The 144179-nt window shown below is 49.6% G+C and overlaps 1 protein-coding gene across 1 annotated transcript; it reads right to left on the bottom strand.

Moving 5' to 3' along the window:
• Positions 1–24401: 24401 nt before the first annotated feature.
• BNIP3 (BCL2 interacting protein 3) lies at positions 24402–113734 on the bottom strand. The gene is made up of 6 exons (XM_089586355.1): positions 113190–113734; positions 50445–50589; positions 46918–46972; positions 42741–42808; positions 37466–37618; positions 24402–28383 (listed from the first exon to the last, which is right to left on the bottom strand). The coding sequence occupies exons 1-6, from the start codon at positions 113239–113241 to the stop codon at positions 28341–28343; spliced, it is 516 nt and encodes a 171-aa protein (XP_089442481.1). The 5' UTR covers positions 113242–113734; the 3' UTR covers positions 24402–28340.
• Positions 113735–144179: the final 30445 nt, after the last annotated feature.

Here is a 144179-nt window from a genome sequence, read left to right as displayed (position 1 = left end):
GTTTGTAGCCAGCTGCATAAAAAATAATTAATTTCAAAAATCCGCCATGAATTTTCGAGAATTTAGCGCCGAAGACAAGACGGGTCGAGAAGAGAGACGAGAACAAGAGCTTTCTTGCTGCCATCTCTCTTCTCGTCCTGTCTTGTGCGCTAAATTCTTGGCAATGCAAAACCAACTAGCCCCACTTCATGCATTGACTAACTTTATAAATTCTTGAGAAAAACAGCGCTTGCAGACAAAGGACCAGAACGAGAAGGACACACAACTGTCCTCCTCGTTCTGGTTCTTTGTCTGCAAGCGCTGTTTTTCTCAAGATGTATCCCAACCAACTCGCCCAGCAACACACCTTGCTTTATAAATTCTATGCTCGAAACGGAACGTCAGGCTTATGCGTTTTAGCCGAAAAAAAGATATCAAACATACAACACTCTGCAACCTTAACTTTGTCTGGAGGTCGGATTTTTTTTTAGGTAATAAGAAAAACTTTAAAAAGTGCACTAATTTGTACCACGGATGAATTCTGTGGGCCGGTCACTACAGCCTTAAGCTGCATCCGGCTACAGCGCCTGCATTGCGTACATTCATATTGACTCGGAAATTAATGATGAGCGAGTGAAAGCCGGCTGCCATTTCAAAATACGTTCGCCTTTCAAAGCCTTCTCGCTGTCCGGTGGAACCCAGACAAAGCGAAGGTAATTACTTTGTGCGCGCACCATTCTTACAAAAGCACGGATGTCGTTTTCTTTTCAATTCTTTTCATTTATTTTTGCACGTTATTGTCGCCGACACAACCTCATGCCCTCTCCACAATGCGCTACTTCACAGCCAGGTCGGGGGTCGATTAGCACAGCAAAAAGTGATTTGCATTTCTGCAATTAGAATAGATGAAAGGAGAATGGCCGCGGTTCTTTTCGACTGTAAATTCTGTGAAGCGACCCGTCAGAGGCAGGAAAACACGCTTTGCACTTGACAGTGCGACCTCGAAGATATGCTCACTATGCATCTCCTCATTTCGGTCATGTTCTCTTTGTTAGCAACAGCGACCTGCGGACTGTCTACAACCTCCATCACGGTTCGGCATCATCCTGTTGGACACACTTCTACCTCGATGGAATATAGGATGTCATTTCGTGACGAAGTGGCGTTTCTGCTTTGCGCTAACCAGAAGAAAACAATCGCGCAGCCCATATCTCGAGTTTTTCCAAAGGCAACAACGTTCTGGACTTTTCCAAGCAACCGATTTTACCAGATGCTGAAAGAGAACACGGCTAACAATGTGAGAACGACAGTTTTTCTGCTGACCACCCCTGGACAGCAGGCGTTGTGTGCGAAACGCATCCGGAAGCATCCTTTTTGGGTGTACATTACGGACTGGATCGTGCTGCCCGTCGATGACACCGAGCCGAAATACAGGAACGCCATAGTGTCCCAGGTAGGCTTCCGATTGGGAAGCCATGTTGCCTCCGCACCCACACCGAAAGAAGGAAACATTCGCTTGTCATTGGCTGGCGCGACAGCCTTGTCTAAGAAATATGGCTTTCCCGACAGACGTCGTGACAAGACATTTGCGGCAGAGTTCGCAGGGCAGCGCATCGTAATTGCGTGCACGCCAACACGAGCGCACAGAAATCTGGCTCAACATAGCTGTGCGCCAGGTGTGTTTGAAGCAATTAGGGATGCGCTCATCGCCCTCAATGCAACCGTAGAGATCAAAAAGTACACAGGAATGGACGCAGCATTTTGGGCTCTCATCGACGGCACCGTGGACCTGTACATGGAACTCGCCAAGGCGGACGAACAAACTGCGGCATTCGTCCTCTTACCGCGTCCGCTTCGCTTCACGTACGAGACCTTTTACGTGTGGAAAGACAACAGCGTAGCAGAAATAACCTTCTTCGGGGTACTGAGACATTCCGAGGTGGCTTTTCTAGCTCTGACGTTTGCCATGGTGGCCGTGTGGCTGGCACTGAGTCTCGGTGACTACCTCGACCAGCGTCTTTGTCGAGTAGACTCACTGGTGGACACGGCGCTATTCCTGATTGCTTCCTTCCTCGCATCTTCGGCGCCAATGGACACGAGGCACGCAGAACAAAGAAACCGGCCAGGTAGGCTAGCGCGTACCATAACGTTGACTGCGTGGAGCCTTGGCATTATGCCGTTGTCAGTTTACTTCCGAAGCGAGCTGACATCGCGACTCGCTGTGGCGGTCGCACCAAACCCTCTAGACACACTCGAAGAGCTTGAGACGGCGCTCGACAAGAAAAAGATAAAGATCTGCGTCAATGCAGATGGATGCGTGCACGCTGAGGTCGATGGTTCGTTGAAATTGATGCGATACAGTAACAACACGTTGTACACCAAGCTGAGACGCGCCTTCGGGCGGAAACATGGAGGAATTGCTCTACCTTCTGGATTCCATGGCGAGTGCCTCAAATGCGCACGTAGGCCTGGATTCTTGTGCCTTTTGTGTGGCCTGGAGTACTGCGAGGCCCAAAGGGCATCTAGAGAGTACGTCGAGTCACGAGAACCGTTAAATCTCGCTTTTGCTTCGACTCCCGTGAGCAAGAACTATCGCCTCGCCCGAGCTTACGATCAACTCTTGCAGAGACTGTTCGAGACAACACTGCGTCCATACTACAAGTTGGAGCGGTGCAATGCTGAACCAGCAGCAATTGGGCGCAGTCAGTATAAAGGGGGTCTAATCTCCCAAATGCTCGAATTATCAGCGTTCTTCGTCGCTTTCGTGTCTTTAACGTGCTTTTCGAGCGCAACATTGTGTTTCGAGTTGATTCTCGGTCGTCGCAGTAAATTCCTCATTCACAGCTAGACTTACACGATACTATCGGCAGAAGAATCTCACCATTGCTGTCGCTGATTGCGATGCTTTGCACGTTGCTCGTGACAGAGCTCGCGGAGCCATGTTTCTTGCTGAGCTACCAACGAAGCCAGCTTGGTTCTAAGTCCTCTCATTGTAATAGTGCAAGAATGTGGCTAACTTCTACATTTTCGGTTTTTGGTCACCGCTGTGTTTTTTGTTTTAAATGCCGAACTGCAGCCGTAGGTCGGCCTGCCTAAATATCAATCTACACTTCATTAGCATGCGATACCAATGGGGCGAGAACAATGGTGGCGCTGAATTATTCCCCTGAATCTCTGATACACTTAATATTCCCCCTATTCGATCTACCCAGGAATCCTCTTATTACTTTACTCACTGGGCGTGGTAGATTTCCGTCCTATTTCAAAAATCTGGCCTGTCTCCATCTTCAACTTGCCCCTGTAGAATGATATGTGAAGACCTCCGTCACTACTTCCGAGCTTGTTACCTTACTGCTTCTTTATTTTCTAATCTAACTTGTGTCCTTCGCCTCTGACCATGACCTTCAGTGTTTAAATGACGGCTCCCCAGTTTATATTCGAGGGAGAACTTACAGCAGCTGCCTTCACTTGGCTTTCGTTTCTCGATGCCTTATCAGCAACGTCCGGTGGTTTTCGGATATTGAAACCCGCGGCAGTGACCATATCCCTCACATATCCGATCATTACTGGCCTTTCCACATGCACCTCTGCCACACGCATGCGACACATCGATCGGTCCGTGTTTCACGCCCTTATGTAAGATGCTTGCAGAGAAGGTTCATTCGCTAGTTTCGAAAGGAAAATTAGGGAGGTCATGGAGAAGGCGACACGGTTATTCACCCCAATTAAACAGTACACGGGATTCGATATGGAATTGCAGCGCCTGCATGCGATCACTGCGACGGAGGGCAGAGCGTAGGTACCGACGCACAAAGTCGAGCCTTGACCTCAGAGATGCGGTGGTCTATTTTCACCGATTCCAAAGCTGCCCTCCAAGGCTTAAAATCTGCTCTTCGCCGTGGAGCCCATGAACAACTGGTCGCAGAAATTCGACAACTACATCACTCTGCCATCAATTCAGGACACGACATTATCTACCAATGGCTACCGGGGCACAGCGGCATAGCAGGCAATCACCGCGCGGATGGGGTCGCGCGAACTCCTCACGACGACGGCGATTTTGTGTCGATCCCTATTTCGAGATCAGACGCAGCGGGCAGGCTTCGCGCACTTGCGCGGGACATCACGCTTGCCGCGTGGAATTCAGGCCAGTTTTGAAATTCACGTTAAAAATTCTTGGACCCAGATCTGAAGCTCCGGCTTCCATCGGGCCTACCACGACGAGAAGAAACTGCTGTGTCGCCTGAGGCTTGGTGTAGCTTTCACCAACCGTTACTCATTCTAAATCGGTATGGCTGATAGCCCTGCATGTGACATCGGCGGGCATGACGAGGCTGTAACCCACCTTCTTTGTGACTGCCCTGCCTACAGCGCCGAAAGGCACTCTCTCAGCCGTGCGCTGGAGCGCCTAGATTCACGCCCAATGACGGAAATGAAGATTCTCGGCCACTGGCCGCGGTGATCATCGGCCGTGAAGGCCTCCAAGGCACTGCTCCACTTCTTGCGAACTTCTCGCCTGCACGATAGGCTGTGACTTCAACGAACACTGACTTTTTAGAGTGACTTCAATTTTCTGTTACTCTCCTTTCTCTTTGTTTTTTTATCCCCTGACTCCTTTCCCCCCGTGTAGGGTAGCAAACCGATTATTCTTCCGGTTAACCTCCCTGCCTTTCCTCTTCTACCTCCTCCTCCCCATCCTCCCTTTAAAATGTCCTTGCTCATCCGACATCACATTGTCTACTTACCCCTCCCTTCTCCGAGACCCTGCTGCTTTTGTGCTTCTCCTTCAAATGGTTCACCTCATAAGTAATACAATTCCTAATTATCCACGCTGATTTCTATCTTTCCTCTCATTTCTCTTTCCTAAGCTCTGCATATAGAAAGGCTCGATGCTCTCTTGTTGAGCATAGGCGCTTTCGTAGTGGCCTGTATACTGTGCTTTGACTGCGTGACTGTGACTGTGACTGTGACCTTGACTGTGTTGTGACTTTGGTTTTGTCTTGTTTTGTTTTGATTATGTTTTTACTTTTCTGATTTTCGTTGTGGCCGCGGCACTCGGTGCTTTGTTTTGACTGTTACTGTGACCATGAATACACTATGACTTTGGTTTTCTCATTTTTTTATTTATTTCGCAGACTGCACGCTGTGCTTTGGCTGTCTGCCTGTGACTGTAACTTTGACTGTGATCGAAACAAAACTGCACGAAGACGACGGGACAAAAGAAAGGCACGAATATTCGTGCCTTTCTTTTGTGCCGTCGTCTTCGCGCAGTTTTATTTCGCTCTAACCATGAACCGACTAGCCCAACATTATGTCTTACTTTGACTGTGACATGTTTTTGTTTCCTCTTCTTTTGAGTTTTTTTACTGCTCTTTTTTCTCTTTAATTTTTTTTTCTTTTTTTGAACATTTACTTCTTTTTCATTCATCTTGAATTGGCGTTAAGCCTTGCAAAGCGTTGCTGGTCCGGGCACCCTCTCTCTTTCTTTCATGTTTTTTAACCTTTTTTTAGAGGAGCAATAAAATGGTAAAAGGGATGCCCGCACATTCCAAGACACTGTGGTAGAGGGTCCGGGGACCTGAGCAAAATTTCGACGAGTGTTGGCGGAGTGGCTTGCATGTCGTTTTTCTGGGAATGGTAAGGTACCTGTCTGTAGGAGCCGATATAAGACTGCTTCCAGCCGAAATAGAGTGCGAAGAGAAGGACCGATGGGGAGGGGAGGCTATGCGGCGGTGTTCACGGCGCCAGCGTAAGTACTCCACGTTGGATTAATGCAGGCTCCAAAGCTGCCCCGCATTCTGATCCGGACCATTACCCTTCCTCCCGAGGTAACCAGTTACCATTTGTCGCAGGAGCGCGCTTGTGTGCGCTGAATCTCAGGGACAGCCGAGCATGCTAATACCCGAACAATGCGGTATCAGGGACATGAGAAAAGAGCGCGACAAGTTGCCATGGTAGAGGCATCCAGCCGTACTTGAAAGAGGCAGAGGCAGGCAGAAGGAATTAGATATACACCCTGTATGAGATTAAGCAGAGGCTGTAGCAGACGATGTCAATAGCTTCGGAGAAAGTGCAGGGTTTGTAGAGGTCGCCCAGGAGGCGACCGCGGCGACATTAATTAGAATGCTACCGGATAGATAATAGCGACAGAGCGGCGGCGGCAGCGTCCAGCCGTGGCCAAGGTTGTTGTTTATCTCGTAGAATGGCGCACACCCACACAGGGGGATCGGCTAAGGAGAGGGATGCGTAGAGAGTGCGGGCATCCCGAGCTTTCTCTATAGTGCGTGCTCATTGCTTCACCGTCCTTGCGTGTGCTGAAATGGTGGCGCTACAGGTTCAATGGAAGCTTAGGTAAGAAAGATAGCGGACGAAAGACGGAGTTGCGTTTCTGCTTTGGAGAGCTTATGGTTACGCCTGGGAGGTAGTTAGGAAAAGAGAGGCGCTGGCATTCCTGCAGCTGTTTAAAAAAACATTCGCTGACAAAATTGCAATTCTCATTTTTTTATTTTTTCACGATTACCCATGAGCTGTGGCCATTTAATTTTCGAAGTTCTAAGTGAAGAAGAAGGCAGAACACTGACCAAGAAATTAACTTTTAAATGACATTTCGGCTCCCGTGCGGCAGCCTTGTTGACAAAGAGGTACAGACTTAAAAGGCTGGCTATTTGCGCTTTAAAATGTGCTCTAGACAGCGGCAGAACGCACTAGAAGTGCCCCGTCAGTGCGATTAAGTGTATGTTCTGTCGTCTGAATGATTAATGATTCCAGATATAGACGACTCTGGCGATTATTTTCTTTTAAAATGCATGCTCTGCTCAAATCTATGTCATGCTCCCTGCTTTTGGAATGTTGAACGAGTGCATTTGACGAAACTTTCTTGTTTGTAACACTATTCTGGAGTTGTTTCAACCTTTTAACTCTTTTTTAATTCGAAGTGTTATGCATCCCAAGCGATTCAATTTGAGCAGACCATGCGCTGCATCCTGACGACCAGTAGATACATCGAAAATTCTAAGAGACGTAATCGGGAAATATTCCCGAATGAAGTCCAGCAGGCGCTTGCCGGTTATTAGTAATGTGGCTCAATGTAGAAAGAAGCCCTGATTTTATCTCATGGCATCAATGATATCGCATGGGAGATATCGTTAGAGAGGACTTTGCGCTGCACTGTGCGTAACCCTGCTTTTCATGGCCTCGTAAAGCAGGAAGATCCCTTTGCTTAAAATGCTGGGCTCAGTGGTGACACGACTGATATATGTGAAAAAAAAAATATGTTCAGTTTTGTTTGTGCCTTGTAACTATAGCGCGAAATGTAGTAGCGCAACTTATGCTTTCTTTTCTTCTCTGGTTCTGATTAAAATCAACATATATATAGTGCGATATTTTATTACCACTCGCGATCTCTGTGATTGGTCTTGTGACTCTCTGTTTTCACGAGCTCCATTTTTTTTTGCAGCTTGTGTTTATATTTCGCTATATGCGTGTATTACGTGTGCAACGTTCCGAACCTATGCATCCTGGCACTCATTTTTCGGTAAATAAAACCGGTCGAGAAGTTCGCCTAGTTTCTTCTTATCTCCAATGTCTTGACTGCATGTTCGCCTAAATGCGTCGCGTAATGTAACTGGACCACAATTATTTTAATAAAAGCGGATGGACGCATGCTTACGGTTTGCAGGAAGGGTTTTCATTTTCTCCCAGCAGTCGCTGATACAGAACACGCGCATCTTCGCACTTAATTTTGCCACAAGGTGCAACGACAGACACGGTATAGTAGAGGGCACACAGTCAGCTCGGCTTAAAGGCCCCCTGCCCACCCGCGGCCAGCAGACACTCTCTACCTCACTTTGAGCGAGCCTCCTCTCCTTCCATTCCCTCCTCGAAATTTTTCTCTCCCGCTCCTCGTCGAGTAGGCTCGGCAAGGCAAAATCACCCCTTCCTTCTCCGGTGTAAGCCGGAGGCGTGGTGTCTGTGGAGTGCGTCACAGGGCGACGTCATGGCCCCGCCTTCAATAGAATTCTTTTCTTGGTTTTTGCATTTTCTCCGCACACTGAACGATCGAGAGGCGCGATCGGCTCGACCACCTAGACTTGTTAGCGAGCGCATCCTTTCATACATCTGTTTGTCATTCCCAGTTAACGAGCCACCTTTTCATTTTCTTTTAGGCCTCCCCACCGTTTCACGAGCGGAGGGGCGGAAGTCGGTTGTGTTCGAAACACACGGCGAAGCGCGGACCCGGCAACCGCCCGTTTGCTTTTCTCCATGCGTGTTTGTGTTCTGTGTGTTTGTGTCTTTTCTCCGCTCCAAAGCATATGTCATTCATTGGAGTCAAGGCGTACGCAAGATGCACGAAAGATAAGCGGTATGTGTGCGGAGCGGTAAAGTGGGCGAGCGAGGGAAAGGCTCTGCTGCACTACTAATTAAAACCTTGTTTTGGGGGGCTCGCATAGAAGAAAAGAAACTGAGAAGGGAGCGCGCACGCAGAGCGTCTCGTGACGGGATCACGGCGGGGGGGGGGGGGGGGGGGGGGGGGGGGGGGGGGGCCGAGCCAACTCCCTCAGTTTTACTGTTTTTTTACTTTTTATGGCTAGGGTTCAAGGCTGTCGCCGCACGCTCCCTCCGCAGTTTTTTTTTTTGTTCCTTCATGCGGGTTTGTAGGCATGAGCCAGAACAGAAGGCGCTGCGGAAAGCGTTGTGCAGACGACGCGACGCCAAGGCTACGCCCAACCTTCTCCCGTCAGTCAGAACGATGCACCAATGGAGTGCCTTTAGCGAAAGTAGCCCCCCTTGACGTCAGCGGGGTGCAGAGTAGTGGGCCGGGCCCGTTTTTGAAGGAAGGAAAGAACGAACGGGCTTTGATTTGAATTTTCGCAGCTTTTCGGGGCGCGCATGGCTCTAGTATTTTGCAGAGGTTATCTTCGATGCCTCATCTATGCAGTGGGCTTGTTTTTCAAAAATGTCCGGACCCTGGTCAGTGGCCCTTTAAGTGCACTGAGGACTGCGTGAGATTCCGGAAACGTGGTTCGGGGAGCGGCTTCGTCCGTCTAAAACGTGATGGACTTCGACTGAGTATCATTGACAGCTTTGTGCTCAGGAAGAAATCCTGTGGGAAAAGAAAAGACAGTGGGAAAAAATATGTACAGAAAACTCGCACTACCCATGGGGCTTCTGTACTGACTCGCTTTGGGCTCGGAAACTCCGCGGGCGCTAAGCCTCGCGCTGCCTCGATGTGGACCAAGTGGTTCTCGTAGTGACGAAGCTTCTGCGAAGAAAACTGTGCTGAGCCTGTCGAAAAGTTCAAACATGCTGCAGAGTAATCCACCTCGCACTCGAGAAAGCATACTGCAGGTCCTAGCGATCAAAATTCACGCCAGGCCTAGCACTTGTCAAATCCGGACAAAGAGCGTTCCCTGAACCAAGCAGACAGTCGTCCAGTGTTCTCCCAGCACAGGAGGCCCAACGTTGGACGCCAGATATAGGATAGTAATAGGGGGTAACTACGTTCTCCCCGCCTAACCGCGGCTGACAAAACCGCTAGACCACAGCCAGTGATCACGCGCGCTACCGAGCGTAGGCCGACAACGGCAGGCTTTGCTCTAAAGGAGACCAAAAAATGACACTCTGGCTGACACCAACAAGGCCTACATTGCTGCAGCAACAATATACCCCAGCTAGCAACCAAATACGCTAAGGAGTCGAGGTCGTCCGACTCCAAGGCCGGAAGGGCTGGGCTAGCAGGAGAACGCTCCCACATGGCTTCGTCCCGCTGGCGGAGAGCGGAGATCCGCGCCGACACGTCTGTACGTTACGAGTAACCGAGCCGAAGAAGAAGAGCCAGCCCCGGCGTGCGCACGCAGCAACACGAACGCGCCGCAGCGTTTGTGTCGCTGCGACGTCGTTGCCCTTTCTTGTTAGTGCTCCTAGGCGGACGATCGCTGCCGATTGTACGATCTCAGCGATTCCTGGGTGTTGTAATCGACTATAATCTGTCATGGTCACCTCAGATCAAAAAACTCCGCGAGAGGATTACTGCAGCATCGCAAGTGTTCAGGTTCATGGCGGGAACAAGGTAGGGTAGCAACTACCGATCAATGCTTCTGCTTGAAAAAGCCTACGTTGAAGGAACCTTGCGCTACTGTCTACCAGTGCTTCAAAGATTATCTACATCAAGCAATAAGACTCTCAATGCCGCACGGAACAACTGTCTGCGAATATGTCTTGGCCTCCCAAAGGGTTCCTCAGCATCAGGAACAGTAGCGGAGGCAGGATATGTCTCCCACTAGAGGTGATTGCCGCCCAGGAAACTATGCGTACCCATCTCCGCCATGTTCTTCAAGGGAAGAGGCACTTCCTGCACCGTGTCCACCTAACTCACAGCAACTCTAGCTTTGGCCAGGCAGTGCAGCTCCTGCCCCTTCATTCTATTAATCAGCCACAGAAACTACTACCTCTGGCCTTTCCTCCATTGACACTCTCTCCTCTAAAGGTAAAGAAGTCTGTTCCAGGTGTGAATGCAAAGAGCCGCATGCCACAGGCAGCGCTTCTGCAAGCTACTCTCGCCTACTTAATCGAAGAATATACGCAGCACACCCATATCTTCACCGATGGTTCAACTATTAAAGAAACCTCTTCTTGTGGCCTTTATATGCCCTCAACAGGCCATGCCCTTTCTTACCGGCTGCAGCGGAGGACATCCTCTATAACAGCTGAGCTTCACGGCATTAAGGAAGCTGTTTCTTACATCCTGCGCCGAACCGCCGGCCGTTGGGTTATCTTCACCGATTCAAAAGCATGCATCTCTGCAGATCCTGGCCAACCTGCTGAAGAAAACGAATCACCAGCCAGTTTCCCTGGACATCGGGTATATACATCATTTAGCTATTGCCGCAGGCCACTGCATAACATTTCAGTGGGTACCTGCTCACTGTGGCATTCTGGCTAATGAAAAAGCAGATGAAGCGGCCCGTAAGGGCCATCAACATCAGAGATACATTCGAAGTTTTTTCACGAAATCTGATGCGTCCCAAATGGCTAAAAGTTTTGCTTACGAAGAAACGTATCGGCTTTGGAGTTTGCCGACACATCAGTACCAATTTCTTCACTCAATCGACCCACATCTTAGATCAAGACTCTCACCCAGAATTCCTCGACAACTGGAAACACTTTATCACCGACTTCGTATGAATGCTGCATATACAAACGGCTTGCGATACCGTTTTCAACAAATGAACAGTCCGCATTGTGACAACTGTGCCTCGATAGAAACTGTGGAACATATCCTGCTTGAGTGCCCTGCGTATGCTAACGAGCGTGCGTACTATGAACATTGCATGCAGAAGCTCTGCCCAGTGCCCCTGACAATGGGCAAAGTTTTAGGTCCCTTAGCCTGCTTCAGGCAACAGAGACTTGCAATGAACTTTCTTTTTGCATATTTAAAAGACATTGGACATCTCGATAAGCTCTGAATTCACTTGCACGTTACCTTCATGCATTCTTCATGCAGTGAACTTCGTTAGCCCATTTGTCGGACTATGCACTCCATCATTCCATAGGTTACATCAATACTCGCCATTGCATCCTTAGTACCCATTTCATGGCCGCATTTTATCTTCGTTTTTTCTTCTTTCACCTCTTCCACGCTGCTCTCCTTCAGTCTTTATCTCCCAAATTCCCCTCCCTACGCAGAGTAGCATGCCAGCGATATTGAAACGCCGGCTAAATTCTCTGTTTTTCATTAAAGAGTCTCTCTCTCTCTCTCTTAAGGTAACTAGAAAGGACACCGCGGTGAAGCAAACCGAAGGGGACGGAGCGGGATGAGTCCGAACAATGTACTGGCACAATTCTATTATATCGCAAAAGGAGGAAAGCTGTCGTTCCGAAAAACCGCTCAAACTAAAAAACGACTCTTTGGACCAAGCAAAGCGTTGAATATCTTCTGAAATCAAATCCTCCTTTTGCGGAATCCCACACATTTTCCCCTTCGGCATTGGATAGGACTTTGCAGAGGCAAGAGGAAACGACGTATACCTGGAAGCTGCATTACCACGCACCGCTGGTAATGCAGCCAATGAGGCACGCAGAACTCTGGCATGTTCCAAGATCTCGCACAAATTATGGATTGCAGATGGTTCAGTCTAGCATTCCACAGATTTTAATTAAATGCCACCTCACAGTAGAGAAATTGCGCGCACTTTCTAAACTTGACTTGTATTGACTTTTTGTATAATGCTTGCTAATAATTCTCTGTTTATTCCAATTCCTTATGTAACAGAGTTGTTTGCATTCGATGTCTATTGTTTGCAAACTAGCTTCGCAGTCGTGATATTTTTTGCGTTCATCTGTGCTACTAACCTTTCTCGAAGCGTCCGCTGTCAGTTATTGGGAGGTGGGGCTAATCAAGCTACTAATGTGTAGCTTTTTTCCCACCTTCCCTACCACATCTCATCTATCAATTCTTGCTTTGTGGTAAAATAAACTTCAAACCGCACACTCTTGAAACCTCTGTTCACATGTAGAAAAAACTGTTCGCACTTATGCAAGCGATTATGCAAATAATAAAACATAAAAAATATCAGATATATCGATGTATGTAAAAAAACATACCCACTAGTGTATAAACACAATGATGTGATGAAAAGACTGGTATCAATCCCCCCCCTACAACGTCTCATCGAATGAAAGTGCACATGTGCCGTTCCTATTTTATGGATTTTTATTTATTTATCAAATACTGCCGGCTGCCCTTCGGCGGCCAAGTCAGGAGGGGGTACAAACAAAAGACAATAAAAATACACTCTTGGCGTTCACATGAAGTTACAAAATGAACACTTCACAATCAAAAGAACAACATCAAAAGAAGTTAAGCAGTACATGGCAGATATGCTGTGGGGAGAGCAGATATGAGCAGCAAGAATTGTGATAAGCACGAAGAAAACACATGCACGAAAAACAAGACAAAAGGTACAGTAGAGTGCTAGGCATCGCTTTGCCAGCTATCGGAAGGAGCACTTTCTGCAATGCTTATGTGCGCGAAAAATGAAGCAACGATATGAGGCGTTATGTGACATGATTTTTTAGAGCAGTTAAAAAGGAGTCGATTGATGGCATGTTCACTATTTCAGGTGGAAGTGCGTTACATTCTGCTATGGTTCGCGGAAAGAAGGAGAAACGGTGCGCGTTGGTTCTAGTTAGTGGCATAACAATTGTTTTCTGATGTTTCCATCTGGTTAGTCTGGTTCTGTTAAACTGTATCTAGGTGTTAACATCCATTTTTGTTCTATTGTTGATTATGTTATAAAGCATCTGCAGCCGATGAATCCTACGTCTTGTTTCGAGTGTTGGAATGTCGTTTCTGTCCCTAAGATTACTAACAGATATATGCCTGCCATACGCGTTATAGATGAATCTTATCGCTCTTCTCTGGACACTTTCAATGGCATTGACATCTGATTTAGTGTGTGGGTCCCAAATAATATCGCATAATCCAATAAAGGTCTTATTAGTGATGTGTAGGCCACTAACTTGGTATCAGATGCGCCATGTTTCAGGCGACGTTTCAACAGCCACAGCTTCTTAGTAGCCGCCGAAACAATATGCTTAATGTGGCTCTGCAGTTTAGAGTTGACGTAATATGTATTCCCAGATATTTGAACTCAATGACTGCTTTAACTGCGACATGGTTTATTTTGTAAGTATAGGCAAGCGGGTTCTTTTTGCGAGTTAAGGTCATTTGTGTGCATTTGGAGATATTTGGTTTCATGTGCCACGTAGCACACCAACTTTTAATTAAGTCCAAGAAGTTGTTCAGGACGAGCTGGTCAGCCGTAGTCTGTGTTCTTAGGTACACTAGGCAGCTCGGCGAAAAATTGACAGCGAACTGATGAATTAAACTGCAGGTCATTAAGGTAGATAAGAAAGAGTAGCGAGCCAAGTACCGAACCTTGAGGAACCCCGGAAATAACTGATGCCAGATGCGAAGGAATATTATTTATCTCAACATACTGGTGACGTTGTGTGAGATATACTCTTGAATCCAGTTCGTAATCTGGTCATTTTTTAGGAGACTGCGTACTTTTGACAATAAGTTACTATGGGATACTCGGTCAAAAGCTTTTACATGTTCACGAAGGTGCTGACTGAGACAGCATCCAAACTGGCCAATAAATAATTCCTCCAAATATGTGGTACGAGTATCTCGTGCACAGTCTGCACTGGGTATAATCTCCCGTACTTATAATCCCGTACTTATATAATCCCGTACTTCACTTCATATAGTCACACTTTTTTTTCTCCTTCATTTATGCTTGGACAAGAGCCTTTCTGCTTCCAGGGCTAAAGCACAACAGGAACTTCGTTTTTGTGTGCCATTTTTTTTTCATATTTTGAGCCACACAACGTATGGTACTCTACTTGCGACCACTTTTTTTGGCAATGAAGTAGAAGCTATGGAGCCGAAACTCTCCTTTCTTCTCTATATCTCCGGTTGAAGTTATTAGTTTTTTCCTACAACTAATCATATAATCAATCTTCGTTACCAAAGGCATATTTGTAACACAGCTGCCGAGTTTCAATGCTAAAAAGTTACGGAAAAAATTAACGGTGCTTGGCCTTGACTTGACCTTGGCCTTTGACCTCTCTAATTGCTTGACCATTACTCTGACCATTGATAATCGACCAGTTCTCCGAACTTATAAACTGAAGGTTTGACCTGACCTTGCCTGTGCCTTGGAGGTGTGCTGAAGAGGAATCTGAACTCGTCTTTTTGCCCCGGGAACTCGATCTACACGTTCCGAGCATTCTTAGAAACTTCGATTTCTTGCCCTGTGCTGCCGATTTCCCTAATTAAATCGGATTAACGTCCGGCTCCTGCCTTTTTTTTAATTCCTCGCATACGGTGGGAGGAGTCGACCAACGCGTTGAGTGACTTCAGGCGCAGTCGCCTGGCGACTTTGCCTTCGCTTTTATTTTGTTTCTTTTGGGGTTCCGTGAATAAATAGGTCTAGTCAGAGACTACATAGCTGCAAATTAGGCCCACGGAAATAAAAATACGCGTGGACTCTTTGCTTTCGGCAATCACTACGTATCACTCCGCCGATGGCAGAGCGGCAAGCCGCCACGGGACTGGGTGAAAGGTTGGTCGACTCCTCCCACCGTTTGCGGGGAATTAAAAAAAAGATCAGGTGGGAGCCCAACGTTAATTCGAGTTAAATTAGGGAAGTCGGCCGCACAGGGCAATAATTCGAAGTTTCCAAGAACGCTTGGAACGTGTAGATTGAGTTCCCGAGGTAGAAATTATGGGGGTTATTCTTGTAGTAACGCTCAAAGGGCTAGAAGCAGTTGTCGCTTTCTAGCACCAGCGTGCCAGCCCTAGCAGTCAGAGCTGTGACCCCCAACCCGCGGTGCGGTGAGTCGCAACCACGGCGGGTTCGGGCCAGAGGGGACAAACACGAGTATGCTACTCGGAGGAGCGTTTATTGCTCCCAAGCAATACAGTGCAGCAGCAACAATACAACCGCCGTAACGATGGAGAGGGTTCCGCTCGCGTACGGGGGTGAAAACCACAAAGGAAAGAACGCACGCAAAAATGTGGGGGAAGAAGGTTCCGCTCACCTCGCGTGGTTCCTCGCTCACGGCCCGCGGCGGTCGAGTCACACGCGGTGGCCGGGCAATAAGGGCAGCGGTCTCCGTGGCAGATCTCTGATCCGTGCGTGTGCACGGCTCCCGCCAGAAGACAAGCGAGCCTCGGGAGAAACGCGTCTCCTCCCGGGCCGTGGAGAGGAGGTCTCTCCGTTCTAAGAGGGGAAAGAGGGAAAGTCTCCGCGGCGGCGTCGCGGCGGGGAGCGAAAGGAAGCGGGGGTGGCGAGAGTGCCCTCCCTCGCAAAACCTCCCGAACGGCGCGCGCATAGCATCGAGTGATAATTACACGCGGCCGTTACAATGGGGCAGGGGATTCATGTGCATCCCCACAAAATACAACTTAAGATTCCTCTTCAGTGCACCTTTAAAGGTCATCGGCAACGCACGGTGATCTCTGGCCGAAACCTCTAGTAGTGAAGCTACCGCTTCAAAACTGTTTTCTTGATTGCAAAAAATTCTCTGGACTTGTCAAGCTGCAAAATCTTCCATAGATGGCGCCAGCGATGGAGTCAAGACACCACCGAGAGATCAGCGCATTAGGCGGCCAGGCAGCCAGGTCATGCGCCCAAACAATTTGACGGAATCCCTCCTTGCCAAAATTTGTAGTCAAGCTTACTTACTTTTGTTTACTTTATTTCCTCTTTCTCAGCATCACTCTCAGACTCCTCACCCTTTCAATTTTCTACATGAAATCTTCTGCGAGTGCAGATGAACTAACTCTTGGAAGCTCACTGATGTAGAGATCTGAAATGTTTGCTGCAATGTTTGTGTTATTTTTTGTTGTTCTTTGTATGGTTATTTCCATAAGTTCCAGCAGCTTTTTTGCATCATGTGAACATCGTATACCTGTGCCTTTTGTGAGCGATCAGTAATAAATTCAGGTCTTGTCCTGTGCCCAGCTGCTTCTCATCGTGTATCGCGCATTGACTGCGTTCCTAATATGCATGCGTGAAAGCATTATCAAAGTTAGCCGGCTGTTTCGTTGCAGCCCAAAGTGGAACAGACGCCATCGTTCCTGTAGACGTCGAAGAGCAGCTCGAGATTGGAGCAGTTGTCACCGTTCCTGTAGACATCGAAGATGATGTGGCAGCTGAAACACTTGCCACAACTACGTGGGGATTACTGACAACAGCAGAGGTAAGAGAAGTGAAAGAGTCAAGCTAGCATGTAGATTGCTGTTTTGACCACTGACAAATGCAATGCGTTACAGTTTCTTGTATTCAGCCTGCCATGTATGCCTCCAGGCGATTGGATGGTAGTACTAGCAGCAAGTATTATTACGCATCTCTTCTGTTCCACGTTTGCATCATGCAGCCACATGAAGACCACTGCTATGTCCTCCGACCAAAGTTTTACAATGAAGTGTGCAAAAAGCATGCAACAACAAGGGAGTTGCATTGCATATTTATTTATGGATTTTTCTGGAACAAACATTTCTTCAACAATAGCGGCTTAATCTAGTTTTTTATTCGGGCCACTGTTTAATTACATCTGCGCATCTTGCCGTCTAAGTGACGCTGAGAAAAAAATTACTTTCTCATAGTAGAAGCACAGCAAACAGCGCAAAGGCACAAGGACAAACAAAGGAAGGGAAAAGAAGTACGGGAAGGAAGACGAACACAGTGCTGACTGACAACTGTTGACACAGTGCTGACTGACGCTACTCTCGGTCTGATTCGACGCATAGCTATGCGCTCTGGCGGATCGTGTTTTGATACTGCCCGTCAGCTCGTGCGCTCCATCCTTCAGCCGCGGATAGTGTACCAAGCGCAATTTCATCGCCTCACCCGCCGACAGTGGGACTCCCTTGAATCAATCAATCGGGAGGCTATGCACGCCATAACTTATCTTCCGCGTATCACACCCATACCCATTCTGCAAGAGTACGCTCAACTTAATACATTGAGTGAACTTATCGACCAGAGTGAGGCAAACAGAGCACGCAAGATGTCGCTTCAGCTTCATCGTTTACAGACTCTTCCTCCATGGTCATACTGTCAGCTGACAGACAATCGCCCCTCTGCTTCGACGCCGATATCAGCCGCCCATCTTCCTTCAGGGTGCATATTATACACCGATGCATCACACACAGCAGTGCCGGGAGTTGCTGCAGTTTACAGTCCCTCACATCCTCATCTCAACTCCCGCGCTACATATAGCACGGATACTTGCTCCCCCCTGGCCTTGGAGCTTCAGGCGATACACAATGCCATTGCTTCTCTTCCACTCGTACCTACTTTCGATATTGTACACATTTACACCGACTCCCTTGCCGCCCTTAAGCAGCTTAAGGCTGTCCGGCGCACATTCCAAGTTACACAATCCATTCACCAACTTTGCACAAAATACCCCTGTCCTGTGCGTATACACTGGATTCGCGGGCAGCCCAGGATCCGCATAATATTCATGTGGATGCAATGACACACCTTGACACATCCGATATCCCGCCACCTTCCCCTCTTCCCTCAGACCCGTTCCTGTCCCATGTTTCCGAGAAACAGTCTTTGCGTCAGCGAACACGCGCTCTAATTCCTCCGTGTTCGTACCCTCTCCCCCGGAGTCTCACTCGGGAGGAGGGGGTATCTGTGCGCCGGATTCGGGCAGGAGCGGTTCTGACTCCTTCTGTGCGTCATCGGTGGCGTGACAAACGTTACGAAGTGACAGACAAGTGTCCCCATTGTGGTGCTGCGCCCGACCAGTGTGACGCAAAACACTTGCTGTGGACTTGCCCGGCTACAGCTTCCGTGAGACGACGTTTACTAAGAAAGGTTGGCCTGCGATGGGACGTTGCAGACGACTATACCAAGTGGACTCTAGATAATCGCTATATCACGAACTTTTTCCGCTTTTTAAGCGAGGCTTGTTTGCACTCCTTTTTATAACTTTCTTTCCTTTTTCATTATGCCTGATGGCAAACAGCTCGAATAAAAAAAAACTGTTTATTCATAGACCCCCACAGAGCTTAAATACCCCCAGACCAGCGCAGGCACACACTGTACAGGGGAAAGCAAGGGAAAAGAAAGAAAAAAAAAACCATTACATGTTTATCTCAGAAACCTTGAAACATCTTTTCAGCGTGATATAATAAAACTGAACTGGTTCGAAATTTCGAACCAGCTTTCTTGATATAATATGCCTCTATCGTTTTGCGTGTGGTTTGCAGTTTGACATATGGCATTCGGCTTATAGAGCTCGTGCAAGTCCACTATGGGGTTAAAAAACTAAGGTACCCAATTTAGTTGGATGTTTTCTTCTGTCTAGTAGTGCGTAAGACATTGGAATACATAGTTTGCCATGTGGTATTCGCGTGCAACCTCAAAATAATTTATAATCAAGTTTCGTCTCGCGTGACGTTCTGGCTTCAACAACTGACTGGTGACTGTGAGATGAAAGGTGTTTAGGTCATAGGTAGGAAAGAAAACTACAGCATAACATATGAAACGTTGTTTGTTGTTATTCCAGCCCTGAAGCAGTGTACTGGATTAAATGTTGTTGTTAATGAAGACTTTAGTGACTATATTGCAGTTCTCGTGACCTGAACAGGTCTTACACATCACCGCCATCCTTCGGTTGTTGAAGCTGAAAGAGCATGAGAGAAGAAATTTAGTTCTAAACTATTTGGAGGCCATAGCTTAATACCAAAGGGTGATCCACATATACTAATGTCTAATGAGCTGCTGCGGTGGCTCAGTGATTATGGCGCTCGGCTGCTAACTCGAAAGATGTGTGTTCAATCCCGGCCGTGGCAGTCTAGCTTCGATGGAGGCGAAATTCTAGAGGCCGTGTACCGTGCGATGTCAGTGCACGTTAAAGAACCCCTGGTGGTTGAAATTTGTGGAGCCCTTCACTGCGGCGTCCCTCATAGCTTGATTCGCTTTGGGACATTAAACCCCAATAGACCATAAATAATGTCTAATGCATTAATGGAAAGAAAACACCCAAGCAAAAATTCGGTGACAGTGCTCTTTTAATAGTGTATGTCCCAGGTGCCCTGCCTCCTTTTAGCACAAGTTTAGTTTGTCAACATTAAATTTATTTCTGAAGCCTGGCTGTACCCATGAACGTAGATACAATTTTTTTGCTGCCACATCTCCAACAGTTCTTTCTCAATGACCTTTCACCGTGCTATGTGCGTTGGGTCTGTATTCCTTTGGCAACGTGCAGCATGAATTATGGAAGGCATATTTGATTCAGTAAAACCTCGTCGATTGGAAGTCATTGGGACCACAAAAAATTATCTAATTAACCGTGTTTTTGAATTAACAAACCACAGCAAACAAGAAATGGAACTAGGTAAAAAAGTTTCGTAGCAAGAACGCACCTTAAATGGGTAAACTTTGCGATTGCCGTATATTGCCGCGTAAAAGTCTACCGTTCAATACGTAGCCCGTGCTATAGCTAAAAAAATGACAGGCGGTTCAGCATTGCTAAGTACGAAATATCGTGCGAAGGCACAGTTTTTTGCAGGTGGACGCCACCGCGCAACATATCTTCTGAAAGTGCGATTGAGGTTTCCACTGACCCAGGGAGCCAGTTGTGCAAGTCTTCAACTTTCTCATCATTAACGCCAACTTACCTAATGTGCGCCTCAGCTTAGGCTCCAGTTATAGTGAACTGGATACTCCAATGCCACGTTACAATGAAGGCGAAACTCAAGAATGCGCCCATGTGGTGTGCGATGTCAGCGCACATTAATGAACCCCAGGTAGTCTACACAAATCCGGAGCCCTCTACTACAGAATCGCACATAGCACGTGTCAATTTGGAACGTTAAGCCCACAACCACAATTCTTGTAAAGGTGTCTGCGAGGCAGTAGAGTGAGCACAGTTCAGCTTCAAATGACACTTCGGCTGCAGGACTGATTTATTGTGATGCATGTGGCGTCTGTTGAAGACAGGCAGGAATGGGAGAATGAAGAGCCATTATTGAAGCCTTGAGGTGCTGTGACCTGCAGCTATTTGGAGACAGGCAATCGAACTCCCCTGAGCAGACAGCCAAGCTGGGCAGGAAAGACAAGCTTTTGTTCTTGGCCATCATGTTGTGCACTTACCTCTGTGCAGTTAGAAATTTTCACACTTGAAACGGTACTGGGTTTTAATGCGATAGGGTTAAAGGCCCCATTCTTTAAAGAATCCCATGTTTTCATTATCAGCGACAGCATTGGTGAAATGATGGGCATGGCACTGGTAGGTGGCCCCAGAAAGCAACCAAGGAGGCAGGTGGGACACCTATGTCATGTGACCTTGCGGCATCATCTGTGGGGTTGAAAAATGGGGGAGATAAACACGTTCTCCCCGTTTTACCGCGGCTGACACAGTTCAAAACCGCGCGGACCCCAGCCCGTGGTCGCGTACGCTACCGAGCGCACGCCGACCACGGCGGGCCTTGCTCATGGGAACAAAGGAACGACACACTGGCTGACACAAACAAGGCATTCATGGGCGTCCGGAAGGGGGGGCAAGGGGGGGCGGTTGCCCCCCCCCTTGGAATTACGGACATTATTTATGCCCTAGTAGAAAACAACTACAAACCTACCGCCTCCCCCATCCCCGGACATCGGGTGCACCCCCCTGGAAAAAGTTCTGCGGACGCCCTTGAAGGCATTTATTGCTAAAGCAACAATAACGCCAGCTAGCAACAAAATACACTGAGGAATCGAGGATGTCCGACTCACCAGCACGGCTACGAGCGAACGTTCGCCCACGCTAGGGCAAAGGGAATATCTCCGAGGCCGGACGGGACGAGCTGAGGGGAACTCGTTTCCACACGAGGACGCCCGCCGACGAAGAGCGAAGCTGCGAGCGAAACGTCCTTTCGCTTCCCGGTGCCGAGCAGAAGAGCCCCCGTAGCTCCCCGCAAGCGCGCAGCAAAACGCCATCCGTGGCGCTGGTGACGCTGCGACGCGAGCGCCCTCCCCTGTTAGTGGAAAGTCACCGAACCGAGAGGAGTGCTTTGCGGAGGAGCTAACTACAGGAAACTAGTGCGCTGAGGGAAAGCGAACGCAAGGGACGAAGGCGTCCCCACACATCGCAACCTGCCCACCGGGTATTGAGCGAGCTGCCCACCGTGGCAGGTGGCAGTTAATGATTGGTCACTCGGGAAGAGCAACCTGGGCTACGCAACGCCCACTGCTGGGAGCAACTGCCATCGCGGAGCAGTGGCACATTGCTTAACCGCTGCACCTCTGCGCCAGGAGGGGTATGAGGACTGGACCCCCAGGGGTCTACGAATGTAAAACAGAGAATGACTTTCAGCATATGTCGGAGTTAACCCACTACGCTATCGCATCATACCCTTAAGGCAGAGCTTCAGTGGCCCCTCCATTTTTTTTCATCCCTTTCTGCGGAGGTCAGAACCAACCCTCAAATGGAAAAAATTGGCTTCATGCAAGGGCTCAGCAATCTGCAGGCACAGGAGTTGAGAACCACCACTGTTTCCGCTGATGAACATGCTGCCGTATGCAATACACAAGTGAAAATGAAAGCTGTTGCGCATGGATTTAGCATGGCATCTTGGAAAAGATCGTTCGTGGGTCCAACCTGAGTGTAAACCCAGGCCTGCCTCCGCTCAGGCATCGGACCTCACGCGCGCGACTGGCCCTCACAGTCGCCTGGGAGTCGCTGCCACTATAAACATTCACTTGCAATGTGCGAGAAAAAGCACTGTCAGTTGCCACAAAGCCAAGGTCATGCCTATGTTTGCCTGCGTGTGTCTACTAGAAAAAAAAATGGCCACGATTTAGCCGCCAAGCTCTTACTGGCAGTCCCAGCATTTTAAGCTGTGAAGCGCACTGGAAGGGTGGAACATCTTTGACATAACCTGGGAATGCCTGTCAGCAGCAACACTGTGTCTGTTGAACTTCACAGTACTGCCTCCAATGCTGACAGAACCTTTGGACACCACATATGGCATGCAGCGGGGAACAGCAGTTGCACAGTCTGGCAGTAGGACGAATTTCGCCAGCCAGAATCTTACCGTGTTTTTGAACAATGCAGCTTTAGACAAGGCTAGAGCAGCTGCCTGCACGATCGGTCTCTAAGCCACAGTGAATATTTAAGAGCGCCTCCCACAGTGCGTGAAAGTTACCAATGTTACTGACGAGGTCATGGTAGCATCTGGAAGTAACAAAAATTCCAGTGCTGTTCAGTATGCATCTTGGCAAGTGCTCCGAGTTGCTCCAGTTTTGGTATAGTGGGGTATTGTGGGCTACGAGACTATGAAAGAGGCTGTAGTGGAAGGCTCCGGAGCTCAGCCTCAGCTATACCTCCCAATTCAAAACAGCCAGCCGAATTGTTTTATGGTGAAAACTGCAAACTCAAACCATTTGCTCTATTTTCACTTCAAGTGGTACGAACTGTTTACTGCAAGAAATTTCACACTGAATTTCTTGTGTCTGTTGCGTACCAGTCGCAGTATTTGCATCTTCGTTGAGTACAGTCTTTTTGCACTGTGAAAATCTCTGGGTATGCATCGTTGGCAAAGAACCGCTCAGAAGTCAACTTAAAGGGACCAACGACTGGCTAACACATGCCACGAGATTAGGCAGGAATTAAAAGATCATGCCTCGTATTGTAAGAAATGGGCACTGTAGTATCACTAAGCAAGGATTTATAATTTTGACATCGAAAGTCACAAAAAGCCATCTTGTGGCAAAACTCGCTGTTATCGGTGTAGCCCACCATGTGACCACAACTCTGTAAGAAATCGCATATTTGTTATAGATGTAGTGCTTTTTTCTTTCAGGAGTGTTCATCATGTTTTGTCATAGTTTACACTCTCTCCAGTGCGCCCTTAAATAAAAAGCAATGCTCCCTTAGCACTGTTGACCATGTGCTGCGAGCTTTTGTCACTAGGTTATGCGACAGTGTTTTGAATTCCTTAGATGGCGTGGAAACCACGGCCTACTAAAATTTTTCTTCACTGAGACACACACCACTGTGTCGCAACAGCTTTTAATGTGGAAACTAAAGGATGCTACTCTTTGCAAAAAATATCTTAGCACTGTCTGGCGGGTGACATTTGTAGTTTCTGATACAGCACTTTTGCTGACATACAATCGCCATCGCACTTACTGATCATAATTTCCAGCATCAGGGTGCATAAAAACGGGCACATGCCCAGATTTAAAAATTCTCGGTAAATCTCTTCTAAAGCATTTCTAACAAAACCACTGTGGAATCGGGCACTTTTGACAGCAAGCTTTCCGTTATGCTGAAAAAAAATTCTATGCTTAAATTCAGTGTTTGGTCTCTTTAAGCTGTTTTATAAACCTCCAGTTTATCAAGGTTGCTCAAAATGCAACTTGCATGGTGAAGAAGGCAGTGACCCCATAAATGTTGGTATGGCATGCATGACCAAAGTATAATAAGGGAGTAATTACTCATTGACATCCACCCAAGTGCAGCCATACGGCTGCAGAGGAAAGCTATACAGCTTTCTCAGAAACTTCGCAGTTCGGAGTTTTGTTTTTCTTTAACTGCGAAGTTTCTCAGAAAGCTGCATAGCGTTCCTTTGTAGCCGTATGGCTGCGCTTGGGTGGATGCCAGTGAGTAATTACTCCCTTATTACAAATCTATTCCACCTTGGGGGATTCCCCTAAACATTTGACCATGACCAAAGTATGGTGGACTGTTTCTTTTCTAGTTTCAATGCTTTCTTGTTCACACAATGATGCCAAGCAGGCAATGCCCGCAGTACTACTGCCATATCGCACTGTTTTTGTAGTATGCAGCAAGGCGATTGTCCGAGCCTGAAGAGAGATCCAACTCAGCCACACACCCAGAAATAAGTAAACAGTCATTTGTTTATTTATATCAACACATACAGTGGGCTGCACCATTCAGTCGTACTCATCCTCTCTGCCTCCAGAGGATGAGGAGAAATAAATGACAAGCCCCACTTCTTGCGGGTAATCTTGAGTGCACCCTCTCCAAACAAGCAAAAAAAACAGTGGGCCACGTATGACACACCTGTATACCACACGCTGAAGAAGAGAAACAAAAAGAAGGCCACATGACAGTGAACCCTGTGTACCAACAAACAAATATCAAGGAAAAAAAAAACACTCGGCAAACTGCCCACAAAAAGGTGTATCGTAAATACAAAGTGCACTCAAGAAAGAATCCGAAATGGTACAAAGTTCTCTGTCCCCAAGTTATGTACACGACGCATAGGCTACAACAGCCGTCATACAGTCAAGGTAGAGTGCTCCAGAAACAGTCATACCTGGAAGGCATAAATGTGGAGTGATAGTCTTACTCTAAAATGCCAAGTTCAAAGAGGTCTTATAATAATGGGTTTAGGCATGAACATGAAATAAAAAGCACTGCCTGACAAATTGATTTCCAGGTACCACAGTACGGATTCCGTCGAAACAAACTGGTTCACTTGAGATAATTTTGCGTAACATTGAGACTCCATGCATTCTCCAAACTGGCCTGGCACACAATCGGTAAAAAAAACCTGGCTTGACTGCATGACAGCTGGTTACTTATGACAGTCCTAAACTATACACAACAAAGCACATCACCACTTCATCAACAGCAAACAAATTTAGCACTTGCTAAGTCATTACAAAGTCAAAGCCCCTGCACTGGTATAGTGCACAAACCAACACGGCTTTGGTTACTGCCGGCCCATCAGAGTGTAACGCGGCCGCGCCCACAACCACTGCAAACACACTCATTTCTAGCACACAACACCCCTTGTCATGTGCAAACAAATTATTAAACAGACAAAAGAAAGCCCAAGCCAACCCCCCTCTCGCATTGTTCCCTGTCACATCACCAGAAGACTTGGGCGCCAGCCTTGCCGATGCCCATAACCTTAGAACGCTACACGGCTACGAGGCTCAAAGCATCAAAATTTACAAAATGGTTATGAATATATAGCACTGCACTTTTCATCCAATGCCCAAAGCCTGCAGGTCGACCTGGAGTGCACAAATCTGTCTTCATTTATGCCAAGGCATGCTTCCTGCCTCAAAACGAAGAGTAGAGAACAAAGCACTTCGCCAAAACGCACACATCTTCCAATCGAAATTGGATACGCTGTGAAGAACCAGTTGATAATCATCACAAGACGAGGGTGGATGATGGATGCTAAACCCTAATCCTACCGTGTTAAAAATACAGTAGAAAATAGAAGCAAAATAAATCTCTCCTGTCAGACGTCAAGTGTGAATGTTGATCGGCAGACAATGAAGACCTTCGGCAACTTTTAAGTGTAACATCCCGTGGTAATAAGCGGCGCACCGTCACACTAAAACGCTCGAAAAGATTTCAGTTACATCTTCAAAGGCGCAGTAGGTTGTATGCACTGCACTGCCATGCAGCTGGCAAGTTGAATCGGCGTTTTAGCCTATCGCCACTGACATCAGCTTGGTTATGGCTGTAAAAGCACCAATATATACGTCCCACTTACAGCATCTGCATGGAAAAGAGTATAGGAGCACAACCGAAGTTAAGTTGTTCTTTTGATCAATGGATAAAGCTTTCTGTTTACATACAACAAAAACATCTGAGTATGAAAGTTATGGCACTGAAAATTTGTGAGCTGTCAAGGGAGTATAAATCTAAAGTAACGAAGAGCTTGTTTTTCTGCTGTTTTTTCACGGAGTCTCTAGTGACAGCATCAGCATGCTATACCCTAGAGAATTTGCTCGCTGCAGTGCACATATCTGGGACCTACAACACAGACTGCATGGATGTCACACTGGCCAAAGCTCTGTGAATGCACCAAAGCTAGTTTGATTTCATACACAGCACTGCCTAATGCACCACCAAGAGGAGAAGTGTCTCGCAAGCAACTTACATGTAATCACTGCAGAAATGGAGAATCCAACACAAGCACGACAGAAGCGAAATGCTGCGTGAATGCACTAAAGTAACTTCGGAACTGAGCTGAATACTTGCACTGGTGAACCTTTACTCTAATATTCCAGCAAATGAACAATTCAAATCATTCATCCACAAATTTGTTCAGTGAAATTACTTCAAACACCACCCAACGCTACTTAAAACTTAGAGGTGTTCAGGACAATCATCAAAATTGGAAATCAGTATGTAGAACAGTTTGGAAGACCTATGCCGAATAATCCTGTTACATGGAAATTCAACTGATGGCTGACTTTGAATGGGTGGCTATCTATGGTGCACTCAACAACGATAATCGGCCTGTGAATGTCAGAAAGTTGCAGCAGCCTTTCAGAGGGCAGAGATCGCTGGGATGGTTGCCTCAAATGTCTGATGCTATCTTCCACTGTCCACGCACATCATTTATTACCAGATGGCTAAAACCCAAGTTCTCGCACTTTAAACCAGCTTCTTTTTAACCGCCAGCCAAAACGGTCTGGATCGCTCTCTGCGTTCAAACCCAAGAAACCAGGAGGTCAACTAAAACCACACGGTCTTAAAATTCAACCCTTGAAAGTAAAGAGCCAAAAAAAAACACAGTGGAAGCTGCCAGGAGAAGCCGAGCAACTTTGAAGGCAAAGGAGTAGTGATAGTGGTGGCTGTGCACCAAAGAAGTCAGCGTGCAAATGCTAAACAGCCAGCTCAAACAATGCAACGACAGCAGTGCACAAAAAGCAACACCTTTTGCTGAATACATGCTGCTGCTAACAAGGTCACGGCATAAGGAAAAGTTATTACAGCACTGTTTTGAGAAGAGCAACGTATAGCCACTTGTAAAACGAAGGCCCAGTCAATATTTACATCACAAATTGCGGCTCATGTTTATTTTTGTGAAATGTTGGATAACTTCCAAGTGCCAAGAGATGACTAAACGTTGTGTGCATCTGTAACAAACCAATGTAAAACACGGGTGGGTACAAATCTTCGAGAATAACAGCCTGCAGGTCGGAGTGCCACCTTGCAGGCAGGGCATTCTAAATGCGCGCAAACAAGGTCACAGCTTACAAGGCGCCTTTGATAGTCACGTAAAGAAATTTACAGCCCTCGCACTGCACCAAATCGCAAGGCAGAGTCTAAGCTACAAGCTCTTCTTTAAAACTGCATGAAAAAGAGAATGGCTACACGGGAACAGGTCCATCCAGTACATCTTGAAAGACAGTGTGTATGGGAAGAATTCAAATGCCCGAGTTCTTCGCAGAATGAGTGCACGCAGACGCATGCCTACGCAGTAAACAAGACAAGATGCACGTCGCGGATAAATACTGAACGTGCCAACTTAAAAAAAAATGCGAATTTCCTTTTCCAAAAGCTTTCTCAGCTGCAACAAAACAGCCGATTGTTACGTACTGCTTTTACGCTCCCGGCCTTGGGCTTACCAGTATCTGACTCCAGCTACGCACTCATTCTGCGAAGACAGGCAAAAAGACCTGGTACTTGCGCACCTCAGAAGCACAACCGTCCCTTTCAAAAATTGCAATGCAATGCGGGTGTCCAAGCAGGTTATTTAAAACGTGTCAAAGTCATCGCTATGCCATATAAAGTACCACAAGTTACCATGGATTGCTGCATCTGTAAACCAGGTTGTTCGAAAATATGGGTCGAATAAGAGAAAAGGTCACATAGCTGTGCCCCTTTCCTGGCGGCCGTCAGGTGACCCGTCTCGGTGGGCCGGTCCCCAACACAGCCGTCGACAACTGGTCAGGCGGGCGTTCGACAAAAAGAGAAGCAGCGTTGAGCGACGCAGGGTGCAAAGGTTTCAAGTTGTGTCGCAGCCTCCACACCCGCGTCATCTGATCCACGGGGAGGCGAGATCATTCAACGTTGGCCACTCTCATGCGCCGGCCAATGCACACCCTGCGAGCAACGAGAAGAAGAAAAAAAATTATTGCCACTGCCACTCCGGTATACCAACAATACTTCGGCCTGGGCTCACTGGTACATCCTCCGAAACCAAATGGTTTTATCGCGACAGTGGAGAGCTGTGCCAGTTAGAACATAGGACAATGATGGACTTTAAACTATTTCAGTGAAGATCAGATATGAAAACCCTAGTGTTCAAGTGTGAATGAGACTTTATCACTTGGTCTACCCAAACTGCAGTGAGACATCACGCTTCGTGTGACGCGACCGGTTGCCTGTCGGACCATCGAGGGTGTCCTGACGTCACGCTCTTCACCTCGCGCCGGCCGGGAGGGCTCGGCGCGCGATCATAAAACATCGAAAATAAAACCATTCGCTGAAAAATATGTGCAGTGACGACTAGATTTCAGTGTAATCACATTCCGAAAATCTATTTTCAGCGTTTTTGTTCAATTTTAAGATTTTGTTTCAGTATTCCTTTAAGGGACAAGAAGAGGGCAGAGTAGATGAGGGAACAAACATGAGTTAATGACATCATAGTTGAAATAAATAGAATAGTAAGGTTTTAACGTATCTAAACCAAGCAGACGTGCGAAAGCATGTGTTTAGCATAACTGGCTCATGGTTTTTCTTTGCTGGGCCATCTGTACGTCTGGCGATGATATTAGACTCAGGCAAGGTTCTCATCAAGCTCAAGCAACCACAGATATCCATCGGACGTACAGCTAGATCAGGACGTCCTTTGCCAAGATCGGACATCTGTCGGACGTACGAACACAATCCGATTTCGGATGTCCATATCCGTACATCTGCCGGACATACGAACAGTATCCGCTTTTGTACATCTGCATGAGAGACAAGGTGTACGTCCGAGGGATGTACGGGTGAGTATATTCCCAGGGTATGAGTATAGAGTTTTTTTAATTTTTCACACAGAAAATTCGCGCCGTTCAAGTATGTATACTGTGGAGTTCACTTTTTTAACTGAGAAAGACTTATTCCAGAAAAAATTTTTCAGTTTTATTGGCTAGCGTGCGCGGAATTGTGTTCATATCTGCATATCTGCCTTGGAGAAATTATTTCCATCAGCTACAGGGTTTGACTTGAGGACTTTTGTAAATTGGTGCGATTGCACAGTCATATACTTGCAGTGCAAGGGACACCGCAGAATTAAATTTATTTAAGGGTAGGAGCGAGTGCTGCACAATTCTACAGTATATCAATTACTAATTTACATCTAGAAAACTTCTAAAAATCAGTAGCGACATCGTGTGTGCTGTGGCCAAATGCGACTGAAACCATTCGTAAATTCAAAACTACCACCGAATCCCGCTACTACCATCATCATAAATGCAGCTTGTGGTCAGCCAAATCCAATCCATGTCATCCAGTGCTCTAGTTGTCAATTTGGCGTGAAGCGTGGTGCCCCGTTTGAGTTCTGTTACTAAAATGTATGGCTTTTTTTGGTCTGTGGATGAAACTGGTGAATAACCTAAACAATTCGAAGGATGCAGCAAGTGCCTGAAGCTCTCCTGGAATGCCGTACACCGACTTCGGATGAAAGAAGGCTTAGTGTGATTGCCTACGGAGGTGAGTACAATACACTGCTTGGGAATTACTTTTATGACAATGGAGCAGGATCTATAACATTCTCTCGTGGGAGAGTTGGAGTTATGGTATGACTATATTGTGGTGTGGGTTGAAACTTGTGCTACGTAGATCTCTTGCCTCTTTGTGCTGTTGTGGGCTTCATTAATATGAATACCATTGACAAAGTTGCCGAGCATTCGTGAAGTTATCACGGTCTGTTGCAATTTGGCGTAGGCATAATCTCTTTGTCAGCAGTCCTGACACTTGTTTTTGCTTGAGTCTAGGGAAAGGAGGGCAAAACTTGGCTGAAATTCGAGACTGCATGTAACAAGCGGGCTGTAGGGCGGGTATCATCATGAGAAATGCTCAATTTCCTAGCTCTTGGCCTCTTGCAAGCATAGAATACCTCCTCGTGTCAAGGATGATGACTATGTTGGTGTGGCTCTCATCTCTGTGCTATTTTGGGCTTCATTAACGTGAATACCAATAACAAAGTAGCCAAGCATTTTTGAATTCATCATGGTCTACTGAGGTTTGGTGTAGGCTTGAGGACTAACCTTTTTTTTTTTTTCAGAAAGCTGTTCGCTTCCGTTTGATCATGAAAGTGGGAAGATGGGTGTGCACGCGAAGTTTTACGTCGTACTGAGTTAGACACTTCACAGTAACTCAGTCCTGTACTGATGTACAGCCACAATAAAATATCCTCAGTGTACTTTAAATTGCCATTTTATTGCCTTGCGGGCACGAAAAAAGCATGCATGCGCCACATATGCGCACATCTAAGAAACATCCAGGAACACACGTCCAAAATCGACGTCCGTTGGTGGCCAGACAAACATGTCCCTTTGGATGCCTAGAGGGTGGCCAACGGACGTCCACTGGCTGTTCGCGGACGTCCGTTGGCCGTCCGGAACATCCGAAACGGACGGCCAATGGGTACTGGTGGTTGCTTGGGAGGTTAAGCTGATCTGATCTGTTCGCACTGGAGATGGAAACTGATGAAAATAACAGTGTGCAATGTGCAGTGCAAGAGAGTGTTGCAGTTTAGCATGAGGTGTAATCAGCTGCAGCGTCAGCTAAGTATTCTCATGCAGTGTCTAGCGAAGCTGATCTATTTGCACCACCACAGGTTCAAATCTCAGTTGCAGCAATATTATATTTATTTATTCAAGGTCAAGTCTTCAGCGGTGAATCAGCTTTTGCAGCTTCGATCCTGAAGTATGGAGCTTTCGCTATAAAAGAAGAGTTTTTCGAGGCCCCCATGTGCTGTGCGATGTCAGTGCACGTTAAAGATCCCCATGTGGTGGAAATTATTCCAGAGCCCTCCACTAAGGCATCCCTTTCTTCCTTCTGTCTCCACCAAGATATGCAAGACAGTTACTGCGCCATTTCCTTTCCTCAAAAACTAATTTTAAATTCTTTCTTGGGCAGGGCATGGTGTATTGCGAAGGCAAGATGACCGATGGTCATCAGCTCTTTCGCTACCGTCCCATAGGCCATCGAACACCCATGTTCGATTGAAATCGCGTGCAGAAGTTGCGCAATCGGGAGCATTGCGGACGTGCTGCACCATCTAGTTTGTGAGCTCAACGATTGCTCTTTTGACTGCAGTCGTAGTTTCAGTGTTTTGACATGAGGGGGCGCTGTGAAAAATAAAACTTCGAACGGCCGCAGCAGCGTCAGCCGGAGAAAATGGCATCTGCATAGTCGCGTGCTCCTCAAAAGCGAAAGCCGACACCAAGCACTTCCGTCGGTTTCGGTTTCAATTTTTGCGATGAAAGCAGCGGTTATGAGTCAGGCAACGATGCACAAGTGTCGATTTCAGTTTCGGCAGCGAGGCTTTGTATCAGGGGCCTGGAACGTCAGCGCGTACTTGCATATAAGTTCTGCTCTCGTTTGCTCTGTGTTTTCTGCGGTGAATACAGTTTGTAATTGATGACAGTGCTTTATTTCTGTGCTTCAGGGTATTCACAACATATTGCGAAGACAGTTTGCCCAAATGCTGAAGGTCGCGTCACGTTTTTCAACCAAGACGACAGCCAGGTGTCCATATCGGCGCAGCGGAGCAGCGATTCGCTCGACCTCTCGACTTTTTTTTTTATGTTCTTCACGGCAGAAGTGATCAAGACCGTGTGCAAGAACACTAGTAAGTAGTATGCATGGATGATGATTTTGAACAGGCAAACATACACTCGGCGTGACGGCTCATGGGAAGACGTGAATCCCTTGGAGATGCTGAAGTTCATTGGAATTGTTGACCTGCCGCGACTGTATCTCTATTAAAATACAGGAATAATCTATTCTGGCCTTCTGTCATCAAAAATAATTTCCCGAATTTGGTTTTTCGCTTTGTGCTGCAGGGGGAGTGGAAAGTTAGGTGGGCAGATGATTAAGGAAGTTTGGGGGGATACGGTGGCCGCAGCTGGTAAAGGACAGGGTTAGTTGGAGAGACATGGGAGAGGCCTTTGCCCTGCAGTGGGCGTAGCCATGCTGATGATGATGATGAAGGTAACCTGAACATTGCGTCAAAACGAAACCCTGCGAGATTCGGCAGACACTACGCATGCAGATATGGTCTATTGTTGAGCACCCTTCAGCCTGATCCTTCGGTTGACTAAAGCTTCCCATTCTATGGGCACCCTAGTGAACACCTTGCAAGCAACAGACGTTAAGGTGATGTGTTCACAATATCTGGCCTTCAATGTGCCAATACTGCACTGACCAATGTGCCAATACTGCAATGTGCCAATACTGCAATGTGCCAATACTGACATTAATATATGTCAGTATTCCGTGCTTGCAGTATGTTTGAAATCCCCAGGTTATGAGTGTACAGGGCGGCAAGCTCCTGCGTCGCAGCGTCTATGGTGTCCTCTTCACAGATCTGCAACTGCTTCATCCTTACCTTCCACGTTCTCCCTATTCACTGTTTGTAAGTCATTGCTAGTCTGCACTGTATGTGTTTCCCTGCACCAAGAAGTGATCTCAACAGTTGGATTTCAGCAATAATGTCTAGGCTCACCTTCACTACACATTCCAGCTCATGGACACATCACTTTTCAGTGATGTGCAGAGACTCTGCACACTGACAACACCAAGCCACCATAGTCATGCATGTACACATGTGGATGCATGCTTGCACAGACGAGGTACAAGGCCTTGGCAGATCAGTTTGAAAATGCGAAAGTAACGCCTACTTTTGTGTTGCTGTCGCATAATGATGGGCCTCGATTCTTTGCCTGAGGATGCTAACAAGTTCAGAGTCACAGTCCAAGCATACCACAGCTTTCTTACAGCCCTGCTGGCAACAAATTATGCTCTAAGCCAATGCTGTCAATTCTTCTTAAAACTGCACTGCTTTAGACGGCAGTGCTTTCATACAACAGAATTCTTAGCCAAGGCAAACAAAAATATGCGGCTTCGTCCCTCAAACCCTTTACATTAAAATTCAGGGCCAGCAGCACTCGGGACTTTCTCAGTGCATAATGCTGTACTAGGAAAAAAAAAACAGCGAAAAAAGACGCAGGACTAGAGGAAACACATATACACACAGTCGCCGGGCTATGCTATACAATGCCCTAAATTTCTGCACATGAGTAAGCATGTGTCCAGCGCTGACTGCACAGGAGGCAAATTATGCAACATTCCTTTCTGCAGCTCAAAAACACAGATACAATATCGAACTGCTTGTTCACAGAGGCATTTGTAACAAGTTTAGAATCACTCCAATGTGGATGGTGAGAACTGTGATGGGTGTAAGCAGCTGTTGAGCTGACCCAAAGACTCCAAAGCCATTCAATCTGACAATATGCAATCGCGTTTTCGTCAGTTACATTTCGAGAGTTTCCCTGCCATGGAGGTGTAGCGCCCGGCGACGCTATAAAGCGCAGGCGCTGAGATCGGCGTTCCCGCGACAAAAGAAAATAAAGAACGACAGCGCGTGCTCGGAGCGCACGCCCGGCACGCGCAGTCCGGAACTAGAAGCCTGCCACACTGGTCGTCTCTGTCTGGTGCTCCGCTGCGACCCCGCAAAATCCTCAACAGTGGTGACCCGGCGAACCGTGCCTTCTTTCCCAGCGGCGTTCCAGCATGGCGTACTGGCAGCACCCAAGTTTCGACCCGCCGCTCCCGGCGTTCCGGCCTGCAGGCGTCGGCGGGTGGTTCGCCCAACTGGAGGCTGCGATGTACCTGAACGGCATCACCATCCAGCCGTTCAAACACGAAGTCCTTTGCGACATCCTCCCCCCCGACCTCCTGCGTCGGCTCACCTACTCTGCTTTCGGCGGCCGGCCATACGATGAGCTGCGTGCGGCCGTCTTGGCGGACTTCGGCGCCTACTCCGTTCCGCCGCCGCTCTACGACGCAGCGGACCCGTTTTCGCCGCCGCCAGCCTCTGGCCCTGCACCGGCCTCGCTGGCGCCCACGCAGCCTTCATCAGAACCCGGCCCGCCTACGCAGCCCCTCGCCGCATCGCCGCCACTCCCGTCCAGCGTCTCCAGCCTGGCTGTCTCTCTCGACGCCACACCAGGTGGGATCCGCACGAGCTCCGCCTCGCGTCCTGCTCCCACTACTATCCGACCCGCGTCTCTGGCTGTGCCTCCTTGCGCTTCAGTGGCGTTGTCGCCAGAGCCTCCTGCAGCCAAGGACGACTCTGCGGCAGCAGCCGTGCCGAGGCTTCCGGCATCTCCATCTACCTCGTCACTACCGCCAACAGCTCTACAGGCCTCTGCTGTGAGGTTGAAGCCGCCACCGCAGCATATGCCACATACCAGCCCCACTACCTCGGCGGCCACACCGCCTGCCCAAGAGGCCTCACCCCAATCCCTCAGTACGGTCAGCCGCTTCTCGGATTCTGACCCTGGCAGCTCGACACCGCCACAGCAAGCGTCTGCTTTGGTGCCTGCCTTGAGCTACCTTCAGCAACGAATGGTAGAGCTACCCGCACCGAGTAGCGCGGCAGTTGTCCTTCCACCAGCTGTGTCTGTTGCTGTCAGCCAGCCGTCTGATGTACGCGTCTCAGCTCCACGGCCTGTCACTGGCGCAACCTTCTTGCAGCCACCCACAGCCGATCATGCCCACACGCGCATCAGCACTGGCCAGTTTCTCCGGACTGCCACTCTCGCTTCACCCAAGCACCTGGCATTGAGCCCAGCAACTTGCTCCGGCATCGTCACAGCTGTCGCCGCTATGTCGACGGTCCCACCACACCTGCTGTCAGTCCCTGGAGCCGTTTCGGCCGCTCCTGTGCTTGTGACCACGTACACGGCGCGTCGGATCCCCATCGACATCAGCTGCAATGTTCCAGCACCGACGACGCTTGTGTCCGCGGGCAGCACTGCAAACGGTGACGGCCCGACCATGGTCTTCCCTGCCCTCATGTCCATTGTCAGTTCGGCACCCTGCCTCATTCGCCCGTTGCGCAGCAGCCAGGCTCGTCCACCTGAGCCGCCGCACTCCACCCGACTGCTCTTCCCGGCCTCTGACCTGAACTTACCGGACCTTGTAGCGACCCCGTGGGAACACTGTTACTCTAGCTGCCTGCTTGCCTGCCGTGGCTACTCCATCTCTGCCCCGTCGGCACGTACATTCCGACGTTCCGTCTAGGCGGGGGGCCCTGTAGCGCCCGGCAACGCTATAAAGCGCAGGCGCTGAGATCGGCGTTCCCGCGACAAAAGAAAATAAAGAACGACAGCGCGTGCTCGGAGCGCACGCCCGGCACGCGCAGTCCGGAACTAGAAGCCTGCCACGCTGGTCGTCTCTGTCTGGTGCTCCGCTGCGACCCCGCAAAATCCTCAACAGAGGCATTGTCAGCATTAAGTGCCCTGCAGTACAAAGGCCCATCCCGCTGGCCTTCAATCATCTCCTGTCCTGCCCCAGCTGCTAGCAATCTGCATGGGCGAACTTTGAATTCTCATCCTTCCACATGAGCCCCTGCTGCCCTCCAAACTCATTTTCCATCTTTTAGTACTCACTCTGTAACTCTAGTGGACGCATTGGTTACATGCTCTGCATATTAAGCGTCCTGTGCAAGGAAAGATAACCTTACAGCTGTTCTCTCCTTCAAGTTCCTCTTTCTATCTGCCTTAATGTTGCCCCTACCATTTTCTCTTCCATAATCCCCTACACTGTCCACAGACTTTGCATTTAGATTTTTTTTTTGACCAAGTAAAGACAAGCCAGCCCAAGAATGGGGCTACCTGCCACTGTCCTCTGTACGTAGCACTGCCCCGTATACTGCAGTGTTACTACACAGCAGGTAAAAGCACACTTACCTTCCCAGAGCTGCAGGCACCTTTTAAAGGTGCACTGAAGAGGAATCTGAACTTGTCTTTTTGTCGCGGGAACTCAATCCACACGTTCCTAGCATTCTTAGAAAGTGCGACTTATTGCCCTGTGTGGCCAATTTCCCTAATTAAATCGAATTAACGTCCGGCTCCCGCCCTTTTTTTTTAATTCTGCCTCGTACGGTGGGCGGAGTCGACCAATGCGTGGAGTGCCTTTCACCCAGTCCCGTGGCGGCTTGCCGCTCTGCCATCAGCGGAGTAATACGTAGTAGTCCGTAGTAGCAAATAGTCCGCACGTATTTTTATTTCTGCGGGCTTATTTTGCGGCTATATTATCTGCGAATGAAAGTATTTATTCATGGAAACCTAAAAAACAAAATAAAGCGAAAGCAAAGCCTCCATGGAGCTGGCTGAAAGGAACTTCACGCGTTGGTCGACTCCGCCCATCGTACGAGGCAGAATTAAAAAAAAAGGGGCGGGAGCCGGACGTTAATTCGATTTAATTAGGGAAATCGGCCATACAGAGCAATAAGCTGCAGTTTCTAAGAATGCTAGGAACGTGTAGATCGAGTTCCCGCGGCAAAAAGACAAGTTCAGAATCCTCTTCAGTGCACCTTTAAGGCGAAAGCCAGCAATGCCTCATTGCTGTCGACAGAAGGTTGTCAGCAGAGGTGTCACTCTTTTCGGTTGGTTGAAATGGTTATGAGGTCAGAGTGTGCGGATTCGCAGTAATGAGGTCACCCACGGATGCCTGACGTCCCCTTTTGGAGCCGACAACAAGTAATAAAAAACAGTTCTCGTCTGCTCCGACAGGGGGCGTAAGGCGTCCGTTGGTGACCACATTCATACCCCATTACTGCGGACAGAGCCATGGATACCACCGAACTAATCGAAGCAGAGAGAGAGAAAGTCGTGCTGAAGAAGCAGTCAAAGTGTGTAGTTGTAATGTGTAGTCAAAGTGTGCAGTCAAGTAAAGCACTAGTACAGCCCAAACAGTCTCGCAGTCAATGCCAAACAGTGCGCCAGGAAAGGCTTTCGCCTTGCAGCACTTTAGAGAGCCAAAGTGCCCCCTGAATTTTTCAATGCGTAGCTTAGTCTTTAGGGGGGGACAGCCAAGCAATAAGCTAGGGGGCATGTGTTAGCAAAATCGCTAGGCCTACAATGGGCTACTGGCTTGACGATCACCAGTGTGTGGCACGTACCCGATGCCAGCCCCCAGCAGGACCGAGAGGATGTTGGACAGCAGCAGCAGGGGGAAGATGTCGGCCAGGCGGATGATGCGGGAGCCACGCAGGCTCAGCACAGGGCGCTTCCGGCTCCCCGTCACGCTGGCCGGATGACGGAAGTTCCAATCCCTGCAGGGGAGAAGGAGAGAGAACACGCCAAAGATCAAGGACTCGAATCTTCAAACTTCAAAAGAAAAAAAATTAATGCTTGGACACATCACAGCATGCGAGGGGTGGCTGTGCACACTGATCACAACAATTAGTGCTGCTTTAACACAGTTATGCTAATTACATGTGCTATGCACATACAGTTAAACCTTACTTAAGGAAATAATGGATAGACGAAAGGAATCGCCACTCCCCTTGGAGCTCCCCTAGAAGCTCAAGTATGTGACATCTAATTTCTACAAAGTAAAATTTCCCTACACTGAGATGTAACAAGCCTCCAAAGAACCTCACTGTCCATTTTGTGCTGGTTACGTTAGTTGTAATGGTGTACAACACATCTGTACCAATTCCATGTGGCAAACTGCAGATACCCCATTTTAAGGCGAAAGCCTTTAATGTCTCATCGTTGTAAGCAGCAGTTGTCGACAGAGAATGTCACGCTTTTCAGTTGGTCGAAACGGTCGTGACGTCACAGTGCGCCAATTTCAAACGGGGCCAATTGTACTTTGGCTAGTAACCATGCAACCAATTGAAGGGATCATATAGTGATGCTCCAAGTAAGTGGGACTGAGATTAGTTAATTGCTTAATTACCCAATTAGCCTAATTAACTTTTCTAGTCAGGCCATATAAGTAAATAAAACCTAGTAAGAAATTTGTCGAGCTCGGGAATCGAACCCCGGTCTTCGGAGTGCGAGACGAGCATGCTATCCACTCCGCCATGCCAGCTCGATGGTTTGGAATGAACAAAGGCACGTCTAGTGAACCCGCCGCGGTGGCTCAGTGGTAAGGCGCTCGTCTACCGAGCCGGAGTACCCGGGTTCGAACCCGACCGCGGCGGCCGCGTTTCGATGGAGGCGAAACGCAACAGGCGCCCGTGTGCTGTGCGATGTCAGTGCACGTTAAAGATCCCCAGGTGGTTGAAATTATTCCGGAGACCTCCACTACGGCACCTCTTTCTCTCTCTCTCTTCTTTCACTCCCACCTTCCTCCCTTCCCTTACGGCGCGGTTCAGGTGTCCGCCGATATATGTGAGACAGTTACTGCGCCATTTCCTTTCCTCAAAAACCAATTTACATTTACATTTACATTTACGTCTAGTGAATACTGTGTCTTCGCTCACTGCCATCCTCCTTCCTTCCCTTCCGGCGAGGTTTAGGTGTCCACCGAGATATGAGGTGAAATACATTTCCTTTCCTCAAAAACCAATTTACCGACGAGCGAGGCGTAGAACTGAATGGGCGATGGCGTTCTATGCACTCGCTGGCAGCGTTGCAAGACGCTCTCGCGTTCCACTCTTAGAGGCGAAGCTTAACATCTTAACCACACATCAGTGACCACACTTTAGGTCAAAAAAGTGCCCCCCCCCCCTGAATTTTGACGGGTGTCCACCGAGATATGTGAGACAGTTATGCGTAATTTTCTTTCCTCAAATACAATTTTCATTTTCTTCATTACCATCTTCGTCTTTCTTCTTTCACTCCCACTTCCTCCGTTCCTCTACGCTGCCGTTCAGGTGTCCACCGAGATGACAGTTTACTGCGCCATTTCCTTTCCTCAAAAACCATTGTGTTCAAACGGCAAGGCATCGCGCCGAACGGGTGGTGGCGTTCCGTGGACTCCCTGGCAGCGCTACAACACGCTGTCGCGTTCCACTCCTAAAGGCGAAGCTTAAGCGTCCTTAATTAGCAGTTAATTCGTTTTCAGGCATTAATCAGTAATTAACCATTAATTAGTGATTTGTCATCACTTAGTAATTAGAATTCAATTACATGTGACGCCACCAGTGCCACTGAAGCAGTGAAAGTGGTGCGGAAAACGCTTTCGCCTCTACGCACTTTAGACAGTCAAAGTGCCCCCTGAATATTTTAAATCTCCAACCTCCTTGGTGAACATGGCCCGCCCAAAGTGTGCTCCGTTGCTCTGGTTCCATGTACAATTTAGGGTCTGTTTTTGCAGCATGGTCGCAGGGTTAAACCGTACGCCCCCTCTTATGGTGATCAATATTGGCTTTATTAACACGTAGAAAAAGGAGCTAAATATTTATTCCAAATAGCTCTCTCCTTGCCCTCTACAACAATATTGCCAGGTATCATTATAGTGTCCATAGCAATATTCCTCCAACACCTGTTTTCTAAGCTCTGAAGCCGATGCCAGCTGTAGAAAACATGAGCATGCGCATGTTCAAGGCTCCCACGCATATCGGCGGCACTCTAAAGCGCCAGCTATGTTGCCATCAGTATGCACAGTGGCTGGTAAGCCCCCTGGCATGCAACAGTTGCAGCCAAGGTTGTACACTGCTATACCATGCAATCTATACAACATCTATGCTATAGCAAACCCCTTCATCATAACGAAGTTCAGCCGTATTGGGACACATCAATGAGGAAAGTATGACATGGTCTCATTTTCCTCTGGTACATTCATGGAAGAATTGGCAGGCTACCATGAATGTACCATGCTTGCGTGAAACTGCCATTGTACATCAGAGATGCTTCCGTAGCAAAGTCAATCCCAAGCAAGATTAAGCAGGTCTGCTAAATTAGCTAAGGGCTGGTAACTTTGATGCTCATTCGTAAGTAGGACCTCATGTCTTATGCCTGCTGAGGGTTTTGCTCAGTGCAGACATTGCTTATGTATGATATAGCTATCAAATAAGCAAGCAGTGCTCTATAGATTGCTCCATCAAAAATCCAAGAATCTCCAGGGCATAAACACCTCTCTCTGGCAGGCGCTTATGCTTTGCGCCGCATTCAAACACCTACCTTCTCAAATCTGGCACACTTACACCCCCTACATCCCTCACAATGCCCAGATACTTGCCCCTGGTGTGGTGATTCCACCCACACTCACATCGCCTGGATGTGTCTACACAAACCCTAACATTTAAAGCCAGATAACCCGGCCTTGCAGCAATGGGAGGTACAGCTGAGCAGCACCACCCTGGAGGGCCAAGAACACCTAATGCGGATCGTAAGCTCGACGGCCAAGGCATTGGAGTCTTAAAACTACAAGCACCCACCCGACCCTCCCTTTGGCAAATAAATGTCTTCTACACACTTACCTACCTTCCATTATGAACTGCAAAAGATGCCCATATCTTAACTTTAATTTCTGTGTTGAACGGTCTGACCTGGCACTGACACGGTTTGTAACTGACTGGCCAAATTGCTCTGCCAAAGAGCTTTGTGCCACAGGCCTGCGACACTGCAAGTTGTGCTTACTCCAAACAACTACACTGCAGAACGGCCACGGATGTTCAGCTGCTCTTAAAGTACAGACACCAAATTTTGCTTGTGTGTTGTATTCTTTCAAACAATGCATTATACAGTTGCGTAAGGTGAGTTGTGGTCACCAAGCTGCAGCATTATGCAGGTGTGTGATTGACCAGTACCACTCAAGAGCAGCACAACAGACTAAAGCCTTTTTTGCTTGTTTGTATTTAAAGCAATGTCATTGCCTGAGGGAATAAAAGGGTATGTAATGATGGATGACGAGGATGCTTAAATAAATTAGAAAAGGTTCACTGATCTAATGAAGCTGATGAGTGAGCGATGATGTGGTCCTGGCGTCCAAGCGGTGTATGAATCAGGATTGTTCGGCAAGAAAACCACTGCCACCATGCAGGTGCGGAATTTTTGTCGGCTTCAGCACCGAACAGATCCACAGCAGGTGATGATTATCGGCCTCACTATTTCAGTTCTTGCATACTGAACTCCCGGGGCGGCGATATATACCTTGGAATTGCGGCCACTTTTGACTCACGGATGGAGTTAGGGCAACCCCGACTCGGATCCTCCGAAGTGCAACCTACTGTGCGTGGGCAAGACAGAGGGGAAGGGCTACCGCACATGGAGGGATTACAGCACGTGTGCGGCGCCAGAGGTGTTCTTTTTTTGTTAAAAGGAGGTCATCCAGAGTGAGGACTCTAGGTAAAGACGAGGTTAGGGCCCCAAGGCGGGTCGCAGAATATGCACGGGTTTGCGAACTCAGGAGGTCTCATGGGACCCACTCAATACATGATTGGCTGCGGGATGCGTGCCGCTAGAAGATGGATGTTTTGGCAAAATTCTGGGCTGCAACTGATGCGGTGGCTCGCAGGAGCAAAGCAAAGTTTTCAGGCGTAAGGTCAATAAGGTAAAGGTCCTAGGAACCGCAGCCCCTCTGTGGCTCTGCAGGCAAGGCTGTGTGGCACACCTGCGACTTTACTGTAGTCGAGCCACGAGCGAATGCACCCGAAGGCTACATACACTACTACTGCAAGCGGCAGGTTCAACTGCAGAGAGAGGTGCGGACATCTCCGAGCCACTGTTTTTATTTGGCAAGGAACAAATCACCCGAGGTTTGACTGCTGCCTGTGGTGTGTCACTCAATGGGCAAAGCAGTGCCTCGCAAACCCATATTAACCCATATTCAAGTGCAGCCTTCGAGCTCTAGGCATCAAGGGGGTAAAAGTGTGGAAGTGGCATCTATTTCTTTTTGAAACAGCGCAACAAAAACGAGACGTGGAAACTGAGGGGTAAAGACAAACAGGCGCTGACTAACAACTGGGCTTATTGAAAAAAACACACAAATATATATAGACCACCATAGTCAACTCATGCCACATGTGACGCCAGATAACCAATCTCACCTTCGGAAAGGGCGACTGATGGGCAACTAGCTCACTTCTCACGTATAAGAAAAGCTTCAATAACTTCTCGCATCATCTTATCACTCATCTTATCATGCCACATGTGACGCCAGATACTCAATCTCCCCTTCCGGAGATTGGGTATCTGGCGTCACATGTGGCATGAGTGGCGATTAATCTTTCCTAACTCTGTCTATATATTTGTGTGTTTTTTTCAATAAGCCCAGTTGTTAGTCAGCGCCTGTTTGTCTTTACCCCTCAGTTTCCACGTCCCGTCTTTGTTGCGCTGTTTCAAAAATGAATACGTACCAACTTGCCCAAATTTCTGCTTTACTCGAAGTGGCATCTGTCTGTTCTCTGGTGCACTGCTGTCAAAAGAATTCAGCTGTTGCTTTCGCACAGAAGTAATGCCAGTGTGAACAATGTTCCGAAGCCGAGAGGCACCACTCACTTGGGAGGCTGCTGGTCAGGGCGGCTGCTCCAGTCCCAGATCCAGTCAGTGGGGATCTGCTTCTCCTCCTGGGTGGGCGAGAGGGAAAGAGAAAGGAAATCACGACCACACCTTGGCAAACACTGCCTTGGCTGCATCGAAGTCACCACAGGCATAATGGAGCTCTCGATCCAGCCACACCCTTCATGCAGGTTAGCCATGGTGGCACAGTTAGGCACACCACTCCGCTTTTTGCAGCTGCTTGAACGTGACTGAAAAACTTGACCCCTCCCGTGTTTTGGGAAGAACAACTGCCTAGACTCCCCTTTCATTTTAATGAAGCTCAACAATATGCCTCCATTAGAAGCCTAAAGAAAAGTTGGCTGCCTTACGTTCCCTCATGTCTCTGGAAAACCTAAACTGAACTTTGTGGGGTTTTAAATTGGGGGGATATAAATGCGTTCTCCCCATTTAACCACGGCTGACACAGTTCAAAACCGCCGGACCCCACCCCGTGGTCGTGTACGCTACCGAGCGCACGCCGACCACGGCGGGCGTTGCTCTGCGGGAACAAAGGAACGACACACTGGCTGACAAAACTTCCAAAAATCTGTTAAGCAACTCAATACAGGACAACGTGACATGGTCATAGACATTCACTAGCCTCAGTTTTCGCTCACACAGACTCATTTAAGTATAGTGTTTTTTCACATACAGTCACGGAATGAAATTTTTTGCCGCCACGCATTTTTAGATGGGGTGATTTTGTTGAAGAATTGCAGTGCCATATTTTACACCATTAGTTATCCCAAGTCATGCCTTGGCAAAGGTGGTTATTACTAAAGTACATTCTTTTCGTCTACAAGATGTATTGTTGCAGTAAATGATCAATAATTTTGTAAGTGAACTGCATTGTCATAATGTGCAACATTGGTTTCCTGAACTGCATTGTTCCCTTTGTGATCATTTCTCATGTTGTTTGCTTGTAATTTTTTGTATGTTTTCCTTAAAACTCCTCCTACTTGGAGCCAGGACATAGGCTTGCAGTGTCTCAAACTGAAAAATTAATATAATTTAAAAATTGAAATCTATAGCTATCCATTCGAGGCAGGTAAGAGTGTAGTTGGAACTGTACTCGAAGAGCAAATTTCTGCCCTCATCAGTCGGAGCTACAAGTGACAGCTCCCAATGGAGTGCTGCTCTCAATCACTTATGAGCCAATCACGGAGGCCCAGTAGCTGACTAGTTACTCTTGTCACTTTTACAGCAGAGGCAAAGATAAGTTTCTTAGTGCTAGGAGCAGGAAACTAGCATTAAATGCTTGCCTAGGTTAGCTTACCGTCATCTGGCAAAGCCTGAAAAGGCTTAGCCAGATATATCTAATGCAAGGCAGCAAGGGGGGCTAGTCAGTTGTACATCATCATCATCAGCCTGACTACGCCCACTGCAGGGCAAAGGCCTCTCTCATGTCTCTCCAATTAACCCTGCCCTTCGCCACTTGCGGCCACCGTGTTCCTGCAAATTTCTGAATCTCATCCGCCCACCTAACTTTCTGCCGCCCCCTGCTACGCTTGCCTTCTCTTGGAATCCACTCCGTCACCCTTAAAAGGACCAGCGGTTATCTTGCCTTCACATTACATGCCCTGCCCAAGCCCATTTCTTCCTCTTGATTTCGACTAGGATGTAATTAATACCCGTTTGTTCCCTCACCCACTGCACCCACTTCCGATCTCTTAACGCTACACCTATCATTTTTCTTCCCATAGCTCGCTGCGTTGTCCTTAACTTAAGCTGAACCCTCTTTGTTAGCCTCCACATTTCTGCCCCATAGGTGAGTACCGGTAAGATACAGCTGTTGTATACTTTTCTCTCGAGGGATATTTGTACATACTTTATGGAATTGACACGCTATATTAGGAATAAGATTCCATCAATAATTCCATCAATTCTGCCAAAAATATCTAATGCGTCAGCTGTACTGAGCCTTAATCATTTCATGCGTGCTGTTTCTACCCCCCCCCCCCCCCCCCCCCTACACACCACCTGCTTAACCTGTGTGCCAGAACGTACAAAGCGTAAAGTTTGCCAGCACTACCACCCGACAGGTTTTGGGTGTGGCTGCAAAGTTCATCTTTATTTAGCCAAATGCAATCCTTAAAACCAGCAAAACAGTACACGTGATGGTTTCACATCTAAACAGTTCCATATGAGAGGAAGCATATTAAAATGGGACTTCGAACAGTAGAAAGTCGACCTTATCGTTTAGGATCTGCACTATCTCAATCCGCAAAAGGATTGGTCAGCTTGATAACTAGGTTTCTATATGTGTCCAGAAAGAGTGAAAACTAGAAGCAGTGAAAATCGTAACTGGTCAAACTGGTTCAAGGAACAGTTCCCAGTTGATTCCAGTTGACTCCCAGCCGAGTTCCAGTTGCAGTCAACTGGGGGCCAACTAGAAACCAACCGGAATCAACTGGGAATTGTTCCTTAAACCAGTTTGACCAGTTACGATTTTCGCCTGGGCGAACGCGAGGCTTAGTAAATCGTTGTATTTCCTCAGGGTCCATTCCAGACTGGAAGCACTCGGGACTAATCTCGCTCTAGCTGCCAACCTGAAAGCAGCACTCTGGAATCACTTTTGTGCATGGCTGTCAGCTAGCATCATGTGTCCATGCAGGGAGAGGAACCCACTTCTATCAACCACATTTCTGCAGGCGTCCTCCATCAACATGATATGCTAGGTGAGCTCAGCAACCCACTCTGTGTGTCTAGACGACCAAGCGAATGATAAATTCCTTGCTTCAAAGTACTACAGTGCAATGTGCACAAATCGAGAGTGCCTGCAGTTGCTTATCACTTATCTGCTTCCTTTAGTACGAAAAACAACAATGTATTTATGTTCACTTGTAATCACTGCTGCTTCCAACAGGAACACTACCTGGTGCAAAGTGTCTGCCAGGGAAACTGACAGAACAAATCTGACACACCCGCTGAGTCAGGCCTTTTGACTGTTCAAGTATGTGCTGCCAAGAACTGCACCTTCTTTGCTCTCAGCCTATTCTAAAGAAATTGTGGTTCCGTTCACTACACCTCCTCAAAGCTGTTTTCTTCCTACTCTGCTATCTAGATACTTTCTTCACGTCAGAATGCAGCATTCAGGTATAGCAAGAAAAAAAAAATTACTGGGGGCACCTACGGAAGTTCGTTTCACAGTACCTTTTGCTGGGGTAGTTGGTGTGACACTGTGTTCAGGAAAGTAAAAAAACAGCGCAAAATTTTACACAAACCACACAGAAAGACTGACAGGACGTCCTGTCTGTCCTGTCCGTCTTTCTGTGTGGTTTGTGTAAAAATTTTGCGCTGTTTTTTACTTTCCTGAACACAGCACCTACGGAACTTGCATGCGTGCAATGTGAAAGCACAGCAACTCTATTCAAATTCTATTCCATTCTAACTCTATTCCAATTCTATCCTACTTCAATCCCTTCGTAGTTGGTACAGTTGTAAGTACTATAGTAGGATAAAACTTAAAAAAACAGCAGTTGTTAACGCTGAGCCACGGTCCTGGGCGTCTTGTGTTAGTCCGCTGGCCAACCTGACAGTAAACAAAATCAGTTTTTAACGTGTGACTTTATTAAACAAGCCAGGCATCAGAATTCTAGAGCTTATAGCTTTTTTATTGTGATTAGTTCCTTGTTCAGGTAAAGCAAAAAGCTTTAACAAACGAGTATTTGTTGGTCACGCAGAAATTCTGTGCGGCGGTCCCAAATATGGGCGGAGCTTCACTGCAGACTTACGTTGTGTCCGACTATAGTACCAACCATTACTGGTTGACATCTTGTATTTCCCCGCTTTCGATAACGTCACACCGTTTAAGCCAATCGCAAGTTTTGTGATGCCACTTTCGGGGCCACATTTTTGGTGACACCGGGTTTTTACTGAAGTGCGACATCTAATGTTTCCACATTAATAACACACACACACACAAAAAAGACAGCCCAAGGTCTACAAATAGAAGCACACATCAAATGATCACAGCCAGCTTAATTATGCTGTCACTCTCTCCCTTCCTGAAGCAGCTTATCAGTTCCCATCATAAGCATGCTTTGTTGAGCGCCGGCCTTGGGCCGCCTTCCGTGCTTCGCCTCGATGGCAGCAAACAACGTGCAAGCCCAGAGAAAGCGGAAATCGCACGTACCCTGTTTATGATGAAGGGGACAGTTTCGTTTGCCGGACTGTGTGGGCTCTTGGGACTGCAGGCAAGAAGACGCCAAAAAAATTAAGTGACCAGGCAGGTTTCCACAACTTCAGGCATTAGCATTCTGTTCAGTGCGACTTGGACAAATGCAAAGGTGTCTGAACCCTACTCAATGCCGATGGACCAGGCTTAGTTTTCAAAATACAGAAACAGCAGGTAAATGCAAGAATAAGCCCAGTGATTCAACAAGCTGTGTTTCACCAAACTATGATATTTAAAATATCAAATACACACTACTGCAGATAACAGTTTACTTTGGAAAGGCAATGGCATACAAATAGAACTCTAGTTTGGGCTAGTTGGTTCATGATTCAACAGGAAAATGGCGCAAAAGACGTGGACAAAAGAGACAAACACGACAGGACCAGCGCCAACTTACAACTGAATTTTATTTCGCACCAAACCCGCCTTTATGTAGGCCAACACGCCCTAACATCCGTGTAATCACGCACAGGCAGTAGAAAAGATCACAGTAAGATATCTAGCACGTGAAGCGCAATAGCAACCACGTAACATACTATCATGGCTAAAAAAACCCAACACAAAAAAAAGGAAAAAAAAGAAAAAAAAAGAAAAAACCAACAAAAGTATACCAAACAACACTAAAACGGTCATGGCCAAGCAACTCTTCAACACCAAAAACGATACACACTCATGAGTGATACCAGATGACCAACAAGAAACGTGGAAAAAAGGTGAAGAATGAAGCGTTAAGACCAAAGCAGTGTCAAATGAATGATAACCGATGACCAACCAGAAAAAAGATGGACGCGAAGCTGGGACCAAAGTCGGCGTCAAAGGTATAAAAACGAGAAAAAAATTGGAAACGAACAACCAGCAGCCATAAGAATGATAACCGATGACCAACTAGAAACATGAAAAAGGATGAATGCGGAGCTCAGACCAAGGTCAGCGTCAAAGGTGTAAAAAACGAGAACAAAAACTGCGCAAAAACCGCACAACGTCAAAAAAATCGTCAAAAATTGCGTCCGGAGTTCGATAAAACTATTTTTTTGAGGAGTGGCAAGGACAGATTTGAGAGAGAGGTGGTCGAAGCCTTTTACATCAGGAAAGAAGGGAGCAGATGCGTCAGCAAGCCATCCATTACGCTTAGCAACGAGGAGTACACTTTTCTAGAAAGTTTTCTGTAGGCTCTTCGTTTTGTTTTGTTGTGCACGCTCTTTCCTTTGGCATTGGTTGCAATTTTTGACGATTTTTTTGACGATGTGCGGTTTTTGCGCGGTTTTTGTTCTCGTTTTTTACACCTTTGACGCTGACCTTGGTCTGAGCTCCGCATTCATCCTTTTTCATGTTTCTTGTTGGTCATCGGTTATCATTCTTATGGCTGCTGGTTGTTCGTTTCCAATTTTTTTCTCGTTTTTATACCTTTGACGCCGACTTTGGTCCCAGCTTCGCGTCCATCTTTTTTCTGGTTGGTCATCGGTTATCATTCATTTGACACTGCTTTGGTCTTAACGCTTCATTCTTCACCTTTTTTCCACGTTTCTTGTTGGTCATCTGGTATCACTCATGAGTGTGTACCGTTTTTGGTGTTGAAGAGTTGCTTGGCCATGACCGTTTTAGTGTTGTTTGCTCTACTTTTGTTGGGTTTTCTTTTTTTTCTTTTTTTTTCTTTTTTTTGTGTTGGGTTTTTTTAGCCATGATAGTATGTTACGTGGTTGCTATTGCGCTTCATGTGCTAGATATCTTACTGTGATCTTTTCTACTGCCTGTGCGTGATTACACGGATGTTAGGGCGTGTTGGCCTACATAAAGGCGGGTTTGGTGCGAAATAAAATTCAGTTGTAAGTTGGCGCTGGTCCTGTCGTGTTTGTCTCTTTTGTCCACGTCTTTTGCGCCATTTTCCTGTTGAGGCATACAAATAGTCTGCAGTTATTTTTCATGCGACCAGAATAAAGCAGCATTGGAGTACACACTTCCTGTGGTGTTAAAGGACCCAAAGATGAAGAAGTGCAGTGACTCACATAAAAAAAAGCTGCATGGTCACTGTAACTGGCTTGCCAAGCATTTCTGTGCTATCACAGTAAAATCTCAATGATACAAGCTAGCTGAGACGAATTTCGTAATGATAGGAATTTGCAAAAATCCCTGGCTGGAGTATGTTGTGTACGATGTGCAGAATTTTGGACCTTCCCAATACTCCTCTATACCACAACGGATGATACGAATGCGGTATGCAGGGCGTGCATGCAGTGAGAGGTGGCATACACTGGTAAATAACTCCCGTAAGCCATAACAGACCTGCTTGAATGGCTGAATCACACGAATTTCAGGTGACACGAATATCTTCTGCAACCCCATGAGCTTCGCTATCGTTGAGACCATACTGTATCCAGCAGCTGCGTTAAGTGTCTACATTATGACCGCTAGAGGGCAGCCATCACTAATTTGGGGTACCACATGCCATGAGCAGGAAGTCAAATTCCTGACATTAGAGCAGTTATGTAGCAACTATACCTTCTTCTTAACAGTTATAAAATGTCCACGATGTATGCACCCTAAGGTAGCAGCACCCACTAAGCCGGAACATACCGCTGGCTGCCAGCACAGTTTGGATACTCTTGTTCCACTATGTCTTATACTACAGCACTGGCACCAGAACAAAGCTGGCTGCTTCTAGCACTCTGACTCAAAAAAGCGACTTCAGCAAGCAACGTGACTATTTCGAATGGCGGCAGGCTTTAAATTTCATAAGAATAAACACGCAACTGAGAGAAGCCGCTAACCCTGCACCACATGAACAGCAAAGAATTCCATTTCGTGACTGTGCATGAAAAAACACTACACTTAAATGAGCCTGTGTGAGTGAAAAGCTGGGGCTAATGAATGTCCATGACCATGTCTGCTTGTCATGGCAGATTGCACCAACACAGCCAGGGGCAAGCCCAGACTGCAAGAGAACAATATACATCTCAATCAGTCACTCAATGAGTAGGTGAACTGTAATGTGTAGTTGCAATGAGTAGGTGAACTGCAATGTGTAGTTGCAATGAGTAGTTGGAATGCAACGAGTAGTTGGAATCACAATGACTAGTTGGAATCTCAATGACTAGTTGGAATCTCAATGACTAGTTGGAATCTCAATGACTAAATGGAGTCTCATTGACTAGTTGGAGTCTCAATGACTAGTTGGAATCTTAATGAGTAGTTGGAATCTCAATGAGTAGTTCGAATCTCAGTAGGTAGTTGAAATCTCAATGGGTAGTTGGAATGCAACAGCAACGAGCATCCTGTTCACACATTTCATGCTTCATTTTCGAGCATTTCAAGCTTGCTGCTACGCAATGTTGACCATAGAAAATAGCCGATATCACTCAAAATCTTGGGTTTTTTGCCGCAGCAGAAAGGCAGTTAAATAAGATGTACAAGGCTCACTACGCCCTTGTACACTACAGGCAAGCCGTAGAGCACCTACGCATCGTTGAAGAATGACGGGAAAGCCTCACCTGCCGCTTCCGCGTGCGGAGGACACGTTGGAATCCCTCTGGGCCTCCAGCAGCAGCTTCTCGAGGATGTGCACGTTGCCTGTAAGCGGGGGCGTGGCGCGCTCGGACGCCGAGGATGCTCCATAGTAGAGCTCCACCCACGACTCTGCACAAGTGAAGGCCACAGCCAGAAGAAAAGAGAGAGAGGGCGAAATGAGTGAGGGAAAGCACAACACACACGCGCGTGCATTCTGATGATTCATTTACCAGTACACTGTATAACACACAAGGCAAGGGAGGCTTTACATGCATGACATACATGAAAGACCTGTCCAGGCAATATACAGTGGCAATTTCCAGTATTTAGACCCCTAAAATGAATCAGTTTCATTTGGTTTAGTTCAGTTTCTGAAAAACCTCAGCAGGATTGTAGAAACAAGTGAGGTCAGTTGTCACCAACTATTGCAGCTCTGCTTAAAGTCACATGTACAGCAACATTTTGAGCTGCTCATCATTTATAATCTGCTACCCCAGTTCATTTCTTTGCAAGCAATTATCAACGCACGAATGCGTGGCAGCTTGCCAAAGCAGACCACTGAAGCAGATTGAAGATCTGCATTAATATATATATATGAAAGCAGCATCAGCTGCTAGAGATCGAAAAGGTTTGTTTTAACACTCACTCACAGCATAGGCTAAGCCTACCAACAAAATGAGCTGAAATTTCAAACAGGGCAAATTTAAAGAATTTCAATTTTAACATTTCAATCTGTACAAATTCTTCCACACGCACATGTGCATGTTTCCCAATACTTAAAGCACGCCATTTGCATCAGTAAATCAGCTATCAGCTAGCACTTGTGTCTCCTTTCACATGTTTGCCTCCTACAGTGTAATTTCTCAAGATTGTCCAGCTGTTTCCCACCAGTTCCAAGGAACCCAAGTAGTGCATCATTAAAGTGTACAACCAAGGGCACGAAATTTGATCTTGCTATGGCCTCTACAACTGGTTGCACACATGACTACCTCTGCACACGACCAGCTCCACAAGTGGGCAAGAAACGACACCCAATACAGTCTCTAAGTGCTCTTGACAGCAAAACAAGGCCAGCGTAGCAAACAACAAAGCCAACAGCTGTAATGCAAGTCCATTAGGTCCACCACACCCCACACACTGTGGCAAGACTACAAACAAGTGCAGAGGGGAGCAGACTAAGATGTCAATAGGACAAGGCCCTCTAGGAAAACTAAAAAGGCCATGGCCTATCTCACCCACTCGCACAAGAGGCAGCGTATGGAATAAGAACAAAAACAGCACGCCGCTGAGTGCCAAACACTCTGCGCAAAACAAACAGCAGACGCAGCTGGTCCCACCCAAGCCATCAATGAGGGACGAAGGGGGAAGGGGGGGAAGGGTGAGTAAACAGGAAAGGCAGGAGTGGTGCAAATGGCACTCGGAGCAATCTGACTGTCACGAAGACAGCTGCGCGCCGTCCGTTTCGAGGTGTCCTGTTTGTTCCCTTCCCAACTCTCCATACCGTTCTCCTCCCAAACTCACTGTGCCCTCAGAGAGTGTGACTATGCGAAGAGAGTGCCATGTTTGCTTCTCCCCGGCTTTGCTAACAATAAAGAGGTCGTCAAATATCCTCGTTCAACTCAAGCAGTTCCGCCTGTGAGCATTACAATCCAAATGCATATCTCAAGCCTCGGTGGCCCTGTGAATCTACACACAAAATCCTGCAGCTGTAGGCCGGACAGTTATTCCCTTATGAGTTTTCTCCAAGCTCTTGCTAGGGGGCTTTCAGCCGACATCAGCATGCAACAATGTTTTATGGCGTATATTTAGTTAAATATACATGCACGATGGAATGCATATTCCAGCCAAAATTACAAGAAATCTCCTGGAAAAGCACGAGAGACTTGGGAGCTGTTCAGCCGCTGGAAGCAAAAGTCTGTTTTAAACAAATAAACCAACTTGAGAGGCTGCTTAGAGCGTCTCTATCGTTTCACGCTTGTTGAAATGCTATGTCGGGACAGAGTGAGTGCTCTCCAAGTTCCAATGGCACTTTGGCTGCCGGAGCTGTGAGCTTTTTTTAATAACACTGTAAAAAACAAATATGGATTGTAATGTATGCGAGGTCTGATGAAGATACACTACTACTGGGGACGTCTTGATGGCATGAACGATTTAAATAGCGAGAGAGCTCTGAGGCAATGAAATGAATATCCCCCGAACGCAAACTGCTAGAAGCCGTCAAAACATAAATCGCTCTTGGAACAAGCATTCAACTGCATACACACAGCTGCAGGGGAATTCAAAGGAACTGCATAAAGCTGACAGCCGGGAAAAAAAAGGAGAAACTTCCAATGCCTGATTCCAGAGGCAAAAATGTGCCTCCTTTGAAGAACAAGACGAAGGAAGACCTTGCCAGCAAGCATAAGCATCAATGGCAGCATATAAATGAATCTCACATGGAAAATTAACAAACGCTTTGTTGGTGAATGAAATTAAAAATTTTCGCCCAGAGGGTGCCTCACAAAGCAATCAGATTTCAGCACCAGAATGATGTCGTGCATGTATGGGTACATGACAGTACTTTGACATGATATGCGTGATCTTGAACAATATGTCTTGCAGAAGTTAGCACGAAGAATCAGATGTACAGGAACAACAACGCGAATGCTCATTTTATCTCTTTAGCCAGTCTCGTTTTTTACACTAACTTCTGTAACACATGAAAAATCAACCAGCCCAACTTCAAGTTACAATTAATGAACGATATGTCTTTCTGACACAAAAAGAAGCAAACTGCACTGCAGCCTCAAACAGGAGTGTGTGCATGCACATCAGTGTTTGCAAACACAGGTGCATGCACCACTTTTCGATTCAAGGCCAAGCACCTGAGACAGGAGTTTTTTTTTTTTTTTTTGTCTACAGCTATAGTGCACCCGGGAAGTTCTTCCCTCATTAGTGGGCCATCTGTCACAGCGAGTTGCAGCTGACCATTTCGTACGGGCTACTGCAGTGCAGTCTACATCACTCTTGTGTGCAGCGCTAAATAACCGAAATTAGAAAGCAGCCCATCATTTTCAAACAAGGTGCTCACGCCCATCTTGCTTCTAAGTAGCTCTACTTCCACACAACCAAAGGCTTTCATAGCCAGAAATGACGATGAGGTGCCAATTTTTATGCACGTAAGTGCATCACTCCAGCACTCAGCACTGAACGTCAAAAAGAATCAAATTAATAGACGTCTGGGCAAAAGAAGCACCGAACAATTTTGATTTTAATGAAGTACAAGCAAGAAAGCCACAAATAGGGTTTTGCTTGCCTAGTGGAGGAACAGCCAACCTTAGAAGTGTACAAAACACTGTTCAACCAGTCAAAAACACAATATTCGAGAATTATTGGCAGTATATACACCTTTCCAAAAAGGGCTCCCTGGGCGCTGCCATATTGTTCCCTGGACTGCAGTGGGCACCTTGCGGTATAGCACGGTGGAAGCGGCGAAACACCTCCTCTCTGGACTGCTGGAAACCGGTTCCGCCGCCGCTTCCACCGTGCTACCGCAAGGTGCCCACTGCAGTCCAGGGAACAATATGGCAGCGCCTAGGGAGCCCTTTTTGGAAAGGTGTATATCTCCAAATCTGGTTTCAACATGCACATCTGAAAAATGCTTTTTTTTTTTCAGCTCGATCACTTCATAGGCCATCACATATATTAGCAAACCCAATGTGGAGTAGCAGGCCAGGGCCATGTTACCACCGGCCGACCTCTCCTCCTGTTCCTCTCATTAAAATTCCTTTCTCTCTCTCTCAAATCCAATTCAGTGCCACCCATTCTAGCCTCCTAATTCAATATCCTCCTGAGACCCGAAGTGAATTTGAGTGCACAAAAACTTTCTAGGGTTTCAGAAGAAGCTGGTAGGAGTACAAAGGAGAAAAGTGAGAGATATTTTCTCAACAGTACTAATAGTTTCAGCTCAGCACGATGTCCAATATATTGGACACTAGGACTATAGCCGTATTTTCCCACCCAGTGGGCGTGCCACAAAATACTTCAGATAAAGCTGTGAAAGTTGTGCGAAAAAAATACTTTATTATGACAAAAGTCAAAGTAGCAAAATATACGTCAACTGAATAAAAAAGTTTCGCTGTGCTCACTTGCTGTGTGCCTTTTCGAAGCATCTTCTGTCTTTTGTTATGGAGTACTGCTGACATTTTGTGCAAAAAAACTTTGTTTTCATGGTGCACCCCTCAAACCTGCAGCGCGCAGCGTTAGCTGCGTCAGACAGCCTTGGGAAGTGGTAGGCACTTTTGTTGGTCTCTCCTCGTCGAGCTTGCTTTGATGGTGGGCTCCACTCAACTTCACTGTCACTCTCTGTTTCTTGTTGTTTTTTTCCTTTACGTTTCTTGGGTTTCTTGCTGTTTTTGGATCGACAATAGTGTCGTCGTCGCTGTCCGATAGGTCAATGTCTGATGTGTTGGAGGCCGCCGCGGTGGCTCAGTGGTTAAGGTGCTCGGCTGCTGACCCAAAAGACGCGGGTTCGATCCCGGCCGCGGCGGCTGGAATTTCTTTGGAGGAGAAATACTAGAGGCCCGTGTACTGTGCGATGTCAGTGCACGTTAAAGAACCCCAGGTGGTCGACATTTCCGGAGCCCTTCACTACGGCGTCTCTCATAGCATTAGTTGCTTTGGGACGTTAAACCCCATAAACCTACTAAACCAACCAACTGGTGTGTTGGCTTGTGCAATTCTTTGTAAAACTGCTTCGGCCGTCTCATCAGGAACGCGAGGCCTGTCTACTACAATAAAAAAAGACGTTATTTCGTCACCAGTCGTTAAATACCAGCAGTATTCGTTTACAGGTATTGCGAAAGCCATCTCAAAAGCGCGGTCAAAATAACCGGGCTGAGTCCCAGCGTCCAACGTATTGGACACGTGAAATCAGATTGAAAGCACAGAAAAGTTAGGTCTTGTACAGTTACAATTATGATATCTACATGCTTTCTGTTCTATTTTTGTTGATATCCAACAAAATTTACTCGTTCAAAGTAGATAAAATCGCAGAAACAACACTTACTTCTCCGGCAGGTGCCATAGAACGCCGCGCCGCTGAACGCCGCCGTTTTCAAAGTGTTTTGGCGGGAAAGTGAGCAGTTTAATTTCAAAAAAGGTGCACAGATGGCGCCACCAGTTGTCCAATGTATTGGACAAGTGGGTTTTATGAAGATGAATCTTTCGGCGCGGCAGTACTGGCTTAAAAGCTAATGTCCAATATATTGGACAAATTGCCATACACGGGTCTCAGGAGGATATATAAAACAACTACGTGATACGAAGCCCACGGGGTCGCGAAAAATATTCGTACCGCCGGAAACGAATAAAATTTGCATGCGGAAGCACGTGAGATGCATTCAATCAGATATGATAGGGGTGACTGGCAATCGCGACATCGGTGATGTACAGGCCGCGCGCCACCGTGCACTGGCGACGCCAGCGATGTGCGGGCCGCGCGGCGCCGCACATCGCTTCCGGTGCGTACCGTACGACTGACGATCGCCGCTTAGCTCGAGGATGCGACGGCGGCTCCTGCATTCGTATCATCCGTAACGGCGCGACAGTCCGTTTGGAACATCCGAAATTCCGCACAATTTGCGCAATGCACTCCGGCCAAGAAATTATCTAAAATTGGCATGAGCCGTGATCGTACCATCGAGGTTCAACTGCAGTCAAGTCCTCGCCGCGGTGGCTCAGCGGTTATGGCGCTCGGCTGCTGACCCGAAAAACGCGGGTTCGATCTTGGCCGTGGCGGCCGAATTTTGATGAAGGACAAATTCTGCAGTGTGCGATGTCATTGCACAAACCAGTGTGACGTTCCGTGCGTATGCTACGAGGGCCCATATATCTTCGGCGGCATCTTCTCTGTGCTCAAACCCGGATGCACCCCGGCAAAGGACGCGGGCGGTCGGCTGTTTGAAGCCGACTGGCCCATTCAGAGAGCTCGCAGAAAAGCAAAAAAAAACACGCAGCTCGTTTCGTTCTGCTCCCTTGTCTCCTCTCTCCTTAAACGGTCCGCGTTCGACGGCGCCGCGTAGACGGAGCCCCCAGAGTCAGCAAAACCACTGAAGGGGTACAATGGTACAAAGACGCCGGCGGGAGGGAAACGGCCCCCCAGCGCCACGTGCGCCTCCGCCGCATAGGAAAAGCCAGCACAAGGACGCAGGAGAGGCTGAAAACCCGACAAGAGAAGAAAGCTGCCGGCGGGAGAAAAACGACATCCCAACGCGGGGGAGGTCGGGGGTGCCGCAGGCGCCGCCGTGGAGAGGAGGACGAGGGAAACAATTCAGCCTGGAAGAAAGGAGATCGGGCGTGGGCGGCGGAGCAGGGATAGCTGGGAAGGGCAGACGAAAGCACGCTCAGGTCCTTCAGCACCGAAGCCCGACGGCGCGCAGCTTCGGCCAGCAACCGACCGAGCGCAACTCCGGAGCCCCTCCATCGTCCCCATGAAGGCGTCGGCACGTAAGCTCGGACATCCCAGCCTCTGATGTACGATGTATAATTATTGAATACATCTGTTCGTTTAAACTGAGCCATACGGTGTCTCTTTGCCTCTCCGTCCCGTGTGGACCTGCGCATTATGTGGGGTCGTCACACCGTGGTCGAAATTATTCCGGAGCCCTCAACTACGGCGTCCCTCATAACCCGAGTCGCTTTGGGACGTATTCCCGGAAACCACAAACCATCAACTGCAGTAAAAAAAAAACCTAATTAAAGACTGAGCTCCATGTACGCGAAAAAGTAAGCGGCGCGGCGACGACGGCTGGCTGTCGCTCCGTCGCCCACCGGCCAAGCTCCATGCGTTGCGACAACGCGAACGCGAAATAGAGACGACGATCAGTGTTGCTGGCAGAATACACCACCGCAACGCTGTTTGCGCCTATAATAAGAGTCACATTATTTCCAAGGATTAAAATTTTTGGCAGAAAAATGCCAAATAAAATGTGTTTACCGCTTTGTCATTGCATGTCATTGTCACGGGCGCCGCCATGTTGCGTGAACGTGGGGTGCACACCTGAACCTCGCGCGCTTTCTGACGTCAAACGACGAATACTCGCTAAGCCTAGCAGCACTGTAAACACAGAAGCAATCTGAAAATCTGGGGTGTTTTATCGCTAAAATTTTGTGGTGGAGGCAAGTTCAGACAAAGCGAAAGCTTCGTGCGCATTTAGTTTGCCGTGAACGTGGGGCACAGCGTAGCGACAACGACGAATCGGTGGTGAAGCAAGAGGCCCGGCAATAGGCTCGGTAGTGACGTACGCTGCCGGATTAGCTGCTATTGGCTAATCGCGTAGGCAACTTCCGGGCGACGAGCGAAATTTTCTGTGAGTGCAGATCCGAGCGACACGACAAGCGACACGGGCATTTCGCTTCGCGCGACGGCGTCGCTCGCCGCTGTCGCGTTCGCGTGAGTTTTCGCGTACATGCTAAAACTAATTATCAGCTGGCCTGCAGCGCTGCTAGAAGCCCTGGCGGCTGCCGCTGCTGTTGTGGTGAATATAACTTTAAAAAACAGCGCCGTTTTATCACTCCTCTCCCAAGAGCAACAGTAAGAGAAAATGAATTTTTAATGTTATGATTATATAAACCAAGCCCGAAGAAACAAAATTGTTGAACTTATAATTTCACCAGCAGGTTAGTTTCTTGTTAAGGTAACAAAAAGAAAAGCTTTAACAACGTGCCACTTTTTGCCGCGGCGGAATTCTGTGCGGCGGCTCTGAATACGGGCGAAGCTTAACTGCAGACTTAAGTTGTATCCGACTATAATAATGTGGCGGGCACTCTTTCTTGGAACGAAGGGAAAAGACGTATGAACTGTTCCGATTCGGCACCTTATTTGGTTTCCACGACCCGTGCAGACAGACTCGTTGAACTACTCAGTTTGCACTTACTGCCACAGTACCTGGGAAACTGTGAATGTCATGGTCTGCATGTCGTTCGTATCTCAGCTTAGGTACACACATGTCCGTCTCTCTTATCTTTCCCTTATCGTTTACCTGTTTCATCCCCATAAAAAAATATTACGGTTCCTTCCATATCTCGGCAATATAACGCCAAAAACCACAACATCCGACAAGTTTTATTCCACGAGGTCAGGGCGAATCGGTCAGAGGAACACAAGATTATTAAACAGAGCTGACCTCAAGCCACTCGAGTCCCCCGGAGTGGCATGTGCTTGACACGACGATAAATAAAGGGCAAGACCCACACAATAGCAAAATGGCTCTTGTCCAGTGGCACCGTATTATGCCAGTCGTACACCATCTCGCGCATTCACGGTTATAACCGGCCTTGTCATATGTGGCCCCTAGTTATGATGACCGCCAGGTGGGTGCATCTTTTTTTGTTCGTAATGATGCGTAAGGCATTATTATGCATGCATTATCACGTGGAATTCTCCTACTGGCACTAAATAATTTATGACAGAATTTCTTTCTCGTGCTGCTTCGGTTTCAACAGCCGACTGAATACTGTGACGTCAAAGTGCGATTAGAGGTGACATGAGGCATGAAAAAACTACAATATAACCGCTGCTTGGGGAAGGCCGTCTTCAGCAGTGTAGTAAATTAAAACAATGAAGCAGCGGTTATGCCGCAGTTCTTACATGCATCACGTGACAAATAACCTCTCTCTGACGTCACAGCCATTGTTCGGCGGTTGAAACCGAAACAGCACGACAGAAAGATTAGATTTTAAATTATCTAGCGGCCGTATACGAATATCACATGGTGATTCATGCACAGTAGTGTCTTCCGCACGATTACAGACAAGAAAACACGCCCCAAAAGTTAGGTGTCTGTACTGCTCCAATGCTGCTATCAGCCAGGGCACAATGCCCTTGTGCAAGCAACCTTCCACGACAGCTGTCACTCGGTTGTCTCGTGCCAGCTCACTAGTGACACGTCACCGGACAGCGTGACCTCAACTGATGATGTCAGTCAGCCAGTCAGCAAGGTAACCTCATCAATAGCGAAGAAAGCGCACTTCCCAGCGCACTCCAGCCCACACTGCGTGTCTAATCTCGGCCTTCACAAAAGCGTCATTGCCGGCGAAGACGCACGGCATTTCATTTCCAAACCACTCTTCCCTTTCTATCGCCAACACCCGATCCCAACGATCCCTGACACAGGAATAGCCAACCGCTCGCCAGTTTTTACAACACCCCAGCGAGCCTCGTTCCGCAAGCATCAGGCTCCATGAAGTAATATCAAAAAAGAAGAAAGCACACTCAGGTACATGACGGAGCAGCAGTAGCAGCAGGTTGAGAAAGCCCGAGCTGTTTCGCACGATTTCATCGCGTCAGTGAACCGAGGCAAATTAACGACGTCATGCGCGCCAGCAACACATTCGCGAAGCAAGCGAACCATCAGCCAGCCCCCCCCCCCCCCCCCCCTTCCCTTCCTCCTTTCTTGCTCTCTCCGACACAGAAGCGGCCATTAGGCACTACTCCCAGTGTTTCGAAGTATCGCGACCGCTCCAATGAAAACACCACCGGCAAATGGAAGAGGCAATTACAGCGGCGCGGCAGAACTCGAGAGAGCACCCAGACCGTGGTTCAAGCAAACGCAAACACACATCTCCGCCCCTGACTTTGTAGGTGCAAGGCCCGCGGTGCGCTCCCCGAGGTCCTGGAATCACGCCAGCCAGTAGAAAGAGTGCGTTGCCGTCTGTCGACACACACACGCGAAGGAAGGACCTCGCCACCGTTCTCCCCCTCTCCACCGCGCGGAGGAGACGGCTGCCAAGTTCCGCGGGGGGGGGGGGGGGGGGGGGGGGGGCTAGCTACCCCTCCAGGGCGCGCCCAACTAGCTTGGAGGTGCTTTAAGCTAGCCATAGCTACCGCTCCAGGTGGGCGAAGGGTTGTACACGTCACAGCCCAGATACGCAGCACCACCTGACTGCAGCGGCGGAGTCACGCGACCAAGCAACAAAGGCAAGCCCGACTGGTAACCGACAGGAACGGGAGCGCACGGCACGCGGACGGCATTGTGACACGAGTCTGCCGCCGCAGACAGCCTATCCATCAGCGTCTGGCTGAAGCGAAGAGAGAAGCAACTGCGTGCTTAATGAAACGGTCGTCGAGTCGACAGACATTAAAGGTGCGCTTAAGTCTCCTTACGTGCGGCATTTCGGGCTCAGTTGCATCCTCTGTTGCTACACAGTGTAATTATTATTTGACAGTAATTAATCAATTAGCAAACGAACTTATTAAGCAGTCATTAATTACTACGTCCTGTTAACTGATTAATCTTTGATTGATTAGTTTCATGAATTATTAATCTATTTCAATATCCTTATTCTTTGTTCAATTCTGAAGGAAGCACTCGCAATTAGTAATTTGGAGTATTTAACGAAATTAATTGCCTAACTTTTAGTAATTCGGTCACTGAAATTTCCCACTCAATCATTATTAATCATTACAAATCATAACTGCACCCTAATGAATGACGGTCCATGAGGACACGCTCCCTGTCCACGCTCCCTGTCCACAGCTCATGGTGACACATCCTGTCCACGCCAATCATGGGGAAAGAAATGCTTTCGCATGGAAAGGCAGCAGTCAAGTGCCGAGAACATTCCATGTTCGAGCGAAGCGTGAAAACTGGACATACAAAACAACAAGTAAAGCTGACCTCCGAGGTTAGATACAACAGATCAGTGCCCTCAAGGTCTGCTTGTTCCGAGGTTTTGAGACTATACGCCCGAAACCTGTATTATTCAAACATCACAGCTCTAGACTTCCCTTAATGACAAACCAAGCGAAAGAACACCTATATTGGCAGCTTCTAAGAAAGCATCGCTCAGACAGCCGAAAGAAGTCAGACACATGGTTGATGACAGTCGCCAAGACAGGAAGAACACTGCCAGCAACGCCTACAACGCTGAGCAGTGAGTTTCTGCGCAGTGTTGCAGATCAAGCAGTAGCATAGTATTTCGACCATAAAATAAAAAGAAACTTTCTCCTTGGGAACTCCCTTCCAGTTAAAAAAAAAAAAAACGCTGAACCCCACGCAACCCGCCATTTTCTACCGGAACGGTGGAAAGAACAGCATACAGATCCGCAGCGCCTGCTCAAATGTCCATGTTCGGCGAATAACTGCCGACCGCAACAATTAAGCCATCTGCTCTGATCAATGACAGGAAAGTCACTTCCTACAATAACGTTGAAGGAAAAAGGAGGCGGGACGCAGGCGAATATGGGTGGTCGCAGAAGACAGACCCCAAAAAAATAAAAACCGAATGTGGTTTACGGTTTATCGCGTTTAATGCCCCAAGGCTCCTGAGGCTATGAGGGACGCCGTAGTGGAGGGCTCCGCATTATCTCAGCCATGTGGGGTTCTCTAACGTGCACCGACATCGCACAGTACACGGGCCTCTAGAATTTCGCCTCCATCGAAATTCGGCCGCCGCGACCGGAATGGAACCCGCGTCTTTCGGGTCAGCAGCCGAGCGCCGTAACCACTGAGGCACCGCGGCGGCTGAACAACTGAATGTGACCAGCCGGTGAGACCTCCATGCCCTAGTTCAGCAACAGATCATATCCTACACCCCAGAACGACAGACAGACCTAAGACTGACTGACTACGTCTGACTGGCGAACGAACAGACGCTGACTAACTGAACAGGCTGGCCGAACAGACTAAATAAACCGACTGACTGAACAGACTAACTACTACTGATTCATCTGTTGCTGTGGGCGACTCCTCCGCGCGCGCGAGTAACCCGACGCAGGGGGAGAAGATACAAACTGCGTTAGGAATCCACCCACGTCACCTGCGACCGCCTCTCCCCATTGTGCTACCAGTATACAGGTGCGCGTTGCCACACAGCGCGCGCTCTTTAAATGACGCAGCCAATTAAACAAACAAAGGGGCCACACATTTCACAAACGACGTTGCTTCAGGAAGGCCGGAATGCGAGCCAACAGGAAGCACTCGACATGCAAAGCATGCTGCAGCCCCAGCGGGCGGCTAAATTAAACTCGCTTTGCATCACCATCTATAAGCTCGTCCCCACCGCCAGTGTTGCAAGCGTCGCCGCACTAACGCAGTATACGAGCACCGAAATGGTCGGGATAGCTCTGCGAGCCGCGGTTGCCGAGGAGTGATCACTAAGCAGCTGCAGACACCCTGGAGAGATAACGGGCGGAGGGAACCCTTGCGCTTGAAAGGAAGCGGCGTGCGTGGCTCTCTCCAGGAGGAAGACACCACGGAGCCCTTACACCCAGCGACAGAGCGGACCCCCCTTGTGTGCCAATGCACGCAACTTGAGCAGCGCTTAGACAACGGGGCCCGACTGTCAGCAGCATGTCCCGCAACTGACGACGCAGCTGGAAGGACGTGGGAAAAGGCGTCACAAGCGGCGCCTCTCCAGTCACGCGCGTGCCACACGAGTCACGTCAGCTTCTCGTGACAGATAAGGAGAGATACGCAGCAGCAGCGGCAAGGGTGGCGTTGCGCTATAGCAGAGATATAAGCAATATCAGCTACGTGATAGCGGAGAAGGCAAGCGTGTACCCTTCTCAAGGCACTGCCGAAACCCCTTCCTTCGATAGAGGAACGGGAGATATCTGCGAGAGATACGCGGAAGCAACAGAAAGTATTGTGGCGTGACAACACGCCAGGAAGAGCGGGACTGCGAACAATGGCGGGAAGTTACTCTCGCCACCCCCCCCCCCCCCCCAAACATGCCACAGGTGGCAAGGCACGCGCGACAGTTACGTCAACCAAGCGCATCGCGCCTACAGCTGACAGCCTAGGCGGTCGGAAGGTCTACATCGGCAGTGACAGCGTAAGCGACACGGTGAGCAAGCCGAGACATGCCACGCACCAGTTCGTCCGTATCCTTATACGAAGTCACGCGCGACGTGCGAGAAACGTCAGCTTTCTACGGAGAGATACCGCGACAGAACAAGAAGCGCGTCGGCGCCATTCCACCGATAAGACAGAGCCGGCGCGTGTTTAGCGGTGAAGTCACTCGGGCTTATCGCCTCCCAGATGGCAGGAAACAGATGCGGCCTTTTGCATCATTTCCAAGATAACCGCGGCTACGTGTGTGTGTGTGCTTACAGAGTCAAGAGGTCCCTCTACAACAGCAATACTCTAGGACCTCTTTCTGTGGTAGAACATGCATTAATTATACCGGGTGTCCCAGCTAAATGTAACCAACCTTTTAAAAAAGGCGAAGTGTCCTAGTGCAGTGATAATAACTGAAGGTTGTTCAGAGTCGCATGGCCTAGTCTCGAGTGTTTTTTCATTCTTCAAAGTTGATTAGTTACTTAAGCTTAATTAGCTAACTTTCTAATTTTTGACTTCAGGAAAAAAGTGCCAATGAGAATGTTTTAGATCGCCTCGAAAAACCGCTAGTAGTGCTGTTTCCATCACGGTACGATTTACGTAGCTTTATTTATTGGCATTAAAAGAAGGTTATCACGTGACCAGCTGCTCGCTCGCATCTCTGTCCCAATGTGCACTCGAAGTCTCATCGAGGAGAGGATTTCAGGAAAAACAAGATTTTATTCCCTAAAGAGCATCTTGGGACGTTTAGTGGCACCGTTGTCACGTGGAAGCTTTTTCTTATTGTCCGAATCACGGTTAAAGGCCGGTAAAAGTAACTACTTTACATAAATAGTACGTTGCTGCAAATGTTTCAGTCAGCCGTTTTTCAAAGCGATCTACAACTTTTCCATTGACACTTTGTTCATCAAGTTAGTATTTAAAAAGTTAATTAAGCTTAACTAATTAGTCAACCTTGAAGAACGAAAAAAAAGTACTGCAGACTAGGTCACGCGACTCTGAGGAACCCTCAGTTGGTTTCAGACGGCTAGGGCATCCCATGTTTTTTAAAAGCTTGGTTACATTTAGCTGGGACGCCTGGTATATAGTTTCTAGTACGGATTTTTATCTTAATGTTATTCAACCATAAACGCTTGTTTAAAATATTCAAATTCAACTGATATGTAGTTAAACGCTCCATAACACATCGCCTTTGTTTAATCTACTGCGAGGAACTGCTGCTCATATGCGTGAAGATACACGTTAGAGCCTGTGGCATGAATAATTTTGGTACAGGCTGCATGTCTGCAGGTTGCTTGCATAGGTATAGATGTACACGTTGCAGAGGTATAGATTTACACGCTGTACACCTGGGGACATGTAGCCTGTACCAAAAGTATTCATGCCACAGGCTCCTCTTGGGACTGTCTGCCTCTAAAGGCACAGTGTTGATACCATGCAGCCTAAATGCCGCTACCCTATCTAAAATCTAGAATAAAACAGGATTTTCAAGCTAGAAGAGTTCGAAGCGCAGCAGTTAAACGCGTACAAAATTTCAACGCTACAACACTCAGCAATGCAGCAGTCGTACGGTTCCTTCCCCCAAGTATGTTACTGGACATTTCTTCAGCAGTTTCTGCTGCATTCCGCCAATCACATGCCGTTCTTCATTTGCCACGGCACAAGGCACTAGCAACTTTGCTCAAGACAGCATTTCTGGCTTGAAACAGCCTTGCAACGTTAAGAGATCGGAAGCGGCCAGAGTGGGTGAGGAAACAAACGCGGGTTAATGACATCTTAGTTGAAATCAAGAGGAAGAAGTGGGCTTGGGCAGGGCATGTAATGCGAAGGCAAGATAACCGCTGGTCCTTAAGGGTAACGGAGTGGATTCCAAGAGAAGGCAAGCGTAGCAGGGGGCGGTAGTAAGTCAGGTGGGCGGATGAGATTGAGAAGTTTGCGGGGATACGGCGGCCGCAGCTGGCAAAGGACAGGGTTAACTGAGAGAGACAGGGGAGAGGCCTTTGCCCTGTAGTGGGCATAGTCAGGCTGATGGCTCCTTTTCCACACTGTCGGCCTGTCTGCATAAGTGCACGAAAGCGACATACGCTCCCCCTCTCCCTTCGGCCTGTCCCCTAAATGCCCTCTTCCGTCAGACCTTCACTCCTCCAAAGCACACATCCATCATATGAACGCGCACACGGGGTAAAGTCTAGGAAACGTCCACTCTACCTCACTTCTCCGCAATACTCTGAAAGAACGGACAAGGTTCAAAGGAATGCGACAATGGAACGAGAAAAGTTTTCCGCGCACACACGACTGTCAGCTCTGGTGACCGTTCCCTCTGCCAATGCCATCGAGTTAGCTAGCAGAACAAACAAAGAAAAAGAAAGAAAAAGGGTTCGCTAAACCGAGGACGCTCTCCAACTACGATACCGAAAGGCCAGGAGTGTCCCTTTATCCTTTATCGCGGCTGCCGCTTATCTCCCCGAAAACGAAAGCAAAGGAGGGGGGGACGGGGGAGAACCGCACCGCCTGTGACATCAATCCGCTTTTAGCTAAAAGCGGTGTTCCCTTACAGTCTGGGCGGCCCAGTTGATAGCGAAGCTATGCGCGCGGGAAGAGCGGGCAACAGCATCTGGCTTCGCTCGCGCACATTCTCAAGGAAGCGGCCAAGTCCGCGCTGTCACGTGGATGGACAGGCCGTCACGCCGGCTCAGGAAAGAAGGCATAAAGTCCTGTTTACTAAGCCGAAACCAGCACCAAACAACAAAAAAAAAATCTAAGAAAAAAAGAAGAAAGAAAAGAAGGAAAAATTTCGGAGGTGCACTTTTGTATCACACCTTGATTTAGATTTGATTTACGGGTTTGATTTCATTTCATTAACGTCCCAAAGCGACTCAAGCTATGACAGACGCCATAGTAAAGTGGCTCCGGAAATTTCGACCACCCGAGGTTCATTAACGTGCTCTGACATCGCGCAATACACGAGCCTCTAGAATTTCGCCTTCATCGGAATTCAGCCGCCGCGGCCGGGATGTAACCCGCGTCTTTCGGGCCGGCAGCCGAGCGCCGTAACCACTGAGCCACCACGGCGGGGCACGTGAATTTCGGGGGTGCAGTTGTGCATCACAGCTGTGGGCGCTTAAATCCCACCAAGAACGTTGCGCAAGAAGAATGAGCCGGTACTCAAAAAACAACGATACTCCCTTTAAAAGACGCGACACTAACGACTCGCGCAATACCTCACAACTGCTTCAAGTCCCCTACACAGTCCGCTTTCCAACAAGAACGCAGAAAAGCAGCTTTACGAACTCTTTCACAGTTCATTTGAAACTTATCCGAACATTTTCCTTCGCAAAGAAACCACACACGACAGCCATAAAACTGTCAGTACACGAAAGATATACGAATGAAAGGCTTCCTTCTGGCTTGGTTTATGGGGGTTTAACGTCCCAAAGCGACTCCATGCTATGAGGGACGCCGTAGTGGAGGGCTCCAGAAATTTCGACCACCTGGGGTTCTTTAACGTGCACTGACACCGCACAGAACACGGGCCTCTAAGAATTTCTCCTCCAAAGAAATTCTAGCCGCCGCGGCCGGGATCGAACCCGCGTCTTTCGGGTCAGCAGCCGAGCACCAGCTTTTTCAGAAGCTTTTTGGTTAAAGAAAAATTCGTCCTGGTCCGGGGTTCGAACCGCGGGACCACCGCTTCACCGGAGCAGTCGCACAAATTATAGCGCGCACAAATTATTCGCTTCCGCTTCCTTAAAAAAGAGGCAGTTGCGATGATAGCACGGGTCCCGTTTTTTGTCTTGTTGTGTCTTTGCGATGCTATCAAATCAAATCAAATTTTATTCCGCAACAAAAAAAAAAAAGTTGCGAGGAGGGCAGGTAAAAGCAGTGAGAAACAGCTTGAGGAGCCCTGACCCTCTAGCACCGGGGCCGCATAGAAGCGTGCGGCTAAGGAAGTACAATGCACTTGGACAAAACACATACATGAGTTAAGCAAAATCGCTAGGAACTGGAAAGCATCAGGCAAAAAAAAAAAAGTCACTGCATGGCATCATTATACAAACATTTCACGCAGTTCTTTTGGTGATATACCAGATTTATCAATGTTAGTTTCTTTTAATAAGCGATTCAGGAGTGTGGGCAGTAGAAATTTCAGCATTTGATTTCCATAGTTTGATTTCCATAGCGCCTTACAGCGTAATCACGAACCCCGTTCAACCCTCCGGGCTTTCTGCTTCGCTATGCATGCAGGTCGTACCCGCCGGGAACGAAGCTACCGCATTGGGGCCGCACACCCAACTTGGCGCGCGAACGCGGCGTCGAGCTACCGTTTTCTCGCCAGCACTCCGCTGAGCCCTCCCACACAGCGCGAACGAAGCTCGCCTACATTGAGAACTCCATGGGCGGCAAGGTCCCGACAAACAGACGCGCACGGCCCACATATCTAGCATGAGAAGGAATGCGCCTCTTTTACCACAGCGCCGGTCCTTTCCCCATCGCAGTATTCGCTTTACACACTGCGTGTTTACGCAGTGCCTCCCCTTCCGGTCGCAAAACAGCCACGCCTATTGAGCCGTGAGAAATATGACAGAACAAACTTTCTGCGTGGTGTATAGAACTGTGTGGTGTATACAATTCCTCTCTCCTGCGGGGCCCGTTACATTGGCCAGACCGGACGGTGCTCAAATAAGCGCCTTCAAGAACATAGGAACAAGTCAAGAAATAGGGACACCCTATCATGTCTGGTCAAGCATTGCCTAGGATGTAAAGAGATGAAAAAGAAAAAGTGCACTGCTTTGCTTCATCGCGCACGAGTGCTGTACAAGCACAATGATCAGACTACACGGGAAGTGGTAGAAGCTTTCCACATTGAAAATGACACGCAAAATTGAGTGAGCAAACCATCAGTTTCCTTAATTGATAAGGAGATGGATTTTCTTCAGAACGCTTGAATGTCGTGCGCATTTTCAAAAGTGCTTTTAGTTTTTAGTTTTGGTTTTCGTGTGTTTTGCGTTGTATCTTTCTCCCTGTTTCCTTCATATAAGATTGTGATTTGTGATTTGTGGGGTTTAACGTCCCAAAGCGACTGAGGCTATGAGAGACGCCGTAGTGAAGGGCTCCGGAAATTTCGACCACCTGGGGTTCTTTAACGTGCACTGACATCGCACAGTACACGGGCCTCAAGAATTTCTCCTCCAAAGAAATTCTAGCCGCCGCGGCCGGGATCGAACCCGCGTCTTTCGGGTCAGCAGCCGAGCACCCTAACCACTGAGCCACCGCGGCGGCTCCCTTCATATAAGAAGGTTTTAGCAAATAAAGCCTTTAGTTGCGAGTCAGCGCTTGCCCTGTGCCTTTCTTACTCTGGTTCCTCGTCTTTTGCGCTCTGTGTCACCATGAAACTTTCTGCACAAAATTGCAATTTGTCGGGTTATTTGCATCACCAAATTTGAGAATGAATACTGCACATTCAAGAAGAAAAATATATTTTGCAAAACAGAAAAATTGTGGGGTCGGTTAATTAATTAAGGTCCGCCTTTTACACGACATAGATATGTATCAAGCCCAGCTTTGATCAAGCCGTATACGAACGTGCCTGTAGCGGTAGCGTGTCTGACTCGCAACCCGAGGGTTCCGATGCGCCGCTGGTGTGGCTAAGGCAGCCTCTTGTAAACAGCCACCTTTTTTGACCAGTCCAGATTTTTCCGTCACGCCAACGGCAACGCCGACACAGGCTTTTCCGTGACACCGGGCCCTTAAGCTATCGCGCAACAAACTGTGCCCGTCGCTTATAGTTACGGGGTAATCAAAAAAACGTCGAGATCACTGTGGCGACCCGAACTGGAGCAGTGCTAAAGCAAAATGTCCACATACTATGTCGGCATCTGTGGCTGCTCTCACGTCCACATACTATCGACGTCCATGGCTATTTTGACGTCCAAGTGTATTTTCTGCGTTTAATTAATACACTAATTACACCTCATCGACCAGACTTTTCCAACGGCAACATTTTATCCCGCAGACTATCGCAATCACCTTCACACATGTATCTCCACAGAACGGCGTAATCGTGCGGAAAAAAATTTGCGGACACTTTGTGCTGACGCGACATAGCCGGATAATGCTCTCGCATTAAAAATGGATGTTCAAACTTAGCTTGGCTTGGTTTTGCGGGGTTTAACGTCCCAAAGCGACTCTGGCTATGAAGGACGCCGTAGTGAAGGGCTCCGGAATAACTTCGACCACCTGGGGTTCTTTAACGTGCACTGACATCGCACAGCACACGGGCCTCTAGAATTTCGCCTCCATTGAAATTCGACCGCCGCGTCTTTCGGGTCAGCAGCCGAGCACCATGCATAACCACTGAGCCACTGCGGCGAATAATGCTCAAACTTCGTTCCCTCTCATGTTGCTCGCGACTATAAACGCGCGCTATCTGCTGCGAACCCCCTCCCTCCTTCCCCCCGCCTTCCGACCAAGAGCGCGCGAAAAACCAGAGCGTGTACACAAGGCGCTCTCGCTCAGCCCAAAACAGCACCAACAACACGGGCAGCAAGGAATGGGGGGGCCTTGTCCGCACGCGGCCGCAAGGCCAGCTTAGCGCGTTGTTTACCGCCGCGTTACAACGGGAGCAGCGGCCGGCGCTGCGGAGGAGGGGGAGGGGGAAGCCAGGGCCGATCGCCAAGATGGCCGCCGAGGCAGGGTTGCTGCTGGCTGCGCTGTTTGTCGTGCGCGCTCACCGTTGCGGCGGCGGCCGCGAGAGTGTGTCTATATACTGTATTGGCAGCGGAAGAGCCCGTGAGTGGTGCGCGGGCGGGTTTGGCAACAAACGCGGACGCCAGTGCACAACGGCGAACAGATACGGCTCGTTAATTCTTCGCAGAAGAACAAGCTCGGCCGTGGAAGCGCGCCAGCGGTGCCGCAATTCTCTCCTTTGTGTCCCCCCGGAAGATTCCCCCCTTTTGTTTACGGGGCCGGGCTGTTCGGTGCTTCGCCACCGACGAACAGGCACGGCGGGCCTGGTGCGGAAGAAGCACTGCGCGAGACACGTGGTCACCACGTGGGACTAAACGCGTCCCGGTGGCGGTGTAGCGTATGCTCTCGCGGAGTATATCCCAACAGCCGTCGAGACTGTTCGTCTGAACAAACTGCCAAGACAACAAACTGCACTACCGCATTAATGCATTCGTCAGTAAATGCCTGCTGACAGCGATACCATGTTAAGACTGTCTGCCATTTCTTTTACAGCGCTATCACTTACAGCGGCCATCCCCGCATTTAGCCGTTGCTTGCTTTTTTTGTTTGTTTGTCTGAAGTCGGTTTCATGGCAGGAGCTGTGGGCAGGTGAGCATGAGCAGCCTGCCCACCGTGTCAGGTGGTAGCTCAATTAATCGTGAGAGGCCGCTCGGAAAGAGCAACCTGTGGGTCGCACCCGAACCCAAGCACCCCAATTGCCACCGATGGCAGCACCTGCCACAGAAAAGCAATGGCGTACCTTAACTTGACCGCTGCGCCGGGAATAGTAGGAAGACTGTCAGGAATATATAAATGGAGAGGATGACCAATTCCGCATGTACGGACATTAACCCATTATCGCTATCCGAACAACTGCCATCCGTGAACACAGGATCTGAACACCGGAACCGAAGGGAAAACCGAGCAGCTAGCACACCTGTAATTCGCATTTGGACTAACTACGCATGTCGACAATCAGTCTTATTTTTACCTGGCACGCAGAGCATCATGTAGATACAGGACGAAGCAACGCGAAAAATAGAATTCATACACCTAAAAACACCGAAGGCTCAAGGCTAAGGTATTGCACGTCTTTGGTAGACGGAGGGACATCAACTTGACATCTTCACCTATAGATAATGTCGGGATATCCCTTGCACGACTGAAAAAGAAAAAAAAACGCTATAATGAACGAACGCTCAACGACAGGGAAATTTTCCTGTTTCTCCTCTTTGAGCCAGCAGCTCCTCCAACCGCGGCAGGGACACCCCAACAATGTGTCTACGTTTGAAACCAGTGCTTCCACACTGGTCAGCACGACACACGCACACGAGACGCAAAGGGCCGAGTGGGCACGCGGCGACGTCAGTGCGACCATGTCGCTGGCAAAGAAACGCGCTTTCGCTGCCGCAGGTTTCCTGGTCGGACACCGCCAGCGGAAATAATTCTGGCCACAATAGTGTCGACCACCGCTGGCCGACGAAGTACGCAGGGTCACCGATCGGGGACTGGTAACCTAGCTGCACCCAACTCCTCGCCACCCGCGTCGCCCCTCAGTGACGCCATGGGCCGCAGACCCTGGCCATGCAACGCCACAGTTCCAGCTTCGCAATGCTGCTCCATTTTCCATTCTGCGCGCGAACTCGTATACCCCCGTGCATCTGCTCTGAGGAAGCACCTTCTAAAGTGCCTCTGCCGACCTCACGCGTGTCGGCGACGAGACTCATCTCAACAATAGGATGAACTCAAAATCCACCCGCTGCTTACAGTCGGCGGACTCAGAAGACTACAAGTATTTCGGGAAAGCAAACAGTCCGTATCACCAGGGGCCGTTTGTTTATACGGGTTATTTTATCCCTGACGTCACGACTTACAGGTAAACGAACAGCGTTAATTACCTATTTCCGGAATCGCAGGCGGGGCTCGCCAAAGACAAACACGCAGGCGGGGCTGGCCAAAGACAAACAAGGAAGCGAAAAATTCCATACTCACAGTATACACCACCCCCCTAGGGTTCTCAACGGACCAAGTCAAAAGTCGCCCCGATTCCTCATCGCGCCTACCTATGTCGGCAATCACCATGCGCTTTTCTCCGTGCCTTGCTTTTTCGTAAGTATATTTAGCCCGTACACGCCTACCTCCTCTCATTTCAAGCGGAATCAAGTCGCGGGACCGGTATTCGCCATCTCTGGAGGAGAGGGACCACGGTATGCCGACTGCGGCGAGTTGCTGCATGCTCAATCAGAATTAAAAAAAAAAAGCCCGGACTGTCGGTGCACCACCGGTGCAAACAAACGACCGCACAAGTTGTGCACCAGCCCCTGTAAGTGCGCCCACTCCGCCATTCGCCTGGATATAATGCGAGACTAGGGACATTTAGAATAGGGTGATCCTATCAGTTAGGAGCGTAGCCAAATACCGGGCCGCTAGTGCGCAAGCGCAGGACAATAACGCCCCTCCGGTTACCGTCCTGCGCATGCGCACTCGCGCCTCGATATGGTTATGCCCTTAACCGATAGGGTCACCCTATTCTAAAGGTCCCTACTCCCTACTAAACATTCCTTGCGGCGGCAGTGAACGGTAGTGTTTGCGGTTACAACACGCTGCTCGGGTGTACTTTAACTCGGCGGCTGTCGGTGTTTGAAAAAGTAAAAAATGTGGAGAAAGAACGGAACGAAAGAAGGAAATACAAAGCGCCGAACGGGTAACATACTTTGCCTCAAATGTTCCAGCGCTGCGCTTCTCTCATTACCTCTCTCGAGAGGCATTTACAGGCAGCCATCGCACGCGGCGCGCCCGATAGAACCACGCTCTTGAATGAAGAGCCGTGCTCCCTGCTCTCTCCCACCTCTGCCACTAGGCAATCCAGAGACACCCGGAAGCATTCCACGTCCCCAGTACGTCTACAGAGCGCACGGCACTAGGACTGCGGAGGCGCCCGGCAACCGCAGACAGCGTCGCTCCGTCGGCAGAACCCCCCCCCCCCTTTCCTAGAGGGCGCGCGCATCGAGGCACCCTACCCGCTACACGTGTCAACGGCTGGCTCCCGTCGTCGCTTCGCTCGGCTCCGCTCAGCCTAGCTCCTCCAATTAACAACCGCTTGCGCCACGAACGCCGCCTCTTCCGCCGTGCGGTTGCGACGGGCGCAAGAACTGCATCGCAACAGTGCGACCGAGACGCACACCTCTTCAGTACCGAAAAAAAAAAGACACGCGCGAATGCGTTGCGAAAGACACACGGACCATCAAAAAAGCACGCGCCGACAGTGTACAGGCTCACTGAAAAGAGCGCACTTTGCACAAGCCGCGTTCTGCAGTCAAGCTCAGCACCTTCGCTAGCCTCGGTTTCAGCCAGTGTTCGCCCGTTACGCTATAAGCGCACTGGTCTCACCCCGTCCGTAGCCCCTCTTCAGCTCCTCCTATAGTTCGCTGTACTTACGCGTGATTGATTGTTTCATTGATTGGCGTCGTTGGAAACTCGGCACCCGTATAACTACGCAATCATTTCGCAGATAATGACACTTTTTCCGCGCGCAGACACAAACCCTAATAATGACGGTGCATGCGGATGGCAACCATTCGTAGGCGAGACCTTTCGTCTCGCCATCCACACGAATTCCTCGAAACGGGCACCTGAGGTTGATTACTCCCCACGGCGGTGGCGACGCCCGCTCCACGGTCGGGACCCCTGCGCGGTTCGGCAACCCTTCGATCCGACGCCGGGTGGGGGGAGAGGGGAAAGAAAGAGAGACAAACCCTCCCTCCTCCTCTCTCAAGTTTTGTGGCGCGTGGCCGTGGTGGTCACGCCAAGGTTGTCTCCGTGCCGCCGACGCGTGCGTGCGTGAGCGGTGAGGCAACACACGACCCGGGAAGGTGTTGCTACCGGCGGCGGGAGCCGAGCGCACAGGGCCGACTGTTCGATTTTTTCCGCGCTCCCTCTCCCCGGAAAGGAGGAGGAGGAGAGGAATGGGAGCCTTCCAAGTTCACCCCACGGAGTTCAAGCCGCCTCGACGACACCCGTACGCCGCGCTCCGAAACAGGTCGTCCTGCAATCCCTGCACCAGAATCGGTCTCCTTTCAAAGCCGCGGTGGCTCAGTGGTTACGGCGCTCGGCTGCTGACCCGAAAGACGAGGGTTCGATCCCGGCCACGGCGGCCGAATTCCGATGGAGGCGGAATTCTAGAGGCCCGTGTGCTGTGCGATGTCAGTGCATGTTGAAGAACACCAGGTGGTCGAAATTTCCGGAGCCCTCCACTACGGCGTCCCCCATAGCCTGAGCCGCTTTGGGACGCTAAACCCCACAACCCAACCCAACCAAAGAGTACACACTAAATGGGCCTCCCTGCGCGTTACACCGGGTAGACTGCTTCTAAACACGAGAGAGAGAATGATGGCTTGCCTAGAAATCAAAGGCCCGGAACTGTACCAATTCTTGGTGGACACCTCAACCGCGCCGTAAGGGAAGGGAAGAAGGTCGTAATGAAAGAATAAGCAAAGAAATAGACGCCGTAGTGGAGGGCTCCGCAATAATTTAGACCACCTTTGGATCTTTAACGTGCACTGAGACGTGTTAAAGGAAAACTTGAGAGGCTGGCGAAAGGGAAAGGGAAGAAAGACAAAAGAGGGAAGCTGGGAAGGAGAAGGAGAGGCGCATAACGGAAAGTCCGTTCTCGCAAATTCTGGCCGTCCTCAGCCCGCCACTGGTGCACAGTTTTACGGCGCCCGTCTTAGTTCCAAGAACTGCACGAAAAACTATTATTTCGATTAGGAATTCGCTCCGTGCTAGCTCGCTGCCTCCACTGCTGCGTGAAAGTTCGACGCGCGTTCTTTAGACATGCATTGCGGCGAAGGGTAGTGGATTCCTTCATTTACAATTTGGATGGACTGCTAACAGGTTGTTGATCGACTGACTGATACAACTGACTGATGTAATGGCTAATAATTAATGAGCGATATTAAACGGACGCCGCATCTGTCTCGCATGGATACGGACGTCGTCGGATAAACGTTCTCACGTAACATTGATCGGTTACCGAATAACTAATAAAACTGACTGACTGACTGCCTGTGACTGACTCGCTGTGACTGACTGGCTGTGGCTGACTGGCTGTGGCTGACTGGCTGTGGCTGACTGACTGCCTGTGTCTCAATGACATATAGAATGTGACTCAATGGCAGACAGACAGGTAAACCGGTGTGCAGGAGACAGAAGGCGTCCGGTAAGCAGGTATACACTCGGCTAATAGTTCATTTAGTTTAGTTTATGGCGGTTTAACGTCCCAAATCGACTCAGGCTATGAGGGACGCCTTAGTGAAGGGCTCCGTAAATTTCGACCACCTGGGGCTCTTCAACATGCACTCATTACACGGGCCTCTAGAATTTCTCCTCCAAAGAAATTCGACCGCCGCGGCCGGGATCGAACCCGCGTCTTTCGGGTCAGCAGCCGAGCACCATAACCACTGAGGCACCGGGGCTAATACGTCTCCGGTATGCTAAATATGTCTCATAACGCGTTCCACGCATGACCACCGCACATGTGCCGCGCAGCAGAGCCCCGCCGTTCGACTCGCAACGCGGGGCGCACCACTAAAACGGTCCCGTGCGCGCGCAGAGTGCACTGCAGCCTTCCACTGGAGCGTGCCGCTGGATGCATTCCTTGCAACGTGTCGAACACGGCCGACACGCTGCCGCTGCCACTTTGCTACGCTCGACCTATTGGCCTCGCTGGCGTGGATAAAAGCTCTCGGAGAAAAATTAAAAAAAAACGACCCTCATGAACGAGGTCCATGTGAAAAGAAAAATTTGTCCTGAGCTGTCTGCACTGTTTCTTTTTTTTTTTTTTGAGGGAGCGATTATTAAGACACGTGCAGAGGGCAAAACACACGTCTAGAACGACCGACCCCTGTGCCCAACAGCTCCCAGAGCCGCTGCGGCCAGGAAGGCTTTTTTATGATTAAATCCTAAGATTTTAACTGCGCCTGCTTAAGCCCATATCATTTCTAACCAAATGTTATCGATATATACCGCGTGTTCAGCCTGAAACATGCTCAGAACGTGTTCTAGGCAAGCCTTTTGCCCTCTGTACGTGGCCACACTCGGGTATTACTTCAGTGAACAGCTGACGCCGCCGTCACTGTCGCAGCCGTGGCGCCGTGGAGCTCCGCGGAGGGATGACACGAAACACCCCGTGGCGGCGGCGAGGAGAGATAGCGCTGCCGCCTATATTGCGCTGCGCCAGCTATATATAATATACGGCACACAAAAGGACAATAGATGATCACGTGATTCCGACGACCGCCTATCGGCCCTTGTCTATCGCTGCCTGTACGGAGGGAGAGCTGCCAGCGCAATCATCGTTAGGATCGTGATGTTCGTCGCGACATCGTCAGCCCGACGGGCCTCATCAACCAACCACAGCGAAACCGTACATACTGACGTCAGGCCCCTCCTTCTCATTAGAAAGGACTTCTTCCTGAAAGGTACAGGAAGTCTCTTTCAAAAACCGGACTCCAAGCGAGATGTCCCACCGGAAAACATTAGCCGCGCACGAAGACGAAAACAAACCGCCTTCTCCTCGGAGCTTCAACCAGTTCCTCCTGTCGCGTCCAACCGTGAACACGCAGTAGAGAGGTTGCGCGAATTGCTCCCAAGGCAAGCGTATAGCACGGGTGACCATTAAAATGTTCGCGGCGAGCTCACTTAGAGCGAATAAACAAATGGGGGCGGATACTTAAGCTCAGCCGGTAAGGGTATGACGCCACAGCGTCAATGGATCCCGTCAGCAGCTCCTCTTGCCGCTTAAACGGACTCTCTTTCCATACCATGTAAAACAACACACCCCATACGTAAGGTAAAGCTCCCCTCGCTTTAGCCGAATCGTACGAACGTGTCTTGTGGAAGAGCCGCATGATAGACCGCCGAGTAGAACCGCCTCGTTCAGTTAAGCTTCTGTTCAGAGCAGTGCGCCTTGGTGCAGGAGGGGCGAGGGGGCGGTATGCTGCGCAGGATCATCCTCGTGAATGGCTGCCGGTTCTCGACGCTTGTACAGTCTAACCTCGGTATAGCGAAACGGTTTATAAAGAAATTTGGATATAACAAAGTTATATTCATTCCCCTTGTAAGCTTGGTCAACATGGGCTATAACGAAGCTACGGCTATAACGAAGTAATCACCGGGCCCTTTCAAATTCGATATAACGAGGTTAAACTGCATATGTCTCCCGCAATTTCGATATGCGGGGGAGCGAAGTGCACGAACGCGTGCGAATAAGTGTCGGCATCGCGAAATTCTACTCGTGTGTTTAGGGCATTTGGCAGATCAGAGCGACTGATTTCCACGCAATACAGAAAAGAAAAAGTGCCTAGGTCAATTGCCTAAGGCCAGCAGTCTGACCCACAACCCAAGGGTCGGGCGTTCGATTCCCAACTAATTTCCACAATTTCATTCTCAGCGTAATTCATTTACTTAAAGGGCCACTGCCCAGGGTCCGGACATTTTTGAAAAACAAGCCCACTGCATAGATGAGGCATCGAAGATAACCTCTGCAAAATACTAGAGCCATGCGCGCCCCGAAAAGCTGCGAAAATTCAAATCAAAGCCCGTTCGTTCTTTCCTTCCTTCAAAAACGGGCCCGGCCCACTACTCTGCACCCCGCTGACGTCAAGGGGGGCTACTTTCGCTAAAGGCACTCCATTGGTGCATCGTTCTGACTGACGGGAGAAGGTTGGGCGTAGCCTTGGCGTCGCGTCGTCTGCACAAGGCTTTCCGCAGCGCCTTCTGTTCTGGCTCATGCCTACAAACCCGCATGAAGGAACAAAAAAAAAAACTGCGGAGGGAGCGTGCGGCGACAGCCTTGAACCCTAGCCATAAAAAGTAAAAAAATAGTAAAACTGAGGGAGTTGGTTCGCCCCCCCCCCCCCCCCCCCCCCGCCGTGATCACGTCACGAGACGCTCTGCGTGCGCGCTCCCTTCTCAGTTTCTTTTCTTCTATGCGAGCCCCCCAAAAGAAGGTTTTAATTAGTAGTGCAGCAGAGCATTTCCTTCGCTCCGCACACACACCGCTTATCTTTCGTGCATCTTGCGTACGCCTTGACTCCAATGAATGACATATGCTTTGGAGCGGAGAAAAGACACAAACACACAGAACACAAACTCGCATGGAGAAAAGCAAACGGGCGGTTGCCGGGTCCGCGCTTCGCCGTGTGTTTCGAACACAACCGACTTCCGCCCCTCCGCTCGTGAAACGGTGGGGAGGCCTAAAAGAAAATGAAAAGGTGGCTCGTTAACTGGGAATGACAAACAGATGTATGAAAGGATGCGCTCGCTAACAAGTCTAGGTGGTCGAGCCGATCGCGCCTCTCGATCGTTCAGTGTGCGGAGAAAATGCAAAAACCAAGAAAAGAATTCTATTGAAGGCGGGGCCATGACGTCGCCCTGTGACGCACTCCACAGACACCACGCCTCCGGCTTACACCGGAGAAGGAAGGGGTGATTTTGCCTTGCCGAGCCTACTCGACGAGGAGCGGGAGAGAAGAATTTCGAGGAGGGAATGGAAGGAGAGGAGGCTCGCTCAAAGAAAGGTAGAGAGTGTCTCTTGCGCTGGGGTGGGCACGGGGCCTTTATACACTTACACGGCCTAATGACGTTTGAGTTTTGTTGCGACCTTCTAAACACCAGTTTTGACATGTTTTAATCATTTTTGACTTCACAGTTCCACGTGTGACGTCATCACCCTCTCGACCAATCCGGCTTTTAAGCACGCACCGGCGACGACGCCAACTACGCCGGGTACTCCGCTGAAAGAGTTCCTCTACGCTATAGACGCTTTACAGCGGCGTATCATGGGGGCTGCCATCTTTGATCACGTGATCACGCCGCCATTACTCGCCTCCTGACCGCTCGGCGTGCGCCTCGTCGGGAAGGCTGCTGCGTCCGACGGTTCGGTTCCGGCAGGCAGTGTTCCGGCTGATACGGTTGTAAAGGAGTGGGAAGATGAAACTATGGTTTGGCCAAAGCTTGGAAGGACATGTGAGAACCCTAATTTGATCACTTCACGCGTGAAAACACGATCGGACTTCATGTCGCGGAGAGCCGCTGAGCTCTCCGCCTGTTCGAGGCAACGGACGGATCGCCTGAATGCTTGTCTTTGCATGCGCTGAAGACTCTGCTTAATGTTTTTTTATTGTTAATATATAAAACGGCAATGTTTAATGTTCTTGCGGCCTTACAGGTTGTTGTCCTATTCTGTACATGCATGCAGACACTGGTCTGAAACGCTCACATGCACATCGTATGCATTTGTTTACACCCTGTTAACGGTGCTTAGGAAACCTGAAATATTTCTTACTGGTTGACTAAACATAGAAAAGCGACAAAAATAAAAAGACACACAAAGGTTGACTATCATGGTAGCAGTACCATGCATCAAGCAGCCTTCACAAGCTGGCGTGCAATCGTTTCGAAGGATTCCGCGATATAATTGTTATAACGCGCGCATGGCCACGCGTTCATGCTGGACGAATTTTACAGTAACGTCAGCCTCATATAAAAAATTTTGGTACGCTCGACGCTCGATATGCGGACATGGAAATGCTCGTGGTCTCGTTGGTTGTAATTAATCAGCTTCACTCTGAGCGTACGGAGTCACTTTTAGTGACTGTCTCGCATGGACCGCGAGCAAGTGACAACCGTCCGGCACAGCAGCCGTAAACCAAATGCTGTAATCCGAACACGGTCCACGAAAACCGCGCTACTTGGAGCGAAATTGAACAGTAGCACCAAGACTGCGTGTAATAAACGGACTGACGGTAAGCGTTGTCGGCTCGCACGGCTGTGCAGTGCATAACAAACAGCAGGCGTATGAAGGAGCGTAAGTAGTCTTATTTTTTTTCGTTTCTAATTCGGCCTCGGGCGCTCGTTTTACTAATGGTCACAGACCACAACTTACGATCAATGCGGTCTGAGCACAGTGCACAATAACTGAAAGCACGCCGTCATGGTTTCGGTGGCGGAACAGCTTCTTCATGCGGCTGTGTTGTGCACTTACCCTCGACGATTTTCCAAGATCGAAACCTTTCTTTATTAGCTATCTAGCGCTGGCGAACGTGTTTGTTGCATTCGCCAGTTCGGAAAGGGTGCGTGGCGAACGGGCGCGAACATTGGCATTACCTTCTTGTGCAGTTCGGTTTCGTGAAGCTCGCAAACGATCACATCCTGAACCTTTAACTCTCTGTCGCAATTCTTGCAATCCACAACAGAGCATGTGTTTCCTCTGCCTTTTCACATCGTAGAAAGAACACATTCGGCAACCACCCGCGAAATTTCCACTGCTGCGTCGAGGCGTACACGCCGGCGACTTACGAGGCAAGTAATGGTGCCGTGTTCGGAGCGCACGTGTGGCGCCATCTGGTCTCAAACGGAAGAACTGCGCGCTGTAAACGGTCTATAGCGTCAGAAGGGCGCACGCGCGCGAAACATAGGCCGCCGATCACGCCAACGCGCGCAACCGTGGCTCCGCGCGCCGCGAGCGGAACGCGAAACGGCGCTCGAGAAATCGGGCCCTGTGGAGTGACACGTCGGCCGTTTTCCTGGCCTCGAGAAATTGCTACCTAATAGCAACGTGAAAAAAAAAAAAAAAAGAGGAACGTGGGTTAAGAGAGGCCAGTTTAGCTTCCGCGCACGCTGTCAATAAGGACCGGTTTATTACACTGCCTGCTTTTTCGTGAGTGCGTGTCCTCGCGAAAACCACGTATCACTGTCCCGTTTTCGAAAAAAGAAAGGTTTGGTTTGGTTTAGTTTATGGGGTTTAACGTCCCAAAGCGACTGAGGCTATGAGAGACGCCGTAGTGGAGGGCTCCGGAAATTTCGACCACCTGGGGTTCTTTAACGTGCACTGACATCGCACGAAAAAGAAAGGAAAAAGCGGCTAGAACTGCGCGCAACGTTATAGAAAGCAATGGGACCATGGCGATGGTTACGAAACCGCCATATCAGACTACTTTTTCTTTTCTCTATTTATTCAGCAACAGGCGCCAGTGGGGAAGCGTTGGCACGCGAATTGCGGTTAGGCAGCCCAACTCGCGAGGACGACATCGCGGTCAATGGTTATCACGAGCCCAAAACGCGACTGTCCGGTTTGCAGCCCATCTATCCCTTTTAGCCGCTCCTCCCCATCTACAGAGATGCGACCACCGCGACCTGAACCGCCATCTTCTTAGGCGAAAGTCGAACGCCACGCATAACAACCGGCGAACAGGAGCGGCGCGTTGGAAGGTCATAGGTTTAGGTTTGGTTTATGACGGTGTAACGGCCCAAAGAGACTCAGGTTATGAGGGACGCTATAGTGAAGGGCTCCGGAAGTTTCGACCGCCTGGGGTTCTTTAACGTGCACTGACATCGCACAGTACACGGGCGTCTAGAATTTGCCCCCCCCCCCCCTTCCGGACGCCCATGTACATGGATGCTGTAAATATATGCTATTGTATCATCATCATCATCTACAAGAACGCCTCCTGTTCTTCCTCCACGGCGAACTCACTGGAGGAAGGGTTTGGAAACCTTCCCTGAAGTAACGAACAAGATCATAAATTCAACTGAGAGTACAAACGACACCCGTTTATTCCAGGTTACACGTGACGCGACAGACGCACCACGTGGCCTTCGGTACAGTTTCTCCTTCAAAGCTCGCTTAGCGCGGCTCGTCCGGCGACTTGAGGACACGTCTTGTTCCGGTATCGCAACAATAAACACAGAGGCGGCAGCGCAAACGACAAGCATCCCCGAAGGAATAACATCCACACGCGGTCCCCTTCAAGGCCAACTGGACTGTCAACCCCATCAACGAAAGATGATGGTGCTGTGCCCTCGGAGGATGTCACTCACCGACGAGGGCGACTGGCCATACAAGGAAGAATTCAAGGCCTGATGTTACCGGGCAAAATTTATGCAGAAAAAAAAAATCCACATGCCACATCGGTTCTGCTTTTGCGTGATTAGTGCGCAATAAAAAGTTTTCTTTTTTAGCTGTATGTATAGCTCTGCGGGCACGTGAACCGTCATTCAGGGCGTTTCACCTAAGACTTCACATAGTTTTTTAAACATGGGTTTTGGATTCCAAGAGCACTTTTTTCGGCATAGCATTGCCGGCGGTGTAGTAGATCAGAATGCAGCTAAGACGCGCATACTGGCAGGCTGGTTAACTAGTACTGAACAGTTAACTTTTCAGATATTACTCTACCCGCGGTACTTATGTGCAGCGGGAAGTCATCTCTAAAGGACTCACCTACTATCTGTTAAGCTCCCTGTTTATTAAGAGGCGTGTAGCACAGCGTAAGTAATATCCACATCAGTTGTAAGAATTTCGCATACGCGGTTACCCTCGGCGCTGTGGCCAAACCAATTTTGGCTATTTCGACGAGTTGCGTAAACTGGAGAGGTTGCTTTGCCTGCAAGCTTTTCGAAAGCGCACTTTACCGCGACGTAGCCAGAACTAGTTAGGCAACAGCGCCGAGGGTAACCGCAGTTTCGAAATTCTAAAAACTGATATGGATATTTCTTACGCTGGGCTACACGGCTATCAGTAATTAAGAAGCCTAACAGTATTAATTAAAAAAGCTAGCTAATCAATATTATTTAAGCAACCTGTTAGTTACAAAGTCATAGCTGTATTCTGATGTACAGTGAAGTTCGCGGTGCCGTGTTTTGTTTGCTGCATCCGGTCGCTTTATGGGAATGCCCATTAAGTCCCTTTTCTTGGGCCCTCCGCACAGAAAGGGGTCAGTGAACCCAGCGGGAGAACGGAGGCGCCGAATGGCGGGGGATTACAGGAGACGTCAAACTCCCCTCATGGACTCAGTCGTTAGGCGGCATCCTGTGTGTACGTGTGTACGGCGAGGCTGACCCGTGCCACAGTGCGTGGCTCTTTGTACCATGTCTGCAGCGGCATGCTTTGACATATTGTCACGCTAGCTGCAGGCATGAGGAGCGACGACGAGAAACAGATGAGTTGAAATGGCGAACTTGGCGGCAACCGGACGTTGGGAAAGCGAGTGTTCGCGAAGCTCGCAGCGGGAAAGCATAATTATCCGAAATCGTGATGGTGGAAAGTGTGCATATGTGTACAGTGTCGCGATGAGTTACCTTCTTTTCCCAATCATTCATTGGTTGTGTTATTCTTTCCCCAATTGCTGATTGGTGGTATTTTCCTTTCCCCAATAAGTTATTGGGTGGATGTTTGTATAGTACTTGATTGGTTATTCTCCCACCGAGGGCGGGGACATGGGATTTAAAACCCGCTGCTTCGGCAGGACCGAGGGCTGGTTTCGTCACCTAGAACTGCGAGCCAGTCAAGTGTAAATATGTTTTCTCCTTGCTTGTATCCTCCTTTGTGCTTTTGATTGTTATAAAAGTTTAACCTCTCCAGAAGTGTCCTCTTGCAATGTGATTGAGCAAAACGAATCTGCAAGACGTCAAGAATCCTACAACAATCATCATTAACTAAATTTCCCTCTACGAGATCAAGAGGGGGAATCCAACTGGCGCAGTCGAGACAGGATTTGCTACGTCTTCCTGCTCGAGGTATCTGACGGAGGGGCGGAGGATCAAGTCGGTGGACAAGCTGCAGAGCGGTACGTCCTAAAGGAGGAACGTCAGCGTCACAGAGTGACGTTGGAAGCTTCGAAGACTGCTGGTCATTGTCAACGGGACGTAGGAGGCTCAAGTTAGAGAGGAGCTGAAGGAGCCAGGCGACCGACGTGTCGTGGAGGTGCCAAGTCCGTGAGCTGCGGAAGGAACCAGGCGTCCGCGTTGAGGTTCAAGAGAAGAACCAGGTGACCAGCAAGTCAAACGAGGCAGGACAAGTCAGCGAGCTGCTGTGAGAGCCGGTGCTCAACTCAACTCATCCGCATCAAGGAGCCCGCTGTCGTCACTCAGGGCGACGAGATTACCGTGGCAGAGGAAAGCAACCTGCGAGATAGGAGACCTTTCTGCTTCCTCCGAATTCACCATGTCGGTGTAGTGTTTTCGTGCTATAAATGATAGCACGGAAATTGGAGATGGCTGCCGTTCGGTATAATTGGGAGGGCAAGATGCTACGTTTGGAGATTGAGGAGGCAGAAAAGCTGCTTGAGATTGAGAAGTTGAAACTTCAAATTGAGCAAGAAAAAACAAAACTTGCACAGATGCAGTTGAAAGTAGGGCAGGGAACGAAAGCCGATAGCGGGATGTTATTTGCAGCAGTTCAATGTTTTGACTGCATGGAATTTGGGCATCTAATGATTGACTGTCCGAAATCGAAGCGAGAACAGCATGTTCCCGTATTGAGAGTGACCTGTGGGCCAATGGCTATAGGTGTGAAAGCTGCAGCGTTTAGGCAGCAGGGCCCAACCGTGTGTGCCGTGCCAGGAGAGATGGCCGAGGGCATAGGGGCGTTAGTCATGCCTTTGAAGCGCTGCTTGTCAGAGCAAGCCGAGATAGAGGAGACCCAGGAGGCTCATGAGTGTTTTGTTTGTGAACAGGAGTTCAGCATTGAGCAAGAACAGGTTGGCGCAAACTCCGGCGCAGCTGTAACGCTCGACGAAGAGCTAGAGCAGGCACGCATAACGGGAACACCCTTTGCAGGCGAAGGTAAGCTGGCTGCCAAAGATGAATCGGTTAGCCAGCCGGAGCTTACACTCTGCGCAGTGACAGCAGATGTAGCTGATGGTGTAGCGAAGTTGGTAACACTTGAGACGCACTCGCTGTTAGAGCAGACAGAAAGAGAGCGGCTACATGATAAAAATGAGAGAGCTGATTTTGAAGAACATTTGAAAATTCGAGACGAACCTAAAACGCCGGTAGAGCTTGAGGCCAGTCCGATAGCTGCAGAAGTTTTGGCAGCAGATTGTGAGTTAACAACGAGCGATGAGGCTGCATTTGATGCCGAGGAAGGAAGGAACGCGCGTTTGATCATTGCAATGGTTTTCGAAGCTGATAAGGAACTGCAGGATTGGGATAATGCATCTGTCCCTGTGGGTATCAGCGTGGAGGAGAGACAGTGTGTTTCATTGCCAGAAGTGCGCAAGCAAGCTGATGGAGTCAATTGTGAGAAAAGAAGGCTCGAAGGAACGATTTTCTTTGAAGCGTACATCGGTGGGCAGTTGTACGAAGAGGTAGCGCTACTGGAATCTCGATGCAAAACTGCACGTGAAGTAGCCGATGAGAGGCCTGAACGAAATGTAAAATTGAAAGAAGTGGAGAATGTAGACGCGAGGCCAGCAGCAATCTTCGTAGCCCGCGGGGAGCCAGTCCGCTCTACTAATCTGATAGCGGCGGCAGCCTTTGGAACCGGCGTTGTCCCGGATAATTCGGAATTTTGGACCAGTCTTCTGGACAAAGCCCAAAAGAAACAAGTTTTGTTTCGAGATGTAGGCGGCTAGAAGTAATTTCTGCCAGTTTGGGGCAACGATCTGACATGGTGAATTCTGGAATGTGCAGATTGGTCTCCAGCCTTGTGTGTGCGGGTTGAAATATCCGCTGTGTGCGCGCATGTGTGCGTGCTGGTGTACTGACCGGACAGCCGGCGCATGTGTGCGTGTTGGTGGACTGACCGGACAGCCGACGTACGTGTGTGTGCGTGCGTATGTACTTTTGTTGTTGGACACTGTGGCTGAACTTTAATGTCCCACTGACAACAAGTGTCTGTGTGACATTCTTGGTTGGGAGGAGTGAAGTTCGCGGTGCCGTGTTTTGTTTGCTGCATCCGGTCGCTTTATGGGAATGCCCATTAAATCCCTTTTCTTGGGCCCTCCGCACAGAAAGGGGTCAGTGAACCCAGCGGGAGAACGGAGGCGCCGAATGGCGGGGGATTACAGGAGACGTCAAACTCCCCTCATGGACTCAGTCGTTAGGCGGCATCCTGTGTGTACGTGTGTACGGCGAGGCTGACCCGTGCCACAGTGCGTGGCTCTTTGTACCATGTCTGCAGCGGCATGCTTTGACATATTGTCACGCTAGCTGCAGGCATGAGGAGCGACGACGAGAAACAGATGAGTTGAAATGGCGTTCCTCGAACTTGGCGGCAACCGGACGTTGGGAAAGCGAGTGTTCGCGAAGCTCGCAGCGGGAAAGCATAATTATCCGAAATCGTGATGGTGGAAAGTGTGCATATGTGTACAGTGTCGCGATGAGTTACCTTCTTTTCCCAATCATTCATTGGTTGTGTTATTCTTTCCCCAATTGCTGATTGGTGGTATTTTCCTTTCCCCAATAAGTTATTGGCTGGATGTTTGTATAGTACTTGATTGGTTATTCTCCCACCGAGGGCGGGGACATGGGATTTAAAACCCGCTGCTTCGGCAGGACCGAGGGCTGGTTTCGTCACCTAGAACTGCGAGCCAGTCAAGTGTAAATATGTTTTCTCCTTGCTTGTATCCTCCTTTGTGCTTTTGATTGTTATAAAAGTTTAACCTCTCCAGAAGTGTCCTCTTGCAATGTCATTGAGCAAAACGAATCTGCAAGACGTCAAGAATCCTACAACAATCATCATTAACTAAATTTCCCTCTACGAGATCAAGAGGGGGAATCCAACTTGTACTATACACCGCTGACTTTGTTATACCGAAAGAAGGGCTTTTTCAACTCGAAAACCCTATTTTAAAGACTTTGTAAAGAGGTTTGGTTTGGTTTATTGGGGTTTAACGTCCCGAAGCGACCCAGGCTATGAGGGACGCCGTAGTGGAGGGCTCCGGAGATTTCGACCACCTGGGGTTCTTCAACGTGCACTGACATCGCACAGCACACGGGCCTCTGGAATTTCACCTCCATAGAAATTCAAAAAGGTGAAACACCCTGTATACACGCGCATTTTCACCGTCCTCCGCTATTACGTCTCCGGCCTTAGGCTAAGCTAAAGCAGCGCTCAGCACGGGGAAAACCCAAGCCGGAGCGCAGACGGACGCCATTCACGGGCGAAGCGTATAACGCGGGCCTCCCAATCACGCAACAGCAGCAGCAATTCAGATCTGGGACGGCCGTTCATTAACGCGCGCCTCGCATGAGGAAAACCGGCGAACACTTTATTAAGAGCCGCTACGCATTACCATGCAGGCGAGTGTGCTTACAAAACAGCAGCGTGTATATAGCGCCGATTTGAACGGTCCCCCGCAACCGTCGACAGTCGCCACACACAGTCGCTTTCCTCATACGCTCCTCGGAGAGCGCAAAAGCAAAGGCGGCGAGAGAGCTCACTGAAGAAAGAAAAAATTTGGCTCTCTAAAGTGCTGCAAGGCGTAAGCTTTTCCTGGCGCAGTTTTTTTGTTTTGTTTTTGTTTTATTTTTATTTTCGTTTATTTTCTTATTTTTGGTTTTTCTTTATTTTATTCGTGAAACCCACGCATTCACTAAATGCGCCTTTATTCATGCTCAAACCCTGAGCCTTCGAGCCGAATGTTGCTGCAGTTGACGGACATTTCAGAATTGGCCTTTTTACCGGACTGATTTCCTGTCCTGATGCGCTGTATATCCTTACCGGCCTTTTGAAATCAAGTTTATTTCATAGTTAGTTCTAATACGTTTACTATCATGTTTGTGTCATGTAGCGCCTACCTAGGCTCTATGTAAATAGTTTTTTTGTGTGTGTATACACACACACATATGTATAGATATCATTTCTGTACAAAATCATGTAAATAAAAACCATGAAAGAAAAAAAAAGCCTCCGTGGCGGAGTGGTAGCGTCTCCACTTCAAATGCGAAATTAAGGCCGTGGTTCGATTCCCAGCCTCGACAGTTTTTTTCTTTAAGTAATGACGCCGAAACGCGGACACTTTTGCTAACATTCCTTGGTCACGACCGTATGAGGCATTAAAGGCTTTCGCCTTAAAAAAAAAGAAAGAACAAGGAGTGGGCGCGCTTATTACGCAGTGCAGGCGCGTGCGTAGCTCTCTCTCTCTCTTCATTCCCTTTGTTTGCATTTATATTTTGTTTGTTTCAGTCACGTCGGACTCATTCGCGTCATTGCCATTACGCACTGCGTGCCTCCGTTCCCAGGCCCAGCGAGCAGCATAATACCGCGGGACGCAGTGTGCGTCGCCACGGCCGCGCCACTCGGCGAGATCTGTCATGCGTGTAAATGCGTCGCTCTGGGGGAACGCAGACTAAGAGGGGGAGGAGGAGGAGAAGGGAGAGAGAATGGTGCGCGAACTGCAAGGACGACACCCACTCGCCGCGCGCACAACAGGGACGATGCGCTCCGGCGACTCCCGCCGTATACACATATGCCATCCTTGCCTGCTGGTATAACGCAGTGGGGCGACGCTGTTGTGACGCCGCTGGGGGAGACCGCGAAAGAAAGGTCCGGGAAAATTAAACGAGCCCAAAGCTCGGAGACAAAGAAGGGAGATACGCGGCGTCACATTTGTTTTCAAAACTCGGCGACCTCGGCATTGTGCTCCCCGCTGGGCGTCGGTATTCCGCCGGACTGACGGGGAATGCAGCGCAGCCCGCGTAGTTTCTAAAGCGGACCTCAAAATTGATGAGCAGAGCTTTTGGTTCATTACATGGTGCTTTGAAATGAAGAATGAAGTTGGTCGGTGGCTTTCTGCAGTAATAATAATTGCGGACTCATTATTTGTAAGCTCTCCTGTATCCGCGTGTAGCAAATCGAAGATATTACGTACGCTCAAGTTGCTGATTGTTGCACACGAGCAAAAACTACGTTTCGCTTGGTTTCTGGTTGGTTGGTTTGGTTGATTTATTGGGGTTTAACGTCCCAAAGCGACTCGGGCTATGAGGGACGCCGTAGTGAAGGGCTCCGGAAATTTCGACCACCCGGGGTTCTTTAACGTGCACTGACATCGCACAGCACACGGGCCTCTAGAATTTCGCCTCCATCGAAATTCATCCGCCGCGGCCGGGATCGAACCCGCGACTTTCGGGTCAGCAGCCGAGCGCCGTAACCAATGAGCCACCGCGGCGGGGACGTTTGTTTGGTTTCTGGGTATAGGGGACTATACACTGTAATGATGTTGCTGACGCTTCAGCAAAGGCACCGTTGAGTGGTCTAATAGTAAATCTCCTACCGATCTGAGCGTACATTACAGCGGCTAGGCTTCGTACGTCTACTATAATGCTAGAATTTGAAGCCTCAACGCTTATTTCTTTACGGAATTATCAGAATCTTCTGTTCCCACGGGGCAGTAAAGTTCGACGATCTCGCAATCTTTGAAGTTTCTTTCACGCACGCATACGCTGTCTATCTCTGGCTATCTTCCCTTTCTGCCCATAATGTGCTGAGAAAGAAACAATAGATAATCTTCTTCTCTTCTGTGGTTGTTATATCCCTTGTCGTTTCTACGTTCGGAGGCGTCAACAAAATTTTCTCGAATCAAAACGCCCACCGTCACGATTTTTTCCCCCCTCCCAAATTAAAGCTATTAGGACCATTCTCCACCGTCAACCACATGTGCCACTGAATACAAGTTGTCCTTACCTGATCTCATCTGATTATCCCTGCATTCAATCCTTAAAAAAAAAAATAGAACTGGTAGTCTCCACCTGGTCATGGCGAATCCCCCTAGTGGGTGCGCGCCATTATGTCTCCAGGGAAACAACAGATGCGTCTTCTCCGCCTATAGGTACATGGATCCCTCGTTCCAGTTCGGCAATGATGCAGAGCATTTCTTGCGCAGTGCTGGTGCTCACTTCGACTGCGTTGCCAAACAGATCTCGGAGCCGCCCAATATACCGGTTACTGTAATTATTATTGGAACGACTCCAATAGCCCTTTCTAGGTTACGCAATAATGACACAATCAAAACGGCAGCATACGCCAACCATAGCTTTTTTTTTTTTTTCCTGCACAATACATGCCCCTTCCCGCCAATTTTATTGCATACTTTCGACTGCGCCTGTACTTTCTTCGCAGAAACCGTAGCCCCCACCTTCCGTTCGAACGCGAGACATCTCCGTCGCCACCTTGTTCACTTGAAATATCGATCCCTCCGTCGACCAGCGCAGTGCAGTACTACAGAGTGCGAGGTTTAAAGACATCCGTTCTAAGATGAGAGATCGCAATCAACCTCCCCCCTCCCCCCCCCCCCCCCCCTCCCCAAACACACCCCACCCACCAAGGTCCCTAATGAACACGGACACACGCCGCCTCTACCTTGCTCGAAAACACCATTTCAACAAGTTCAATATTTCCTATGGTACGTCTCTCCGTCCCCTACTTTATTTTGCTATCTTTTCTCTTTCTTTCTTTCTATCTCTTCTCTCTCTACCTTTTCTGTTTCTTTCTACCTTTCCTATTTCTTTCTTTCTATCTTTTCTCTTCCTTTCTTTCTTTCTCTTTCTTTTCACTGCCCACTGCCAGTGAGAACGCGATACGGGGAACCGTATTCTCTAACGGCTCCTTCCGCGCTTCAGGTTCTTCTTATTCCCTCCTCACCACATGGTCAGCCCAACACTCCGACACCGGAGCCGCCGAGTGACGCTGCTCGTTCAGCTTTAACAGCCAGTCATGACGTCACTGGCAATAACTACCAATGGTATAGAAGGAGTGAGGAGTTGAATCGGCCAAATATGAACCGTTGCAAAATATGGCTCATGCAGATGTGCCAAAGAGTGGCTATACTTCTATAGAGTTAGTCCTCAGAACCCATCTCCGTCTGTGTGCTCCGGTAGGCATTCCCAATGTTCGAGCCTTCACAGCCATGATCGCTGTCAAGGTAACAAAATAAGAGGGGTCACCAGAATTTTTTTTTTTTAAGGCGAAAAGCCTTTAATGCCTCATCGTTGTCGACAGAAGGTTGTCACGCTTTTTCTAGTCAGACCAGAAAAAAAACTTTGCGCACGATGGGACTCGAACCACCATCCTCCCGTTCCGCAGCCGAGCGTGCTAATGGCTACGCTACTTCCTGCCTTTTTTTCTTTATTTTACGCTACTTCCTGCCAATGCATATGTAGTTCTCCTTGTCTAGGTGGAGAGTGTTTGCAGAAAGGCGTCGAATCAGACGGATGCCTCCCAAACGCCCTCCAGTGTGTCTACCACATTTGATATTCCCAAACAATTGTGAACCTAATCTTAACCACACACCAGTGCCAAAAAAGCAGCAACACCATGCTAAAGGCTTTCGCCTTAGCGCACTTTAGGTCAGCAAAGTGCCTCCCTGAATTTTTCATTTTCTTTTTTCTTTTTTTTTTGGGGGGGGGGGCGGGGGGGGGGCAGCAGGGAACAAGTCAAGAAAGTTGCTTTCGTATTCGTTCTTCCCTATGCCGGAAAGTGATACGGAATACAACTACGCACAGTCCAGTGGACGCAAAGGATCTTGGGAAATGGTACCCAATTCTTACTACCGTGGCAGCACTGTCGTTCCTCTAGGCACAACGGAAGTTTGAAACGGGGACCGGGAACTCAAGGCCAAGCGCGACCTACGCGACGGTAAGGCATGCCCTTCCCGTGTTCGTTTCACAAAATAACTCCCGATAAGCCTCTAATCTCGCCCCAACTCGCAAGCCTCTGAACTCATCCGACCTCCGGAGCTGGCTACTTTCCATGTACGTTGTGAATAGGAGAGGACGAAGCTGAAAAAAATGGTAACCGAAGCCCACGCTCAAAGCGACGTCAAGGCAACGGGTAAACTGGAGACACGAGAGAACACCCTTTCGTCTTTCGAAATGAAATTTTATCTTCTCTCTTCAGGCTAAAAAAAAAAAACAAAAAACTAAAAGTGACACAAGATAAAGCACGACGCCCGCGACCAGCTCTGCTTTCGCACTGAGCGCATTTGGCAACAACTCAAAGACAAGTCAGTGCAGCCACTGATATATGGACTAAGTACACGCGGACCGCGCTGTGACACCTCTCCGCACTTTGGATAGTTTGCGCGCAGAGGTATACCAGAAGGGAGGGGGGACTAATTAGGGTGCACAAGCCTGCCCGACTTTCTTTACTGGCCTCAAATTCCTCCTTGCCCAGACTTAACCCGCGGAAGCTTCCTTGAAGCTTGGCCAGCGCCCCAGAGAGGGATGAACCGGGTTCCGCGTACTGGGGGACGAGTTTAGAGAACCGTGCCGTTTTGAGCTATTTATGTGAGAAGCCTTATGAAAACAAAATTATGCGCATTTTTGAGACCACGTATTTAACTTCCCCAACTGTACACAGTTTTAGGCACCTTCAATACCATGCATCCAAATCTCGTACACGACAACGGCTTCCAAAAACTAACGCAAATAGTGTCCCGTGCGTTGCACAATTAGAATGACCTAACTGAATTGTCACTACAAAATATGGCTGATGATAGATACAAAAAAAAAAAACTGTCCACGAATATTTCTTCAAGCGATAGTGTATGGTTTATTCTCGATTTGATGAATTTTCTTTACCTTCGTTGTTTTACGCTTTCTATGGAATTATCCAGAATTCATCATTGTATATTTTTGGTTTTGTAACATAGCCAAGTGCTATATACGCCTGCAGTGAAGCTCCGCCCACATTCAGACCGCCGCACAGAATTCCTCCACGACGAAAAATTAGTCCGTTGTTAGTGACCAAAACCGGAAGCTAATCATAAGAAAATAATTATAAGTTCTAGTATTTTGACACCTGGCTTGTTTAATAAAGTCAAACATCATTAAAAAAACATATTTCATTTACTTCTGTGGTTTGCTAGCCGAGTAATACAAGAAGCCGCGGACCGAGGCGTCCCAGTGTTGTCAACTATGACAGGGTGGCGGCGGACACTACGCATTAATACCCCTGAAAGCAGAAGATCGTACAGTCGTCTCCACGTAGCTCAGTTGGTAGAGCACCGGACGCGAAATTCAGAGGTCGCGGGCTCGGATCCCACCGAGCGGCATGTGCTTGTTTTTTTCCTCTGCTTTTATAAATCTCCCATGGATGAAAACTACAAACTTAAAAAAAAAAAGAACGCACACCTCCTATGCCCCTTGGTTTCAGTGACTGTTGGCTTCCGTCACGTGTGTCATAACCGAAACCTCTTTCCATTCCCCTGTCTGCTGAACTGTGTGACACTGCAACATGGCTACGCTGAACTGTGTGACATTGGCAAATGCTTTTACAGCACTATACAGGTCATGTGACCTAGCAACGTCATCACAACCTGCCCATCGCGGCAGGTGGCAGAGTTGACCGGAGGACCAGAACGACAAACGGCTTTGTCTTCCGCGAAACGTGGACTTGAGTACAACCGCACTATAGAACAAAAAGGTACATAAAGAGACGCCACAGCTGCTCCAGCGCGCGCGGTGCTGCCTGTTCGCTGGCGTCCAGCAGTGCTGCACCTATAGTGAACTAGGATAGTATTCTAGTTCACTATAGCTGCACCCAACTAGCGGGCCGAGCGTCCGCAGCTAATGGCCCCCACAACGATGATGGTGATGATGCACGGGAGGAGGACTGAGAGGGCGCCACCGTCGCGCCCTCGGACACGCGCAACTCACTGCACTACGTGACGGCGCTCACACGCTCCACCTGCTACGACGGCGCGATTCCCGGGAAAGGAGGCCGCGGGAAAGCCGCGTCTCTCTGTTTTCTTCTTTTGTGCGCATCCGCCTGCCTCGGGGGGAGGGCATTATTTTATCTCCGTTCCGAGAAGAAAGCCTGTCGCCACGCATCCGCCGATGACGCCACCGGTTGTACTCCCCCGGGCAGGTTAGTATTACATACGGGGTGTCTTCTTCCGTAACTCTAAAGCAATAAATGCGGAAACGAAAATGTATGCATGCACCGCATTGCGTTGCTGAATCCAATAGCCGCTGCACAGAAGGATCGCCAACAGCGTGGCGCAACGGCCAAGCCGTCTGGGGCGCGCACAACGCACGACGACGCCTAATGGAGGCGCGGAGACATTTGTCGCGCATGACAACAGTGGGAGGAAAAGAAAAGAAACGACGCTGGTGGTGTGTTTTCGTGCGTGTGAAATCGATTCCGCGCTGCCTGTTCCGTGGCTCCGAACCGGTATAACCTTTTGGTCACTGAATTATGCCGCGCGATGCTTCCCGACGCAATGCGCAAATCTCTAGGTTTCTATTTTACTTTTAACGCGATAGAGTTGATGGCCCGGTCACCCAGAAAATCCGGCGTTGTGAGCGGAGAATCACGAGCATGACCGGCAGGCGGCGCCCAGAGAGCAACCGATAGGAGGCAGGTGGGGCCACCTAGGTCATGTGACCTTCCGGCGTCATCACAACCTGACCACCGGGTAGTGACGAATGCGACGCAGAATGGAATGCAAAACTTCATTCATCAGCCCATTAGGAGCTTGTCAGAGATGTCGGAATTCATCTTGTCCAGCCTGCTGCACCAGTATTCAAATAAATTCAATTCAGTGTTTATTTTCCAGAAAGTGCCTGGAGGGCCTTCTTGGCTAAAAGCCGCTCATGCAGCGTGACTAAGGCCAAGAAGACCGATACATAGCAGTGTCAGTAACATCGTAATATATTTAAAACAGACATGTTACCGCTAATTTACAACAATAATTAAAGATTTCACACAAGATCCTTAGCACTGAAATTATAGCAGGTAAACAACACAAGTGAAACAACCATGACGCCTCACATATTTCGACTCTCCGACAATAAGCAGCGCAGTTATTGCGTCAACATAATCCCCGCTAATACTGGCCCTGCACACACGAACGGCAACGGTTGACACGAAAGCCCACGCCACCCCAGGTATACAAGTCGCGGCACTACCTCACAAGCCCGTGTCGCAGCATACGCGAGAAGCACCGTCGAGACGAAACGGAGCACCCGCCATGGCAACGGCGGAGACATCTCGCCAAGAAACAAGGTGTGCGTCTAGCCGAGACGGCGGACGCAACAGCGATGCGCTCACAGGGGTGTGGGTGAGGCAAACCCATGGTTGCAGAAACCAAAGAACCCGCGGGACGCCCCACTTATAGTTAACGCGCTGGGGCATTGTTTTGAAAGCGAGACCCTCTGCTGGGCTTCCTTGCCCCCACATTCTATCTATGTCCTTTTCACACTCCTCCTTTACACCTTTTTTACACGCCTACTTTACCCCTCCTTTACACGCCTACTTTACACCCATACTTTACACCCCTATTTTAGACCCCTACTTTACCCCTCCCTTACACTCCTCCTTTACACCCCTATTCTAGACCCCTACTTTACCCCTCCTTTACACCTTAAAGATGTAGCGCTCTTGTAACATCATATGAAGGCGTTCACCCACACTGTATGTTCGTTGGGGTGTTCACAGACCGATCATAATGGTATTTGTGATCATGACGCATTTTTTACACCTTTAAGGGTGCAAAAAATTTTCGGAGAGTATATCTCGCGCGGTTTGTGAAAACTTCTTTCAGCCGGCAAAGCGGGAACAGGGTTTATCCTCCGTACTATATCGCTATAGTAATTCTCAACGTTACCAAAAAGTGTGTAACCACGGGCTGGCCAGCCGTATACAAAATACGAACGTCGCATGCAGTGATCAGCAGGTAAATATGCTGCCTGAAGGTAGCTGTAGCATATTTTTATGCATACGGCGGATTCCCAGCGTGACGAGCAGGGCGCACGCCAACCCAGAAGCAAACGGAAACGAACCGACAGCACGAGGCCGGTTCAACCGCCACGGCACCTTTGAGCGCATCGCCAAATATGGGATGTGACCAAGTAACCGGGCCCATGCAAAATGAATCATGCATTCGTCAGCCATAAGCACAAAGCTGTATTAGTTACTAGCAATATGATGGCACAGTTTAACAAGCAACAGGCTGCTAAGGTAGGCTTCGAGAGGGAAGATTACGAGAAGTTAAAGATTCTTTTCGGACTTCGAAGAAAGCCAACTGTCCATCACTGTACACGATGGTACACTTCGGTAAGAGGTAAACTAACAAACGGAAGGCCACCATTGAGAACGGCGCGATAACGGGCTAGTGCGAGAATCAGAGCCAGCTGGCAACCATGTTAGAACATACTGGCGAGGGAGAAGCAACACGACGCGCAGCTCACGGCGTACGGACCCTTTCAACCACTTGTAACCCAACTCTCCAAAAAATTAAGAGGGCATGCTGCCATGAATTCGTCCCAACACGATTCTTCTACAGCGTTACAATGTTGTCCACAGTCAAGTTCATTTCGCATTTATAACCACGAGAAAGAAAACAAACAGCATGCGAGGGGAAAATTTCACCCGTAACGCTCATTTTCGTAAAGTGCGGTATGACGCTAGTTAAGAAAGAACCGCACGACTTCTGACAGGGACTTTTGACTGGAGTTTTGCTGCTGTAGTTAGCGCCTGTTCTCGCGTGTCTATCCTTTCCTCCCCGTCAGAACTCGCGATGTTTCTTTTTGAAACGGCGTACCAACTCGCCCCAGCATGAGTTCTAAAATGATAACGACGCAGGCAACAGCTGGGCATGTTGATGTTTTGTCGGGAGCGCCGACACCGTATCAGGACACGTGATCTATGTACACGTATACAGCTGCCGGGGGCTGCAGAAAGAATACGCCGGGAATAAACTTTGTTCAACGTTGCTCTTTCTGCAGCTCTCGTGCTTTCCACTGCGTGCCGGCCGCCTCTGCCCGCCGCTAAGCGGTTAGGTATACGTTTCGTTACATAAATCGAGCGTAAACGTCGCACTTGCTACCTCAATCTGGCACCTCACACGACTACACCGTTTGTTTGCATATCGAGTACATCCGCGGAGGATACACGTTGCGAGAGTAATCAGAAAATCAAGACATCTGTCACCGCAGCCTTTCGACATCTGAAGAGTATCGACGGACAAAAGAGAAAGGCTTATTGAGCATTAAGAGCGTGGTGCAGGTCAGCCCTGCCGAATAGGCGCCTTCCATCAAAACAAAAAAAAAATCTACATCCGAAACAGGTATACGTGCTTGTTCGCTCACGCCAGGGCGCCATTAATCAGCGAGCGTCCTTATCGCAAGATCACCCTCCCCCACTATACACAAGCGCTTATCACCCCAGTCATCTCTTGTACACACACATCCCACCTTCTCTGTACAAGGTGTCCGGCGGCGCTGCTAGGCGCATAATCTGCTCGCAATCTGGACGCCGGTCACGCGGCAGATTTACGCAGAACAACGCGGACAATCGATCTCTTATACACGGTGCGCCCGTAAATCTGGCCATCGCTTTATCGCTTATCTGCCTCCTCTTTCCTTCCGCTCCCGGAGGCGACACGGATCTTCGCTCGCCTCACAGACTCTAAATGTCGCCGAGCTCTTAAGTCGCATGGAAAACGCCGCTATGGAAAAGCACTCCACCTCGATGCCTGCAGGCTGCCCGTGTTGGTATAGGACGGTTAGTTTTCCCAAGTCCTTGTCGACTTCGCGCAGTCACAGACCTGACTATGTTATCAGCCTCGTTGTACACTATATGCGAAGCATTTGATATGATTGTCCAGTTCACCGTACGTAATGCACAACCGTCAGTACCGCCTGCTCTGTTCCTGGAACTGTTTGCCTCCATACCCATCGTCATCATGTTCCGAGGCTATGAATTTGGACTCGCGAACAGCATGGAGAAAGACCTCTTTAAGTGGCTGATTGAGACAATACCAAGAGCCTCCCTCAGGTTCCACCGCTGTGACAAGCACAAATCCGCAAGACCAGCGACGGCTGCTCTAGAGGGCCAGCAGAATGCGGCACAAGGAACTCTGGACTGATGGCTGCACTCAGAAAGACGAGCACACTGTGCACAATAAGCATGTTTCCCTTTTCCTCCTCCTCGCTCAGGTTCCTTGTTCACGGGGGTTTAACATCCCAAAGCGACTCAGGCGATCAGGGACGCCGTAGTGAAGGACTCCGGAAATTTCGACCACACGCGCCTCTAGAATTTCGCCTCCATCGAAATTCGGCCGCCAAGGCCGGGATCGAACCCGCGTCTTTCGGGTCAGAAGCCGAACGCCATAACCACCGAGCCACTGCGGCGGCTCCTCAGGTTCCTCCATGACAACAGGCGCCAACAAGAACCCGGTAGCATGTACAGGCGCAGACAAAAGTAAACGGAGCAGGAAACTGTCTTTGAATATTTTTCACTCGTCACCTAATCGAAATTTCCAGCAGTGGTACGCGCATGCTGGTAGCGGAGGTTGGTGGGCTTTCTTGTAGACAAACAACGCTTCTTCATTTCCAATGGAGAAGGCGCGATTGCCCTTCGAACGGAATAGCGTGCTCCGATTACTTATGTCCGCTCCCGTACTCCGAACAACACGTGCCACGTGGCGAGCAGTACGAAAAAGATGAAACGTGTGTAAACACCGTGTTCGCCGTGAATGCAGGAAAGACTCGCTCTCTAGGAGCAGCCGTTGGCTGCGCGCCATCGCAACAAGAAGGGAAGGGTGAGGCGCTTAAACCTGCGTTACAACACAGGCGAGCCGTCGCTCCTGAGACCGGGTCGTCTCGGCACGTACTACACAGCTCGGAGGTCACCCGTACAGACAGCGAGACGCGGAGCGAACACACGTAGGGGTCGCCATCCCCAGCTTGGAGCGAGTAACAACAACGCGCCAAGCCGGTCGTCGTCGTCTTCGCCTTCCGGCCGGATCAGCCGGGACGGGAACCCGTTCGCGGCGGACGCCGGCAGCGCGCCCCGTGCTCCAGCTGGATTACATCCTCACCCTCTTCCCCGCCGCGGCTCGCTTTCGCAAAGGCGGAAGCGAACGCGCAACGCACGTCGGCAGACGACCTCCGCACTCGCGAGAAATGAGGAGGAGGAGGGGAGGACGAAACAGTCGTCCTGTCCGAGAGGGAGCATGTGCGAAGTAGCGGCCGACCACCGGGGGAAGCTGACTGCAAACACTAGTTACCCCATTAACACTTCTTTTTGGGCAAGTTGGTTCATATTTGAAAACTTTAAAAGGGCGCAAACACACACGACCACAAAGTACAAGAGACGAGACACAAGCGCCGACTGTCAACTGATTTTTATTGGAGCAAGGGAACACCTTATATACACAGCAGCATACACAAGATAAGAAGTTGCAGAAAAAGAGTGGGTGCCAAATTAATCACAAGCATCGGTTTGCGACATGTTCCACGGGAGTGGTCTACGCTATTCCCTTGACGTGCGGGAAGGTGTATGTCGGCCAAACCGGCCGTTGCATCAATGATCGATTAGGGGACCATTCAAGAAATGTTAAGAATTTGAAAGACAAGTAGGCACATTTAGTTGCGCATATTAGTAATTGCAGTGGTTGCGTGGCCCGATTTCATGAGACGAAGATTCTCGGCAGAAGCATTGATAAGACGGCACGTCTCAGCTTGGAAGCCTTTCATATCATGAAATATGGCAACAGTTGCATTAGCAAGCCTTCGATATCTCTCTTAAACGCTGAGGCCTGTTTTTTAGATGCGACTAATCTGTTCACCCCTTGAGCGCCTTGCTTGGTTTTTCGTATCTTTTTTTCCGAAGTGACTCTTGCTCGCACGTGCGTTCTGCAACTTCTTATCTTGTGTATGCTGCTGTGTATATAAGGTGTTCCCTTGCTCCAATAAAAATCAGTTGACAGTCGGCGCTTGTGTCTCGTCTCTTGTACTTTGTGGTCGTGTGTGTTTGCGCCCTTTTAAAGTTTTCAACTAGTTACCCCGTTAGAGAGTATAAAGGGGGCAAACTGTTCTGCTGCGCACTCCGTTTTACAGGCGGGGTATACACTCGAAGCGGAAAGGAGTAAAAATGGGAGTAAGCTGTTCTCCAGCCCACTCCTTTCTAAACGGCGTGCGCTAGATAGCAGCTTACCACCTATTTACTCCCATATAGACCTATTCGTGTTTAGAGTGCACACTGCCCAAGCCCGGGAGTAGATTTTCATCCGTAAAAAATACGGAATCCTACGGAAGGCAGCGGAAGCGCGGATTTTCATGGACGCTGCGGTTATTCCAATTCATTCCCACTGCAGGGATAAGGCCTCCGCCATATTTATCCAATTAACCTTGTCATTTTTCCGATTAAACCGCCGTTAATCGCCTTTCATCAGCCACCCGCTGCGTTGTCACGCTAGCAAGGTTCAAAAGAATTAACCACGACGTCACGAGAGCCGGTCGACGATAATGGTATGGAGGGGGCCTCCTTTGAGGGGCACTTGCCGCTCAGTTCTCCAGCTGCATCCGACCACGGAAGACAAGTTTTTGTGGCGTGAACTACACTGGCCACAGTCTCGCCGTTACGCGTGCTCCCTCCGTCGACCATACTGCGCACAGCTGGCGCGCGTCGCAGAGCCATGTGACGTCACTGCTCACGTCACGTATATCCTGGCATAGCAGAGCTAAGCCACTGCCAACTTTTTTTGGGTCACTCCTGAAGTAAAGTTGAAATCATTTTTAGATATCGTACGCCACGATGAAAAGTAAACAGAGAACAGGATAAATTAGGCTTGCGACACAAATTTACGAACTAATCACGCACTGAAAGCTCTAATTCATTTCCCTTTCAAGCTCGAAGGACCTGCACGCGTCGGAGCAGTACCCAAAGTTCGCAACGAACCCTTGACCGGTGTCCCGCGACCTCCCTGAAGCCATGAAACCACGGGTTCGAGCACCGAGCTGTTGGCGCTGGGCAGCGAGTCAACGTTGTGTTCCTGGACCAGTCAGTTCCCCAGAGCTAGAGCGGTGTACCCCGACGACACTGAAGAACAATCTGCAACCACCTCGCTGTTCGCACCGCACGGCTCGTCGAGAACGTGAACAAGCGAACAGAGAGCACGAAGTCAGTATCTTTACCACGTGACCTCACTGCTACACCGCGGAGACAACTAGCGCGAGGTCTGAAGGAGCACCGGCGGAACAGCCCTACGCAGTGTTGACTTGCACTTCATTGCGTAACGTACACACCTCGTCTTCGCCGCCCAACGCACACGACGTGCCAGTGACCCCCACGAAAGTGTGCTTCACAGAAGTGCTACCAACGCATTCACCCGCAGGACGCACACACACTGCGTAGCGCAAATGCGGTCACCGCGCGAACGGTCACTCAGCCTGACAACCGCGCGGTCTCGATTCGAGCGCAGGCAGTACGTCGCACAGCGGCGACCTCGGCGTCCCCACGCGCTCTTCATCTGTATTGAAAGAAGAGTGGATCCGAAACGGTCCGCGTGACGTGTCGTTCCGAGCGCCTCACCAAGAGCGAACAGCGACTTGGGCAATCCGATTAAGCCGGCCGGCCGGCGGGCGCTGGGCGCGAGCCAAGCGCGCGTGCTCTTCTGAAGCAAGCGCCGCGAGTGTGTTGTAAACGTCCGGAAGGGTCGCTGTGGAAACGCCCAGTCACGCCACCTCCCCAGGAGACGCCGCAGTGGGAGCGACAGAGACGCCCCTACGACGTCGACACCGTCACGCTCACGCGGACGTCGCCGCGCGGGCGGGGTTCCCGGACACGTCAATCCCGTACAGGGTGTCACGACGCGAAGCCAAACATCGCGCAACTTTTGTTTATTTATTTATTTATTTTAACATACTGCAGCCCCTACTGGGGCTATTGCAGGAGTGGGGTTAACAATTTAGAAAAAAAAATGGCAATGCACAATACACACACAAAAAGATTACATCTAACATGGTTGAATACATAGCGCGAACAATGTGATAGGCAGTAAGTAATAAATTGAAGCAATGTACAATGAACACAACACAAAGAAAACATCATGTGGCACCGATAGCTGCTAAAAATTAATTTACTGGAAGAGACCGCGTTATGCCAGGAATTAAGTTCCAATGTTAAATAGTGAGAGGAAAAAAGCTGTGTTTGAAATTATTAGTATGGGCGAAGTATGGCTTAACATTAAGGCTGTGATGGCTCCTGGTTGATCGGGGAATATCAGGGGTAAGATAGACATTAGGTGTGACATGATTTTAAAATCATCGCGACCATTTCAAAAGAGAAGCCGACTTCATCGCTCCCGTCGGTACGCAGCCTAACCCTGGCCGGGTTTCAACGACGACTGTACTACAAGACGCCTTTGCTTGTTTCATTTTTTTTTTTTTTTGCTCGACCGCGCGCGCGAATCCTGAAAGCGACGCTACCCTGCAAGCGGGGTTCTTGGACTTCTTGATCAACTGGCATATCCCCTCTCCAACGAGCGCCGACAGCCCACTGAAAAAGGCGCGTCTGCGTCTCGCCTCCGGTGAAATGCGACCAGATATCGAACCCACGACCTCGGCAGCAGAACGCCGCATAACTAGCCGAGCCCAAGCAACATGCGGAACCCGTAACCTTCCAGCATGGCAAGAACGAAGGGGGCCCAAAGAACGACAAGTGACAACTTATGAATTTCGGCAGATGTCTAGCTTGTTCCGTTTAAATAAGTCTGCCGGGACAACACGGTAAAGCGGCCCACGGCTAACGGATAAAGCGCGCACGGGCGCCCACAACACAGGCGTGAGAGTACCGAGTGTGCGCATACGAGATCACTGCCGTAGACGGAGATCCGCTTAACGATGAATACAAAAAAGTACGCAAACAGCAATACACTGAATAAATAGGTAAGCCGCCCCTCGTTGAGAGTACGACAGACGAGCCAATACAAACCTGCATCTCCAGTACAGTACACTAAAGTACACTATATAAGCCGCCGCGGTGGCTCAGTGGTTATGGTGCTCGGCTGGTGACCCGAAAGACGCGGGTTCCATCCCGGCCGCGGTGGTTGAATTTCTTTGGAGGAGAAATTCTAGAAGCTCGTGTACTGTGCGATGTCAGTGCACGTTAAAGAACCCCAGGTGGTCGGAATTTCCAGAGCCCTTCACTACAGCGTCTCTCATAGCCTGAGTCGCTTTGGGACGTTAAACCCCTTAAATCGAACCAAAGTACAGTATAGTACACCAATATATCCACGCATGCCTATTCGTTTCGTCCAGTCTTCTTTCGTGCGGTTATGGTACGGCCTTAGTAGCTCCGAAAAGAATGGCCGAACAGCCCCAGCAGACTCCTTCCAAAGCGAACCGCGCCTTTCGACGAAGTCGTTTACGCCTATACGGCGCTTGACAAAGTGACACAGAGTAGCGCGGCGACGCGCGAAGAGTTCACGAGAGGGCCAACGCTCGTGCGGCGCGGACGGAAACTAAGTTGGCGGGACAAGTCTCGAAAAGAGCCGCTTTCGCGTGGGTGGTGAAGCTGAAGGAAACACCTCCTCGCCACACGGAGGAAACGAGGGGAAGAGGCGCCGATCCGAAACCGCCAAAACACCCGCTCCAAGAACGGGGCGGCCATGTAGGGAGAGGGAAGGCAGCAGCCGCCCCTGAATGTAAACACGCCTCGCGAGAGGATCGAGCTAGCTAGGCACGCATTCCGGCAAGGTCGGCAGCCCAGGGGAAAGAAAACATCGCGATAGACGATCGCTCGGGCGCGCCAGCTCTCTGTCGTAACAACCTTCGCTCGGCCGCAGCATTTTTATATCACTAGTTCCGCTTTCGGTTTGGTTTGGTTTTGCGGGGTTTAACGTCCCAATGCGACTCAGGCTATGAGGGACGCCGTAGCGAAGGGCACCGGATAATTTCGACCACCCGGGGTTCTTTAAGCTGCACTCACATCGCACAGTACACGGGCCTCTGGAACTTCTCCTCCAAAGAAATTCTAGCCGCCGCGGCCGGGTTCGAACCCGCGTCTTTCGGGCCAGCAGCCGAACACCATAACCACTGAGCCACCGCAGCGGCTAGTTCCGCTTTCCGTGGGTCTTCTTTAGAATAGTGTGGCCCAATTCGCGACCTGATGATGTGTGGACAACTTCGTTCGCTTTGTTTCTGTTCTTACTTACTCCCCTGCAATCGGATACAACTTAACGGCGAAGTTCTTATGACGTCTCAAAGGGATCGAGGTCCTCCGGACAATGTCCCCGAATAGTTCTCATGACGCCAAGGTTCAACGGTGGAATTGCGGGTGACTGCAAGATGTCGGTCGGCTTCCATGAAATGGGATTGACCACGACGTCACGACAATCCGTCGATCCCATTGGCTGGAGGGCTTCCCCTTTGAGGGGCACTTCCCGCTGCGTTCCCGATTCGACTACAGTGGACTACGCCATCAATGCCTTAACACTAGGGGTGTGCGAATATTCGAAATTTTCGAATATAATTCGAATATTATATTTTTAGTATTCGTATTCGATTCGAAGTCCAAGTATTCGTGTTGTTTCGAATATTCGACACGACGCGAATATTCGTATCCAGCCGCATATTCTATTGCGAGCACCGGCGTTCATTTCGGACCGCAAGTCCTATCGACAGAGACATAACAAGCCGGCGCCCAGAGCAATGCGTAACGTTGGGCCATGCAGTAGCTGACTGCACTGGTGAGCTTCTTTGTGGCTATACCTGCGAAGCTGGTATAGTCAGAGCTGTGCACGAAATACCTCGCAATATGAGCCAGTTCAGTGCCAATTGAGAGGGCATTTTCTGTGGCCGGAGAAGTCGTTCCAGCTAGAAGGGAACTACTTCTGCCTGACCATGTGGAGCAGCCGGTTTTCCTTCACGACAACCTTTTATGTTCATCCCAGCAAGGCCCTTTGTGCTTATGGCAAGCTAGCCTTGATCAATGCTGTGTACTAGCCATCTTCGAGTACACACACCTTTTGTGCTCATTTCATCACTGATAGTTGAACTGTGATGTTCTTGGGTGCTAAAATAAATGTTTTGTAGTGGTTAAATGCGTCTGTCCTTGATTATTCGATATTCGATTCGATATTCGGAACCAAGTATTCGTATTCGAAAAATTTGATATTGGCACACCGCTACTTAACACAATGTGCAAAGTATACGTGAGCCTACTCTTCTTGCAATATGCTTTCCGCCTGTATTTTTTTTAATCGTAAGCATTGTATGCCTGCATTTGCGGTTTCGTGTCATCACGAGCTTGTCCGCACGATTACGTCCGAACGAATGGGTTTATGCGAAAAATAATAGCACCATCGGATAGAGCATAAAAAAAAATCTCGTATGGGAAATCAGGGGGTTGAGGTGGGTTAATTGGCTAATTAATTAGAGCCAAAAATGCCCAAAAAGTGGGCGGGGCCGGAGTAAAAGTAGCGCCAAATTCGGAAACGCCGGAAGTGTGGCGCCACGCGACCGGAAGTGTGGGCAGAGCCGACGCGCGGCGCCAAATTTGAAAACGAAGCTTGGCTCGAAGTTTTTGAAAACTCAGACGGGCAACTGATGGAACTTGATTAAAGAAGACAATTGATCGTGGTTTAATTTTACAATTATTTTTTTCCTATTAAGAAAATTTCACCAGCGTGCGGCAACAGAAATGTCGAACCGTCTGGCCTACGCTGACTTATACTGACAGGGAAACGCTTCTATTCTTTGTTCTGCCTGACTATCCTGGCTTAGGCTGGCCGCCTCTCAAGCGCCTCTTCGCGAGCGCTGTTGCTATTTTTTAGCGGGTGTTGGGGAAGGTTGCCAGAATTTTTTGTCTAAGTGGCGAACGCTTTATGTACCGAATTTTGTGACCGTTTAAATGTTTGTGTAATTGCTATTTTTTATACCACATTACCCATTCCTGTTATAGCCCGTGATCAGGGCTGACAGTAAAAATGAAATGAAAACAATGGACTAATTCAACTTTCTTTTTTTTTTTTTCGAAGGCGACGAGTATGCCGTGACCACAACGTCATGTGCAGTAATGAAAACTTGCCTGAGAACGGAAAAAGAAAAATGGAGGGGAGGACGATGCATCACCTCTCCACCCAACGCAAGAGACCTTTTGACATCCGTTGCCAGGCGCCTTCAATCCCGTCTCTCTTTGGCCTTTCGTACTGTCCTTTACATCAGCTCCTTCGCCTGCCGACCACCCAGCGCTGTTGGCGCATGGCAGCTAATCCGCAACGCACGCGGGGCGGCGGCCAACGCTGCGCGGGGTCGCAACAACAACGCACGCGCGGCCCGCTCTCAGCCAACGACCGCGCCCGAGGCCACGACCTCTGCATCGCGAAGACATTGCGCCGCCATGGGATGGGGAGGGAGGGGGCAGCGTCCGCCCAATGCGCCCAGACGGGGGGAGCCGCTGGAGAGAGAGAGTACGCAACAGAAGAACAGAAGGAAGAGGAGACGCGACAGCGGAGGCGAGGAAGGGATACGACACTCGGGAGATGATGACGGAACACAGTCACCGCGGACCTTCTTTTTTGAATAGTGTGGCCCAATAATTCCCGACCTGAAGATGTGCGGACAAACTCCGCGTTCTTTCTGTTTCTTACTTGCTCCCCTGCATTGTTGGATAGTCGGATACAACTGAAGAACGCAGCGGCGAATGTCTCAAAGGGAGGTGCTCTAGACAATGTCGCCGACTAGTTGCTATGGAAAATAGAAAGGAAAATAGAGCATAACACGGATGGGAGGGAGGGGGTGACGAAGCAGGCAGAACTAAAGCCCTGCATGATACTTTAACCAGAACAAGAAAGGGGGATGAACGGCAAACGGAACGAACGGACAGGCGCGAAACAAAGCAAAAACAACGAAAAGAGCAGAGCCAGAGGAGAGAAGGAGGAGGCGCGGACCTCGCGCTTGTCACCCCCCCCCCCCCCCTTCCCTTCCATCTACTGCGAGCGCGAAGTCGGCAGGAGGCGAAACTCCATAACCTCACGGAGGAGGAGGTTGCAGAGGGGCCGCCGCGGAAGGGGCAACGTGCAGCTGTTGCTGCCAGCGCGCGCGCAGAGTCGGCAGACGCCCCCGCCGTCGCTGCTTCCAATATTTCTCTCCCCCCCACCAATCGAGACAGGAGCAGACAGAGAAAAGGCGCGCGAACACCACAACCGGGTCGATCTCCTTCGAGGCGCGTGCATACGGACACGTAGACACGCGGGGGGGTGGGGGGGGGGGGGGGGAAGAACATTCAAAAAGGGGAGCGCGGCCGACACGATTCGACGGCCAGGGTGCCGTGGCGCCAGTCCTGGGCGTTGGCAGTTGCTGCCTCTACCGCACATATACTATCACCCGAGACTTGCGCAACTCGCGAAGGAAATGGACGGGAACCGCAAAATACCTCGCCGTCCCCCGCCCCGGGAACCCGACATAGGAAGCTGCACCAAACAGCTAAACATTGCGGTCATTCGAAAGCAAACCTGAATCACGCCAGCGTGGATGACACAATCTCGACAGCACCAACGAGTTGTCCATTGTATCCTGATAACCTCATCAGGGCAACATTACAATCTTCTAGCCAGAACGCCACCATCATAGTGCCACATGACCGCGTGCAGAAACCGAAAATTACCCCGTCGTGGCCAATGACAGCATTATACAGCTGAGCGTGGACGACATCGTCCGACATAGTCCATGCGATTCGGAGCTCCCAAGTCGATAGGGACAGGCTGATTTGGGAAACGGCGCAGACGTCACTGTCACTGGATTTCACCAGGGAATATAGCGGCTGAAGTCTGCTATCCTGAAATTTTAGTAGCTGCGATACTAAATAATGAAAAGTCTGAACAGCAGTCCGAGCCTAAGTGTGACCCTACCGCTGTCATATCCCAACACATCGTCCCTTGTTTTTCTGAAGACACCCCCTTAATTCGCATCATTTTTTTTCTTTACACATGACTGGGAATTCTTGTGATCTCTGTCAAGAGTGTCGAGGTCATAAACGTTGCCAGTCCTGTGCGAGACATGAACGACACATATAAAAAAAACTAAAACTGACTACCGCTTCTCTCCCCGCCCCCTCAGAAATTTAGACGCCACCCTATTTCAATGCCTGGCGAAACCCCCTGCCCTACCTACTATACCGCAGACCCCTTGCCTGCACCGCCAACAATTCAGTGCACAACCTTCTTAACAAAATCGTCATCCACCGTAGTGGGGAAATGTCCTATATTTGTATACATAGTGTATATTGCCGCCCTACCCCTGTCCTTTCTTCTATCGCTCACCCCCCCCCCCTTTCTTTCCCTCTACCTGTCCTTTTATTCCCGCTAGCCGCAGCTCAGGTGCTTCAGGTTTCGATGGCAGATGCCGCGGCTAGCAACATTTTTGGCTTCCGTTTTTATTTGTATCACCAATAAATAGCCAACAACAACAAAGTGGGGGAAAAGCATACGGTCATTGTGATTTTAGGGAAAACAAAAGGCGCAGTAACTGGCCACATATCGGTGGACACCTAAACCACGCCGTGAGGGAAGTGAGGAAGTTCGGAGGGAAAGAGAGAAGACAGAAAAAGAGGCCGCAATGCCGGCACTCCTCCCAGCAAAGCCCCGCAGCAATCACACGCGCTCAGAGGAATTCTTGTATTTATTTCTGATACCCTCATGGCCCACAGGGCATTATTGAGGGGAGTGGTACGTAGATATAAAACGAAGCTGTTACAATAAGGGGATTAACGCATGCATAGACATGCCTACAAAAAATGACACGCATGATTGCAAAAAGAAAACGAGCTGCAAGAAAATACATGATTCGAAAAAGCGAAACAACACAATAATTAGGGATGCCAACAACAGAACGAATAAATTCACGAAAACAGTCGCAAAACGTTGCAAGTAAACACAAAGGTATGTACTAGAACGTCACCATTTGTAGAAACATTAGTTGAGGAGTGCAAACTGCTGGGCTAGTTGGTTCATATTGCATATAAAGGGAACCAGCGAAAATAGACGCAAGACAAGAACACAGAAGGCACACACCACAACGCTGGCGTTTTATACCAGCGTTGTGGTGTGTGCCTTCTTTGTTCTTGTCTTGCGTCTATTTTCGCTGGTTCCCTTTATATGTAGAAACATTGAACGAGCAACTGGGTACGATGGCAGAAGGGCATAAATAAAACAAAGTGCATACGAGAAAAGGTACCGAACTAAATACAGAATATTCAAAAACGGCAGCCTAACATCCATCAAGACCAACTTCCACGCGCGTCCCTTCGAACGGACGTGCTTCCTGTGACCGCAGAAGTAACGTGTCTGGCGTTGCCCGGGCTCTGCCCGGACGCGTCCCGAGAAACATCCGAGGCGACACTGCGCGGACGCAGGACGAAGCGAGGGCAGCGGGCGCCCGCGGCCAGCCGGTTGACCATGCTAATCACGCTTCGCTGTGTCAGGCCGCCGCCGCTCGACTGGACTGCCGCCAGGACTTTTTTTTTTTTAGTATTATTATTAGCGGCGTGTTTCCACCCAGAAACGTGCGGCGCTGCGCAGGAGGAGACACAGCACACCGGCAGTATAGTTACCCCGTGGAAAGCGAAACTGCCTTTGTGCAACGTCGCGACACTAAAATGTCGCGTGAGCGGTCAACGCCGGCCGGAGTCGTAAATCTACCGGGTCTCGCAAAGAAAGTAGCCTCACAGCGAAGCTTGCCTAGACTCCGCCGCTGGTGAAATTCCGAAGGTCGCACGTTCGAAGCCGTTAGCGGCCATAGGTTGCGTACAAACAAAAATGCATCCCATTTTTTATTTTTGTTTCTTTTCTTTTTTATTGTTTTTTATTTTTCGTGTTTTATTTTTATTCCTGTGTCGTTTCTTTTATTTTATTATTTTGTATTTTTCTTTTCTTACTTTTACTCTTTCATCCCTTTTATTTTGTTCATGAAACTGATGCATTGAATAGATGCGCCTTTATTCATGCCCAAATCCTGAGCCTTCGTGGCGGAGTGGTAGCGTCTCCGCTTCAAACGCCAAAGGCCCTGGTTAGATTCCCAGCCTCGACGCAGTTTCTTTTTAAGTAGTGACGCCGAAACGCAGACAAATCTGCGAACACGTCTTGGTCACGACAGTATGAGGCATTAACGGCTTTCGGCTTAATACCTACGGGCTCTTTCACACGCCGATGAGGAGTAACCGTTCGCCGCGATCACACCGATGCTAAAGCGACGGGCGCTTATGGGAAGACGGGCGCTTCATTGACGTCCGCCACCCCCACCCAACTCTTCCTCTGGAGTAGCGACTTCCGGCTCCGCACACTCCCCAGCAGTGCTGACGTCGCCGATCCAGCGTGTCTCCGCTGGCGACGCCCACGCGAGTGATGGTCGGCCAGACACGCCGAGCTGCCGCAGCCAAGTCCCGTTGGAAGAGGGCCCGCTACTTCCCTGGCTGTCTCGTCACCTTCTTTATCGCCTCCCCCCCTCCCTCCTGCTCTTTCAGCGGCTTGGGTGCGCGCGCGCGCGAGCTCAGAGAGCCTCCGTCCATGCAGCGGGTCAGAAAGTGCATGCCGGAAGACAAACGACCCTCCGCCCCCCGGTCGAATAAAGGAAGACGGAGCGGCCCGACTACAACGGTCGCCGCAGCACCGACTCGCTTCGAACACGCGGATATGAAGGCTGACGTCCCGTCACCATTTACCCTTCATTACTTCCATCATTTTCTTTTTTTTTTTCTTAGCTTCAGTGGGCCAAAGCTAGTACATGCCCGCTTGTATCATTAGGCTAATGTAGTCGTCGCGGGGGACAATCATTCAATTCAATTCGATTTCAATTCAATTCAATGTTTATTTTCCAGAAAGTGCCTGGAGGGTCTTCTTGGCTAAAAGCCGCTCATGCAGCTTGACTAAGGCCAAGAAGACCGTTACATAGGAGTGTCAGTAACATCACAATATATTTAAAACAGACATGTTACCGCTGATTTGCAACAATAATTAAAGATTTTATACAAGATCCTTAGCACTCAAATTATAGCAGGTAAACAACATAAGTGAAACAACCCAAACGACGTTCGGCACCTTCTGCGCGGGGACATCCGGAACGGAAATGCCGGGAACGTTTTTAGAGCACCAAATCCGGTGTTTAACAACCTGCATAGTTTCCCGGTATATACGAACTATAGCGGAAGTGGTGGAGGGCAGGAGACTTCGCGCTCCTTCTAGAGTACAAAGCACAGCGTCGCGGGTTCGGTTGTCGCCGAGGGCCTGAAGACTGCAAGAATTAATCTGCTATGCAAACAATAATTACCCGTGCCCCTCCCGGTTCCAGGATTTGATTCTACTTTCTGCGTGGTGCCGAGCCCTCTAGCGTAGCACACAGTTGAGCTATTCATGCAAATGCTCTTGTCGGGCAAGTGTCAACAGAACATGCCTCACGCCCTCCCCTGTGTCACTTAAAACTTTCCAGCTTTGACGCACACAGATTGGCCTGGCTATCCATGTCAGAGAGAGTTTTCACACTGCAGCAGCCAAAAGTGGCGTTTTCGCCGCTACAAACCATGCTTATGTGAAAAAAAAAATTAAAAAAATACACGCAGACGTACAGAGCATGGACGAGTACTACAAGCTATCAGTGTATTTAACGTTTATAGCGAAATGTGGGTTGTAACCAACAAATTGCGCCTTTAGGATGCTGTACGCTCCACCGCTGACGGCACCTCGGTTAATATGCTCCACACCGGTTAAAATAATGTAGGCTTTCCTCATGATGCTGAAGCAAGGTCTTATTGCGAATTTCTAGGCAGTCTTATACCGAACGATACTCCTTTCCTCCTGTTTCTCTTTAGTAGCCAGACCTGAACTGAGAGCACAGACCAAAATTTTGACAATCTGTTGCTTAAACGCCTGAAACTTACAAAACTGATATCTGCGTTCTGCGGAAACAGAGAAAAAAGCGCTACCTTGCCCTTCGTGGCACGAAGACTAACCACAATGAAATATTGCTCACAACTGAACTGCTCAACAAATTAAACGGCAAAGTTTGACCAAAAACAATACTGTCTCGCTCATCTACGGCACCGGTACACGCCGGACGAGAATTATACAAATGTCTACTGTACATTAAGGCAACGTGGCTTTCCCACCTAATTACGATTAAATTCACACATACGCGAAAAGGATGGTGCAGCTGCACTCAGAGTAAGCTAGTTATGTAAATGACAGGGAAAAGGTGACACTGGATCCAACATACTTGCTGGATAGACCTAAACTTCAAGTAAGTACAACTATATTATAATGCGAGGAACAGCGGTCACAAGCAACGAATTAATCTCCCATTTACTTTTTCCCGCGCATCATCCGTAATATCCCTGCATCGCGCCCGTTAGCGTGCATACGCAAATATCCAAATGCGCAGCAGACGAAAATAGGGTACGCCCAGCAAACAACTTCCGTCAGCAGCGCAGATACGACGAATACCGTCTGCGCCAACAACAACCGCGCACTGAAGCCAACACGCAGCCAGGGATGCAAATACGCGGCGCGTCGACCTCGGGAGTCCCGGGTACGCTTCCGGAACGGGTGCCCAAGTTCGCGTCTAAGTCAACAAATCTTCGAGTACGCTTTTGCAGAGGGACTTGCAACTTCCTTAAACAGCGCTTTGCACGAACTACGCGGCCTGTACTGCGTGCACTTAACTATTTCGCTATTATAATTGCACAACTTCCCAGACGCGTACGATGCGCACACGGGGTTGGCCGAGCGAACATAATGGTTTGCTGCGATGTTGTATAATGTGTAACTAACGAGCCCGAGCACGGGAACGAGTCCGGGGAAACTGGTTAACAAACGCGCACTATAGTTGTTAGCAAGCAATAAACAAACCAGTCGCAAAATGGCGAGCGAACGGAGTCTGCTGCGCAGCGAAGCACGAGCAGATTCTGCGTCGTCCGACCGAGCCATTCTGCTACGCTGTAGTTTTTTCGTTTGTTCGTTTCATTCCCCATCTTTTCATTGAAAGGCCTCGCCGAGAGCGTCGACACCGCAGGCTCCGTCAAATGTCACGTCCGAACAAACACGCGCAAGTTCGAACAGCTGGCCAGAGCGAAAAATAGACGCGCTTTCGCCAGGTAAAAAAAAAAGAAAACAAGAACAGCTAGCGACGTTCGTTAGCCACTAGGAAAAACCGCATCGCACCTCCATGGCAGCGAAATGTTGAGATTTGCTCGCAGCCGCTGCTTTCTCGAAGGCTGAAAGCCTCGGCGGCTGCCAAATGCGCGGCGATGATACGAGGAATAGGAATCTCGCGCTCACAGGTAGAACGCGCACAGAAACAGAACGCACAAATGCAAACGCCGCAACGTTCGGTGTTAAGTGTCGCGCGACTGCTCAAGGCTGAAGTTGCGTCAGCGATTAGGCCGTGAGAGGACGGAATATTGCGCGCCCCACGCGAACGCGGTAACAGCTGAGCGGCCGCCGAGCGCGAAGCGGCCATCGCTACGAGGAGCCGAGACAGATGGAGGAACGTTGCCAGCGGCTGCGCGGGAACGATAACAACGCGTCGCGGACTTCTGGCTCCCGCGTTTCCCCGCCGCCGTGTTCGTTCCGAAGTCCCTTTTCAACGACGATGCGTCGAAAGAAATAGCAAATTCGGGCAGCGTCTTACCGTTCAGGGAGTCGTCGTTGACGGGCGGCTGGTGTGGCGGGGTGAGCGACATAATCGACGACCGATCGGGCACGTAGCACTGCCGTGAAGCAGACGACGAACGGTTGGTTCTCTCCCTTGTGTTGTTGTGGCTGGCGACTCGGCAAGGCGGCGGCGTCGGGCGGCCAAGTCCGATCACGTCGAACAGCGTTTCACGACGGAGCGGTCCAACTAGTCACAGGTCGAGGCAGCTCGCAGGAATGGTCGTCTTTTTGTGCACGGGTCCAGCGTCGTCGCGAGCGAGCGCGCGCTCCGGTTCTGTTGTGCGCTGTGTCACGTTCGTCGTCTCGCAGGCCGAGGACCTTGGAGAGCGCTGCTGGCCCGATCGTTCGTTCCCCCTTTCCCAGAAAAGAAAACAGCCGTCTAAACGCAAAAGAGGGCCACCGCAGCGTGCGCGGGTTGGCGGCCAACGACGACAGCAAGCAAACAAAAGCAGCAAAGCACACGCGCACTTCGATGGCGCGTGAACGGCGACGGCGTCTTTTGAACGAGAGCTGCGCGAGGGCCGAGAAATCACCCCACGAGCTACGTCACGGTTTGTTTTGGAAACGGTGGCGCCGCTCCGCGGCTGTCTCCGCCGCTGGGTGGCTAGCGATGGCGCTGGCTACCACACAATTCAACATTGTGCTTGAAAGGCTAGCGGCCTCAAAAACGGCGTTCGTAAAACTAGGAAAGGCTGAAATCGACTAGAAACAATAAAAATAACACTGAAATTTTAGAAGCTTGCGGTGGCAAGCGTAGAAATAACTTTATAAAATGTAAAATAAAAGTACTAGACACGTGCTTTCATCTCTCCAGCGCATAGTAGTAGTATGGCTTTGCGCTCCCAGTTTGGCGCGCCATTTCAAACGCCACTAGCGTAGTATGTTTCGGCGGACGCGGTTGTTGCGACGTGCGTCTGTTCCTTCACTCTTTCCTCTCATATCTTTCAACTCTCCTCTATCTGCACATGGCAGCAGTTGTGACTCAGCTCGAGTCAGTCGGCAAGTCCGTGCAATTTCCTTTCCATCATTCTTCTAGAGACCCGTGTACTGAGCGACGTCAGTTCACGTTAAAGAACCCCAGGTGGTCGAAATTTCCGGAGTCCTTCACTACGGCGTCCCTCATAGCCTGAGTCACTCTGGGACAATAAACGCCATAAACCAGAGCAAACCTTCTTTCAATCGCAACAACAAGACAGCGCCGTTCCAAAGTGAAGCCTTTATCGGGACGGTGTATCTTCGCTTCAGGAAGGAGCTACTCAAAAACATCGTTACAGCTGTTCGAAGTCCGTTCACAACATGTCGAATACAAAAACAGTTTTCGTCGCCATCAGTCGTGAAGATACTGAAAGAATTCCGCACGTAGTCAAAATAGTGAAATCGTGCGTTGACGCCTCACTTGCTGCTATTAGTGCGTCGTGCACGTTCTCAGTGCCTGCTGGCCGCCATTCGCAACGCAAAACAGCGCTATCAGCGAGCCCTTGGAGGGCCACTAGCCCGAAATAGAGCCATCGCGTTTGACGAACTATCAGGGCGTCGCATGAGAGACCCGCCGCCCACCGCGCTAAGACTGATACGTGTCGCGGAAGGCGAGATAAGCCTCCCCCAAGATAACAGGGTTCCAAATAAACATACACGATTCGTGCGGCCGCGCAACAAGCGTTCATGAGTGCCCACCCGTAAACTTCCGATAAGTGGAGAAACACATATGTGCCGTTGTTGCCGCGCTGCGCTTTTTTGTTATCTCATTTACCTATCGCCCTGCAGTCTCCAAACATTGCACCGAGCGCCGACTGTGTGCCAGCACTGCACGCGATGTGTACGGAAGAGGGACGTGTTCTGAAGCACGGAGGCACACGGCTGCTGACTCTATACCGGAGACCCAGAATTTGCTCCGGCATCTGCTGTTGTGTTGGCGCCGGAAGTTATCTTTCTGTAAACGCAGCTCGTCAACGCAAAACAGCTGCCACGCTCCCTCGCCGCTACGCTGGAGTGGTAGTGCGAGCTCCGCGTTGCAATGTAATTACATCAGACGACCCAACACAAAAGCTCTTCCGAGTCACGTAGAGCTTTTGCAACCGCGCTTAGCTTTTTAAGGGCGGGGCTGTAAGTGTTTTAGAGTTACTATAGCAGGGTGTCCTCCACCTTACCTGACGCTACATCAGCTGTCTTCACGAAATTGCTAAAACAGCCCCGAGAAAGAGACACCACACTAATGGGCTTAGTGAACCGTGGATACTCCCGGCGACTCAAACGTTCGAAATCGAGGCAACACAGCGACACAAACGTGATTAGACGATCCGAATTGTCAGATCTCTGACTCTTACAGTCCAGTACATTAACAACTTTCGAAAAAGCTATATCCATTTCGCACTAAAAAAGTTTTTTTTGTGTCATACGCCTAATCAACTCGCCTAAGGTGAAGGCCGGGAATGTAGAAATTTTTTGTTATTTTTTCCTTTTTTGTGCGAAATAACTGTTTTTCAAGTGAATATTTACTAACACTGCTTCTGTATAAAAAGTAAACATTACGCCGTAAGAAATGATTGTATAGCTGAAGATTCCCTTTGTATTATTGTATAATCGACGAAACCTTTTTGCTTTCCAAGTGTCACGCCCCACCACTGTAACGGCCCCACGGCCAACAGTATTTTCAAATAAATAAATAAATAATTTGCGGCATTTAATGTTGAGTGGATTGGATGATGTTTAAAAAAATTGTAGGGCAGATTACACTCTCGTGTATGACTGGTGACACAGCGATGCTGTTTGAGTTTAGTTCGACTAAGTTAACCGTGATTATAGACCAGATTCTTTTACCCTCACACGCAGGCTGCTGGCGCGCCCCTACTCTCGACACCAGTCGCCATCTATCGGCGCGCGCGGCCCGATGGACTGCGGGTCGCGCCGGCACCGCGCGTTGAATGCGTGTTTACGTGTTCGCTTCTGTCGTTGTAGTGCTTCATCATAACGTATGAGGGTGTGTGCTGTGCGTCACTACTCACATTTTCCCTCTACCAGACAGTACTGCGGTTATCTTGCGCGCAGTTAGTCGTTAACGTGACGTCTCCGAGTTTTTTTCCGTTCATTTGTATGTGAGTAAGTGCGCCGAGGCAGTGCGCGTCTGTCTCGTTGTTTGTGCCCACCATGATGATATTGATATTGATGATTAGCGCTCGTGTCCTGTCTTCACCTTTCCTGTGTCCCGTTTTTCGCGCTACGTTTTGCAATGATGATATTCTGCTGGCTCAGGATTCTAAACGCTGGCACAGCAGCGGCGACGCTGCTCCACCAAGCCGCTGGTGCGGCGGCGCTGCTCAGGAAAATTCTGGAATAGTATTGCAAACAGCAAGGATTTTTCCCGAGGAGTAGTCGGCCAGGTAGCGCACGGACTGGAAACCGGCACTTCTAAGCAGAGTTCTGCGCTGGCGTGTCGTTTGTTGCCGTCTTTTACGTCCGCTATCATCAATGATAATTTTAGGCACAGGAATGTGCATTTATTGATTTGATTCAGGGGTGTAGTAACTGGATAGGTGAGCTGCAGACTTGTCCCGACGAAGCGCGTGTTTTTGATCACCTCCTTGCGCTGAGCTTGCTCTAGTTCCCATTAAACACATTTCATGCACAGGATTGTAAGCACGACCGCTACCGATTTCAGATGCTCTTTCCGCACGCATGTCATAGGGATCATAGGGGGGGGGGGGGGGGGGGGGTAAAGGGTTTACCGTAGTGTCTTTCTGCTTTTGCTGTCTACCTCAATCATAGGAAAATATGCGCGATATTAATACATTCATTCACACTTAGCCAAACGCCTACGCAACGCTGTCACACGCGGCGAGAGCTACCGAATAAAATGAACGCGACTTCGGACCTCAGAATTCGTGAAAGCTGGATTCGCTGCTAATATCTATTCAGGCTTTGATAATTTGAGCAAAAGTACGTTTTTATGCACCAGGTTGCATAAACCATGACAAATTTTGTTTTTTGTTGGCCCTGCGACTCAGTTAAGCTCGCAGCGGTAATTTGTTGATAAACTGGCGCACCACGCATGCGACAAGAAAGCCCTGTTTGTGGGTGGTACTTTATGGCCGAAGGATTAAGAGTGCATGTGAATTGGACCTGCATGCTAGCCGCTCACCTAATACTTGATATTGAACAAAAAGTTTTTTTTTGCAGTGGAGCACCAAGACGATAGCGATATAAGCACGAGCGCGTTCTAAGCGTCAGCACAATTCACGTGAATGTCAAACTAAATGTCATTAAAAAGCATCAATGTGCTCCCTTTAATAACGTGAATACTTCCTGCAACACAGCCACGCTGCGGAAGTACGCTCGGCAATGTTTTTTTAGCGCCCGAAGCGTGGCTATATGCAGGCGCGCCCGCGGAGCTGCCGCAGCCCCGCAGTCCTCTAAGAAACGCTCGCACCGAGGCGCACTAGTCGGCGGAAAATGGCCGCGCCCAGGAGCGGCTCTGGATTCTGGTCTATACTCGTCATTTCTATCTGTTGTCGGCTATAGTCCCCCCCCCCCTTGAAGATCTAGGAACACTCAGTCATCAGTACGTACAGTCGGGGACAAAAGTCTCCGGACCACGTGTATCAGACAGCGGCTGGACACCGCACTTGTGCAGATGAAAGAACAAAAATTTAACTTTTACCTCCACAAGTGTGGTCTCCAGCCGCCGACTAATAGCAGAGCTATCGGCTTCGTTAGAGAAACACGTGGTCCGGAGACTTTTGTCCCCGACTGTACAAGTGTTTATTTCAGTACCACCCACTAAAGCCCCTCAGGGGCTTTACCACCCACAAGAGTACCGCAAAGGCGCTAGTTCGGCTGGCAACAACAGCCGGCAGGCGCCATTTTCCTTCCAGGCCGCCGGACCGGCGCCGTCGTAATTGCAAGTGGCCGCCGCCGTCGGCTTGGAACTAGTTTTAAGTACAGCTAAACTGGAAGATTTCCTAATTTATTATCTGGACAGTACCAGCAGTTATCATATGGTGAGCGGAATGTGAGAAAGTGTGGTGGTGAAGCAGCGAAAACTGCAAGGCGCCTATACTCGCACATCCTTGTTTCAATCGCCTCGTCTTCTACTTGGGATGGTGTTTACAAGTGACTGGCCGTGGAAAGCAAAAAAGGCCGTGTGGCCTGCCGGCAAACCGTAGGGGCGAGGATAAGGTGCCTTCCGTGGAGTCTTTGGTTTTCGAAGTGCAAAGACGCTTGGCACTGGTCGGTCAAATGTTTAGGGGAATCCCCCAAAGTGGAGTAGATTTGTAATAAGGGAGTAATTACTCATTAGCATCCACCCGAGCGCAGCCATACGGCTACAAAGGAAAGCTATACAGCTTACTCAGAAACTTCGTAGTTAAAGAGTTAAAGAAAAATTTGTCCTGGTCCGGGGTTCGAACCCGGGACCACCGCTTCACCGGAGCAGTCGCTCTACCAACTGAGCTAACCGGGACGGCAAGCTTATGGTAGGGCGAGAGCGAATTGGCTAATAACTCGAAGGGGGAACATTGTTGGTCAAATGTTTAGGGGAATCCCCCAAGGTGGAATAGATTTGTAAGAAGGAAGTAATTACTCATTGGCATCCACCCAAGCGCAGCCATACGGCACTCGACTTCAGTTTCTTTTTAGCATCGACCCTGGGTTTCTCAAAATAACTCACCATGAAATGTTTCTGCTTTCATAAGTAGAAGACATTAATGCAAATGACATCGCTAATACTTGGTGTCCATAATTATTAAAGGAAATGTGTTTGCAAAGGATGCATAGTCGCGAACACAAAACAAATCTAGTTGGCAAGTTATTCTAGTCAAATACGACATCGACCACTCTTTAACAAGTCTGCTAGGAACGGCAGTAACGGTTAACAAAAATAAATAGTATATAAATGTGTCTCTTCGGGTCGTTGAACCCTGATGAACCTATAAACGCATAAACTGTGCAGGTAAATTTCAGGTATGTAATCCAGGGTTTGACGGAATCCCGTCTGGTCAGGTAGTGGCATAGTAATAAGTAAACTTGGGTCACTGACCACGTCAAAAATGGGGGTTAGTTGACGTTTCGGAACCGCTACGGGTTCCTTGTTAACAATGAATAACCGGCCGATTAAGATGTAGCTTATGTGGCTTTGACCAGTCGACGTAATGATTTTGCTGGGCATGATCGAGTTCAGGAATTTGCAATTCCAACTGTCTTTTTGCGAAGAAGGCTTCGTGTTCAAGGCGCTTCACCATCGTCCGGCATTCTTCAATGCGTGCTTGAAGTAGTTGCCTCTCCGCCCTTGCAATCACATGGTGGCCAAAAGCTGAGTTGACGGGACGTCTCAGTCGGAGGAACCTTGGGATCACCTGCTCGGCTTTGCAGGCAAGATTGAAATGCAGGTGAGTACCAAATGAAGCAATTCTTGATGAGATAGTTAAAAACCGAAGTATAACAAGAAGAAAAGACAGGGGGGCACTTTGTTGACCTAAAGTGCGGTGAGGCGAAAGCCGGTGTTGCTGCTTGTGTCACTGATGTGTGGTTAAGATGTTAAGCTTCGCCTCTAAGAGCGGAACGCGACAGCGTCTTGCAACGCTGCCAGGGAGTCCATAGAACGCCATCGCCCGTTCGGTTCTACGCCTTGCTCGTCGGTAAATTGGTTTTAGAGGAAAGGAAATGCATCTGTCTCTCATATCTCGGTGGACACCTAAACCTCGCCGTAACGGGAAGGGAGTGAACGAAGACATCGTATTCACTGAACGCGCCTTTGCTCATTCCAAACCATCGAGCTGGCATGGCGGTGTCAATAAAGAAAAAAAAAAAGCTGGCATGGCGGTGTGGTGCGTGCTCGTCTCGCACTGCGGAGACCGGGGTTCGATTCCCGAGCACAACCGACTTCTTACTCGGTTTTATTTATTTATGTGGTCTGACTATAAAGGTTAATTAGGCTAATTGGTGGAGTAAGCAAGTAACTAATCTCAGTCCCACTTACTTGGAGCCTCACTATACGATCCTTTTAATTGGTTGCATGGTTAGTAGCCAAAGTATAATTGGCCCCGTTTGAAATTCGCGCACTGTGACGTCACGACCGTTCGGACAATTGAAAAGCGTGACATTTGTGTCGACAACTCTTGCTTACAACGATGAGGCATTAAAGGCTTCCGCCTTAATAACAAGTTGTTTGTAATTGTACATGCATGCCTTGCTCGAATTCTTTGCCTCAGTCTATCAAAAAGCTGGAACAGCTGATGAGCTGCGCTGAAATTTCGCATTCAGAAGTAACGTAATCGTCTTCAATTTTTTCTTTTCTTCCCTCATGATGTAGAGGTCACGTGGGTTTACTGACCACCTGGCGTGAAATACTACGACAACGCCGAGTTTTCAGCCTCATGAGCCATTTCTCGCTTTTGCATACTTAAGGGAGGCACTCGTTACAATGAAATTTATTTCCATATGAGATATACTAAAGGGCAATGATATCCTTCAACAGCAACAGTAATGATTCTGTTGGGTAACGAACAGCTTGATTTGCACTCATGGAATATTGACATGGTTTTTACACACAGTAATCGATTTTTTATACCTGATTTTTTCACTTGCCAAAGGCATGCCATGGATTGATTATGAGTCACGCTGTTGGAAAGGATCCACTTTAGATCAAATTTCTTAACATCGAGGGATTCCTTTCAGTGCACCAAAATTATGATTTCATGTGTTCTTGCATACCATCTACATATAAATGTGACTTCTGGAGAAAATAGCTCGTCGATGACGCGTTGATGGGGCTCTCAAGAAGAAGCAGAACCCAGAACATCCCAGAGATGTTACACGCATACCGCTCAAGAGCATGTTCGTACCCAACAATTCTGGACAAAAACATTGTTCAGCGGTAAGACTTTTATGAACAGATTTTTTTTTTGTAGCGAGAGCTACACTACGCCAGCCACTTTGCGAGGTCAGCGTGGCGGCGCTTTAGCCATTGCACCACGCTCCGCCATTTGTGCGCATGCGCGGAGTGACGTCAGAGCACGCAGCTGGTGTGCGCGCCTCACCGCGGCGCCGACGGTGGAGTAGACGCCGCCTGCCTCGTCGGTTGTGCGCAAGTTTCACTTTTACTGACCACCGGAGCGCCTTCATTATAGTATAAACAATAAAACTCAAGCCATTACGTAAATCGTGTGCCTCACTTTCAAGCGAAGCCTAAGCGTAGCCAGGGGTACGTACCTCTCGCTACTCTACCAGGTTTAACCGGAGCTAAACCATAGCCAATTTTTTTCATGTAATGTACGATTTCGCTACAACAGTCAACATATCCGCAGGTCACCCAAAGGCAGTCTTGTATTTGTTTTTTCTAATAATGTATTTGCTAGCGTTAAAAGTGTTCCATATTGGTTTTTTATGACAGTAAATTGTTCGATGCGATCGATGGGAACACTTCAAAAGGATGGTTTTGCAACATATCAGAAGAATGGACCATTACGTTCAATATTTCCGTATCTGAAATTTTACAATTTCCAAATTTCCAAACGTTTTCGCAAACGTTCTTCTCGTTGTTCCTCTGTTTCCTGGGCACGTTGTTGCCGCTTGGCTTCATTCCGTTTAGCTTGCCTAATCCCAGCTTCTGAGCTCGATACAGCTCGTTTAACTGCTTCGGCTTCTCGCCGTTTCCGCAGTCGTTATCCTCGTTTTTCTTCCGTTTCTTGGGCACGTTGTAACCTCTTTCTTGCATTCTTCCTAGCTTGCTTGGCTGTCGCCCTAGAGTTAAACGGTTCAGAAGCAGTAGAGCAACTAGATTCAGATATAGACTCTTCGACGGTGACTACCTTGGACCACATACTATGGGAGTGTCCTCATGCTCCCCGGGAGGGACGAGGTATAAACACAAAAGATCAATGGGAGACCTTACTACTGAGCTCCGACCCGGCGACTCAGTTACAACTCGTCCGACTGGCCGAAGCCGCCGCCGCCGAGAGTCAAGACCTTTCGGCCGTCGTCTAGGCGGGTAGCCCTCTGGCTACCCTCTTTCTGTTGGACATTAAAAGTTTTCCTATCCTATCCTATCCATGGCGAGACTCCTCGAGGAGCGCGGCACGACCGGCTCCTCCTCCTGGCTGCGGTGGAGAGAGCAAGCTGACGTCACTGGTCGCCATAGCAACAGAGAGGCTGACGTCACACCATCTGTTAGGCGCGGCGGCGGCTCCTCGAGGAGCAGGAGGGTCCACGCGACGAGCGGTTAGACCTGGCATAGTATTGCTTTCGCAATAACAGCCTCAACCACCGTATCGACAGCCCCTTCTTACGGCACATCGCAAGCCCCCGAAATAAAAAATATAGCTGCGGTTCAACTACTACTGAACCTGGTTAGAGAGCGAAGTGCCGGGCAACTAACTGTACGCGGCTTGGCGTCTGTAACGTTAAGCGCGTTCCGGACAGTGGATAGGCAGTGCGCCCACCCTGCCATCCTGGCAGGTGGCAGTTAATGAAATGAACGCTGCGGCCTATTGCTACAGTACCGCGTGTCTGCCACAACGTTGTCAGCGTTAACGCACGCAGCCCACATCTCTCTCTCTCTCAGCACCCCACGTACCTCAAAACGCGATTCAGGTGTCCACTCACCCAGGGAGCCAGTCATGCGCACTTCCTTTCCTTGAAATGAGCCGCCGCGGTGGCTCCGTGGTTATGGTGCTCGGCTGCTGACCCGAAAGACGCGGGTTCGATCCCGGCCGCGGCGGTCGAATTTCTTGGGAGGAGAAATTCTAGAGGCCCGTGCACTGTGCGATGTCAGTGCACGTTAAAGAACCCCAGGTGGTCGAAACTTCCGGAGCCCTTCACTACGGCGTCTCTCATAGCCTGAGTTCTTTGGGACGTTAAACCCCATAAACCAACCAACCAACCAACCAACCTTTCCTCAAAATGATCCGCGTGTAAAGCGTTATCAACGCCAAAGAACACTACGAACGCCGACGGCCAATGCCTTCAGCTTCGCGTTTCTGGCACAGTGTTGTCAATGCCAACGCATGCAGCGCACAACTGTCACCACCGCCACGTGGCTCAAAACACGACTGAGGTGTCCACCGCCACGTGGCTCAAAACACGACTGAGGTGTCCACGATCGTGGACACCTCAGTCGTGTTTTCAGCCACGTGGCGGTGAGGGCAGTTATACGACTCGGACACACAGATCCGGGTTGTGACAAAAGCCCTAGAGAAGTCGCCGAACGCCACGGGCTCATGGCCACTTGATGGGGCTATATAACCCCACACCGTCAGATACATTTGTCGACGAAAATAAAGTTTATCCTCCTCCTCCTCCTCGTTAGTTTCGCAGCTTAAAACGCGACTAATGTGTAAGGACAATGGCAAAGACACGCCGCGAAACGGGCGCCAAAGAGCTGCGCTTTAAAACGGGAAGCTATACGTCAAAACAAGGCTGAATAGAGTTCCCTTGCAGAGAAGTTTATTGGACTGATTATTCATACAAAGGGACCATAGTCCCTCACAAAGACAAAAACACCAAGGCAGCGACTAGTGTCGCTCAGTGAGTACGGCGAGATACCAATCGACGGAGCCAGCAACCACGCTCTGGCACCTGAATGAAGGGATCGAAAACGGGCTTAGGCGAACAAAGCAGAATTTCATTTGCGGTCTTTATGAGCAACATTGTTTCGCTCTAAGGGCACAAATTATAAACAGTCACAGTTAGTTCCATTGAGCATGCAAAGCTGTTATCCTGAATAGCGCAAATCACACAATTGCAATAACCCTGCTGATGTAATTTTCTTTTTGAACCGTGGACCGGAAGCAATGGGAGAAAAAATTACCGACGATTACGTTACTTCCTAATGCGAAATTTGAGCGCAGCAAATAAGCTGTTTCACCTTTTCGATAGTGAGTCAACCCCAGCTGCGGAGTTGGTTTCAGGGACAACGCCGCCGATGCCGACACAAACAATATGATACCCTCGCTTCCGCAGCGCTAAGAACCAGGTCCAGCCGTGGGAAGGTGGTCACGTATTCGTCGACGTGCCGGGGCCTACGTGAAATAACCGGCGCGTCGGCAACTGAAGAGCACCCTATCCGCCACACAAGAACAGGGGGGGGGACCCTTTCCTCCTCTTTCTGCATGGCGGCGACGGTGTTCTATGCAGTCACGTTATCTTGACTCTCTAGCGGCGTCAGCGGCATCCAGTCGGTCGCTGCTAGCGCTGGGGGGATGAAAGGGGGGCGGAGCTGGTTACGAGGCCGACGACAACGCCGAGGACGACGCGAAACCCAGGAACGGACGCCAAAGAGCTGCGCTCTAAAAAAAACTGCCGACGATTACGTTACTTCCTACTGCGAAATTTTAGCGCAGTACATCAGCTGTTTCAGCTTTTCGGTGGATTGAGGCAAAGAATGCGAGCAAGACATCTGTGTACAATTACAGATAACTTGTTATTTTTCACACATATTCCTTTCTCAAGACACACTCCACTAACAGTTCTTGATTGTCATGAAGGAAGCTTTGTGGTGGGAGAAATAAATATGTGCTCGACTTCCAATGCGTGGTTCTCAAAGAAGAGGTCTATGCAAGTTTCTCGCGAGGTTGTCGCAGCCGTGGGAGGCGTTACGAGCGAGAGGAGCGGGATGTTCTTCCACATGAGTGGTAAGGAATTCCTGTTTGTTTGTCTTAATATCTACATTAAAGTCCCCACCCACCCTGCCGCCCTGGCAGGTGCAGTTAATGGTTGATCGCGATGGTTCGCTCACCGTTGTCAGCACTAGCGCATACGGAGCCCACATCTCTCTTTCTCTCTGCCACGTACCTACCACCCCCCGTACCTATAAGTGCGATTCAGGCGTCCACTGACCCAGGGAGCCAGTTATGCGCACTTCCTTTCCTTAAAATGATTGGAGTGTAAAACTTTGTCAACGCCAACACCGATGAACGCAATAAACGCCGACGGCCTATGGCTTCAGCGCCGCGTTTTTGGCACAACGTTGTCAATGCCAACGCATGCAGCGCACATGGTTGGTTGCGACTGAGAGAAGGATGAAAAGGAAAAGTGTACGGGCCTGCCTACTTGTGACGTTCCGTGCGTGAGCTACCAGGGCCCATATCTTTGGCGGAATCTTCTCTGTGCTCAACCGTCCTACTCCCTTGTCTCCCCTTAAACGGTCCGCGTTCGGCGGAGCCGCGTTGACGGAGCCCCAGCGGCGGCAAGCCACTGAAGGGCTACAATGGTACAAAGGCGCCGGCGGGAGGGAAAGCCAGCCCAATTAGGCTGCCTGGCCGTACAAGGACACAGGAGAGGCTGACAACCCGACAAGAGAAGAAAGCTGCCGGCGGGAGACAAACGACATTCCAACGAGGGAGGTCGGGGGGCCGCAGGCGCCGCCGTGGAAAGGAGGAAGAAAGAAACATTCCAGTCGGGAAGACAGGAGATCGGGCGTGGCCGGCGGAGCAGATATAGCTGGGGAGTGGGGACGAAAGGCACGCTGAGGACGACATCGTTCACGAAAAGGGTCCTTCAGCGCCGAAGCCGGACGGCGCGCAGCTTCTGCCAGCAACCGACGGATCGCAACTCCGGAGCCCCTCCATCGCCCCCATGACGGCGTCGCCACGTAAGCTCGGACACCCCAGCCTCTGATGTACCATGTATAATTATTGATTACATCATTTTGTTTAAACTGAGCCATACGGTGTCTTCTTGCCTCTCCGTCCCGTGTGGACCTGCGCATTATGTGGGGTCGTCACACTGGTGTCAGAAGTGGGGTCTCAAAAGCAAATGTCCTCTGAATGCTGCGACATTCATGACTTCAAAATTGTAATGAAAGGGGAATCACGGGACTGACTGTGGGACTTTGACCCCCATTTGAGAGGCTTGAGGCACCGGAGGGCTGGAGCGGAAAAATGTGTGTAACTTACGGAGCTCCCACTCCACAGCCGTCGCTCGGGGCAAGCATGCTGGCATTAGCAAGCGTCATTCCGACGTTTACGGGGAATAAGACAGGGGTTCCAACCTGCGGTTTCTTTTCCATGCTAGAAGAGATTGGGAAAATGGGGGGATGGTCCGATGCTCAAATGCTGGGAATGGCGAGGTGTAAGATGGCAGGAGCTGCTCATGAATTTGCATGGCGAGACGAAAAAGTAAAATCCACAAAATCATTTGCGGAATTTAAGACGCTCGCGTTCGAGCATTTCGACACTGAACCACGTCATGTGCGGGTACAGAGGTTCCGTGACGCCGGACAGATGGTAGGGGAGGACGTGCGAACGTTTGCGTCGCGGCTTCAGCGCCTAGCGCGCGATACGTTGAGTAGGGAGGAGGAAGGAGACCAGCTAAAGAAGAAATATGCGGAGGATCTACTTAAAGAGGAAATGACCGCTTTGTTTGTGGCTGGTCTGCAAGACCCCACGCGCCGGTTCGTGCTCTCGCGCAAGCCGAGCAATTTCGACCAAGCCGTGGCGGCCGCATTGGATGAGGAACGAAATGAGGCGCTAACGGCGGCCGCAGCGAGAGTACGCGTCATAGAGAGAGCGGTGCCCAACCCTGAGGTTGCTCTCTTGACAGAGCGGTTAGATCGCTTAGAGCAGCTGCTATCTCAGCAGGTGGAACGCCAGGTTGAAGCGGGCGCTCAACGGCGCCCATTCGCTGGAAACCGGAGACCGCCACAAAGCTACTGGCGCGGTATGCGAGATTTTGAAGAAATCGTGTGCTTCGCGTGCCAGGGTCGCGGACACATCGCAAGGTTCTGCCCAAACGTGCGCCGTGGGGAGCCACAAAGAGAAGCAGGCGAGACACGCCCTAAGCAAGCCTACAGCGAGGCTCCAGATACAGGGACAAAAAACTAGGTTGTCCTCCCCATCCTGATGAGTGTGGGGAGGGAGCAGTGGGTAATGAGGTGGTGGTGGTTTGTGTGGCCGACGAGGCATGCCCTGTTGTGCGTTGCAAGTTAAATGGTTGTTGCATGGAATTGTAGATAGACACGGGGTCAAAGGTGACCTTGCTTAAGGAAAGCAGCTTTAACACGCTTCGAAGGAAAGGGGATCGCGAGGTGTTGGAAGCGTCTGGTGGTATGGCAACCAAATTTGTAGGCATAACGGGGGATCCTCTTGGCATAAGTGGGCTCTACCGGTTACACTTCACTCTCGGCGGAATTGCATTGGAGCACCCCTGCTACGTATTCCCGGACACCGTGTCTCTGCCAAACGGAGTGTCAGGTATATTAGGGCAGGATTTTTTGAGAAAAGGGAAGGTAGTAGTCTCATTCTCTGAGGAAGAAGTTAATGCGGGGGGCTCAAAAGTTCCGTTTTTGAACAGGAGCAGGGCTGAGATTAGCAGTACCGATATCGACACACGTCCAACAGTGGGATCATTAGAGAAGGTATATTCGCGGGTTGCCGTGAAGCAGGTCGATGAGGCGGTCGTCCTTCCGTGGTCGGAGCACATTTTGTACGCTTATGTGCCTGCAGATGTAGAGAGCGGCGCCGTGGGAGTGCTTGAACCGGTCGACTCTCTTATGGTGTCTTCGACTGGTCGTTTCAGATCGCTCTAGAGCGCTCTGAGATGCAGCCGCACGTTCGGCTGGTCGAAATCAAGCGCTCTGACTACATTCGGCTGGTTCTTTCAGAGCGCCCGCCTCCAGCTCAGAGCGCTCTGAGGCGCTCCGAGAAAAAAGTCGGAGCGGCCCCGAGCACCCGAGATCTGTTCACGTGACAGAGCCACTTCCGCCGTTTCGCGGAGACAGATGCGAAGCCAGGGTAGCCACGGCACACCACGACCGGTCTGGCGAGGCCTAACGCGTCAGTTTTTACGCATCCGTAGAAGCAAGTTTAGCAAAGCGGAAAGTTGGGCAAGTTGGATAACGTTCATGATGTAAAAAATTGTCTACGTCGTTTACTTTCCGTCCCTTGTGTTCCCTGTGCGCTATTTCTTACATCATGAAGCAAGTTTAGGCGCTTTAGGTATTAGAGGCAGTTAAAACGTCCCTGCTGTGTGGCTCTGTGAGGCAAAATGTCGAAAAAAAAAGATGAATCATTACGCTGGGTACGCCGTCACGGAAGTTACGTCCTTTTTCTGCTTCCTGCGCTTTCGCTCTGAAAACTTGCTGACCATTCGGCTTGACCGGTCTCGCTACGCGCTCGGAGCTAGAGCGGCTCTCACTTTGCCAAATCCGAACCGGATCATGGGAGCGACCAGTCGAAGACACCATTAGTAATGGCCTGAAGGCAGCCGCGTGCCTCGTGACTGTTAATGACGCCCACAGAGTGCCTCTACGGGTGGTTAACTGTAGCCAGCAGCCACTGAGCCTTCCCAGGAACAAAACATTGGCTTTCTTCACCTCTGCGATAGAGAAACATGAGCCCACCGATACGGTACTCGCAACTGTAGAGCATGATAGTCCTTCGGCTCCTCCAAATGCCTTGTTCGATCTTTCCCACGTAAAATCCAGGGAGAGGGAGGCTCTGGCTGGTTTGCTGAACGACTACTCAGAGGTATTCGCCGCGTCCAACCTGGATTTGGGCTGCTGTGGCGTTATAAAGCACAGGATAGAAACCGGCACTTCATCGCCCGTTTACCAACGTGCGTACAGGATTCCTTACTCCCAACGTGAGGAGATGGAGCGGCAGGTGCAGGACCTTATTGATCGCGGCATTGTCGAACACTCAAAGTCACCATGGGGAGCACCGGCACTATTGGTGGAAAAGTCAGATGGCTCGTATCGATTGGTGGTGGACTACCGCAAACTAAATGCCGTAACTCGCATCGATCCATACCCCATTCCTAATATACAGGAGACGCTTTTACAGCTGGGCTCTGCCAGGTACTTCACGGTAGTGGACATGGAGGCGGGATTCTGGCAGATAGCAATGGATCCGGCAGATGCTGAGAAAACGGCATTCAACACGCCCTCAGGGCACTATGAATGGAAAAGAATGCCGATGGGTCTGGTCAACAGCCCTGCTGTCTGGCAGAGAACCGCTGATGTTATCCTGGCGGGTCTTCTGGGGATGCTGTGCTTCGTGTATATGGATGACATAATCATATACAGTGACAGTTTTGAGAAACACTTGCGCGATATTGAGCAGGTTTTGGTGCGACTAAGAGGAGCTGGTCTCAAGCTGAAGCCTTGTAAGTGCCAATTCCTCAAAAACGAGGTGAAATACCTCGGGCACGTTGTTTCAGCTGACGGCGTGCGACCGGACCCTGAGAAACTATGTGTCTCGGATTTTCCATCCCCGACTAGTGTCCGCCAGGTCCGGCAGTTTCTCGGCCTGATCGGTTACTACCGAAGGCACATAGAGGAGTTCGCCAAGCTCGCTAAGCCGCTCACTGCCTTAACAGCCAAAAATGTCGCCTTTCGCTGGTGCAAAAACGAGGAGGATGCTTTTGGGGCCCTGAAGAGGAAGCTAATGAGTGCACCGCTGTTGCGCCACCCGGATTTTAATTTGCCCTTCGTTTTGGCCACAGATGCGTCAAAGTTCGCAGTTGGTGCTGTGTTATCTCAGGTTATCGAGGGCAAAGAACATCCCGTGGCTTTTGATAGCCGACAGCTGAGCCCCACAGAGCAGAAGTACGGAGCTACAGAAAGGACTAGTGCCTCGCCTTTGTCTGGGCAGTAAAGCACTTCAGATGCTACCTTTACGGCCGCCAATTCAAGCTAGTCACAGACTGCCATCCTCTGAAATGGGTGATGAGTGTCAGGGACCCTAGCTCGCGACTCGCTAGATGGAATCTACAGCTGCAGGAATACTGCTTTGAGGTGGAGCACAAGTCAGGAAAGACACATCTGAATGCTGATGCGCTCAGCCGTACAGCTGCCGTGTCAGCTATAGATGAGTTTGTCCCCGTAGTCGACCCCGCCGAATTACGCACAGAGCAGTGCAAAGATTCTGACCTGAAGCGAATAATCGAAAGCTTAGAGGGCGCACCATCTCACCCCGAACAGCTAGGTTATTTCATTGGCAAAGACGGCACCCTGTGTCGGCGCACCAGGCCAACCAGGAAAGGGAGACCAGAGAAAACCGCTTGGGAGAGAGTCGTCATACCTCGGTCGTGGACAGAAAGGGTTCTTCGCGCGTTCCACGATGCGCCGTGCGCCGGTCATTTTGGCGTAGCGAAGACACGCAGGCGCGTCGAGCGTTTGTACTTTTGGAGTGGCATGCGACAGGATGTTAGAGACTACTGTGCGAAGTGTCATTCCTGTCTCGAAAGAAAAACACCCAAGGGACGCAGGCCAGCACCAATTCAGCCGTTCCCTGAGGTTTCGGCTCCTTTCGAGCGGACAGGTATGGATATAATGGGCCCATTGCCCACGACCACTTCTGGAAACAGGTACATTTTAGTATTTGTCGATCACCTTTCAAAATACGCGGAAGTGGTAGCACTCCCAGATCAGAAAGCAGACACGGTTGCAAGAGCATTTGTCGAACAGATCGTGCTCCGACATGGATCTCCGAGGCAACTCTTGACAGATCGGGGAACAAACTTCGTGTCGCAGCTAATGAAGAGAGTTTGCGAGCTGCTTAAGATCACTAAGAAGCAGACAACACCGTACCATCCGGCTTGCAACGGCGCGGTGGAGCGACTGAACCAAACCGTGGCCGGGTTCCTGTCGCATTTTGTTTCGCGCGACCAGCGGGACTGGGACTTGTGGCTCCCGTATGCAATGTTTGCCTACAATTCCGCAGCACACGAGAGCACGGGCGAATCGCCATTCTTTCTTCTCTACGGCCGAGACCCGGACCAGCCTAGTGAAGTGCCAGAGGGCCCCCGTCGTGTCCCATACGCTTCACTGGACGACTATAAGGTTGAGCTAGAATCACGCTTGCAAGTGGCGAGGGACATCGCAAAGGAGGCCTTAAAGAAAGCGGCGAAGCGCAGGAAGGAGGTGCACGATCGCGGTGCTAGAGACGCGCCGTTTGATGTGGGGGACAGCGTGTACATCGAAAACTGCCAAAGACAGATCGGGTTGGCTCGTAAGTTCCAGACGAGGTGGAGAGGACCGTGCGAGGTTGTCGAGAAGCTTTCTCCGGTAAACTTCAGGGTCCGAGACGTGAACCGCCGCTTGATAAGGATACACGCAAATCGCCTCAAGTCGGCACCGGTTCAGTATTCACGAAAGGAGGAGGGGGAAAGCGCAGATTTTGATGGGGACCGAAGTGAAGCGGAGCGCGCAGATAGTTCGCAAGAAACGCCCTCTCCTGCATTTGTTCGGCAAGCGCCAGAGGTTACGGCAGGAATGCCACCGGATTTACTTCATGCATTGCTGGAGGAAGAAGCGCGCGATGTTGCCGCGCAGATAACGCCAAGAGAGGCTCCTGCCACGAGCCCTCGCGAGTCTCAAAGCAGACAAGGGGTCACAGAATTACTTGGTACGACTCATGAACGCCGATATCCGCTTCGAAATCGGAAAGCTAAGTCGGACTAATGGCGTAAAGAGAGCGGAGTTGGGGACTGGTTAAGACTGTGTAATGCTGCAGCTCATAACATTGCTATGTGCTTATGTGTTAAGATATCGGAGTTGCTAGTTAAGCCTTTCTGTCATTAAGTAACACTTTTACAGGATGCAGAACATGCCCGACTTCCTTTCGTTATCTTTTTTTTTGTCTGTGCCGTGATTGTGCTGGAAGTGGGAGCTCCTTTACGGCTACTCACGTGCGAGGGAGGCTACGCAGAGACCCTACAACTTTATAGGGGAACTAGATTGAGGTATCCACCACCACACAGAGCACTGACTAGGGAAGAGGCTGTAGGATGGCGTAGGCTACAGACGAACACTTTTCCTAACCTGTACATATACAGCAAAATGTCACCAACGCAATTCAGATCAGACTGTCCCTGGTGCGGCGGTACACCTACACTCTATCACATTACCTGGGAGTGCGAAAGAAACATAGCATTCCACAATTATCAACCACCGAGTGAGGAGCAATGGGAGAGCTGTCTCTCCAGCAGCGAGCTCGAGGTCCAGAGGGCCTTGGTACAGCACGCTGTTGAAGCGGCACGACTCAGTGGAGCCCTGGACTGAGGGCCCACCCTTGCTCGAAGACTCAAGTCGCCAGCGCCCAAGCAGGACGACCAAGAAGTCTTCATCTCCGCGAATCTCTTGAAAGAGCAATAAAAGTTTTCTCTCTCTCTCTCTCCTTTGTAACTGTGGTAAATTTATTTCGTCCAGTTTGGACTAGCAAGGAGAGGCTTGGGTGCTGAGTTTCATGTTTGTCTGTGAAAGAAGATCAGTGCTGCCCCTGGAGACGCCAGTTATGACAGCTGCGGCATATGGTGCAGTGCAGTGGTGTTGTGTGCAGCGAAAAGTGTTTTGTCGGACGGAATGTGCGAGGCGATTCAGAAAAAGAAGGGGAGCTGCCTGGACTCAAATGTTCGGAGAACATTCTTCTGGAGGGTGAGCGAGTGTGACGTTCCGTGCGTGAGCTACCAGGGCCCATATCTTCGGCGGAATCTTCTCTGTGCTCAACTGTCCTACTCCCTTGTCTCCCCTTAAACGGTCCGCGTTCGGCGGCGCCGCGTTGACGGAGCCCCAGCGGCGGTAAGCCACTGAAGGGGTACAATGGTACAAAGGCGCCGGCGGGAGGGAAAGCCAGCCCAATTAGGCTGCCTGGCCGTACAAGGACACAGGAGAGGCTGACAACCCGATAAGAGAAGAAAGCTGCCGGCGGGAGACAAACGACATTCCAACGAGGGAGGTCGGGGGGCCGCAGGCGCCGCCGTGGAAAGGAGGAAGAAAGAAACATTCCAGTCGGGAAGACAGGAGATCGGGCGTGGCCGGCGGAGCCGATATAGCTGGGGAGTGGGGACGAAAGGCACGCTGAGGACGACATCGTTCACGAAAACGGTCCTTCAGCGCCGAAGCCGGACGGCGCGCAGCTACTGCCAGCAACCGACGGATCGCAACTCCGGAGCCCCTCCATCGCCCCTATGACGGCGTCGCCACGTAAGCTCGGACACCCCAGCCTCTGATGTACCATGTATAATTATTGATGACATCATTTTGTTTAAACTGAGCCATACGGTGTCTTCTTGCCTCTCCGTCCCGTGTGGACCTGCGCATTATGCGGGGTCGTCACACTACTGGCTCCAGCCGAGCCACCACCACTGCCACGTGCAGATAGAAGAGAGTTGAAAGATATGAGGAAAGAGAAAAAGAGAGGGTAAAGACGCGTCGCAACAACCGCTTCCGCCGAAGCGGACGCTGGCTCGTCACCACCGCGTAGCTTAAATAACGATTGAGGTGTCCACTGTTCCAAGAGGGCAGTTATCCCTTTCTTCTTTCACTCCCACCTTCCTCCCTTCCCATACGGCATGGTTCAGACGTCTACCGAGATATGTGAGACAGACACTGCGCAATTTCCTTTCCTCAAAATAAAAATTACCATTTTATAGCCTTCCCTCTGCTTTCCAAGCTCCCGCTCCATTGGTTTCGCAGGTTAAAGCACGACTAAGGTGTCCACTGCTGGTTACAGTCCACTGCTGGTAGCAGCTGGTTACAATCAGACAACGACGACGGCGATGCCGCGAAACGCAGAAACGGGCGCCAAAAAGCTGCACTCTAAGAAAAAAAAATGAAAATTGGCTTCGAGAAAAGCAAATGATGCTATAATTCCCTCACATCTCGGTGTACACACGAACCGCGCCGAGGGAAGGGGAAGGCGGTCGTGAAAGAAGAAAGTAAGAAGTGCCGCAGCGAAGAGCTCCGGAATAATTTCCGGAATCAGTAATTGCCATCTTATTTCTAGAGATTCGTCTGAAACTTACCGCTTATAAAAAATAAAAGTAAACTGAAGGCAGATTACGCTTCCAATGTGTTACGATTTGTTTGGCCTCTAATACTTGTGAAATCCATAGCACTGCCGCTCTATGCGCGTCGTGATAAGGCGCGCTCTCTCAAGTGTGTCGGTTCCTCCAGTTGCCTTTCAGCGATAAGAGTATCTGTTCTCGCTTCGGCGAGCGTGGCTTCGGTCGCTTATCTGTTTTAGAGCGCAGCTCTTTGGCGTCCGTTCCTGGGTTTCGCGTCGTCGTCGTCGGCGTTGTCGTCGGCCTCGTAACCAGCTCCGCCCCCCTTTCATCCCCCCAGCGCTAGCAGCGACCGACTGATACCGCTGGATGCCGCTGACGCCGCTAGAGAGTCAAGATAACGTGACTGCATAGAACACCGTCGCCGCCATGCAGAAAGAGGAGGAAAGGGTCCCCCCCCCCCTGTTCTTGTGTGGCGGATAGGGTGCTCTTCAGTTGCCGACGCGCCGGTTATTTCACGTAGGCCCCGGCACGTCGACGAATACGTGACCACCTTCCCACGGCTAGACCTGGTTCTTAGCGCTGCGGAAGCGAGGGTATCATATTGTTTGTGTCGGCATCGGCGGCGTTGTCCCTGAAACCAACTCCGCAGCTGGGGTTGACTCACTATCGAAAAGGTGAAACAGCTTATTTGCTGCGCTCAAATTTCGCATTAGGAAGTAACGTAATCGTTGGTAATTTTTTTGAGCAGCGTCCGTTCCGGCGGACGCAGTTGTTGCTGCGACGCGCGTCTTTCCTTTTTCTCTTTCCTCTGATCTTTGACTCTCCTCTACCTGCACGAGGCAGCGGTGGTGGCTCAGCTTGAGCCAGTAGCAGGCCCGTGCAAATTTCCTTTTCATCCTTCTCTCAGTCACAACAACAACAACAACCTTTCAGCGATCTGTCCCGCGCTTCGGCCGCTTATGTTTTTTCAGCAGCGTCCGCTCCGGCGGACGCAGTTGTTGCTGCGACGCGCGTCTTTTCCTTCCTTTTTTTATGCGAAGCATATTAACGTAGGTTTCGGGCCTTCGCGCGACGCCCGGCGGTGGCCACCATTGACCTTGAAGTGAGATCACATGATGTGATGTCACGTGATGACGTCACACCGGCTGCAGATGGGGCCTCATATCGCGCCGTCGGACGTCGCCCGGCGGAGACCTCCATGCTTCGGTTCGCGCCGTCGCGCGCGACGCGGCGGCGGCGCCACCATCGCTGCATCACGTGATATGTGACGTCACGCCAGGGATGAAGCGGCGCGCGCCCGCCGTCGCGTCAGTCTGTGCCCGCAACCGCGCCAGCGTCTTTGCGCCGGGCGTTTATTCGGTCAAGATGCCTCCAAACGCTAAGGACGTTAATAATAAGAATGCAAAACGAAGGCTGCTTCGCATCCACGGGGCTTAACCTTGTTAAGCCTCCAACTTTTTTTTCTTTCCTCTTATCTTTTAACTCTCCTCTATCTGCACGTGGCAGCGGTGGTGGCTTGGCTCGAGCCAGTAGGCAGGCCCGTGCAATTTCCTTTTCATCCTTTTCTCAGTCACAACAACAACTTTCAGCGATATATTGCGGACGGTCGCTTGAAAGGAAGCTCTGTATGCACAGTATGGTAGAAATAAGACCGTGGTGTTTCTACTTTGTATGCATTTGTTTCGCCCTCAGTCATTAGTGTGTATGCAACGTTTCGTTTGTTTGCACTGTTCAATGAACTTCTCTTTATATATTTCGTTGGAGTGTCTTAGCAGCAAATGAGAAACCATTTACAGAGAAGTTAAGCGGGAGTCGCAAGTAAGCGAAAAAGAGAGCGACGCGACAAGGCGGCGCGACGAAGGCGATCATGGTTCGCTCTGTCGCGTACTGTGGAAGACGCATGCACGCGACAGCGCGAAAGCGACGGCAAGCGAAACGGCGACAGCGATCAGTGTTGCTGGCATAGCACACCGCAAAGGTATTCGCAATTGCAACAACAGTAAAAAAAAATGCAAGAATTTCTAGTTCTGTATGCATGCTTTCCTTGTCAGGCAAATCTGCTACGCTGCAACGCGCATTTTCTAGCGAACGATAACGATCGCTCGACGACACCTAAGACCACATGCATGAAACAAAAATGAGCGCTTTCACTACGTAAATACGAGGGGGTACCCAAAAGAAACCGGACTAAATTTTTTGGTTGGCAAGCTTCTGTGGTACCGCGTTTTGCCACTAGGAGCGCATAGAACGAACATTCCAGATTCAGTAAGCCGAGTGCCATCGTTGAAGGATGTCAGACTAGTTTAGGCAGAGTTTTGGAGTGACGACTGTTTTGTGTGAATGTCGTTTTTGCAATGGCTGATTTTCGTGAACAGCGTGCGCCGGTGAAATTTTGATTTTTGCCCGGAAAAAGTTGAATGGAAACTCTTGAAATATTAAGAAAGACGTACAAGGACGATGCTATGGGGACAACTCAAGTGTTCCTGAATCGAATCCTGAATCAAAGCAACAATCATGCCAATGGAAAACTTCAAATTCACCTCGCCTCAAGAAAGCTCGTCAGGTGAAACCAAACCTCAAAACAATGCTGATTTGTTTTTTCGACAACGTGAGAGGAGTCGTCCACTGAGAATTTGTTCCGCAGGGTCAGACAGTTAGCCAGGCTTTCTACTTGGATGTTTTGAAAAGATTGGGCAACAGTGTGCGGTGGAAGCGGCCAGATTTGTGGTGGTCGGGTGACTGGTTTTTCCATCATGGCAATGCCCCTGCTCACACAGTTCTGTCTGTACGACAATTTTGGACCAAAAATGGCATGACCCCTATTTCTCAACCCTCATACTCTCCCGACCTTGCCCCGTGCTACTTTCTTTGTTTCCTAGAATGAAAAAATAGGTGACTGGAAAGCGTTTCGCAGATGTTACTGAGGTGAAGAAAAAAACGACGGAGGCACTGTCAAGCATCACAAAAGATGAATTTAAACAATGTTTTGAAAAATGGAATGAAAGATTCGAAAAGCGTATCATTGCAAGTGGGGAATACTTTGAAGGAGGTTGAAGGTCTGTGCTTAAAATGTGAACAAATAAGTTCAAACAAAAATAAGTCCGGTTTCTTTTGGGTACCCCCTCGTATCTAGTCTGCGTACGGAAGCAGTTAGCAGTCAATGAAACCAACTCAATGAAATTGTTTACAAAACTGCTCATGTGCACCGACGGCGCCTGCAACTCGGCGAAGCCGCATCAGAATGGCCGCGATGTTTATAGTACTTGTGCTGCAGGTCCCAAAGGACCTGCTCACATTCGACGGCGTCAATAAGGCGCTCACTGAAGTTTTGGTTGGCCATCATTCTGTAGGAAGCGCGAATACGCGGCGATCGCAATGCAATGCTTCAAAACAAAACAAAAAAGCACGCGAAATGACCGGCAGTGACGTACGCTGAGCGTTCATGCTATTGGCTGATCGCGCATGCACTTCCGGGCGAACGAGCGAAATTTTCTATTTCGGCAGATCCAAGCGACGAGCCAAGCGACACATACATTTCTGTTCGCGCGAAGTCTTCGCGCGACGCGTGTCGCCGTCGCGTTCGCGTGAGTTTTCGCTTACATGCAACCACACCGTGCATGCAACTCAGCCTTTATGCAAGGTGGACTCGCTACTCCTGTAGCGGTAAAAGCTGTGCAGAAAGGAGGTTGTGAGGGAGGAGGAGTAATTACTCTCCTCCTCTCCTTACGCCTCGCGGACGGCCCGAGCAGCGCGGTGGTCGCGTGCAGCATGGCACAGGCTGCCCGCGTCGCGTGGCGTTCGTCACGTACTGAAACCCAACGCACTTGGGGTACTTCGGGGGGCTTTTGGCTTACGCACGCGGGACTGAGGAGAGCAGGCCGATGCGCGTCGGGGGAAAGGGGTGGTTTGCTTCTATTTGTTTTTTGGCTCGCTCGCTTCTGAGGACTGCTCTTTTGAGAGACGCCGAGAAAAGAAGCTCTTATCTGCGTGCACAGAGCCCTACTTCCCATGGCGTTTTGGTTCCTCGCTGCTTCTCTTTTTTTCGTCTGATGCAGACAAGTAGCCAAACCACACACTTCTGCAGAAGGGGGGCTCTATGCACGTCTCCGGGCTGTCGTGCGCGCGCACACGTGCGCCAGGTGGGAAATAAGTGCCAGCGCCTTTCCGAAGCACCAGTGAGGTGCACCTTGAAATATTAACACAAAAAAGCGGAGGCACTTAGGGAGGCTTACGTGCGAGTAGTGCGAAAACATTGCAATTCTATTTCAATTATATTTCGACTCTATTCAAACTCTATTCGAATTTTATTGTATTCGTTTGTAGTTGGGGCATTTGTAATTAGTAGTGTTATTACTGGTTAACATTTCGTATTTTCCCGGCTTTGATGACGTCACCTCGTTCTGACCAATCGCAAGTCTGTAAAGGTGCAACTTTTTTGGTGGAGGAGGCTGCGTTTCGATGCAGGCGAAACGCAAGAGGCGCCCGTGTGCTGTGCGATGTCAGTGCACGTTAAAGATCCCCAGGTGGTGGTGGTGGAACTTTATTTCCAGCGGATATAGAGGAGCGACCCGAAGTCGCCCCCCGCTTAAACGGCGGCCGCTACCCCTTGGGCCGCGGCGGCGTCTTCAGCCAGCTGGAGGAGCTTGATCTGTGTTCCCGGGTCGGGGCTGAGCAATAGAGCCTCCCAATGATGAGAGTCGGTAATGAATCGACTCGCGGGTAGGGACTGCGGGCAGTTCCAGATCATATGATTTAGATCGGCTTTCGCATCACAATTTTTGCATTTGTCTGAGTAGAGTCCATCCGAATAGAAGCTACACAATAGGGGATTTGGATAGGTGTTAGTTTGAAGTTTACGCCAGGCTTTGGCCTGTTGCTTGGAGAGCGTTTTATCTGCTGGGGGGAATCTGAGTCTTGCAAGCCTGTAGTGCTGCAGGATTTCTCTGTAAGAAAACAACCTGTCCTTGCCGGAGTATAGGGCGGGTGGACTGCACGACCCAGCTCGGCGGGACAGTTCTCGAGCTAGGTTATGAGCCGCCTCATTACCAGCAAGCGAGGCATGAGCAGGCGTCCAGATTAGGCGAATGCGCCGCGTGGGCTGATAATTTAGCAGAATCCGTGCTGCTGGTGGAGAGATTCTTCCAAACGTGTAGTTACGTATCTCCAATTTTGAGTCACTGACAATGGTTTCTGCCGAGGATCCCGCAATGGCTAGAGCAATGGCTGTTTCTTCTCCAACATGTGGTCGAAATTATTCCGGAGACCTCCACTACAGAACCTCTTTCTCTCTTATTTCACTCCTACCTTCCTCCCTCCCTTACGGTGCGGTTCAGGTGTCCGCACAGATATGTAAGACAGATACTGCGCCATTTCCTTCCTGCAAAAACCAATTTACCGGTTTTTCGTGTTGATGAGAGAGAGAGAAAAACTTTATTTGAAGAGGAATTCCGGGCACGCCCCAGGGTCCCCGTACGACCCCACTGCACTCAAGTGTTTACGTTCCTAAGCTCCATAACACTGACAGCCCGGCCGGTGGCGATGGTCTGCACGGCCGGGTCCTCCGAGCGCAGCAGGGTCTCCCAGTCCTCTGAGGTCCTGAGGTTCTCTAGGTCCAGCAGGGGAGGGTCCGCCGGGCAGAGAGAAAAGATGTGGAGGGAAGAAGCGAAGGGATCTGGGTATAGGGCGCATGCCGGAGTGGGGAAGGAGGGATGATAGTGGGCTAGGGTAAGGGGTGAGAGTGTGTCTGTAGTCTGCGCCAGAGTGTTGCTTGTTTGTTATCTAGGGAGGGGTGGGGCGGGGGGTAGAGCTGGTGTGAGGCTCTGTATGCCTGCGTTAGCTCGCTGAATGAGTCCATCTAATGTTTTTCGTTACTGCAAATTGGCGACGTGAATGGGAAGCGTGCGGTAAGGTCTCACTGACGGTGCACCCCTGAACCGCGGCTCGAGCGAAGGGGTGAACGCGGGGTCGAAGGGAGGCACAGGTTAAGGATTAATTCAAACGTTACAACAACGTCACTTTTCTTGTTACGGTTGTTGACGGACTTCAAAACCAACTTAACACTGATATAAAAAATGTTCAAGCATGGTGCACTACTAACCTACTGCGCATTAATCCGTTGAAAACAACGTACGTAATATTTCACTCACCGCAAAGTAGCATTAATGCGTCTTCGTCAGTAAAAATCGGTAACCACTTAGTACCAATTTTTTAAGAGCGTTAATTTTCTTGGTGTAGTATTACATAAGCACCTTAAATGTTACCTTCATGTGCAGTCCCTTCTCCGAAAGATATCATTTGGCATTCATGTTTTAATCAAGACTCGCCCATATTTTCAGCCACACATGTTACGCTCATTCTAATATACCTATATCGCCGCCGCGGTGGCTCAGCGGTTATGGTGCTCGGCTGCTGACCCAAAAGACGTGGGTTCGATCCCGGCCGCGGCGGCTAGAATTTCTTTGGAGGAGAAATTCTAGAGGCTCGTGTACTGTGCGATGTCAGTGCACGTTAAAGAACCCCAGGTGTGGTCGAAATTTCCGGAGCCCTCCACTACGGCGTCTCTCATAGCCTTAGTCGCTTTGAGACGTTAAACCCCATAAACCAAACCTAATATACCTATATCCGTAGCCACATTTCTTACTGTATTTCCTCCTGGGGCAACACATATTCAACTCATCTGTATCCCCTCGAACGTCTCCAAAATCAAGCACTTCGATTAATGACATATAGCACATTTTGCTGCCATTCCTTGCCGCTTTACTCCATTCTACATATTCTACCACTTAACCAATTACATAAATTAAAATTACCAGTTATTGTTTATCGGATTATTCATCATGACTTAGAACTAGAAGACTTTCCCAACAACTATTTTTTGAATGCTAATGAAACTAGGTTTTCTGAGCGTCTTAACGTTCTCCTACCGAAAGCTCGAACTAATTATGGAAAATTCTCCTCAATATTCGCTGCTATTACAATACGGAATGCTTTACCACACGAAGTTAAATCATCATACAACAGTTTTATTTTTTCGCATCGTATTAAAAACTTTTTAGAATTGCAAATTATGGACTAACTCTTTGTATCCTAATGCATTTTTTCCTTTTCTTGTTCCATTTTTGTTGTTTAATGCTTCTTGCCTTCGTTTGTGCATACGCGATTTTATGATTTTCTTTTATCGTTGTTTGTAACTAGCAACCACTGTCTTAGTATCAGTTTAAACTACCTATTTTGTGTTAGGAGGTCCCCCTGATGGTTTTATTGCGAAAGCAATACTACTTGCACTTTCACGCCTTTGCCGTGCCGCGGCGGTGACCACCATTGACCTTCATTTGACCTTGATTGCATTAGATTGGATTGGATTGGACTGGATTGGACTAGATTAAATTAGATTAGATTAGATTCGATTAGGTTACATTGGATTGGATTGAATTGGAATGGATTGGATTGTATAACCGATGCATCACCACAAGTCTAACCACAAGCACCACCACCAGCTACACTACCAGCTGAACCATGGCGTAGGTGCGGATATTGCTTTCGCAATTACCGGGCTTAACCAAGCTAAGCCACAGCAAATTTTTTTAACCATGGGACCTCCTAGAGTGCTAACTTCAACTAATAATTTTCCTTGTAGTATTGTTGTTCAATAAACTTGACTTCAACTTGACTTGAAAAGTGGATACTGTGTTTTAATGTCCTCGTTTTTTAGCCTTTGTGAAGTTACAAATGAACTTTGAAATAACAAATTCCTTGCCTTAACCTAACTAAAAAAAAACATTCGCGCAACTTTCGCTTAAATTAAAGCAATCCCGCAAGACCAGGTCCGACAAACGGGATTCGCCACAACTTCAATAAACACTCTCTGCAAGAAGCATAGTGCCATGATGTGACATGCACTGCAAGACACCGCAACCAATATGTAATGCAACTGACCAAATGTTTAGGGGAATCCCCCAAGGTGGAGTCAATGGGTGGACGTCAATGAGTAAGTACTCCCTTATTATGTAATGCAACTGATGTCACCTTCTGAAGGATCACATGTCCTGCAGCTTGTCTGAAGGGCACCATAAGTGGCAGTGATGGCTGATTAACAGTCAAAGTTTCCCCACGTAATTTTTGGGCTGTGCGTGCAGTTTACGGCAGGCTCTACCTCAGATATTCGCCTCACGACACCGTAAAGGGCATCATCAGAGGCATCCCCATCGATGCGAGCACCGAAGAGATAGATAGGAACATCGTCAACGAGAGAAACCCGCTAGCAGTGGGCGCAAAGAGGATCGGCAGCACGACCACCGCGATCGTGGTGTTCCAGGGACCTAAGGTACCGAACTTCGTCCGATACGGAGTCACCCTGATACCGTGCCGCCTCTACAGGAAACAGATCGACGTTTGCAAGCAGTGCGGCCGAGTGGGACACCGAAAGGACGTGTGCCCGACCCCCAATATCAAGACGTGCCTGGCCTGCGGACTCGCCAACCCCAAAGAAGACCATCGCTGTACCCCTAAATGTAAGCTGTGCGGGGACGAACACCCGACCGGAGACCGAACGTGCAAGGCGAAATACAAGATCCCCTACGTAGTGCGCAAGCGACAATGGGAGCGCCGACAGGGCGAACGCCAGCTGCTGTCGGAGAGCGATTTCCCGCCACTCGACAAGCCGCCAGCTGCGGGAAAGTCAAGGACTCCATCTGAGAACCGCGCGCCAAATTCCAGAGACAGCAGCTGCAAGAGAAGCCTCAGTAGGAAAAGGTCACCATCACGTGAGCGAGTCAGCTGGGCTGACGCAGCTAAAGGGAACAATATAAGGAACGCGCATAAAATCACCGAAGCCACGAAGAAAGACGATATAAACAAGATGCGAGAAGCCAACGAGACATTAAGACAAGAGAACGCGGCGCTGCGCACGACCATCAACAGCCTCTCGAGAGAGATCGCCGAGATCCGTAAGTTGCTGCAATGCAACAACGAGCCTCCACAGAGACTCACGCCAAGCACAAGCACGACCGACGAAACAACCATGAACACCCAGGAGACAGCCGTAGAGGAACCGGCACCTAAGAAGGGAGCCGTCGAGGCCACGCGCAAGCAAACAGAGAACAATCGAATCGACAACCCCGAGGCCAAATTCGAAGCGACGTTCACCAAACTCGAACAATTAATCACGGCGAACATCGCAGCAGTGACAGCAATGAAACAAACAATGGAGATCTACCAAGCCGAGAACACGAACAGATTCGCCTACATCGAAAGGACCCTACAGCCGATAGTGAGCCACCCGACGTTTGCGCCCCTCTTCGCGCAACACCCACCCAACCAGGGAACCGCGTACACACCAACGCAACCATGGCTGCCAACGCAACAACAGCAGCAGCCGTAACAGCGTGGCAGTGGAACTGTCGCGGCCTCGGAAGGAAGAAGGCAGTCATCCAACAGCACATCGCACATGCCGCGCGCAAACCAGACGTGATCCTATTACAAGAAACGCTCACCGACGCACCGTCCCTGCCCGGCTACAGAGTGCACAAGGGCCAGCCCGACGGGAGAGGCCTGTGCACCCTGGTCAGGAAAGGAATCACGTTCGTTGAGCACGAGCTGCAAAGCAATATCAAGATCGAGCACACACTCACCGAAATCATCCCGGGCAAGAAGAGAAAAGGAAGCATTTTTCTGCTCAACATATACAGCAACCCATCGCAGAGAAAACAGAGATTCAAAACAATACTACACAGAGCTAGCACCGCGGCAGGCCGCAACACGCTAATCGTCTGCGGCGACTTCAACGCGATGAACCCAGCCTGGGGCTACAACAAGTACACAGCAAAGGGCCGCGACCTGTACCAAGACGCCATGGAACTCGACTTCACCCTCATCACGGACCCGACGCACCCGACGAGAATCGGTAACTCTGTGTCCCGGGACACCACTCCGGACCTCACGTTCGTCAAGAACGACGTCCGGGGCGCGATCACCTGGCGAAACACGGGAACCGACCTCGGCAGCGACCACACCATCGTGGAAATCAGCATACCGGAACACAACGACACCAGCATCAAAACACACAGATGGGTAGACTGGGATGCCTTCCGAGACGCCAGAAGCCAGAAGACAGACGCTGACGGCGAGATCGAAGACATAGAGACGTGGACGGCCGAAATCACCAAGAGCGTACGCGACGCGACCAAAGAAATTGAAACGGACGCTGCGATTGATAAAGTAGACAGCCGGCTGGCGCATCTCATCGAAGCCAAGC

This window comes from Amblyomma mixtum, chromosome 4 (assembly GCF_055824585.1).
Source record: "Amblyomma mixtum isolate Tamu chromosome 4, ASM5582458v1, whole genome shotgun sequence".
In the NCBI taxonomy this organism is placed as follows: Eukaryota; Metazoa; Arthropoda; class Arachnida; order Ixodida; family Ixodidae; genus Amblyomma; species Amblyomma mixtum.
This window is presented reverse-complemented; position numbering and strand designations above follow the sequence as displayed.

What these genes read in the sequence shown, in the direction of transcription:
- BNIP3 (XM_089586355.1), bottom strand. Translation starts at nt 113,241, where the DNA reads ATGTCGCTCACCCCGCCACACCAGCCGCCCGTCAACGACGACTCCCTG. An exon ending in CAACGACGACTCCCTGAACG is followed by an intron (nt 50,590 to 113,189) that starts GTAAGACGCTGC and finishes TCACTTGTGCAG; the next exon opens with AGTCGTGGGTGGAGCTCTAC. An exon ending in CTGCTGGGGGCTGGCATCGG is followed by an intron (nt 28,384 to 37,465) that starts GTACGTGCCACA and finishes CGTTGCTCGCAG; the next exon opens with GGTGTGCATTGGCCGGCGCA.